The 113,114-nt window shown below is 40.5% G+C and overlaps 4 protein-coding genes and 1 long non-coding RNA gene across 11 annotated transcripts; 2 read left to right on the top strand and 3 right to left on the bottom strand.

Annotated features, from left to right (window-relative positions):
• Positions 1-11,041: 11,041 nt before the first annotated feature.
• On the top strand, positions 11,042-22,546 carry zbtb34 (zinc finger and BTB domain containing 34). 2 transcript variants are annotated; one of them, XM_068650180.1, is made up of 2 exons: positions 11,042-11,113; positions 16,201-22,546. In XM_068650180.1, exons 1-2 carry the CDS (start codon positions 11,057-11,059, stop codon positions 17,755-17,757), a joined length of 1,614 nt encoding a protein of 537 aa, XP_068506281.1. In that variant the 5' UTR covers positions 11,042-11,056; the 3' UTR covers positions 17,758-22,546. The 2 variants fall into 2 exon arrangements, with proteins under 2 accessions (XP_068506281.1, XP_049618774.1); XM_049762817.2 differs by lacking the exon at positions 11,042-11,113 and adding an exon at positions 11,153-11,365.
• Positions 22,547-29,500: 6,954 nt separating this feature from the next.
• On the bottom strand, positions 29,501-37,832 carry angptl2b (angiopoietin-like 2b). 2 transcript variants are annotated; one of them, XM_049762816.1, is made up of 6 exons: positions 37,577-37,832; positions 37,250-37,431; positions 34,121-34,979; positions 32,016-32,209; positions 30,979-31,249; positions 29,501-30,898 (listed from the first exon to the last, which is right to left on the bottom strand). In XM_049762816.1, exons 3-6 carry the CDS (start codon positions 34,953-34,955, stop codon positions 30,699-30,701), a joined length of 1,500 nt encoding a protein of 499 aa, XP_049618773.1. In that variant the 5' UTR covers positions 34,956-34,979; positions 37,250-37,431; positions 37,577-37,832; the 3' UTR covers positions 29,501-30,698. The 2 variants fall into 2 exon arrangements, with proteins under 2 accessions (XP_049618773.1, XP_049618772.1); XM_049762815.1 differs by having other exon boundaries at positions 37,250-37,832.
• Positions 37,833-59,629: 21,797 nt separating this feature from the next.
• Positions 59,630-98,777, bottom strand: hmcn2 (hemicentin 2). 2 transcript variants are annotated; one of them, XM_049763457.1, is made up of 81 exons: positions 98,272-98,777; positions 96,727-96,797; positions 96,196-96,354; positions 95,439-95,561; positions 92,191-92,362; positions 91,997-92,103; positions 91,797-91,917; positions 91,449-91,712; positions 91,195-91,339; positions 90,715-90,836; positions 89,468-89,740; positions 88,988-89,129; positions 88,584-88,711; positions 87,549-87,662; positions 87,311-87,469; positions 87,047-87,241; positions 86,497-86,592; positions 86,270-86,397; positions 86,046-86,190; positions 85,608-85,720; positions 84,201-84,360; positions 83,972-84,131; positions 81,702-81,829; positions 81,294-81,545; positions 80,760-80,843; positions 79,311-79,502; positions 79,105-79,235; positions 78,813-78,957; positions 78,290-78,416; positions 78,052-78,209; positions 77,574-77,852; positions 77,358-77,494; positions 77,094-77,244; positions 76,789-77,007; positions 76,602-76,715; positions 76,343-76,530; positions 76,164-76,260; positions 75,888-76,049; positions 75,169-75,282; positions 74,791-74,987; positions 74,214-74,295; positions 73,997-74,128; positions 73,788-73,931; positions 73,512-73,671; positions 72,963-73,087; positions 72,704-72,887; positions 72,523-72,620; positions 72,124-72,402; positions 71,842-72,032; positions 71,326-71,407; positions 71,057-71,193; positions 70,815-70,956; positions 70,598-70,742; positions 70,039-70,166; positions 69,808-69,964; positions 69,610-69,731; positions 69,361-69,525; positions 68,747-68,854; positions 67,977-68,111; positions 67,763-67,897; positions 67,396-67,665; positions 66,862-67,052; positions 66,572-66,785; positions 65,980-66,114; positions 65,711-65,901; positions 64,939-65,020; positions 64,516-64,686; positions 63,961-64,113; positions 63,705-63,842; positions 63,396-63,517; positions 63,076-63,316; positions 62,920-62,979; positions 62,699-62,818; positions 62,485-62,619; positions 62,261-62,380; positions 62,039-62,164; positions 61,234-61,362; positions 60,868-61,161; positions 60,522-60,641; positions 60,315-60,441; positions 59,630-60,226 (listed from the first exon to the last, which is right to left on the bottom strand). In XM_049763457.1, exons 1-81 carry the CDS (start codon positions 98,525-98,527, stop codon positions 59,848-59,850), a joined length of 12,597 nt encoding a protein of 4,198 aa, XP_049619414.1. In that variant the 5' UTR covers positions 98,528-98,777; the 3' UTR covers positions 59,630-59,847. The 2 variants fall into 2 exon arrangements, with proteins under 2 accessions (XP_049619414.1, XP_049619413.1); XM_049763456.1 differs by having other exon boundaries at positions 69,361-69,731.
• Positions 65,465-75,693, top strand: LOC125994248 (uncharacterized). The gene is made up of 7 exons (XR_007490554.2): positions 65,465-65,681; positions 67,564-67,908; positions 67,980-68,124; positions 69,423-71,209; positions 71,902-71,999; positions 72,163-72,329; positions 75,160-75,693. It is a non-coding gene; the product is annotated as an uncharacterized lncRNA (long non-coding RNA).
• A 572-nt stretch (positions 98,778-99,349) lies between the features above and the next one.
• LOC125994246 (neuronal calcium sensor 1) lies at positions 99,350-112,798 on the bottom strand. 4 transcript variants are annotated; one of them, XM_049763459.2, is made up of 10 exons: positions 112,595-112,796; positions 111,858-111,975; positions 110,913-111,023; positions 108,552-108,576; positions 103,470-103,608; positions 102,119-102,197; positions 101,776-101,864; positions 101,408-101,485; positions 100,840-100,947; positions 99,350-100,652 (listed from the first exon to the last, which is right to left on the bottom strand). In XM_049763459.2, the coding sequence occupies exons 3-9, from the start codon at positions 110,974-110,976 to the stop codon at positions 100,849-100,851; spliced, it is 573 nt and encodes a 190-aa protein (XP_049619416.1). In that variant the 5' UTR covers positions 110,977-111,023; positions 111,858-111,975; positions 112,595-112,796; the 3' UTR covers positions 99,350-100,652; positions 100,840-100,848. The 4 variants fall into 4 exon arrangements, with proteins under 4 accessions (XP_049619416.1, XP_049619417.1, XP_049619415.1 ...); XM_049763460.2 differs by adding an exon at positions 112,066-112,126 and having other exon boundaries at positions 99,350-100,947; positions 112,595-112,795; XM_049763458.2 differs by having other exon boundaries at positions 99,350-100,947; positions 112,595-112,795.
• Positions 112,799-113,114: the final 316 nt, after the last annotated feature.

The following is a 113,114-nucleotide window of genomic DNA, read 5'->3' as shown; positions in this document are numbered from 1 at the left end:
AGAATGTGAGCTGTGGAGGAGAACTGGTCCGAGACGAGCTCAAACTTCCACTCCATTCCACAAGACATGAAGCCCATCTGATAAAAGGAAACTTGTCATAGGATTTGATTTACTGTACATTAAATCTCTTGTCACTACTGCTGTGCCTTCTATTATGTTGTTTTGGAATACCACACTTCATTTGATATTGCTTTACCTTTACTTTTTTTTTTTCTCCGGCTGTCAGCTTGATAATATACACTTGCACTAGGGACCTAATGTAGTACATTGCACCGTAGAGCATGCAAAATATCAATTGACCACATCCTTCATTTCTGTATAATGTCATGTATTTTCTGATACCAGAAACTGCAAAATATATAAATGCATGCAGTATATGACAATATTTTACATGTATTGTGGCAAGCAGCGTACTTAAGATAGCATTGTGGGTAAGCTACACATGATTTTATTTCTTACACCCAAAATAATAATGACCATTTAATAATTAAGTATCATTTCCTTTGAAGATGAATGGAAATAGTGCTTTTTTTCCCGTCATTCTACATGATGATTTGTTTCAAACAACCTTTATTTTTAAATCTGAAGCCAGGATAACTGGATGCTATGCCACGAATACGTGGAATGGATCAACTAGTATATTTATTCATCCTAAAATAATATTACTACCATTTTCAGATTTTTACTGTTACTAGTGAGGGGAAATTTTGGTTAACAGCACATCTGCTTATTTGTTTTTATACTTTTTCAAGTTATTGTTAGAAATCATTTTTGAAATTCCATCATGCAAAATACTGAGTATGATTTATTTTTAGCCAAGAGATAGTTTGAGGAAGTTCTGATTTTGTTGATAAAATGCCTCAGGGGAACAAAAAAATGAGTGGAGAAATACAGCAGGACATTGCTGAGCCTGATGTCAGGTTAGGATGTTTGTTGTTTTAACATGGGCCTCTTCTCTCTTTTTCCTGTTGTTTCTTTTTCTCTTAGACAGGCAGACAGACAGACCCTCGGGTTGTAGCTCCCCAGCGAAATCATGAAATATTGGGTTAAGATCAGAAGAGGAAAAATAACTTGATTTTTTTTTACGACGAAATGTCACATTATCCATTTGATGACCATATGAGAGCATCCTTTTAAGAAAATTCCAGAGTTCATAAAAACAATGCCAGTTCTCATTACTGAACTTTGATGATGCACAGTTGTGATTTTGGCAAACCAGTCAAACAAAACCAAGCATTCATTTGCAGGATGACACCAAAGGTCAATCACAATACCCTAACCTACTTAAAAACACAATGCAGGAAAGGAGCGGATATTTGGTAGATTGACCATACGAATAAATATTCACAAACTAAGGTTCCGACTTATGACTTGCTGGCTTGATCCTATCTTTGATATTTTGCATATATGTGAGGCCTGATGCTCTGCCAAATTCTCTGAAACAGTGTTGAAGGCTTGTGATGGTGCACTGGTTACCGGGCCCAGGTGGGCATTCCAGTTGGACACTACAAAACCTTTGGCATGACTGAACTTCACATTGGAGAGAGGACTTTTGTTGTAACCAGTCCAAGGTGCACCTGTGTAACAAACAGGCTCTTTGGTGTTCATCTTCATTTGCCTCACTTTCAGGTGAATAGATCAAAGGAGAAGGATTTGGAAAGACAGGTGAACCTTGTGGAATGTCCCTGAAGACAGATGGACTGGAATTTTGCAAATTTACTGCATTTACTGAAGAAACACAAGTGTGTACTTCACAAAAATGATGACAAAGATGTAAATTGGGATGATGTTTGTATGACCCAAATAAATATTCTACAGCTATGCAATGGGTGACCCAGACTGGCCAATCTCATACATTATTAAAATTCATTCTTAAGGCAAGGATTTCAAGAAAACTTGAACATGAGGAGCAATGAAGTCAGATACAAATTTGAAGCCAAAATAGCCTACTATATATTAACCCATATGTTGTTCAATGAAATATACAGTATGTGTCAAATATGGTCATAATTAATGTATGCACTGGAGACGTGTCAGGTATCCCTGTGCTCAACAAAGAAACATTCAATCTTTTGTTTTTCTTGAATTGATTTTGTCACCAACCGTTCTCTTACAAAATATCTTGAAAAAGACGACTGGTACTAGGCATGAATATTTTTCTCTTCCATTTGTTGTTACCGCAGTGATTTAAAAAAAAAAAAGCCCAGGGCAACGAGACGGTAAAAAGGGTGGGGGCAAACTAACATTAAACTTGGAGGTCAAGAAGGGGGCCACAGAATATCATCCTGCACACTGCAAATGGCCTGGAATTTCAAATACTGTTCATGTTCATGTAAGTTTGCATTAATAAAATTTACTCACATTAGAGATCTCCCTTATGTTCACAAAAAAAACACTAAAGGAGAGCTCTGAGTAAGGTCTGAGGGATGTCAATTAAAGAGCTATTTAAATATCTAAGCAACAAACTTGTAAAGTCATCCCATGGGTGCAGTCATGTTAGGGTGTAATGCAGCTTCAGCTCTCCAAGGACCAACTCAGAGCCAGGCAGGCGGCGTGGATCATTGGGAGGCATCGTGGCTAGGGTTACAATGTGAATTAAAGCTGACACTAAGAGGCGCTCCTCACAATGACCTGCAGAAAACAGCAAACAAAAGGGGCTATTTTATAGCAGGACAAAGGGGAGGTTAGTAGAGATACCTGAGCCCGGCCGAGCCCAGTCAGCGTGTCTGTGGACACATGACTGGTGCCGCAGGACCACCGCAGCTCGAGGCGACGGGAGAAGAAATACATTGAATAGCACATTCCTCCACAGCCATAAGACGAGGAGACGCAGGCAAACGCACACACACGCACACACACACACACACGCACGCACGCATGCACACAGACACACAGACAAAAGAATAAATCGTGCATGGATGCAGTAATTCATAAGACATTATTTTTGTATATGTAAACTTTATGTCAGTGTTGGCAGCGGATTGGTTAGTTTTGCATTTTTTCTTATCACATTCAGACACATGCACACACAGTTTTTCCAGTTCATTACTGTTTAGATCAGAAAGACACTTTGAGCAATCAGTTCTTCACCCAAGATCTTTGTCACGTTATTTAACAGTTTCAATTGTTCCAGAAATATTGCTTTGTCAACTCGATCATTGCTGTAGACACTTATTATCACCCAAAGTACTTCTGAGAACAATTCAGAGCCCTCACGTCAACAGTCAAACCTGCTTGGAAATTCCACAGGAGTTTCTGTTATCCGCAGACATTTTTGTGGTCTTCATGTTCTTGCCTACATCCTAATTATCGACATCATTAGTGAGTCAGAATGACAATGATGCCATTGACAATTGCATGTTTTTTTGAGGAAGCGAGTTGGCTGGTACTGCATAACAGAAGCCGTGTCACAGTTGATGGCAAACTACAGTAGTGCAACTTTGAAGTAAGTGTCCAACATCAATAACTTGAATTGGACACAGGAGAAGCTGCAATGTGTGAACTGTTTACAATGCCAACTAAACAATATAAAGCTAACCACACAGGCATCTATCACAGTGTAGGAATATCACTGTGAAACAAAATGTATCGGTGAAAGTTGGATTAAATGAAACGTAAACAAATTTTAATCTGCGTAAAAGTCTTAAGGCACAATATTTGTTGTTTTACCAATGCCGTAATCATCATATACTATAGCATGCCACTAATTCATCTGAAGACTGTTTCAAAGGCTGCTGAGGTGACAAACTGAAGGATCAACCTCAAATCTAAAAATTATATATATTTTGTATTTCCACAGGCTGTAAATATAATCTTGTGCATCTCTAAATTTGGGCACATGCAACAAATGTACAATTTACAGTACTCTATACTGAATACAACCATTTCCATTGCACAAATGCTTATAGTTCATTCAGGCATGTTTTTATTCGACTAAATGTTAATTACATATATGTAATTGTAAATAAGTTAGACATGGAACGGTTTCACATAATCATTCCTTTATGTTGCAAATGCATTACAGTGAGTTTGTATTGACACAGCTTTTCATATTAAAAGCAAACCCTGGTAGCAGTGAACACAGACAGAAGAGGGCCAGCAGGAAACCAGAAGCTTATATGTCTCCGGTCTCTCCTGATTAACATGGATAACTTTGACCTAAAGAAAGAGCAAGGATTCCTGTCTAATTGAATTACTGTCTCCCAGCCTCCAAAATATTGTGTTGAACTCAAATCTCTCTCTCTCTCTCTCTCTCTCTCTCTCTCTCTCTCTCTCTCTCTCTCTCTCTCTCTCTCTCTCTCTCTCTCTCTCTCTCTTTTTCTCACTCTCTTTCTCTGCATTTAGTGTGTTTTCTTATTAATTTATCATATTGTTGTATCTATTTTTCCCACACACTGGTCAGTATATCTGGAACATATTAATTGCATTTCCGTTCATTTCAATGGGAAACATTACCTTTATTTAGAAACGTTTTAGGTCACTCCTAAGGTGTTTGTGCGTGTTTGTGTGTGTGTGTACGTGCGTGCGTGTGTGTGTATGCGTGTGTGTGCGTGTGTGTGTGCGTGTGTGTGTGTGTACAAATTCCATCTTCCTCTTTGCAAGAACCATTTTAGTTAGAAATCACTTTTACACCAGCATGAACACCTTATAAAATATGCATATCTCTGATGTCCATGTCAGAACACAGACAGTCTGAGAGTCACAGCACCACTGACCATCATTACCTCTCGGTTTCCTCAAGAGAACCTGCCACAGGCTGCTTGCCAAACGCTTTAAAATTTAAAGCGGTGGGAAAGGAACTTTATCCAGAGGAGACAAAGGCACATCAGTTCTGTCACACTGCTTCTGACATGTTAAGGAGTAAACAAATACTCCTTCTAAAGAAGTGGTAGGAACAAGTCATATGTTCTCTAAGCAGCTCTGTAATTTTCCCAAATATAAGGTAAACAGTTCAAATGTTGTGGCAATACCTTTGGAGTACTGCACAGAGGTTTTGTATTAAGCAGTTACTGATCACAATCTGCGATTATTTCTCTTGTGGGTGGATGAATCTTTCTTTCAGGCATAGAGGATTACCCAGTGGTTCTCAAGGTTGACCCTCCACAGCAGACCCTCCATCAAGTCAGTCCTTCAGCATGAAAATCTCTGCAGGATGGATTGGGTTCCAAGGCCTGCTCCTCTCCAGGGACTCACCCAATCTAGGGAACAGGGGGCTTTCATGGGAGATCACAGGTGTTTATAAACAAAATGGCAATTTTCTTCTTCCATAATTCCATGTTACTGCATTACCAGATCTTATCGGAAGGACAGCATCTCATTCTTGAGGTTTTAGACGTTAATGAAAGATGCTTTGCCTGCAGCCATTGGGGGCTAAATCAACAAGTCTTGGATTCCTGCTGGCCTTTGTTGGCTAAAGTCAAAGGCTGAGCTGATGCCAAAAACATTGCAATGAGGTTGGAGGGGCTTTGCGCAAAACAAGCTAGGATCAAATCTAGAAAAATATTATGAAGCAAAAATCAAATGTAACACAATATTTTCTAGGTCAAACATGACATGACAAACTGCATTCGTTTAAAATTGAACAGTACATGATTTAAATGACTATTTTGATTTATTTTTAGTTGAACGATGTAGTGTATAGAACACATACAATGTTTTTAAATGATCTGTTATAGTCTAATTTTTCATGAAAACCTACAATTGACGCCTACATTCTCTAAATATCTATCTGTCCTATCTATCTGTCTATCTACTAATGTTCATTTTGTTCATCACTGTCAATGTCCATATGTCTGCTGGGAAAAAAATACCATCAGCAATATGTGTTGATCATATGTACTGTAACTATATAGGATCACTTAAAGGAGATCATGTTGAATGACATGTCAACAGCAGGAAAGAGAAAGCGAGAAAAAAAATAAAGAGAAGATTTGTTTGCCAGTCAATTCTGCCACTCAATCTCTTTCGCCTTGTGAAAGAGTGGAAGAAAAAGGCCGAGGTTCAGCTTTCTGTAAATCTTCTGATGAAATGTTGACAAAACAGCCAATTTTCTGTAATTTTCCTGCAGCCCTCTTTCAGCAGTTTACTCACTCATAACCCCTTCATTTCAAACAGGCGTGCACTGCGATCCCTGACTCATCCCAGACCTCTTTGGCCGCGGCCGAAAGTCGTAACAGTTGTGCCTTTTAGATCAGGTGGATGTCGTTTAAGCAGGCAGCTTCATAATGGAGGCCTTTGTCTCTAAAGCGGCCCTCTTGGGCCCCAGTAAAAGGATAAGAAATGTAGTTAATAGCTCAGGAGTGGCCTAATCATCAGCTGCCATTACTGCTCCAATATCAGCAGAGATGACAGACTTATCAATAACAAAGGGCCAGCTGAAGCCTCTACCATTCTGTCATTTTGATCTTTGCTCCACTAATCAGAGCTTTCATTTGAGCTAAGCACCAGGCAGCACACCTCTCATTCTCTTCATGCTGTGCCAGATATCACTCATCTTTACAAGCCACTCTGTATTCTTGCAACCCCGGGCCACCATTTCCACAAATTGGCTTGATTTCTCGGGCAAATATATGACACATCAGAGAGCTCATTATACTTATAATGTGAGTGCTTCAAACTGTTAAAACTCTCTTTAGCTCCGGGGTTTTGTTCCGACTGCAACAGTTGGAGCCCAAATTGTAATAGTATTGCGCTGCGCTCGCTTTAATCGTTTTTAATTATTATTTGTCAAAACATGAACATAAAACTAACACTGTCATTTATGATCACCTTGTGTATGTGTGCAAACTCACGGGACACTTCATTTGATAAACATTCACTAATCCAAGAACCGACGTAGCGCATCTTAACTTCTATTATAATCTGACTGACAATGTTATAGAATAATTTAATGACCACTAAATAATGATGCAGTATATATATATATATATATATATATATATGTGAATAAATATATTTTAAGAGCATGTTATTGAATACAACGAATATATTATAAATATGCATCGAATGTGATACTATGTAGGGTTGTTTATTCTTACACGTTTTTCCAGCAAGGGGGAACCTGAGAGGGCTAAGGAGGTGCTGCTGCACCTGGAAGAGGCGACTCTTTCATTTACAGTCACGGTGAGGATCACTCACTGACGGACTTAGACACCTGCTACTGGGAAATATGTTCTCCATCAGTGAGCTTTGGACCATTTCTGGCCAGGAGCACTGGGAGATCATTGTTCTCACTCTGCAATGACAGCCAAGGTAGCCAAGGTACTACTGTGTAGTAGAAAATATTTTAGTCATTTGGTATTTATAACGTATATGTACTAGTAATTCAATCTGTAGTTCATTTTATATAGTATATATATATATATATATATATATATATATATATATATATATATATATACATATATATATATATATATATATATATATATATATATATATACATGTTGTACAAATGTGACTTTTGACATGATTCGTGCACAAGAAACAAAAATGTTTAAAACAATTTATTGATTCATTGACAATAAACAAAGAAGTTTCTCATTGAAGCGTCGGCATACAATGCATAAATTCATAAAATGTCGGTGCTATAGACTCAGGCTTATCATTAAACAGTGGAGCTCCTTATTCGTTGAGTTTGACACATGATATGTGCTCTTTCCATCTCTACTCTCCCATACACTCATATGTAGGGGCAGTGAGTTTCAGGATTTCGCAATGTCATCTGGGATTAAAAAGAAACAGAACATCAGAGCCCTAGTCCACACCACCTGGAGCCCCCTTATGATACCTGCAGTTGCACAACCCAAAAGGAACCCCATTAAATCCTGCTCAAGCAGACCACATAGGGCTACCAAGGCCCCGTTTGAGAAAAGATTACAAGTGCAACAGGAAAGCCTTTGATAAAGAATTTGTTTGAGATGTTATCAATGGCATCATCATTACTCCCAATCAGACAATCTCTAATGACAAAACTTTGACTGCAGCCTTCAACTATGCATCAAGAGAAGGGAAATTCAGAGAAGAGCATAGAAGAGGGACTTGTTTCGAGGAAGCACGTGCGGTGACAAAGCCATTCTTTCTTTGGGTTGATCATCCACCTGCACATGATTAGGTCAGAAATTCACTTGTGATGCCAACTTGTCATTCACATTCAAACACACACACAGAGCACATGTTCATTTTTTTTCCCAGGATTCACTTGTTTACTTTCTCAGAGTACATTTCAGAAAAACTCATAGAGTATTTCATATACAGATGCTGACTAGAATATGTATGTGCGTCAAAAGCTCAAGTGGTGAATTACATTTCCATTGCATAAGAGCATCCCAAGTAACACCTTGGGGCTTGTTTAATACCTGATTTGTTCATTATTGTGTTATCTTGCTTTTGACAATACTACGCAACCTCCTTGGCTACCTGTAATATGAGGTCATTGTTAGTTCTGAACATTAGCAAAAATAATCAAGAGTGGATAAGAGCTAATTTTCACTCATTGCTTTCGAATGGGATATTCTGATTCCAACTTTCACAGTGTAGTTAATTTAATTGCTTTACCTGTCTTTATGCTTCCTTTGAATTTGCATATAAAAGCTTGACCTTGTGCCAGAATTTGCACATTGTTTCCGCTTACAGTTCATATCAGTGTAACTCCTTGTGGTTTTGGAAACCAAATTAAGTTACTGATGAGTTTTCCAACATTTTTAGGTGATTTTTGGGGCGTGTTCCATCTTCATTCTCTTTTTACAGGGGGGCGTGGCACTCCAGGCAACATCCAGGCTATCTGCTTCTTACTGATCACAGTTGTATCAGCCTGGTCTGGACCGGTCTTGATCCAAAATCTTGAGTCTGCCCTGTCCGAGATTTGGGGAAAAATGCCACTGAATCTCTCATTTTAAATTGAATGCTTCTTACTTGATACAAAAAAACTGGGACAGTGGCAACAAACAACTATGAAGGATGAGGGGAAACCACCAGTTTTGAAGTGTCGACAAACAATTTAATTGGAAACAGATGAGTGTCATGATTATGTATAAAATGAGCATCCCCGAAAGGATCAGCTCTTCACATGCAAGGACAGGGTGAGGTTCTTCACTTTGTGAACAACTGTGTAAGCAAATAGTCCAATAGTTTCAAACTAAATTTCTCAAAATACAATTGCAAGTTATTTATGGCTCTTAATGAATGTCGAAAGGCAAAACTACAATGGCCATGACTTTTAATCCTTCAGGCAGCACTGCATTAAAAAACAGTGTGATTAATAAAGGATATTGACATTGGCTTGGAACTCTTCAGGAAACCACTATTAGTTAACACAGCCCGTTGCTACATCTGTAAATGCAAGTAAAAAGACTAGCATGCAAAAGTGATGACCGACACCCCAAAAAGCTGCCAGGTTCTTTGAGTATGCCCTAATCTGGGATCAACTGACGGAAAATGGAAAAGTGTTCTAAGGACTGATCAGTCCATATTTTAAATTGTTTTTGGAAATCATGAGATCGTGTCCTTCAGGCTAGATAGGAAAAGGACCATCTGGATTGTTGTCTATGCAAAGCTCAAAAGGCAGAATCTGTGATGGTATTGAGGTGTGTTAGTGCCAATGGCAACATTTTTTAGCCACATTTTTTTAGGGTGATCCTTGCTTATTTCTGCAAGACAATCCCAAGCAACATTTTGCACACGTTACAACAGCATGACTGAGTACTAGACTAGCCTATCTGAAGTCCAGACCTGTCTCCCATTGAAGGTGTGGAGCACAACACGACAACGGAGACCCGAGAGCGACTGAAGAGGTACATCAAGCACAAATGGGAAAGTATTCCACCGACAAAGCTTCAGTGAAGATATACAGAAAAAAAAAGTTTGAAGGTTACACTGGTTTTTGTAGTGCATTCATTTGGATATAAGTCAAAAAGGATTTGCAAATCATTGTATTCTGTTTTTATTCATGTTTTATAAAATGACCCATTTTCATTGGAATTAGGGTTGGCAGATAAGACAAGCAACTTGATTTCACGTTTCATAATGGCATGGTAAAATGTACTTATGCAATTTTTAAACTTTATTTAGAGCACAACTGTAAATATCCGTACATCCATCTATCTGTCCGTCCGTCCATCCATCCATCCATCCATCCATCCATCCATCCATCCATCCATCCATCCATCCATCCATCCATCCATCCATCCATCCATCCATCCATCCATCCATCCATCCAGTTGGGAAATTACACTTTCGCTAAATGTGATGAATTAAATCGACTTAACCCTAGCGGAATACATTTCCAATCAATTTACAATAGCCAAAAGCTAAAACAGAAAATTATTGTGTTTGTGACAGTTTGCCACAGCATTCCTCAACCTCAATAATTCAAACTGTTCAATTGGCGTACAATGGAATAGCCGAACTTCTCTTACAGCTAAAGATCACTTTATATTAGATCGGTTACATGAGCGACTGACCTGACAATAGATTCGGGAGTTTGTTACAATTTAGTCTCTGGCGCCCCTTTGTGGCATTTCTACGGAAGACTTTGTGGCATTTCTGCAGAAGACTAAAGTGTCATTTTTTTTCCATGCCGCCCACATTTATCTACCTATCTGCAGGTATATAACATACTTTAAGAGGGTTCAAAGATGACTTATCTTTAACACGCAGAGACGCTCCCATTTGAAATGATCTTGTATAATTTATTGCATTTTTTTTAACTTAGATGTTATTAAATGTACAAAATACAATTAATAAAGCTTTGAAGGCAAGAGATATTACAAATGAACACGGTCATTTGTAAATATAGCAATACCTGAAATGATACTTTGGCTGTCGCGGGTACATATGCATATCAACGTGAGCTTTGTTCATGTTTGATATGCATGCACAGATACCAATGTACTTTTCACTGTAGCTTTGTCACTAAATTAACACCAGAACTAGTGTGTACTAGTACACACCATGACACGATTTCACACAACGCTCCTTGAGATTGCACAATGAAAGATAGACTATACATTATGTATTGCACGCCACGGTTGCAGTGAATGAGATTAAGAACATTCGCATGGTTACTTTGTGTGTTGAGAACAAACTGGATCCCGACACGTCTTTATTTATTATGGTGCGTATGTATGACTTGAATAATGTATCGGGAATATGTCGCTATACATTGCACCGGCGTAAGCAAGGGAGGGGCTGCTGCAAAACTCGCCGATAGAATGAATGCAAAGAGCCAAAAGAACACTTCCTGTTGATGCAAAAATTGCAGCAGCAACTGTCTGACACATCTGGACTGGAGAGGGGGGGAGGCCTGGCTGTGGCTGTTAGCGAACTGAAGGGGAATGGACAACGTTTAATGGCAATCTGCAGCACGGTGAGTCTGAGTCTGCTTGTTTGAATTGAGGCTTAGACTGGTGGCGGCTTGCCGCGGTTTGACATGCCAACGTGTGTTCTGTCTTACTTTGCTAATGGTGGAATGTGGTGCCAGCGATCGCATGCTAGCGCATGCTAGCGCTAGCCACCGCCGTTGGCTACTATGGGTTTATCGCTAAGTTGCCTGGTGAGCTAGCTAGCCGTATAGCCACCTTAGATGACAGCCGACATGGTGCCTTTGCGCGATCACGTCTGTGAAAATGCATAAAAGATTGTCAATCTTGTGTGTAGTGTGTACAACGTGAACCGACTGTCAAACTATTTTGGGGTGCGTGGACTTAGTGAGGGGTGTATGAAGCGTCCCTGTTTTTGCCCTAAACGCTGGCTAAATGTTAAGCTAGCTAATGGAGTTAGCATATGTTCGAATGCCGCCTGGTCGCGTTATGGCACGGCCCTGTGAAGCGATGCACATACACTATGTTAAAACAATTTAATGTAGCAGTGATTGAGACGGCTGATATTACTCAGTCGGACTTTGAGTTGGCGTTTTCTCCACTAATGAACAGACTTCCCATTTATTTTTGCTACCCGCACATTAGGTTGTAATAAATGGTAATAAAAGTTTGACAGGGCTTAAAATTGTTCCATTTTGGTTCGACAGTCGACGTCCCACGATTTCAAATGTTTAAACGATGGACTTGTTATGACGATTTTTAAAAAAACCTTAGCATGAATTGTCAGTTTGTAATTCAAAACTGTCTGGGGCAGACCTATTGGGTAACCAGCCAGACATATTTTATATTGTAGTTATTACTTACTTTAAACGTCATGCTTTTACCAGAAAAACAAAAAAACACTAAGGTACCAGTAATTATGTCTGTTCATGTTCTTGTACTCCTTATTGCAATGTTACGGTCAAAGATCAAAGTCCAGCAAAGTCATTGGGTTATTCAGTACATCTGAGTTCATCCAGGCCACTAGACTAAGTCCGATTTTTGTGACGTTTTACCTGCTTTGTTTTTCCTTTGACTATTGCATGAGAAGACTGGCATATATCATTCTAATTAATAGTTACTACTCTATAAGTTTTGAGTGCAACACACTGAGAATTTTGAAAATCAGACAATGAGTTCTGCCAGCCAAATACAGTGTTTTGTTGTCAGAAAAAAAATAGCCATTATGGAGAATACTTTTGCAATATGGTCTGCAGAAAATCTCGTCAAATATTTTCTTCATGAGATAGTAAAACAAGATATAGCCTAATTATTTGTCATCATAACTCTGTAAAGCTTCAAGCAGTCATGCTGAATTTGGATTTGGCTGAAACTAGGGGTGCACTTAAGGATCGAGTGTGAGTGACTATTGTATGAAGTTTGGTGCTCCACTGTTCATTCTTCTTGATGCTATAGAGACTGAAAGTTCTGAGACGCCCTACCCAACACACGCACATTCACACACGCGCATGCACAAATATAATTCTATCGTAACTTTCTCACCATGCTTTTTTGCCGTTATAGTGTGAAATTATTTGCATTAAAGGTCCACTGTCCAACATTAGAGCATATTTTGAAATTCTGGATGTCTGCTGAAAAAAAAAATTGACCTTGGTTTTCAGCAAATTTTGGATCGCAAACTGAGATGTCAGGGACAGAACACGACGAGCCGTTTTCCTTGTAAATTTTCTTAATTGGTTCACAAGCAAGCCTGCAACATTATTGTTGGTCCCCAACTTGGTACCAAGCCGCACAGAGACAGACCCCTATTTTTTATTTTTTAGCAGAGGGCCAGTCCCCCACAACTCCCCAGCCGATCGATTACCTTCCGAAAGGCAAAATACCAAGTAGAGCTGGGTGACAAGTTTCTTCGCATCGTTTGTGTGGCAGACTGTTGGTATACAATACAACAAACTAGTTGAATCATAACAAATAGCACCTAAGGGATGAAACGGAAAGCATGACAATGCTATTAAGTGTTTGCACAGCCTGTCCACATTAACATCAGCAGTTTAGCCGCTAATAATAGCCGGCCGGCAGCCACCAAACAAAAGCAGCAATTAATTGCGTCATTGTTGGAACATGCACATTTAGCAATGAGTCGCAATAATGCGCCACATGTACGATCATTCCTTAAAAATGATCACATGTACATTTTAAGGTTTGTCCCTTTAGACTGAGGAGCCCATTTTTTGTAGTTCACTGTGTCAATTTATGATCTACATTTGTTGTACTGTTGGGGAAAAACAACTTTAAATAATTGAAAAACAACAGAACTTTAATAACATTTTAAATGACTCAACAATTGTCTGTTTTCAGTACCAATGCTTTAAAACTCATCCCTCCATTTTCCAAACCACTTATCCTAACAAGGGCGGCGGCGGGGGTGCCGGAGCCTATCCCAACAGTCTTTGGGCGGTAGGCAGGTTACACCCTGAACTGGTCGCTAGCCAATTGCAGGGCACATACAGACAGAATTTGCATTCGCACTCACACCTATGGGCTATCACCCTACCATGCATGTTCTTGGAATGTAGGAGGAAACCAGAGTATTTACTGTCTGTACTGTATTATTGTTGTTTGAACTGTTTTTGATGTGCATCATTTTGTATGTAGCCACAGTTGTTTTAAAGTACTCTATAAATTCAGAGATTTATTGCCTTTAATTATTTTAGATGACACAGAATAGTCTGGCTTTAAGCATATTCTTTAGTGGTGACCATTTTGTCTTTAAAATTCCAAAACACGCCCATTTGATTGCTTGGACTTAAATAATGCCAAGTTCCCGACAAAAACTTGTTTGTGCAGTCATGGCAGATTCACTTCACTGCATCACATTCAACTTTTATGACATTGCTGGAATTTCTAGCTTTGATGAAGCACCCTTAAAAGTCTCAATTTAAGAGTTCATTATTTTCCCATATTGTTTTGGGCGGTAGGCGGTGGGCTGAATTGGTCGCCAGCCAATCGTAGGGATAGGATTGCATATAGACAAACAGTCACAGTCACAGCTAAGGACAATTTGGAGTGGACAATTGGCCGACCATGCATTTTTTGGCATGTGGGAGGAAATTGTAGCCTCTGGAGGAAACCCACGCAGGCACGGGGAGAACATGCAAACTCCACACAGGAAGACCAGAGTGGAAATCAAACCCTGCAGCTCTGAACTGTGAGGCGGACGTGCTAACCAGTGCGACACTGTGCCGCCTAACCATAGCTATTTAAAGTTTAAATAGTAGGCTATAATGTTTCTTGTAACTGCCTGGGAATGGTGTTCTATTAGTCACCTGACAGCTCATGGCCAATCGTGTGGTTCTCAACATTCTTCATAATGTTCCCACCTTATTCCTTCACCCCATGATCCTTTGCGTGAAATGACTTCCTGCAAATCTAGAGGATGACATAAAAATGTTAGTCATGTCTAACTACATTCCGAACTCTGTTGCTTCAGTTGTAAGGAATTTGAAAAGCTTTGAGCCATAGCAGTACCTACATAGTACATACGCCGTGCATAGAAAGCCACATGATAGCGTTAACTTATCATCTCAATCTACGTGTCTGGGGTGTACTGTACGTTGTTCCTTTATCAACCCTAAACAATGTTACCGGACCCGTTCTGCATTAAGCCACCCGCACACCGAACAACCCGATCAAACGTTAGTTTGGCTACGATTGAAAATTCGAATTACAACTGAATAGCTTTATAACTATTACGGCCAATCAAAATGCCAGGAAATCTCACATGATCTGTCTGAAATAAAAAAAATATTATAAATTCTGAAAAGGGAGTTTGCAGTATTTAAGTCCATTTCTATAATGCTCATATGCACAGCTGCAATTCTACAGCTGTTCATAATGACAGGCAGTTATGAAACGGCATATGGAGAATGATATGAATGAATGATTATGATATGGAGGTATTGTCCAGCTTCAACAAAATAGCAGCGCTGTACTGTAATCAGCCATTTTAGTTTTTGCAAAGTACAATCAATTAATCAAAAAGCGGTAATAAACATGTACCGTATTTTCCGCACTATAAGGCGCACCGGATTATAAGGCGCACCTTCAATGAATGGCCCATTTTAAAACTTTGTCCATATAAGGCGCACCGGATTATAAGGCGCATAGAATAAATAACTCAACGTTGCTCAAATATTAATGCAATCACAATGTAGTAACACTCGAAATAGTGAAAACAATAACAATATATCAATAACTCAACGTTGCTCAAACGTTAATATCACACAACACACAAACACGTAAAGCTTACTTTAATAAATTGGTCTTCATCCATGAATCCATATTGGTCCATATATAAAGTGCACCGGATTATAAGGCGTGCTGTCGGCTTTTGAAAAAAATTGGAGGTTTTTAGGTGCGCCTTATAGTGCGGAAAATACGGTAGTGCCTATTAAACAGGAATCGCGCTAATTCCGTGTCACTTCCGACCGGGCATAATTTTATTTTCTGGATTTTATTTGAGCATTACATTTTTGCTCAATCTGTTTTGGGATCCCCAAAAAATACACAAAAGGCCAAACAAAATGCAAGCAATGTTGTATGCAATCCACACACATCGTTTAAAAATTTTTAAATTTTGTTTGGGTAGGACTGTGGACGTGAATTCTTGGTTAAACTTCAGTACCGCTTCACAGGAATTTAGAGTCTTCTTTTTTTCTGGTAAAAAAAAAAACTTTTTTAATCACTTTATAAAGTAAACCTTTCATTTCTAAATGTTTTTTAATCATATGAGTTAAACATGATTTGAATTAGACACAGTCAAATGAACAAACCCTTTTGTGTGTCTTCACAAACGTTTGTGTTTTGTTTGTTTCCCCCTCAGGTGGTTGACAAACTGGAGAAGCATATTCAAGAAATGGACGACGGCAGCTACATCGAGTTTGATGTGCCGGAGTTCAGCAACACTGTCCTGACCCAGCTCAATGAGTTGCGACTACAGGGCAAGTTATGTGACATCATTGTCCATATTCAGGGTCAGCCATTCCGTGCCCACAAGGCCGTTCTGGCAGCAAGCTCACCCTACTTTCGAGACCACTCAGCTCTCAGCACCATGAGTGGCCTTTCGATCTCGGTCATCAAAAGCCCTGAGGTGTTTGAGCAGCTTCTAGCATTCTGCTACACTGGCCATATGTCCCTGCAGCTCAAGGACATTATCAGTTTCCTCACTGCTGCCAGCTTTCTGCAGATGCAGGTCATCATTGACAAGTGTACGCAGATCCTCGAGAGCATCCACTCCAAAATAAGCCTCCCAGTTAGTAGCCCAGAGAAGGATGATTCGCAGACAAGTCGCAATGGAGTCAACGACAGCAACCTTTTTGTCAACCCCACGCAGATCTCCCCCCCTTACTACTCCCGTCAGAGTCATGCTGGAAACGAAGCACGCTTGGACCTTGGAGGAAAAGGCCTGGGTCGTGGGCGACTGCAGCAAGAGGAAGGCCAATCGGATCGCGGCAGCACCGACAGTGTGTCGGAGCATGATGCACCCATGGAAGGAGAAATGGAGCAAGTGGAACTTATTGGTAAAGACGGCCAAGTCACGGACGTGCATGTGAAAGTAGAGAAAACTGAGAGGCCTACCTACTCCGATAGTTCCTCAGCTGGCGATGATGGCTACCACACGGAGTTGGTGGATGGAGAGCAAGTTCTGGCTGTTAGCGTGGGTTCTTACGGTCCTGTTATCCAGTCGGCTGCCTATTCCTACTCAGGGCTCTCTTCGCCGTGCTTTGTTAACCTCAACAGCTCCAGCCCGTCCCGTTCCATCCTCAGCGGCTTCAGAGGTGGAAGAGCCAGAGCAAAGCGCCCCCTGGGCATCCCAGCAGCGGTGCTGAGTCACATCAAACAAGGTGCAGATGACAGCGAACCCGCTGTGGGACCCACAATGTTAGAGAACGACGTGCGAGAGCGCAGTCTGAGGAGTCAGTGGTACCCATACAACGAAAGACTCATTTGCGTCTACTGCGGTAAGACCTTCAATCAGAAAGGGAGCCTGGACCGTCACATGCGCCTGCATATGGGCATCACCCCGTTTGTTTGTAAGTTCTGTGGCAAGAAGTACACAAGGAAAGACCAACTGGAGTACCACATCCGCGGCCACACAGACAACAAGCCGTTCCACTGCCAGATCTGTGGAAAATGCTTCCCGTTTCAGGGCACCCTTAACCAGCACCTGAGGAAGAAGCACATGGGAGTGTCCGAGGGCAGCAATCATATAGACTCTCCAGAGAGGACGGAGGGAAGCTCGGGTCAGAAGGACCAGGATGACACCGCTGAGGGGATAGCCTATGAGGCGCAATATGCAGAAGAGGCACCAGCCAGTGAAATGGAGGAGAGTTCCAAATGCAGTCCAGAAGAGGCTCAGGCATCCAGATGCGATTATTAGGTTCTGCTTCAGGTTCAAGAAGCTTTAAGAAATGTTTATTTCAAATCATGTTACGGATTTTTCAGCTCCCTCTTCTATGGACGTGTCTTTCTTTAAGGGGTGCTACCAATTTTGTGAACGCTGGGTGTCAAATGCAGAGCAAAGCGAGTTACTTCGGGAGCTACATCTTACTATTTTTGCTGAGATCCCATTTATCTACCCCCCCAAACACCACCGCCCCCCTGCCCATCTCTATTCCCACCCAGATGATTTCTCTTTATATCTTTCCATGTTTTTAGAAACATATTTACAGAGTTATATAGGCATGTTGCAATAATTGAAAATGTGAAAGCTCTGGTAAGATGCTTGTCATATCACCTTTTTACCTGACCTGTTTTTGCACATACGGCCACAAGAGGTCACTCACTCACTCACTAAGAATGATCCTTTCTTTTCCTCTTTTTTTTTTTTTTTTTTTTAAATTGCAAAGCTTTTTCTGACATATCCGTTCAATACCTCATGATACAACCAACTACACACTCATCACAGTATTCTCACTTCAATGGAACTTACTTGGTTCTACCTCATAGCTAGTAACCTACCGGGCACAGACAAGTTCACTGTTCGAAATCCATTTTAGGGCATATGATGTACAGTATTTTGACAAACCATTGAAAGAATATTCTCTCATTGTAAAGCCTTCATAGACAGGGGAAGTATTCCTTGTTGATTGTATGGGTTAGATTAACAAGCAGGTGATCTTCTAAAGAGTACATTTAGTATCCTCGCGTTTGGTTTTTGAACCCTTTAGAGAGAGACAGAGAATAGATGGCCCACTATAATATCGGTTTGCTGTCTAACGTGTTTTTCCAACAAAACACATAATTTTTACCTCATCGCTAATACTGGTGGCATGCTGTTATATAATCACGGTTTTAGATATGTAAACTGTGAAAAGGGGGCTCACTTGAAGTCCCACCTATTCACCCACACTGGGATTTGATATTTACATTGTGTAACTTGTTTTGACCCGGAGTAGGTAAGGTAAGGTAAGCTACAACTCATTTTTCATTCACTACAGTTGCAACAACTCCAGATCAGTTCACGCACAGTACAGCAAAAGTACTAATATCAATAATATGCAAAAAGCCGCAAAGGAATCTCAGCCATTTTGACATGGTTTGTCTTCCGTTATTTACAAGTACTATTGTATTTTTTTATTTTTTTTTATTTTCTCCCCCCCCCATTCTATCCTACCTGCCGTCTTTCTCTGCATTGGTGTGGGTCAAATACTATTAATGTAAAGACTAAGGTTGTTTTCAGCAATCAGTACCACTTTTTGTTTGACATGTGGTGGCTAAAACAAGAGGAACGTAAATGTTAAAGGTGGCAAAAGTATGTGATACAAAGTATTGATGCACTTTGCATAGTTAGCGGAAGGGGTTGACGTCCCAGTGATAGTTTGCTGATCTCGTTTTAAATCCGATGCTGCAGTGTCAAGAGTTAGTTGGCAGCAGTTACTACAACATGATGAGACTCTGCAACCACAAGATTACTAATAGCTACGAATCATGCAAATGTCTTCTTGTGTTTTTACTGTTTTATTGAACCATGGGGACTGGGGCTTTGGGTAGAAATTAGTATATAAAGACTGTTTTATATCCATTGTGATTTTTCATTTTTGATTCTTAAAAGGCACTTGTAAGGCCTGCTTGATTATCCTTTCATAGCTATTTGGTCATTTCAAGCGCAGCAACTTGGTCTCTTTTTGAAACATCGCTGTCTTATCCATCCAAATGAGTTAATGCCTTTTTTGTGGTGCAATTTTGCTATATAGCAACATGACCTATTGTTTTGCCAAGTTGGATTAAGAGGGTGGTCATTATTATAAATTTCTTATTTGCAGTCATTATCTTTACGAGGCAGTTGAGAGGGTACATTTCATTATTGTGAATTTCAATAGAATTTGGTTGTCATTCTTGTTTTTTTTTTTTTTTTTATAGGTGTTTGTTTCTTAAAGTCTTGGTTAATAACCACTTTTTTCAATGTCAAATTGTCAACAGTACTCTTTACATGAATGTTTACTCCATTTATTTCCGTCATTTTTGTTTTTGTCCGCTACTGATTTTTAAATCTGATTCTGCCAATGATTGCCCAGAAATGATTTGCGAGTGAAAGGCACAAGCTGCTTCATGTTTGTGCCATGAGTTCACACCAAAGATTATCTCATTATTTTTAGGTGTCTATTTTTGAGTGTATTTCATAAGTGAATGCTTACCAAGAGCAATGGGTTATTCATTAAACGTTGCCACGTTAATTACTATTTGAAAAGAATGTAAGCTCCCCACTTAAAACAATCATTTGCAACAAATCTGAACAATTTGCGATTAACATCATAATTAGCAATGCTAATTTAAGCCATAAAATAAGTGATAGTAAATTGTGTGCAATAGGTAATGTAATTGTGTGAAGCCAATGTAAACAAAAAAAAAAAAAAGAGTCCTTCACAACCAGTGGCATTTAAACCTAGTGCCTTCCCACAAGCTTTACATTTTAGAGTTTGGCACTTAGAATAATGTGCCTCATTTCTTTGTAAATGGGTTGAATCAAGAGATTTTGATGAAACGTAGCTAGCGACATTGTAAAGTAGTTTCACAATGAAATGAATTCTCCAATGTGTCATCCATTTTGTACTTTTTCAGCTCATGTCTTACCCTCTTGTTCCCATTTTAGCAAATGAAAGCCTTTTTTTTTTTTTTTTTTTTTTTTGCTTCTGATTTTATTTGATTTTCATGGGACAAATGACTATCTGAGGTAGCAAGTGATAACAATCAAATGGGGCTATTGGGTTGTACTCAGAGAGAGATTTGTTTATCCCTCCACTCTAGCCAGTGAGGACAATCCCATCTATGTGCCGTACTTGTTCCGTCTTTCAATGAATGAATGAAGGAAGGAGATGCATGGAACACGCAAATCTACTTCCCTCTCCTGCTCCCATACAGGCAGGAGAGCAGCTGCTTAAAGAAAATTAGTAAAGTATGTGTGCATTTTAAATAAACTGAAGGAAAGAAAAAAACCGCGTACCCTATACTGTAGTTGAATTGCACGTTTAGCAACCACAAAATTATATCCAATTGCCAATGGATACTTTCGAAACTTGAGTTCTTTTTGAAATTTTGTCATTGATTGCGCACTTAACAGTTCTCATGACTAGTACATTACAGTCCATCTGGAAATTGTATCTATCCAGCTATAATGGCCTCATTTGCTTAGGCAGGGTCTTTTCCTCGATAAAATATGCTTTTTTAAAAAAAAAAAAAAACTAGTAAGGTTTTGTTTTCCTATCAAGTAAGTATATAAGTCCATGTATAGGTAAATGGCGGGGGTATTGTTTGAATGCTTTTCATGTAGCTATATTTACTTAAGTCATAGTATACACACAACCAACTGACCTAGACACACACTCTAGTTGACTTTTTGTAAGTTCTTAATTCCACACTCAATACAGGAGATACCATACGGGCCACACCTAATCAAAAGGAAGTGTTTACAGGGAAGGCTGTCCGACTACTTTTGAAATTGCAGCTCATCCTCTTAAACTCACTTCAGGTAGTTTACAAACACTGATACTGGCTTGGAAAAATAATCTTAGGTCTTCCGTAGCTTTTTTTTTTTTTTCTCAGTTTCTGTCCACTGTGTATTATTAAAAGAAAGCAATAAACTTTTATAAAAGTGGTGTATTTGGATCATCAAGCCTATTGAAATATTGGCCTGTTATATGAAATAAACTTAATGTCAGGGAGCTATTCAATTAAAATAAAACCAGGAAAATTTGATAATGATTCGTTGCTTTTTTTTATATATATATATATATATATTCACTGAACACTTTTGGACAGTTTGGCTTCCTCTTTAGAAAAAGAATTCTCATGATATATACACGCAGTGTATATAGTAAAGGAAAAATGATCAAATTCTAGTGAACTGCAACAGAAAAACTGAGCATGTGGCTCAGTCATCTACTCTGCACTGGGCAGAGTTGCAACTCCAGCTGTATCAAAATAACGAAAGGGATTTTTGGGCTGTTTAGCCATGTTTTGTGAGTGGGCTGTGTGTTGTCATGTTCTGATTTGGTGGACACTTCCGGCTCCTCAGTTGCAGAGACTTTGTTGCAATTGTTCACAATAAGAGGGACGTTAGTAAACTCAACATCAGTTCCCTCAACGCACTATAATGTCTCTTGCTCATGTATTTGGGAACAAGGCTTAAAAAAAAAAAAAAATTAGAACTTTCAACTCAGGGTGTATAGTGTTTTAAAAATGGTCTCATCGGGCAGCATCCTATGTCCGTAATTGTGCACTTCTCTTCAGGTGGGGGAACAAGTCCTCCAGTCAGTGGTTTCCATACATTCTGCCTCAAGGTCTCAATGAGTCCATTATGTTCCACAGAGCTGAAGCTTGAGGTCCGGTTAAGGGCCACAAAAACCGAGTCATGACAGCACATGTGCCCCAGCTCCTGTTTTGTCCACTCTCCACACAACCTCACAACCCAACTGTGAACCTCAGAACTCTACTGTTTTGTACAACTATGAAGTAAATGAAGCTAGCTCAAGCTGACGTATCTATTGCCATTTATTTGAGTTTTATTTTATAGCATGAAATAAAAGTATATTTATTCAAATTATATATTTTACTCATAATCATTCTGTGCAGCTTCATTTTCGTCCTTAAGCTTGTAAATTGCTTTTTTATTAAGGAAAAAAATGTCAAGACAAAAATGCGTTTGTAAAATAAAGACGCTGATTTGGCAATTTCTTGTCTTTTGTATTGTGTTACCATTATTAATTGCATCGTTGAGTACCAAAACTGATTTTCACTAGAAGTTAACACCATTCAGATGAGTAATTTCACAACATTTGCTGTAATTACTTTTTATTTATTTATTTTTTATTTTATTTTATTTATTTTTTTGCTTTGGATAGGAGTTGAAAATCATTTGTAGATGAATGACTTCATCCTGTAGAGGGAGCCATATATCACCAATTGTAGGCTCACTCTTTTTGGGGGTAATGGCCCTCAATGACGTGGCTGTAAAGGAGCCTACTGTTTTGCTATGGAACCACCATTGCGCTTTAAAAAGTGCTAGCAAACCAAAAGGCTGTTAAAACAAGAATTGCAATGTATTCTCTTCTAAAATGACAAATATTAGTAACCTTTGATGTGTTTCTAAAATAGTGATAATTGTAGTAAACTAATAGATCAAGCACTTCCATGTGTTTTGAATCAGCAAGCGATTCATTCAGTTTTTTAATTATCACTGTGCTCCTTTGAATAATTTGTAACCCAAACATGGACATATGATGTTAGGATTAACATAATTTAAGCACACTTGCAAATAATTACCAGATGAACTTTAAGCAGGGGCGTGCAAATGGGATTTTGAAATTTGGCACAAGGACCAAGTTTATACAAAATGAATGATAGTTTTAATGAAAATATTTTTAAAGGTGGGAATTAAAACGAAAACAGTTCTTGCTTTAAAATAATGAAAACCTCTTTAGTTTTGCTTATTTATCTTTGGGGGACCTCTAAAAATTTTGGTGGCCCTACAAAATTGCCTGTTTGCCTAGGGTTTGCCTCATGTCCTACCTTGCAAACCATCTAAACCTTTTTTAGTGTAGGATGGGAAAAGTATGAGAAGACCGAGGCTACGGGCCTGACAAGCCAGTTCAGCATTGGGTCTGGCTTGCCAGGCTGCAGGTGTGAAACTCAAGGCTTGAGAACCTTGACATATTTGCAGCCTCATTTTATGTGGCCCGCAAAAGCAAATTGTGTGCATCGACTGAAACAATGTAATATTTGAAGATTTTTTTTTTTTTTTTTACTGGCCTTTGATTTCAAAGCTAATTATTCATTAATATGTTGTGTATATGTAATGTGAAATGATTATACAGTCATCAGGCTCTCCGAGGGAACCCTAACTATGACTCTGAAAATGTTAGACACCCCTGCTAAACCTGATTAATTAATTGATCATCTGGAACCCTTTCCAGATTCGTACAAATTGACTAGTCTTAATTATACATCTTAGAGCTCTCATACGATAGGAGATGCAGCTTATGTTTGCATTATGCCTTTGTCATTAACATTAAGATTGAGTCATTTGTTGATTTCACCCAATAGCAACAATGGAAATAAATATTTTATTCCGTACTTGACTGTTAGGAATGTTATAACCACAAATATTTGTACTGTTTATAAAAGTTATATGATGTTACAAGAATGGTCCACTACTTCTAAATCAGACCACAATTTCAAAGTGCCACAGTGATGACAATATCATATTTTCTCTATGGGAGGAAAAAGTTGCATTTGACCTCAAATGTTCCACCGTATTTTCATGGTTCTAAATTGACATGTAAAATACAGAATGGTTGATGCCAAAATACTGTTTTTATTGACATGAATGATCTTTACTGGCTTGTTCTGAGCTTTCATTGCAACTGCAGTGCTTATGGAAAATAGGTCATTCACAACTGAAGCCAAGAGGTAGAAAATAAAATAAGCATTGGTCTCAGGTGACTGGTAATAAAATAATTAGGTAAATTTTCTTATTCAAATTTTCTGACAACGTATCCCTATGCCATGATTTTGATCTTATCCCCACCACACTGAAAAATAAAAAAAACACCTAAGAAAAATATATTTATTAAGTGTTGCAGCTGTGCTGCAGCCGCCTCACAAATTCCGACTGCATGTGCGTTTTACATAAATGCGTATGTCCATAAAGAGCCAAATGTCTATTAAAGTTCTGAGTTGGCCACTAGTGTGCTCTGCTGTTTTCTTAAATTAGTGAATAACTTCAGCCTGCAGCATAAAGTACTCCCAAGGTGCAATAAATTATTCCACCTCTGTGAAATACACGTCAACATGTGGCGTGAACTCACCATTACTTTGTAAATATTCAGATTAGTACTTACTGGAGATTGATTGTTTCCTAATGTTACAGAGACGTTGGATTCTGAAACAATATTCTTGCTCATTGTGTGCAGTAGAATTGAAGAAGAAAAACTGCACAGTAAGCCGAGGAAACTCTGGATGATCTTTTGTTTTAAATGGCTCTTTACAATACAAATTCCACACTACCCCTTCAACTTGCAACTGCAGTTTTAGTGATCATTTATTTAGCTTTGACAGCTTTGCTACTGCAGCAAGATGTTTCAAGGTAATTCATTTGCTTCTTCACACAGTACAAGTGAGCTTCTCATTTTGGGAAGCTCTGATTGCATCCTGCCATAAAATAGGCTGATAGAATGCCAGCACACATCACTTTTCTACTTCCTTCTTCACTATTGTTGGAATCGAAGGACTTCTGCTGCTGGAGGACAGACCGTTTTCCGTGCTTTTAGGACTGTCATTTTTTGAGACTGACACGCCAAGGCTCAGCTTATTTAGTTCTTCTTCTGGGAGCAGTTTTGCTCATCAATGACTTCATTTGAGGAGTAACATTTTGCTGGTTAATCGCAGAGACCTGAAGCAAGGGTCATCTGCATTATAGGTGCAGTAACAATAAGTAATAATAATGATAATAATAATAATTTTCTTTCGTTATAAATGTGGTCTGTCACACTTGTTGTATTATATATATTTAAGTAGATCTAAGGTTAGAGTTCTGGTTTTAATTAAAAACTGCTCCTGCAACTTTTAAATTTTATCATGGCAATTCCACCCACCTTATCTTTCGTCTGAAGTTCAAAATAAATAACATTGAATTTCTAGACAAGGATATAGTCTGCAATATTTTAACCATGTAGGTTATTAGTCAAATTATATTTTTATTAAAGCGAGAGTTTCAGACAAAAGAATTGTCAGTGAAATTCCAAGAAATGAATCATTTTGCTGATGTAAGAGATTTTCCTCCTTGTTCATATTTTCCTTTATTAAAACAGAGTCTATTTGTTCTGTACTGGAACTAATCCATGTTTCCTGTAATTTTGACTCATTGACTCAATGGTCTGTGGATTGAGAGCCGTTGGTGTTCTGCTGTAAAGTGTGCATTTAACAGCCAGTGGGAGGCACTCATTAGAAGCAGATTTTCTTAAATTAGTCTTTATTTATTTTCACTTACATTTATTTATTTACTTATTTTGAGAGCATCTGAAACATTTTTAAATACCAATACTGACTTTATTGTGTGGTGTGATTACATTAGCTTGACTGTTGCTATTTTTCTCAAGTTCTCATGTCCACTCCACATTTATTTTTCTCCAATTTCACGGGTCATTTTTTCCCCCCCATTTCTTTAAATCAGAGATGCAAATTTACAATTCTATTTTTTTGTGTGCATACATTTCAAATCTACAAACACTTTTTTCATAACGGCATAAATAATATAATAATGTAATATATTAATATATTTAGTAATATTTATGAATTAAGGGTTAAACTCAGTAACAGGTGGATTTTTTTTTCCTGAAATAGATATAAGTGAGAACATACAGGAAGATCCTTATTCCATAAGATGTCTATAGCACAACAAATTAAAAAAAAAAAAAAAGATGAAAATATCTAAAAAAACCTGATGTGCAGAAGGGGAAAAAAGTAAAGACATTTTAAAATCAGTGTCCAAAATACATTTAGGGACAAATTTGCAGCTGACCAGTGTTATCCATGAAGAAAGCTTTGGCATAGATACTGTATGCTAAAAAGCTGTCCAAGGTCACATTGGTGAAAATTTCAATAAAACATTGAAGTACATAGACTCCTATCCTCTAAAGAGTAAACGTCCTATGCTAAGAAAAATATAGCTTGACCATCTTGAGAAATTTCTTTCATGTTCCCTGCAGAGGATTGCGTGATGCTTTGGAACAACATCAAACAGAGCATGAAAAAGTGGCCAAAGGTTGTCAGGCATTGGACAATTCTGCACACATCCCTAGTCGGAAATCAGTTCAAATGCTGAGCCTTTGGAAAATGGGAAGAGTGCAATCCTGAAGTTCCACTAAACAATGAAGTGACTATTCTCCTAAAGAGACGCTTCACCGCATTATTATGTTTTTCCAATTGCAGGCATCCTTAATAACTCCCATATGTATCACAATAATTTTACAGCAGCAAATGGTTGCATTACGAATGAAAGTAAGCATACGATTTTTACTTTTTTCAGATGCAGTGTTTATTGGTTTTCTATTTAAGATGTTTAGATGACAAGGCATATGCCATCTTGCATTAAGAAATGCTCTGACAAAACAAATCACTGCTGTGTCAACTTAGTTGGGCTTTAGCCATTGAAGAATGCCATCAATAAAATACAGCCCAGTCATACAACGCTTACTTAGGGTTCATCTTAAACCTATCCCGTAGCCCATGAAAGGTAAGTGAATGGAAAATTACTATCATAGTTTAGCATTGTCATGGCTATATGACCTTGCCAGCAATTTTGAAATCTTGCATTCGCAAAAACTGATAAAACTTAAAACTTCCTGCACATAAAAGTGTCATGAAACCAAAAGTCAATGCAAATCATGAATCACATTGACGGTTTTTGTACTTCTCCCCACTCTCTTTGAACATGTAAACTGGTCTCACAAGCAACCTTTCACACTCACATTCACACCTACGGACAATTTAGCAGGCTCTGTTTTCAGGCCCAGCACAAGACAAACACGAGGCATGGTGTAATTCAAGATCAAATTTGGTCACGGTCAAATTCACCTAAATCATGTTACACCATCTGCGCCTATACTTAGACATGGCTCCTGCAGGCATGCACTTTAATCTCTTCCAGCCAGCAAATCATAGTAAATACCCTCGATACGCTACAATTCCCAGCACGGCACCAAACAGCATCCAAACCCCTTAACGGAAGCAATGAGGCTTGCATGACACAAAAACAAGATTTTTATGCTGCACCATCAATGAAAATGGAGCCTAAAGTCTTCAGTTAACCTGTTTGTGGAATGTGCGAGGAAGCAAGAATACCTAAAGCTTGGAACTACCGACCTCAGATCTGGGAGGCGATTCGGCAATGTGCTAAACACCTTAATTGTCAGCCATGACAATTTTTTGCCTCTAAGAGAATCCCAGTCCATCCTTCTGGTCAGCTACATAGCTGAACTGAAATGCTCTTTATTAGAAATAGATGAGTGCCTACAGTTGTAGCTTGATTTATGAGTGTTTAAAGGTCTCAATTAAACAATTTGCTCTGTGGTTCCTATGGGTAAGATAAAATTGACCACAACACAAGAATGTAAAGAGATGTGACATGGCATAGGAAAATGGTTCTGTAACGGTTCAAGGACATGGACTTTTGCAGATGTGAGGTTTGAATGTTCAGGTTTGACAACTCAGGAAATGTGGTTGCCTTTGTGCTGACTCAGCACTGTGTCAGCTCCTGGTTTTCCATGTCGGTTGAAGTATGGGGTCTACACCGGCCAATCTCGCTAAAGGTTTTCCATGGTGGTGAGTCGTCAGACACGCAACATGTTGTTTCTGTTTATGGAGAGGATGAAACATTCTCCTTGCGTAACCGCAAATCGGGTAAAGTAAACTGGTTTTAAGATGTAAGTGATGGTGACTAGGAAAATCTGGAGCCTTCCTGGATCCTGAACTAGTCGTGTTGCTGACCATGATTGTCTGTCTCTCGTTTGAAACCTCAAATACCATTTGGATGACATTTTTTTTTTTTGGTCACTTCCAGAATCCAGTGGTGCGCTTCTCAGTAAAATGTAAGATAAAATCTTTGTCAACCCTACAACATGGTATGTTGGGTTTTATATGAAGGAAAAATTCTAAATAGTGCATGTTATTTTGCTCTGTTGCTTATGTGCCTCTTAAGCAAAGTCCAATTGTCTATGAAGTTGTCAGTCACAGGAATTCATCCTCGATTGTTTTCTCTCGGAAACCCTCACGTCTGGCATCCAAGTATGACATGATGAGTTTTTTGTTCATCTCAGTGAAGTCATTACGGGTTCATTTTCCAGCTGTCTTTGGAAAACTCATTGACACTTTTAGTGAAGTGAAGGGAGGTTTTGCTGACAGCAAACACGTCTGCTAGATGCATTACTTGAACAGGCCAAGCCTGCCACGTTTCATTACTCATTTTTCTAGCCTGCTAAATCTATACTATGTAGCTAGATTTTATTTTACCAGCAATTCCTAAGTGTATCCTCATGATGTAATTATTTCTGTAATATAAAACGGTTGTGCTTTACTGTGGTAATTAGGTTTTAAAAGGAACCACTTTCCTTTATACCAACTAGCTTCATTAAACGGCACAAACTACTATAAATTGTGATAAGCAAAATAATCACTCGAGCTGGAGTGTTAACCATATGCTTTGTTTTCTTTGCATATTGACTCTGGCCATTGCAATTATATCAGATTTTATTGAAATCCTGTAAAGCAATGAGTTCGAGTCAGCTTCATCTCTCTTAAAAGGGTAATTACTGAACCAGTGATATGAGATAGTCATCAAGAGTACACAGAAAATGTTTTGTAGTCAAATAATAATCCTTGAGTGGGAGCACTTAGAGTCAGTGTACTCAAATTCATTCCGGGGAGAATGAGATATGGTGGTGAGTGTAAAACTCACAGTAGATTATCGACTTTTCCCCCGCTCATAATTTTTTCCTTCATCCCAGGCTAGATCCACAAAATCAAGATGTCTTGAAATGATTAGCATGGGGGGGATTTATGCTGCTTCCCTCAAATGATTCAATCACTTATCTTGGCTGTTTCTTTAGTTCATGAAATAAAGGAGGGGGAAATCTGTACAAATTTTATTGCGATTATTTTTGTACCATAAATGGATTTACTACATTATATTACAAATATCTTATGTACAAACGCATATTTGTTTCCATTAACATCATCAAACCTCTCAATTTGTACAGTAAATACAATGCTTGAGTTCATACAGACAAATTGACGGATAACATTTTAAGCAGTTGAAGAATTAAAATAACAAACAAGAAACAACATTCTGTATGTCAAAAAGTCAAATATCAGGGAATATGAAAACTGCAATAATTTTACACCATAATTTGACTTAAGTAGAAAACAATGTCACTGCACTGATCATACATTTAAAATGAAGTTAAAAATAGTCATGGGATACATTTCCTGTGTCTGATACTGCATGGATACATTGTATGTAGAAAATATATTCCTGCCGAAATTCTACCGAACTGACGTGATTCCCTTTTCAATGTTATTTGAAATCATGATTAAACTTGTGCTGGTGATCACGTCTGCCTCTTAGTCAAGAGGTCCTGGGTTTTCCAGTCAGGCCCACTTGGGGTGAATTTACATGTTCCCCTAATGCTTGTGTGGGGTTTCTCCAGGTACTTTTCTCCCGCTCACATCCACGACATGTAGTATATTGGATAAAGTGAAGCTAAAATCTGCCATATGATACATTGTTAATGATAGTTTATCTATTGTATATGCACCCTGACAACCAGTCTCGATTGTACCCAGCCTCGTGACCACAGTGAGCTGACTTGGGCTTCAGCTCAACCACAAAATTGATGAGAAGAAATTATATGGAAACTTGATCGATGAATGGGTAAACTTGTAGATTCTGTCACACAAAGGTCAACTGGAAGTGTCATAAATACATTTGTAAAGTAGATCACATCAGGGCTTTATGATGAACTCTAAATATGAACCTTGTTCCCTGGACAAACTGTTATGATACAAGTGAACCGGTGACTCTATACAGTACGTTGCTTTCATGACCTGCTTGCTAACACACTTTTATTTTCTGCTCTCAAATGTCTTCTTTAAAGTCTTTCTCGATTGGTGCAAATAAGCGGGGACGTAAGAGAAACAGTTCACGCTGCACTATACAATAATGTACCTGAGCAATGTACTAATGATTATGAGATGCTGTGATGGTAAAAAAGCCGCTGTGAATCTTTTGTGTTTTGTTCAGGGAAATGCAGCATGTTTTTTTAATAGCTAGTGGAAAGTGTTGGGATTTGGACGGATCATCATGATCACTCTCTTTAGTGAGTAAGCTCCTCCCCTGAACTCTGCCCAGTAGACTCCATCTTGGTAACGGCTCCGGTAGTGGCCTCCTCTGTACCAAACGCCATTCAAATTGGAATGGGCACAAGAGTTGTACCACCAGCCTCCCTTCTGGTAATGAGCACAATTACCTGAAGACATTGTGGGGAATTAACAGAGTTAATAGAAAATTGACCATTTTAAATGAACTCATTTATTGAATCATGTGTACCTGTATATGCATCATGGTCTCTATCCAGTGTTGTGAATTGTTTTCCATTGTGCCAGGTGAGGGAGTCGCCGGCATTGCCATGGTAACGACCCACCCGTAGCTTATAAAAATCAGCCTCGGCCTCGACTCTGAAGCTGGCATACTCGGCAAACACCTTCCTGCCAGACCAGTCCTCCAGAGTTACCAGCAGCTTGTAATTTGCCTGGTTAGTCAGCCAGTAGATATTTTCCAGACCAAGCCAGTACTCGCCATCGATGTTTCCAAACCCTTGCTGTGAAGTGTACAAGTAAGGAAACACTAGTGTGATTATGTAATCCTCTGTTAGGAAATTTCCAACATCTCATTTATCAATGGGAAATTTCAGAGAAGCCGGTTGCTTTTTGAAGCTGAATTTGAACCTTATGAATTGAACGCTTCTATTTTATCTTAAATAAGCATTGTTGTAAATGAAGCATGAATCACATTTGACTAGCGTTCAGGGTTCAGTAAGTGTCTGTGATGTTATTTCGTTATTGAAAACAAAGCAAGGCACATAATCCTTACTCTAAATGTTTTCTTCTAGCATCATTCATAATGCTCAAAAGTTCGTACTATCCCCTGCTCAACACATGCTTTGAATCACACAACACTCATTCTGATGAGCACACGAATGCAATTTCTGATCTCAGGAGGTTCAAATATTTGGTCTTGGAAAATTCTGTTCCTGCCGTGTGCACACAGTTTAATTAGAACCTTGTGATTTGCCGGTAAACAAATGTTTCCTGATCCTAAAAAAAACAGATTTCCTCTCACGGATTTCCAAAGTTTAAAAATCTTACACAACCACGAGTCAGACATTCTAACATTTTGATTTTTTTTTTTTGTGAGAGTAAATGCAGACTAGCAGATGTTGATGGGCTCAATGAGTCATGTGCGCTTTGCAATGGTTTGTGCAAGTGCTACATGAGAGTTCAATAATTGTCGATTCATTATTTCTTCCCATCTGGTTAATGTCACCTTAACTATAGCATGCTTAATTTGGTGTGAGGTGGTGGTACCTTATATGTCTCCCAGTTCCTGAAAAAATTGACAGAGCCGTCCACTCTCCTCTGGATTACGGTCCAGCCACCTGGGTCATGTCTCTGATCGCACCACACTTGCATTAGACGGTTGGCATTCTCTGGTTTTAACAAGTACATGCCACTGTTGGTGTGGCCTTCGTCCAGAGCCTGCAAGCAGTCTTTAAATGGACCTGGATAGAAACATGGCATTACGTCAAGCAGGTGATATTTTATCCAGAAAGCCCTGTCATCACATTTAACAGCATCTCCAAAAGAAACCACAAATAGATTTTGGATTCTGACAAAGGGAATCCCATCCCTCAAGAACGTGCTTCTCTTTTTAACAGTAAAATTGACTTTGGCTTCTCATCTCAAATGGGAAATGGCTGCTAGTTGTGGAGCCAAAGGAAACACTGGCATGAGGGTAAAAAGCAACCCTGACAGTGGAATGATGAAACAGTAGCATACTTTTCACTTCTATTGTTTCCTCCCAGTACAGCAACTTTGGATTACTTCCAATATGAAAATTAGCTGTGTTTCTATTGTTTCATCTATTTGAGTTTGAAGAAGAGACAAATGTAGAATTTTATTACTCATTGTATGTTCAAACTAACTGTGTTCGAAATACAATTTAAATTGCATTTTTAACTGACACATTTACAGTGTCAGGATTAATCCATCCATTTTCTAAACTGCTTCATCCTCACCAGCGTCGCAGAGTCAGAATTCATGTTATGAATAAGTTGCATATAATGTGGGATTTTTCTTTTGTTTTTTTATTGGAGACTTACAGCAAATCTTGCTTCTCAGTCCTTTTGTTACCATACACTTCATTTGTGAACTTGTTTGGCAACACACTATAATAGTGCAACAGCCACCCTCCCAAACGGTGTGTGAAAGTGTTTCAACACTTGTGCAGTGTGCCACCTGGTGCCATAAATAAAGTGCTCCAGCACAATATTGACAGCATTTATTACAGGCTGGAGTGCATTGACATTTTGGAAGACAAGTACACATCTCATGTAAGGGGCAATAAATCACAATATTCTATCTGCATTAATCTTGATAAGATGACATCACAAATGTACTGTATGTAGATTTCACATTGCGAACACGCGCTACATAATCGGTTGATACATTGTGTCTCATATGTCATTAATTGACTTTCAAGAATGTCTTTGTAGAGCTGTTATGAGGCAGAAAACTATCCCTTCATGCTCTTTAATACTTGAGAAGTCCAGTTCCTTGGGAGAACACATGACTTGATTCGTGCCTGGTGCAAGTGGAACAAATGACATCATTGCCTCTTGGTATCTCACGCCTTCCCCTTTTTTTCAATGCTCAGTTCAAGATTTCTCTTTTACTTGTTGCTGTGCCTCTTTGTGTCACTTTTCAATGCTTGATAAATACTTGACTCTTCAGATGCACTTTCAAAGGCTTGAACCCTTCTTTTCAATATTGACTGAATAGTTTGCTTGTTAAATTGAGTCATAGAACATGCACGAACATGTGCATGCGTAGAACTGGTTTCCTTATTTCTGCCTCCCTCTGCTATTATGAAACCTTAGATTTCTTTTAGGATTCTTTCCACCCCTTTTGATAGAATCTATATACAGTACTTAAATAAAAGTGTAGATCACCAGTCTAGTTGAAGCGTCAGTCTTTTTTTCCCCCCTAAAGTAATCTGAAAAGTGTTTGAATTTGACCTTGGTAGTAGTTGTAATCACCTCCTATAGATTTTACTTTATCGTGGCGGAGGAGTTTGCGTGTCCCAGTGAGTTATAGTTCTATGATACGGCAATTATTTACTCATGAAGGACAGAATGGATGGATGCAACTTAATTAGTCCCCCAAAACATCTGAATGAAAATGATGATACAACTTTTGGCAATTTAGGCTGCAACATCATGTATCAAACTGATTCTTGCAAGTTTTAGTACTGAGCCACTGTCCAAAAGCCACTGAAGAAAGTGAAACTTGGCCCACATTTAATTTTGAAAATTTAATGTAGACATTCGAACAAAACAACCATTGACAGTATTTAAGAATTTCAAAGCATTTTGTCTGCTCATAGAACCATAGACTTTATACGTCTGACTTACCTGAGGGTTTGTCAGTGGAGGATGGGTGATGTATGATGGTAGGCATAGTCGGCGGCGGGAGAGACTTCTGATCATTCTGTATCTCATTGCTGAGTGGCTTGGTAATACGAGGAAGAACTGGCGGCTGGTAAGGCCTGGTAAGAGGTGGTGACGGTCGAGGAGGCTGAGCCCGTGGCTGTGGCACAGGGACGTGTCGGGAAGGAGGTCTACCCTGGCACTGCTCCTCCAGCAGGGCGATAATAGTTGACTGGTTGTTGGCCAAAGAGGCCAAGTGCTGGTACTTGTGCTCCAAGTCTTTATAGCGACTGGTCAGTTGTTGCATCTCTGAAGTTTGGTTAAGTACTTTGTTCTCCACCTGAGCTAATTCAAGGGCATTGTCTCTCTTCCTGATGATCTCATGGAGGAGTTGCATGTACAATTGGGTGACTCTGGAATTCATGTTTCGGCTTTCTTTCCTCAGAAGCTTGACTTCGTTAACAATGCCTCCATCAACTTCTACCAATTGTTGAAGAGTCTCGATTTGCGTTTTCTGCTTTTGTAGCTCCACATTTAGTAGCTCTAACTCCTGCTTATTGACCCGATTGTCCAGCGTGGCCTCTGGCTCCTTGGAGTTGACACAAATAGCCCCTGTCACTTTTTGCTGTGGCACGATGAAAGTGTAAGAGCATTTGTCCTGCGGCTGGTCAACAGGAGCCCGTTTGCTTCTCCCTGCATATAGAAATTCTCTCTCCAGACCATCGTCACTACTTTCAAATTCTTGGGCTAACCCATCAATCTGACAGACGAGCCCATAAGAAAGAAGGATTCCCAGTAGGACCATTGACGGGGTATCCATGAGGTTGTGTGCAATTCAACAAGCCTGGAGGAATGAGGAAGAAAAGGAAGAGTGTGATTTCAATCTAGAGTATCACCAAAGATCTGTTTTGCAGTATGTAAAACCTGTGTGCCTCATTGGTTTCTTTATAAGCTTCCTCACTGTTTTTTTTGTTCTTTTTTTATTATTTAATTTTAGTATTTACAACATATATGCTAGCGCGATTAAAAATAATAATAATAATAAAGTGGGCCATTTATGAATGAGGAAGAGAAAGCAATGGTCCATAGGTGAAAACAATTCAAATGAGCTATAAAGTTGTTGTTTTTTTACTGATAATTCTTCTAGAAGATTTTTCATGGGCCTACCTAATAATTAGAAATTAGACTAAGAAGCACACATGATCATCTTATGAATGAAATTCTCCAGTCTAAATAAAATCTTCAAAGTAAGCCCACACCTGGCAAGATAGATTAGAAACCAGTAGAGCCTGTCCTCTGCAATGCACCCACGACTATATTTGACTGGTGGCTCCCCATGGAACATGAGCCATCTCAGTGAAATGCTCTGTGAGTTTCCCCTCATGCGTAGGCGTCCTATACCGGTCGTTCTTAGTCCGGATTCTCCTGCTCAAAGTCTCACTTCAAAGTGCAAGTGAAAAATATTTGCAGCTCATAAGGGAATGTGTTTTTGTGTGAGTTTACATGCTGTGTGCTTTTCTTTTTCCTTGAAAAGGCATTTTTAAAATAACAGCACTTGCAGGCTTCAGTCTCCTGGGGACCGTATAGAGTCATCTGATGTAGCCTGCTATTAACCCATCCACAGTCTGCCAGAGGGAACAGCAGAAAAAAAAGAATCTTTCCTATCTGTTGTCAACAAGCCCTGCAGCTCATTATTATCCTAAAATTAGGTCGGTTTAACAAGGTGTTGTTTAGTGGATAATAGTAGTAGTTAAAATTAGTAGATCTTGAGAAGTGCAACATATGTAGCTTATTGTACTTCTGCACAGCTAAAAACAAATGACAGATGCACAGTGAAAGTTTTCTCTATCCTTATTTGATTGGCAGCTCCTCTTGGGTAATTCCACTCAATGTTAAATGAAGCATAATAGAAGAGTGCAGCAGTTAGGTCAATGTACCTCTGAGCGGTGCCGCACTTCAGCCCATTTGGTACTGCTCATACTATATTAATTAGACGCTGGGCAACCTCTCCCTGACTGGCCAATGTCTCTCACCCTCGTCCTGCTCGCTTCAGCTTGAGCATGGCATTCCTCACATTCTTAGTCACCTCATTAGAGTGAGTCGCCATGCACACATGTAGCGAGACCAAGACCTTGTGGATGCAGGACCTCTATCATTTGTCCGTACCTATGCAACATAACTGCCGTTTGTCCTACTTTCTTTTGTGACCTCCACATAACCACACAGCAGCATTTATTTTTCAGTCGTTGGAATTAAGCGGTCACTTTACAGCATTCCTGTGCAGCATTTTCAAATTGGCATCAACTCTGCTGAGTAATGTCTGTCTGCTACAGGACATTTAATAATTGTTCTCCGTGATTATCACCATTTTATTACTTTAACAGGAACCTCACTTTTTCCTATTGCTAGTACATCTACTCCCAAACATATTTGTAGCATGATGAGCGTTATCACACTTGCACAGTTGAATTTTCTGTTGGATTCTGACTTCTCTTGCTGCTCATTCATACTGCGCCTGAGGTCATCTGAGTTAATTTGGGAGTTGGGGTCTCCTGAACTGTTTTGATAAGTTCTACTACAAAGCCACATTATCCAAACACTACCATGGCAAGAGAAACAAAGACAGGATTCAAGTTGCTGCCTCAATATCCTCCTGAGCTCCAGGGGGACATCCTGAGCGTGTACACTGCTAGATTCAGGGTTTTAAATGAATTGCAAAATACAATCTATGCAAAGAGTTGCAATTTTTATATATATCTCAATGTGTTTGATATAAAATCACTCTGACATTCTCAACATTTGCTTTGACTATGTGAGAAGATTTATAGTGAAGAAGCCTTGAGTGCCTGCTCTCCATCATCCCCCTGCACTGGATTAACCCCCTCAGCCAAAGCAATTAAAGCCACTCAAATGACAGTTTAGATATCATCAGTAACAACGTTTTGGTTCTAACATAGATTATTAGACTCAAGATATTGAGTTCACTTAATTTTCAAGTAACTTGTTCCTTTTGTTTCATACCTGGACACTGACGCAAGTGAGAAAAATGTAGATGACATTTAGCATTTTTGCAAACTTAATTTATGAGAACAAAGTAGAAGACTTCAAGCTTACAAGAAAACTGAAGAGTATTGATGAGGCTTCCTCACTTGTCTTGCAATGGTAGCTGAGCCAACTGTAGTTCCTCTTGATAGAAAGTCATTCCAAATGTGAGATGGATTTGTCCTCCTGTGTTTTCCTCGTTACTCACTTTCTTGTCATCTCAGTCCATTCCAGCAGTGGACAGATAAAAGTGCCTTAAAGGTTATAAAAAATAAATAAAAAAGATTATGTGCCCAGCACAAGGTTGAATCCCAGACTTCCCCGAGAAAAAAAATGTTGAATTAAGCAACAATACAATGTAAGGTAACTCTTCTGAGTCTAAGGCAGGTTGTGCGCTACCTTTGGCACTTTAGAAGACTGTCACTTTGTGGTGTGCTGAATCCATCACTTCTGCCTCAAAGCTCTAAGAGGCTGTCTCTCTCAGCTGCACCTCTCTTCCACTCCCTTTTTCTTTCTCTCTCCCTCTTCCTTCTTGGTGCTCTTAAATGATAAAAAGTTGAAGCAGAGTTTCAGTAAGCAGACAAATTGAGTTTAGATCCTCCCTTCTCTAATATCGAACGCATTCTTACTGCCTGTACTCCACGCCTCTTCGTCATGGCACAAAAGAGGTTGCTCATACACACACACATGCATGTGCACACGCATGCAGTCCACTCAAATTTCCAACCATCTGCCCTGCCCACTGATCAGTGGTTCATCACCACTATTTTGGTCTGGGACTGCATGGTTCCTCTGGTGCTAGACAACAGTTGTGTGCTTCACTGATCAGATGCAAATGAGGTGATAATGAGCACCTTCACCAAAAGAGCCGGAAAGCCGCAGTCAGGAGAGGAAGTAGATCCAGGTGTTCAACTTGAACTGGATGAAGGTCAACTCCCCCCTGGGTAATGGTCTGAAGGTGAAATAAAAGAAGGGTCTTGAATCTCAGTCGGGCAAAGAAAACTTGAATTACGTCACACCGCAAGATAGTGATGCCATTACATCAGAGGCAAAGCTGTACTAACTTGTGTCCATGTGCGAGTGGAGAAAGGATGACACATTGTGCTTAGTGAGGTCAATCAGTCATGCCAAAGCTTGATAAATTTTGCAAGCTGCGACTTGGCTTTCAATACCGTTTCCTTGGATGTTGTCTGTTGTGTTGTGTTTTTGTTCCATCCTCAATCAAAGTTATGGAGGTTTTAACCAGCTAGCCAATAATGTTATCATTGGTTTCTTTTTGTTCCACTGTGAGTTTTTGCATCAACCATCACAGAGTATTGTGTGTGTACGTGTTTGTTTGTGTGTGTGTGTGAGTAAGAACAGGTGCTAAGAAATACTTTGAAAAGTGTTTAAATAAGTCTAAACACACGTGGGAGTGGTAGAACTACATATAAAATAGGTTTTTAATACAGTCTCATTATTGCAGCTTTTTACTTTTCTCATGTAAGGCGAGAATGCAGTTTCCTGTGATGAACAGGGATTGACCTTACATGACTCTTCTTAATTTTCTCTTCCATGTGTCAAAACAGGCATGTGTTCCTTGACATCTTTGCCACGTGATTTCTTTCCATGAACTCATCTGTAATGTTCTTGTGAAAACGATCTGGACCGATATTGCTTGAGCAAAAATCAACCATTGCGTCTATTTCAAGCAAGTGGCACATTTTGCTAATTGAATACGGCTGTAGTGTGTGTAAGTAGCAGTGTAAAAATGTCAGCTCGGATATTAATGTGTTTATAATTACAAACACTTGAATAATCTAATTACGACTCCCCCCCCCCCCTTCCCTTTTCACTGTAATTATAGAGAATTCTCATTCACTTTATGCAATCACAACTTTCTATTTGTTTTGGTTTAAGATGTACAGATCGATTTAAGACTTGAGCTTTCAATATTGGCAACAGTTCTTCCAAAATTACAGTCATGTGGTAATGGAATCAAAGGGCTTGCCAATGATGAAGCAATATTATTGTTGTGAAATATGTTAGGAATGGAAAGGATACATGACTTTAACATTATAGTTGTTTAGTCTTCAGTGCTGTTAACTGTGATTACAACAGTACACTTGTTATTCTGACTGTGGAACTTCATCATAAACATTTAGTTTTTTATTCAAGCCACAGATTGTTATTCTATTTCCTTCCGAAATGAAGGAAACACATTATATTTCCCTGATGACACAATGAAAATGCATAACTGGCTCAATGTGACAAAATTCCTGGCACAAGATGCTCTTCCATAAAGACGGGGGCACATTTATTCCATAACCTCCTAAAAAATTAACTGTCAGGAAAAGTTTGATCAAAGCTCTGATCATCTCCCATGTGCTGCACCATGTCCTATACTAAACTTGGACTATTCCACTCATGCTGTTCTTTGGATCCCTCCATTCAGATGACAACTGCAGCTGAATATGAAATGTTCCTCTTACTCAGAGGCTGGAAAGTGTACGTTCGTTTTTCTCAATACTTGTGTGACTGACTTTTTGGGTCTCATCCAAAACCACGGTGTTGATGCTATGATTAATACTCTTTCCATCCGTGAATTTTAACAAGTGGAAGAATGTAAGCAATTGCACATGCATATGTCATGGGAAAATGTTATTGTTTAAACGTTGACCACACTTTAAAAGGGAAAGGATGACATGGCAACGGGCAACTGACAATGTAAATCTAAATGGTCAAAGTAAGCATACTTCCATGCTATTTTGGTATTGCTGTGATGTGCGGGGGCGTTTGAGCCATTATTTGACCTTCTCAGTTAATTTCTCTCGTTTACATTTCAGCTCACTGATTTGCATTACTCAGCATTCAAAAGCAAGTTCAGAGACTTCTGGTATCTTTACACTGTCTGCTTTTATCCAATTTTTATTTTATTTTTTACAAAAATCTGTGTTCTTCTTTTGGAAGCAAAGAACACTTGGATATTTCTATTTATCTAGCAAAGAATTGTGTTTGCTTGTTCCTTTTTAGTGACAATCTGAAGCATGGGTGTCTAACAAATTTTTGTCGTGGGCCACATTGTACTTACAGTTTCCCTTGGAGGACCGTTGTGAAATTTGAAAATATATAGATTTAGTCACCTCCTGATATTATTACACACAGTACACAACAAATTGATGGGATTGCTTGTTTTCAAATCTGAAGTCAAGATTTATCTTTCTTCTAGCTGCTGTAATTGCATAGCAAGAAAATGCGTGCAATATTTCGATGTCATTTCTTTGTATTGAATATAACAATTTGAAAGTTTCAAACAGATTTTAGAAAAAAAAAGTTGACATGCTTGATTTGCTTTCATGTGCCATATAAAATGAGGAGCCATGAGTTTAACACGTGTTCTGAAGCATATTGCTTACATCTACAATTTCATTTCGTGACAGTAAGATTGTCAATTATTGTCTAAATCTCACATGAGCACCTTCATGTGACCTTGATGCATACATTATGCACATATATACACCCACACACATACATACTAGGATATCCCTTAGTCCGCCAACAATGATGGAATATTCTCTGGTGACCCATAACAACCTTTGCCTAGTGTTGCGCTGACTGTTTGTTATGCTTAACTGATTGACAACCCTTTCCCAAATGAAAAATCACTTACTGTATGTCAGTTATGGCTGTAATGTGCCCTTTTTTCCCCTCCATGTGTCTTCTCAATATCTGTATCAGAAACCCGATAGTACTCAGGACAGAAATTGATATGTCCCCTGTGTTGTGGTATGGAAAAAAATTGACTTAATATTCCATGGCCTTGCTGTGTCAAGCTCATTGTCTGGTGACAGGACCTGCAGGACCATGGTATGGGTTTGGAAAAACTGAAGATTTATTATGTGAGTGGAATATAGGGACTGGACTGTCAGATCAAGACCAATGAATATGGAATGTGTCAAAAATCAAGATGAAAGCTTCATTAGTCTATTGTTGTATGTGTGGCCTCCTCTTGAACTGCAGAGGAATCTGCAAAATGCATAAAGAATATTTACCCACATTGCATGACCAAGCTTTATTTATTAAGATAACCCTTTCAGAGTTCACTGTTTTCCTGCTGTTTATCTTAAAGACCCCCAAAAATTCACATCATACTGGAAGGACCACTACTTGATGCTAGAAGGTCAAGACTACAATGCTTGTTTGTCATGAGTGCTCCAGAGTAGCATATGGTTTCTCATCAAATTTGACAACAGCCTCATTCTTACATCATTTGGAAAGAATCAACACACATAGTACTCAAATGATTGCTTTCAAACAGGTGTTGTTTGATAATCACGAGTGAAAGTCATGCAATTTGAAAATATAATTCCCCATTTCAGTATGGCTATTAAAAAAGCTTCCAGCACCGTAATAAAATATGGCTGAATCATTACGGGGAGTGCAAGTAGTAAAGTTCAGGTTGCAGAAAACTCTGTCCATGAAGTTTATGACTGTCTTTGTCGATTATGTCAGCTGCATATTTGACCTATTTTTCTGCCTGATGACCAGTGCTTGTCTAAAAACAAAGTCCACACAAACCAATGCAACTTTTAAAACTTTGCACTATACTGATAAATATAAGTGATAATGTACATTATAAAAAATTCTCACACTTATGTGCATATTTGACGTGTTCACTAAACACATTTGATTTTAAAGCAAAAAGCAGAAAGTAATAAATAAACTCATTCTTGTGCAGTTATCTGAGCATGTTTATTTCCCCGAACTGTCGGGAACAAGACGCATTATCTGCTTGTGTATTTAGGTTCAGGTCTGCTAGCTTTAATGACTGATGTCCTGCGGAGAGGACATCCTGGGAATGACTTGAGCGGCACCCCCCAGTAGCCGATTGCTCACTTCCCTCTTGTTTATGGAATAATGGACTGCAGCAGGGACGTGGAAAACCAGAGCTCAACCTAACCTTCAATACGGTTGTTTAAGAATAACCCCTGACAGCCGTCATATAGACTTCCAGCTTTCCATGATCAAAATTCCATCCATATCTAAATGCACGAATAAGAGATTTGACTGTTTGACTGACACCACAACCTAGTTAGCCGTAACGAGATTTTATTAATTTTGTTAATAAAAATATCAACAGACACATGATACATTTTCAGTTTTATCCATCTTGGCTTTAAAAAAGAAAAACAAAGAAGAATTTAATGAGCAGGTTTCCAACTGAAAGGCATTGACCCGAAACTCCCAGGGAGTACTCGCTCCAGTTTATGTGACCAAATTCAGTCAAGTGTGTCCACCAGTGTCTCACCAAACCACATGTAGTTGCTTGAGCCTGCAGCATAGGTTACAATTTGGCTGTTTTGCTACAAATTGAAACATATTACGTACTCCTCTCTGCTGTCTTTTCGGCTTATTCACTCCTTATGCATACAAGTACTGTATACTTTTGCAGGCTGCCCAAATATCATTGTTGACCCGACTTGACATGTCTTGAGTTTTGTATGACAGCCCACCCGTGACCTGCTCTTTGGAAAACCAAGGTCCACAGAACAACCTGTAAAAATATACTACCTAAACTGACCTCATTTTCGGTCAAATATGGATGCTTCGCACCCATTCATCTGATCTGCACTCAGAGATTTAAGGATGCTCAACTAGCTCCAGTGAGTTATTAAACTGTGAGCTCATTTTTTGCAAGGTTTTGTAACCCAAGTAAAAAATATTGAACTAAAAAAGTTATTCTTTGGAAATTTGTCTTGGCATATTCACGTTTCAGCATTCAAGCAATTACCGAGGGAACTACAATTTCTTGTGCCTGTTTTTTATTACTGACACTTTTGCTGTTGCTGTTTTATTGACCCATTTTATATGTGCTCATTATTGATGGCTGATGATGGTCTGAATGCAAACACGTGGCAAATAACAGAATCACACAATATTTGGAGACGTAACAGAGTAACGGAATTAAATAAAGGCACCAATACGGCTGAACTCGGGTTAGTTAAATTGGCTACACATAGTGAATTTTATTTGAATATTTTTTTCAGGAGTCCTTTTCTCTTTTTTGTCATGTTCCAAATTGTGAATTGTCACATATTTTCAAATGTGGCTTGACAGAAAGCTTCTGTTAAGCCTAGGAACAGATAAGATGAGTTACCATGTGGTTTTCAGCTTAATCGACAAACCTCTCACAGGGATTGCATACCTGAGATGTGCATATACACGCACACGCATGCACGGAAGCACACACACTGCGAGAGTAGCCATGATCAGCTAGCCTGATCACTAGTCCCGAAGGAGTCACTCCAAATAGAGCCTGCTGTATTTGATAAACTGCACCAAATGTCCTCATAGTCTGGCAGATGTTAGTTTATGTGCAAGACAAGGATAACTGACTAAATACCAATATAAGAGCTTTTAGATCATTTCAAATTTCAATTTCAAACTCTACACAGGTTTTTCTTTTCTAACTGAAGAACTGTGACTGGGTTAATGCAATGAAACTTAACTCAAGCCTTTTTGTGCTCTTGCTTGGGGTTTTAAATTGGCACCCACTGTGCATTTTTTGCCATAAAAAAGCACATCAATTATTTGATTAAAACATGAGCTATACCTAATCAAATAAATAGTTATGTTCCAGATTTGGTCTGATGCTACTATATGCAGGAGGGGAGTTACAGTATAAGCCTGTGATCCTTGCTAAGGCAGATTAATTTAACTGGAGTTTTGCAAATACAGTTTTCTCCATTAACAATGATGAATGTACCACAAATGGGCTAAACATCAAATGGAAATACTTGTTTTGTATCTGTTACATGAAACAGAACCACAAATTATTATTTCACTTAAATCCTTTTTGCCTCAGTAGTAAAAGTGGAGTTTAGATTTTCAGTTTATTGCCCCTTTGGTGATTTTTGTTGGACAACAACTTACAGATCATTAGGTATGATTTCCTCTGCGAAAACAGTAGTTAATCAGTGTCAGGAAACCTTTGACTCTCTCAATATCTTAAACAGAGGTGAAGATTTTACTTTGAAGGAGACCCTACATGCCCCATTTGTCTCCATGTCTTGATTACTTCTCCATGTGTGAAGAGGAAGTCCTTGACTGAACACAGAACGCTCTCCACATAGCAGGCAAGGTCTGTTAATACGCCAGTGTCATCTACCTGGATTACATCTGTGCTGGCAAAGAGAAGGGAGATCCCCCCCTGACAATGTCAATGAAGCGTTCATTTTGGAATCAACCGTGAGTGAAGCCAATCAACCAAAGAGTGGAATAACAGCGTAAAATATTTCACCTGAGGGATTTGTACTCTTGTGCAGATCCAAAGCAATTTTATCCATCTTCACTTTAGTAGGTAGGTAAAGACGAATAAAAGAAGTCAGTAATTGTGGCGCATTAATAGATGCGGGCTTGAGCAGATCACCAAAGCACTGTGAGCCCAGAAGATGGACAGGCCTCTTTCTTATATTATTGTTTCCCATGTTCTTCCACCCACAGTAATATTTTCCAGATCAAAGCTCTTACTCAAAAGACAGATCCCAATTTCACAGAAGAAAACCCAAGTCACCGCAAAGGCACCAAAGGGAATTGGATTTTCCACCATACATGAGGTTATATGTTTGGCACCATGTTTGGAACAGAAAACAGCTTTCCAAGACATTGAGTTGAGTTTTTTTCCAGTAAATATAACATTTTGAGAGACTAATTAATGAAATAATTTACAAACTGATTTTTTTTTTTTTTTAAATGATAGCAAATATAATGATTATTTCACTAACATATTTGATTTCACAAGTTCCTTACTATATCACAACACCCTTAGTCTGGAGAAATCTGGCTGCAGAGAATTTACTGGCATAACCTTAACGTGGCTTACATGAAGCTGTGAGGAATTTCCTGGACCACATCAGACAAGTACACAAGTTTAATAGGTCCACACTTTTGAACAAACACATGTGTACACTTGGTATCCCCTCAGCGCTGGCGGCCGTCAGAGCCTACGTTGATCTCATAATTTGGCTGAGTGTCTGCTGTCTTTTTGCACTATAAGGTCAGACTACAACAAAACACCAGACCTGCACTTTCAATGTGGACACCATTCGTCTCTGTTTAGTTTGGAAAGGTACCTTGGAAACATTTATGGACATGTAACTGAAGTCTTTGACTCTTTAACCTCTGCCTTGTAGACATGGTTTTGAAAGACATGAGTCTTGGATGCTGTTTTTCTGTTAAAATCATTGAATCCAACAGAAAAAGTGCAAATCGTGGTTTCCATCTATTCGTTTTCCACACCGCTTTTTCTTGTTCGTTGACAGCGGGAACCTGGGGATATTCTACCTTACTTGGGGTGAGGAGGGCAATCCCCCATACGGATCACCTGTCAATCAAACATCTGATGCATGACAACCTGCATTCCCTCTCACATTTACACCCAAAGGAAAATTATCATCAACTCTACATACATGATTTGCAGTGTGGGATGAAGTTGGAAAACCGACACAAGTATAGAGAGGACATGCAAATAGACAAACAAACGCACCAACCACTGGGCCCCGCAGATAAAGATTAATGAATCATAATCAAGCAGTGGCATTTAGCTTAGAGGCTTATTATCCCGAATGCATTCTATCCTTCCAGAATGGCTTACTTCCTCAGTAAAAAACTGCCAGTAAGAGGTTACAGGAAACCACATTCAAATCTGTGTTTTATTCCCTGCTAAAAAGCTTGTATTCCCTGCAGATGCACACAGTTAAGTGTCGTTTCATTTTATAGTATGTTTAGAATTGCTACCATTTGGCAGAACTTTGTTCATGTGACATTGACATTGGCGAGGACTTGAAATTGGTGCAAAAAATGATGGTTGAAAATACTCTTTTGTATTCATTCATCTGGCAGCAACATTCACTTTACAGGTTTCCTTCCATAAGCCTTTTATCTAGATTGATTTTGGAACAGTTTGGTTCCTGTTTTTTTAATTCAACCCGGATAAAACTTGTTTAAGGGTGTTTGTGTGTGTGTGTGCGTGTGCGTGTGCGTGTGCGTGTGCGTGCGTGTGTGTGTGTGTGTGTGTGTATACTCCCTGCGACAATGGATCCAGTTCTGTGTTCTATTGTGCAAGATTTTAAGGTAGCAGTTTGAATGGAATAATCTCAAAAGCTTTTTCACTGTTAGTAGATGCTTGATCATGCGTAAAGGCTCTCTTTCATTACTGTGAGCACGACCACACTTGATTACAGCACCTCATGTAGAAAGGAAGACAACAGTTTACTACATTTACACAACTATGGGAACAAAGTGACCTTTTACTCCAATGATGATTAAATCCCTCCCACCCCCCCATCTAATGATAGTAAATTGAAAGAGAAGAACTTTAATTAAGATCTATTATCCAAAGAATGAGCCACAGTTACCTAATATTTGAATGTCATAACTTCCATGTACTTGAGCCAATGTTTAGTCTTGACAATTTCACCGCTATTTTGCCAGCTATTTCCACTGGCTATGCGGAATATTTCCCTTTGAAAGACCAAGTACTCCAGACAGTATTACACTCTTCGGTCTGTCCACTATTTATGCTCAAATGATGTAAATCGTGGGTGGTAGTGGCGACTGTTATGTCACCACTTATTTTCAGTTATTTTTAAGTGTTATAATGTTCAAGGCTAAGTCTCAATTTCAACATTTCAATTATTCAGGCCTGGAGTGACAGGCTTAGTCACACACTTGTGACACAGCTTGCGAGTAAATTATAGTAGCTTGCTGGTTGGATTCTTTTCATTTAGTTTTCAAATTATGGACAAAGGCAAACTATACAGCTGCAGCTGCCAATAGTGCAAAATTGCCCCACAATTTATTTTGCACATGTTGCAATGTGTGTATCAAAATTGATCGATTTAAACCTAATGTGGTTTGTCACGACTGAGATGAATCTTGTCTTTAAATAACACATCCGAAAGTCAGCTGAAAATGGCACTGCTGTGCATAACCGTGATGTGAAGGTGCAGACAAAATAAGAGGTGATGGATTTTTTCAACATGTTTAAAATAAAATGCCAGAAACAAAAATGATCATGACATGTACTGAGCAGTGCCATTTTTTGGCGTCTGCATAATTTTAGGACTGACATTGAGCCAGATATCACATTCAAGAAGCTTACTTCACAATGAATATAGAATGTTTTTTGTTTTTTCTTACCAATTCGGTAAATATTTCTATTAAACATTATTACTGACCAACTCAACATGTTGGCTATGAACATTCATATCTAGCTTCTAAGTCATTCAAATTAACATGTATCAATGTATGGTTATAGGCACAGACTAAAAAGTTACAATAGGTGGGAGACATTGATGTTGACTTGAGATAACTCGTCTTTCTCAGTGGTTTACCGCGGAGTTATCATGGGTATGGTGAATTGTTCTTTCTCCCAAGTCACTATTTGTTAGCCTCTATGTTTTAAAGAGTAGAGGGCAAGCTAAATTTAAGTGTGGCTTGGATTGGATTTCAAGGAGGGCCGTATTGTGAGTACTGAGAGGAAAGCCAGAGCGTGTGTGCTGTGGCCAACTGGCCATGCTTCGCAGCATGTCCCGGGGCACTACTAACTGTGATGGATGATAGTCAAGCACTCAGTACCACCCGATTCCTCAGGCTTGAACCGCTGGAGGTGATATCTTCCTGGATGTCAGCCATGACCACTCACAGTTCCAGGACGGAAAAACTCATATTCAGAGCATCCTAGCTACCTTGACACTGTGAGGCAGACAAAGTGAATGCCTGACTAATGACAATGCAATGATAATGCTATCCAGAACAACATTGCTCATGGGCTTTTTTTGTCTGCACGAAACATGTCACTTGTGAGTATTTATTACCTCTGAGAAGTTGTAGAACGTGTTAGGGTCATTTTTTTGTTTTTTTTTCTCAAGATTTCATTCTTTTGTCTTGAGCTAATGATGTGAGGTTGCAATTACATCCAGTGTGTATCCGCTGATCTCAGCCTGCAATTACTTTTTTCCTGTCCCTGATAAAAAAAAAAAAAGACCCCACAGCAGAGGCTGTAAATGGTATTTATGTTAATTGTAGTATATTCAATTCCACCATGTGCTTCCACTTCAACCTTATAACAAAAGTATAGGGGAACCTTACTTGCAGAAACAAAACATGTATCCCAAAAGGTGTGATGTGTGAATATGTCTGAATATTTTGAGCAATTACTAAAAAAATAATTCTTGGATTGGTCACACAATAATCCCAAAACTGATGTCAAATCTCTAAATGGACCAGTAAAGATCTTTCACAGTCAACCATAGTTCTTGATAGAAACAAAGAAAAGGGATTTCCCCAAGATGTATTCACAAAGCCAGAATAATTGAATTGTCTCATGTCTTGGTAAAATAAGAAATTAAGATTCAGTCAGATTTTAGGGGTCTATATCAACTCATGAATGACTTGAATTGATTTAGGTTCATCACAGTATTTATATCCATATAGTGTGTTATATGCACATCTGTTTATCGTCTCACAAGTAGACAAGAAGCTTACATGCTAAAATTATATGACATCTGGAATGATAGTGAGGATGTGTGTTTCATCTGACTCGTATTACTCATCAGGTTGTTCAGAATATTTGGAATAAAGTTAATCCACCGTTGCTGTGTACAAAGATTAAAACGACATTGCTGTTCTTGGCTTTCCATTTGCCTTTGCAGTTAAGTTATTTATGACTGTGACATATCCATCGCTGCTCTGATGAAGTGTTCTTTTTGGAGCTAGCCCAAGATGTTTCTATCTCTGTTAGGCCCTCGAGCTTTGGTATAAGTCAGTAGTTTTTTTACTACCAATCTGACACATCTTTGTCTGTGCCGGAAGGTAATCATTACAGCAACATGGACAATTACATGTCTACTAGGCCAGTAAATCTCAGACCTGGGATTAGTTCAGGAACTGCAGGTCTGGCAATAGCGGGCTTTGGTCTCATGATACAGTGGACACAAAATATCCTGAGGGGGCAGTAAACTGGCTGCTCTGCCAACAAATGTTTTGCTTGCTGGTGGTGGGCCAAGTTTTAGAGCTGCTGATTTAGTAATTCTGTGATATCTTTATCCAACCTGTGTAACTACTTTCTTTATGGCCAATTTTGTTTTTGTTTTTGCATACCCAGGAAGCAGCTGTCTTAGTCCAGTTAATTTAAATAATGAAATAATATTAACTTCACAAATTGCAGCTGCCTTTACTGCAACCACATTTAGTTGTTGTCAGACTTCCTGCTCTCGGTATTCACTTCCATGTATTGGAGGACGACCACATCTGCCTCAGAAAAAAGTATCTTCCCAACTGTAGCAGGAGCAAAAAAGACACTACACACGCACACACATCTCAGTAATATTTCTTTGGTTTATTGTGAATTACGATTTGCTACAAAATGTTTATTCAAAATTTGGAAGCAGCTCCGTGTATTTTTTAAATTTAACACCTCAGCAGTCAGTCTCGCCCCAGAACAGAAGCTTTGAGTCAATTAAGGGAAAGCAACCAAGACTTGTGTGTGGTCTCCTTTTTCTTAATCACGTGTTGGTCTTTTACCACTTTCCATCCAAAAGTAAAAAATTAGTTGGGCTTAGATACTCATCTGATTTTCCCCAGTCGGCAGCCCTGGGGAGTAATGATAGGAAGCAGGACTTGGCTGGCAGATCGGGAAGCAGGATGGATGGAACTACTGTGGTCAGCATTGTGGCAATGAAGTCAGAGTCTGGCGCACATTAAAACGAAGCAGACGCAAGCTCTCAGACGGCAGCTCAACTCCAGCCAACATGTTTAGAACACATGAAAATATTTTCCCTGCAGACTGCATCCCTTGTGGACAAATGTTTAGCAAGTGTAGTTATGAGCTTTATTCAAGTGAGACCACAACAGTGAGAGGATATCTTGTTCGTTCTGCAGCTGGCCATATAAATATGTGTACGGGGCTGTAAAGCTCAACAGTGCACCTCAAGCCTCTCATGTATTTAGTGAGTTGCTCCCATATGTGTGAGAAATATGGTCGAGCAGGCTGAAATGAACAATGTCAAGGAATATACCGCACACTGTGCTACTTTGTATTTATTGCCCCACAGAGGAGGCTGATTGCTTTGAGAGGTGGGCTTCCTTTAATCACCTTCTTGTTCCCATCCTGTTTGTACTGCGTACTGCTATGAGCTCATGCTCATTGACACTTGTGTCTGAGATTTTGGCCTCTACCTAATGTTACCACATGAATGATGACTAAGATGCTTAATGAATACATGGACAGAAAGGTAACAAGTCAGGACATTAAAAGGCAATTTACCTTTCATTATATGTCGTGTGTATTTTGCCACTGACCTACTTCTAGGGGGTTTTATAGCTTACTGTTGCTATGGCAATGAGTAAATATTACCCAACCATTCTTTTCATCTGTGTGGTAATTTCCAACAGGTCATATGGTTGCTCTGGTTAAGAAAACGTGAGCAGTTATTAGCGTATTATTTATTGGCCGGACAACCGTTGACGAGAGAAAGGTAATATCTCATCTGTAATTGTGCTCCAGTTTCATTAATTTGTCTCCAAACTGCGTGCAGTGATGACAAAGTATGTTCTAGTTCCTATTTAACTTACTTAAGCATGTTGCTAACATCGCTGCATGTGGTCATTGCAAAGCACAGCCTGATTGAATTTAAATTCTTGGCGTGGCATGACCTAATCTTTCTGCGAATTCTGTTGGAGAAGTTGAGAACAAGCATAAGGAAGGACGGTTGTAATGTTGACAATGAATACCATGTACTTAAAGCTCACTCTGTGCCCAACTTGCCACTTATGCACGGCCAATTGGTCATGGAGACGCTATAGTTTCTATCATTATCACGACATCACCCTGTTACTCAATCCTCCCAAAATGAGTGAGACAGCCTTCTGCAACCGTGGCATTACTCATAGTTGAACTGTTATTTTCCAATGACACCCCTGACAAAGAAAAAATGTCTTGGACACATATTCCATCTTCTTGGAAACAAGTGACCTCATGTGCTGGTTCTCTGCCATTTTGTCATGTCAATAATGCACTCTGGCCCATCAAACTATGTTCCATGACAAAACTAACAAAGCTTGTCAGCGCTTAGACTGAGACCTGCCACCCACGTTCAGTGCACTCCACCCAAAGTCACACAATATCTAATCCCGCAACACAATGACCAAAACGAAATAGCATTACCAGCTCCTCTCGGTGGCAACACAAGTTAACGATGAACATCTGCATATTTAGTCATTCGACAAACATGTGACCGCATTAACATTCATGAGAACTCTTTCCAGCCATTTTTCTAGCCTCTTCATTTTTTCATTAACACTTGACGGACATCTCTGCTTCTGTGGCTTCCAACGCTACGCTCTGTCGCAAAATGTGTCGCTAACTTTGTCTCTTTGCTGTCTGGAACATGTCAACGGGTTTATAATCATTTTGTCAGAAAAAGTCTTACTGTAGGAAATGTCTGCTCAGTGGAGGTGTGGGACAGAAGTAAGGAATAAAGTTGCAGACTATGAAATCGATATGGGCACAAAAAGTGAAATTTAAGATCTACTGTCATGAATTTAATAACCATGAGTCACATGGTGACAGAACGTAAGCACTGACTTTTCCTCATGCTTTCTAATGTCACCCCTATGCTGCTCACAACCGCAGGGTGGCTTATTCGTATCAGATGTTTGTTGTGATATGTGCCGATGCTTGTACCAGCTGAATTTTTAATTCCGATTGGATTCATAAGATCTGGGCCTGGGGCCTTTGCATATTGTTCCTTTTCCTCAATCATGACTAGTATTCCTGTTCTGACTGCTGACAAAAATCTCTACTGCATTATGCTGCCACTGCCATGCTTGACTATAGGGCTGGTATTGGTCAGAGTTTAATCTTTGTCTCACCAGACCTGAATATTTTCGCTCTCATGCTTTGAGAGTCCTTCAGGAGCTTTTTAGCAAACTGCCATGTCCCTTTTACTAACGAGTGGCTTTTGTCTGGCCACTCTATCATGCAGGCCTGTTGATTGGTGGAGTGCTGCAGAGATGGTTGTCCTTCTGGAAAGCTCTCCTCTCTGCACTAACAGAGAAACCTTCGGGTTCTTGGTCACGTCACTGACTGAAGCCCTTTTCCCTAGATTGCTCAATTCAAACAGGCAGCCAGCTTTAGGAAGCGCCCTGCTGGTTCTGAACTTCTTCCATTTACGGGTGACGAAGGTCACAGTCCTCATCGGAATTTTCAAAGCAGTAGAATTTCTTCTGAACTCTTCCCCAGACAATCCTGTCTTGGAGGTGTGCAACTTCTGACACCCATGGAACCTTATATGGACAGGCGTGTGCCTTTCCAAATCATGTCAAATCGACTGAATTTACTGCAATTAGACTCCATTTACACTATTGGAACCTATCAGGGATGATCAGTAATGCAACTGAGATCAATTTTGAGCACCGCGGCAAAGACTGAATGTATATGTATTTTTAGTTTTTTAAAATTTTTAATACATTTGGAAAAATTTAAAAACACTTTTGTTTTATTTGCATTATAAAGTTTTGTGTGTAAAATTTTGAGGTTGAAAAATATATTCCATCTTGTAACCCAGTGTTTCCCAACCTTTTTTCATTCCCGGCACACCTTTTCATTAGAAAAAATCTCGAGGCACACCACCAACAAAACTCTGTTAAGTGTTACACCAGCTTCTATATTAAAATCAGTTATATTACAACAAAAGATGTACATTTATATTCCTATATATGTATGGAGAGTCGAATAATTGAATAAAAATAAATACTAAATATGCTTTAAATTGTATTTATTTTGTAAATGAAAGTGACAGTTTTTGAAAAAAGGTTTTAGACAGTGTAAGGAATAAACTATTGAAAGTGATTGTGATCAAAATCCAAAAGAATCAATATGGCTTTGTTTACTGTTTTTGACTAGCTCTATAAAATATTGCGACATTAAGAACTGAGTGGCGATCACAGTTGAGGTGTCTCAACTTGACTGTGTATTTTACGTCAGTGTCACTGTTAGTAAAAGCACACAGCAACTAGTGATGTGCATTCCAATTCTTTTAAGTGAACTGAATCTTTAGAATCACTGATTCTAAAGATTCAGTTCAGTCAAAAGATTCGTTCAAAGGAATCTGCCCCATATAACCATTTTAACTATTTGCTTGTGAGCTGCTCCATAAAACCATATGTATTCCACGCAGTGTGAGAGAGTGTTCTATAGTGTAGTAGTTAGTCCGCTGGACTCTCACCTCAGTGACCTGGGTTCAAATCCCAGGGAGAACTAAAACATTTTATCAAAGAAATATTTGCAACACAGTTGCTCGTGTGCTGCCCCATATAACCATTGTAACTATTTGCTTGTTAGCTGATCCATAAAACCATACATATTCCAGATCGCTTAAGCGAGGCTTCCATAGTGTAGTGGGCAGTGCTCTGGACTCTCAACCCCTCGACCCGGGTTCAAATCCCAATGAGACCTGAAGTACTTTATCAAAGAAATACTTGCAACACAGTTCCTCGTGTGCTACCCCATTTAACCATTGCAACTATTTGCTTGTGAGCTGATCCATAAAATCATATTTATTCCATGCAATGTAAGCAAGTGTTCCATAGTGTAGTGGTTAGTGCTCTAGACTCTCACCCCAGCGACCTGGGATCAAATCCCATTGGGACATCAATTGTTTTATCATAGAAAATTTGCAACACAGTTGCTCGTGTGCTGCCCCATATAACCATTGTAACTATTTGCTTGTGAGCTGATCCATAAAACCATATATATTCCAGGTAACTTAAGTGAGGCTTCCATAGTGTAGCGGTAAGTGCTCTGGACTCTCACCCCAGTGACCTGGGTTCAAATCCCATTGGGCCATCAATTGTTTTATCATAGAAAATTTGCAACACAGTTGCTCGTCTGCTGCCCCATATAACCGTAATAACCATTTGCTTGTGAGCTGATCCATAAAACCATATATCTTCCAGGCAACTTAAGCGAGGCTTCCATAGTGTAGTGGGCAGTGCTCTGGACTCTCAACCCCGTGACCTGGGTTCCAATCCCATTGGGACCTAAAGCATTTTATCATAGGGAAAAAGCTAAGTGAAAGTGAAAAGTGCCACACCCGCCCTCACCCCCACCTCCTAATTCACTGTTTGGTCTGTGACGTCACTTGGACACTCCATTAGGTACACCGCCATTTTCAAGTGTACCAATAACAGGCCACTTTATTAGGGAAATATCATGGTCAAAGGTCACAGGTGTCAAGCTCTAGTCCTCGGGGCCGCATTAACGAAGGAATCTTGGAAAACATGTTGGAATGCGGCCTTGAGGACTAGCGCTTGACACCTGTGACATTTGACCATGATATTTCCCTAATAAAGTGTGTACCTAATGGAGAGTCCATGTGATTCCCTCGTTAAGTGCACCTGCGTGAAAAGTTTTAGCTCCTGCAGAACGTGAAAATGACCAAAAACTTTTCACGCAGGTGCACTTAACGAGGGACTCTTGGAAAACATGTTGGAACGTGGCCCTGATGACTAAAGCTTGACACCTGTGACCTTTGACCATGATATTTCCCTAATAAAGTGGCCTGTTATTAGGTACACTTGAAAATGGCGGTGTACCTAATGGAGTGTCCGTGTGATTCCCTCGTTAAGTGCACCTGCGTGAAAAGTTTTAGCTCGTGCAGAACGTGAAAGGAGCTAAAACTTTTCACGCAGGTGCACTTAACGAGGGAATCTTGGAAAACATGTTGGAATGCGGCCCTGAGGACTAGAGCTTGACGCCTGTGACCTTGGACCATGGTATTTCCCAAATAAAGTGGCCTTTTGTTAGGTACACTTGAAAATGGCAGTGTACCTAATGGAGTGTCTGTGTGATTCCCTCGTTAAGTGCAGGTGCGGGAAAACTTTTAGCTCCTTTTGACCGTGAAAGAAGCTAAAAGTTTTCACGCACCTGCGCTTAACGAGGGTCACTTGGAAAACAAGTTGGAACGCGGCCCCGAGGACTAGAGCTTGACACCCGTGACCTTTGACCATGATATTTCCCCAATAAAGTGGCCTGTTATTAGGTACACTTGAAAATGGCGGTGTACCTAACAGAGTGTCCAAGTGACGTCACAGATCAAACTGTGAATTAGGAGGTGGGGGTGAGGGCGGGTGTGGCACTTTTCACTTAGCTTTTTCCCAATGATAAAATATTTGAGGTCTCAATGGGATTTGAACCCCAGTCACTGGGGTGAGAGTCTGGAATACTAACCACTTCGCTATGGAACCCTCGCTAAAATTACATGGAATATATATGCTTTTATGGAGCAGCTCACCAGCAAGTAGTTATAATGATTACATGGGGCAGCACACAAGCAACTGTTTTGGAAATTTTTCTATGATAAAATAACTTATATAATCTCACTGGGATTTGAACACAGGTCGCTGGGGTGAGAGTACAGAGGACTAACCACTACACTATGGAAACCTCGCTTACATTGTAAGCTTACATATGGTTATATGGGGCAGCACACGAGCAACTGTGATGCATTTTTTTCTATGATAAAATAATTATGGTCTCACTGGGATTTGAACCCAGGTCACTGGGGTGAGAATCCAGAGCTCAAACCATTACACTATGGAAGCCTCGCTTACACAGCACGGAATATATATGGTTTTATAGAGCAGCTCACAAGCAAATAGTTATAATGGTTATATGGGGTAGCACACAAGCAACTGTGTTGCAAATGTTTCAATTATAAAAAATTTAAGTCTCACTGGGATTTGAACCCAGGTCGCTGTGGTAAGACAATGAAAAGGTGTGCCGTGAATGAAAATAGGCTGGGAAACACTGCCTTAGTGTAATGGTTAATGCTCTGGATTTTCACCCTAGTGACCTAGTGAGTTCAAATCCCAGTGGGACACAATAATGTAAAAACCATGCACCTCTCTAAAGCTTAGGGTTAGAGCTAGGGTTATGATTTTTTATATATATATATATAATATTACTCACTAGTGACATCCCGACTGTGTAAAGCAGTCGTAGAGATAGTACCGGTCGCCATTGCACAACTCCAAATATTAATTTACCTCAAGGATATTGTTGTTATGGTAACGGCCTCCAGTTGCATTTAAATCAGTACACAAGCTCTCACTGTGTATTCATAGAGATTTATTAAAATGGAATCACTTACTGGCCTTCAACTCAATTTAATGACTTGTTTTTCATGGAAAATAAAGGTGATTTTTGGTGTGTTTTTTCTATTCTAGTGTTTTGATGGTGTATTTTCTTTCAATGTGTTGTATTTACGAGCAAATGTGGTCTTGACTCTCTTGGGAGTCTATCTGATGAAGTGTTATTTGAATTACTGATTACTGGTGGATTAAATTAATGGTTCAGGCAGGCATTAAAGATCCAGCACACATTGTTTTAATTAGCTTCATGCATAAAATTGTGCTAGATTTGTTTAGGAACTTGTTTTTTGGGAAGGTGTCTCGCTATTAATGTTTTACATGGAAAACACAATGATGGTGCATTTACTGTTTGCAGTTCTATTAAACATGTATTTAAATATATATTAAATCTGTTTAATTGTTGCTAATACTCGTGGTAATGTAGTGTAATGGTGATCTTTAATAGTAAGAAAAAAAGGTTGCATAACCTTCCAATCTAGTAAAGCTGTTTTCAGGCACCAAGGCGTCCAGGCAAATGACCACATCAGAAAAGCAGCAAAAAGACAAACTCCAGGCAACGCACAACATTAAATCAACAATACTCAGCTCAACTTGCCTTGATGTTAGTGATGTGCATTCCAGTTCTTTTAAGTGAACTGAATCTTTAGAATCAGTTCACTCAAAAGATTCGTTCAAACGAGTTGGTCAACCAATCAATCGCGCCCCCCCCCCCCCCATACACACATACACACACACACGCACACACACACACTCACACACACACGCAAATAATTTATTTCTGTGAATTGACTAATTACATCACCATTCATGCACGTAACCACATTGCAAAAACCCAATAATGCCATAAATAGGTGTCAATTTATTTTAATTAATTCCCCTGAATGCTGAACACGCTTCCTGCTGAGAGCAATCTTAGTTGCACTATTTTGTTTTGTTATAATCTTCAACACACACGGTTATTACTATCAGCAGCTCACGTCTGGCAGTGATGACAGCAAAGAGACCCAACAGCACTCAGCACAGTGATGCAGATGATCCGTTAAAATCATTTATAGAGCAATCTGACATCAGCTCTATCTGCTGAGGAGCTGAGGTATTACCCGAGCCAACTTCCTTCTGTTTTTTAAGAAAAGAGTCAAATCAAAGAAATCTCAAGAGAAGAGACAAAATCAGTACTTGAAAATATTTATGAGGCATATTATGTATTACTCAACATCTTAATGATGGTATGTGAAACATATGAAAAGAGTGAAATAAAACATACAGTAAGCTGGCTACCTTAACGGATGTCTTCATGGTGCTTATACAGCCTTTTGAAAAGAAGTGAACGCAGACATCTGCTGGATTGTAGCCACACATCGATTTCCACAAGATTAATTTAATGGTTTAGTGCTGTCTTCTTTCCACTTGCAGTATAGTGTATACAGTTTGATAAGGCATTTTGCCTTTTCACAGTAGATATAAAAGTCTACACACCCCTGTTGAAATGCAAAGTTTTTGCGATGTTAAAAAAAAATGTGACCAAGATCAAACATTTAGAAACATACCCATTTTTGCTATTAATGTGACCTACAACTTGAACAACTCAAAATGATTGGGGAGGTTAAAATAAATGGCTGAATTATATGGTTGCACACCTTTTTCAGAATTAAACAATTGCATTCAAACTCGTGTTGAATGAGAGTCAGTTTAAAATGCCTCTGGTTTACCCCCAAATAAAGTTTTGATGGATTTTCCTGCCATTTTTGTATTTACATCTTAATCAAAAAGCCATGGTGTACAGAAAGATTTCACACCCTATAATTATTATCTGAAGTAATCAATTCGTCATCAATTGGAGAAAATATGGCACAGCAGTGACACGTCTTTCCACACTGCACTTAGCAACACGCAGCACACTGTAAACAAATTGTACATTTGGAGCCAGGATTCAAAGACAGAACAACACTCCTCACATTCAGTCAAATGCTACAAAACTGATGATGAATAAGGAAATTAAATTAATTCAAATTCATTGTGTTGGTGTATAATGGTAAATTCATAAAGTTGCATTCATTGTTGAAATAGTTTAAGATGTAGATGGTTTAATAGTCTATAATAAACACAAGCATTCCACCATATGTTTTACCTTATTAAGCTCCTGTGCGTACAAAAGTCTCTTGGAGACCAGGTTTTCATGGAAATAGTTGTTTCCTTATTGCTTTTCCAGATATTAGTCGTTGACCTGGATATGAGTGCTGTCTGAGGTTGACGTCATTCGTATCTCCACTCTGCTTTCATTAGTAGCCAGCACAAGCAGGAGCACCTTGGTGCCGGGGCTCTGTTCTCCATTCCTTAATACAAACCTAATTCTTGTCTGGATGCCTCAGCACTTCATCTGTAACAAACACATTATTTACTGATGATGAAAGGCATTTTTCCACATTGACTTTTTGTCTTAGAAACAGATGTCAGTGGTATTGTTTAAAGTTATAGTGGATTGTTCAAAGTGTTAATGGATCACGTCTTATTTCAAATGTCTATGTTAAAACAGGTATTTGCTGTCATCACCCCCCCAACATCCGTATAGTGCTGATGATACGTTTTTTTACTCATAAAAATGGTGGCACAGGAACAACAGAAAGTTTTTTTTAAAAAAAAAGCATTTTTTATTTCTGCAAATACTGTACTCAACACACATACAATTTACAGTGAAAGTGGGTTAACACGGTTTGAGTAGGGTCAACAGTATAAGTAACAGTATAATCTCTTTTTTCTCTGGCTAACATGGGTTGCAAATGACCCTTTTCCTCTTCTTTTACACCAACAAATCCCATATCAGCATTGTGTATAATGGTCATGTAAGCATGGAAGACATTTGGAGCTGCACCAATCAACAGAATGAATGTAGTCAATACCTGTAAAAAAATGTATTAATTTTAGCACCATTTGAGTAACAGCCTGAAGAAAGTCTACTCAGATACATTCAAAAAGGCACTTTTAAACATATTTACATTCAAATGCAGAGTACAAAAAAGCTGCCTAGATGCAACACGATCACACTGGTTTGTGACTTTAAACAAGTGGCTCAAGCAGTCAGAATTTTTTTTAATTGTAGAATGAGCAATCACTAATATCAATATTATTTATTGTCATTAATGATGAAAATTTTAAACGGATCAAGCTACTTTCCTCTTGCATTTTCATTTATTTGCCCTAATTAGGCATAATCAGAAGCACTACCACCAGACATTGAATCATCTACCAGAAGACCCAAGCTTGGAAGTTTTGGATCATGTTTTTACTGAAGCAATTAATGCATTTCTTTCCATTTTTGGGGCGACAGATTCAGCCAGTCGTATCGGCCATGACAATGCAATGTTAAGTTCTTTCACCATGTTTCAGTCCTAAGTATCCACAGGATGTATCAGTCACATGATGCATCCGAGGCTCAGGTTTCTGGAGATTTGCCTTAAAAGTATCTAGAGTGAAGCAGCTCAGTAGGGAAATGCCGAGATAGAAATGTAAATGATGAAGATACTCTGGTAGGTCACACGGCCTTGCTGTGAAATGGTGGTGGCCTGCACTTTGAGGCGTACAAGTTCTGGGCTGTCAAGAAGCCGCCGTGTGTAGATGATCCCCCGGCCTGTGTCGTCCCTGATGCCAAATGCTTGTCCCAATAGACCCGTCTCAGATTCTTGCTCTAGTATGATAAAAGATGTGCGTTCTTGCAGGATGCCTGACTCAGAGAACGCGGACAGCCGCACAACGTTGTGATTGGCTGGTATGCCAGAGGGAAGCGTGAGGAGCTTGTACTGCAGGAGCAGAGGAGAGCCTCCGGTGGCGCAGTCCAGAGAGCACGGCTTGTAGCATGTCCTTTTAAAGAGTCAAGAAAGGGAGGCACATGTTGAGACATTTGAATGCTTTTGAAATGCAATCTCTATTATATACACTCATGTATTACCCTGGGCTTCTTCCCCGCTGGTAGGATGCAGGACAGGGAGTGTCCAGGCACTGGTATCCTCCTCTGGTGTTAAAACACATCTGATTGTAGCCACATTGAATGCCTTGCTCTAAACATTCGTCAGTGTCTAGAGTGGGGAAGAAAGTCCACTTGTTGCAATTGTAGAAGAGATGAAGGTGATATCATCACAAGCGGATTTTCTGGTACCTTTACAATTCCTGCCATTGGATAGCAGCTGGTAGCCTGGAGGACACAGACACTGGAAACTGCCAATGGTGTTTCGACATTCATGTTGGCAGGGCTTCCTGAGCAGACATTCATCCACATCTACACAAATGGCAATGCAGGATAGTGAGTAGTGTGTGAAGTTGTAAACTTTATCCAAGGGTAATTGTGAAAATGCCTAGATAGTATAGTTCTGTAAGAAATGGCCAGATCGAGACCTGCTTTGGACCACAATATGATGTGACTGGTTCTGGGTCCCTGGCTGAACACTGCACAAAACTGCCATCAAACTAGCCAAGGTTAAAGGCAACCTTCGATGCAAGCTTACCAACACATTTGCCATCTCTGCTGGTATATCCTAGAGGACAGCTCTGCCTGGTAATACGAGACACCCCGTGAGAACGGGACAAAATTGGCCTGCCAAGGGATGACACCAGCTGCGGCCGAAGTCTCGCTCTGACTCTGGTCCCATTAGTAAAGAACTGTCCTCTCTCTAGCCCTGCACATGAGCGTCCATCCCCAAGCAGCACAGTTCCAGGTGGACACAAGCATCTGAAGCTGCCCGGCACATTGCGGCACTGAAAGACGCACGGGCTTGGCGTCTGCAGGCATTCATCGACGTCTGAATGTATACAGGAGAGTCATTATTACAAAGGCAAATTGGTGTCTAATCTGAAAGAAATAAACTACCTACCCAGACATGGCAGACCAATTCCTTGAGACCGGTACCCTCTGGGACATATACATCCGTAACCTCCGACTGTGTTCTGACAGATCTGAGAGTAGCGACACATGTGACTTCCATCTTGACACTCGTCAATATCTGGAAGAGAAAAGGTCCATCAACTTTTTAAAAACACAAGTGTTAAAACACAGGGTGCCGTTGGGAGTTTTTGGAGCTTATCCCAAAATTCAACCAAAAACGGCCACCACCAAGATTTAACAGTACCTCAATTATTTTACTGTTAAAAAAAACTGTGCGAATCATGACAATGTGCTGCATTAATTCTTAGTTACGTTGCGTTGCACACATCGAAAATACTGCCTATGACTACACCCTGCTGAAGTGTAAACACAAGCCAAATCAAGGTTTACGATTCCAAATCTAACATAGCGAGGTGAACTAAACTGTACCAGCTTGTTTGAATTGTGGTTTTGTATTTAGTCTGTTGGTACTCCTTTTGAGTATCTTTCTGTGGAATCTGTGCAAGAAATTATAGCATTCAAGAAAGCTCTTGCTGACTTTATAGAGGCAAACCAATGGCTGTGTGCTGCCGCTAAGCAATGCAGCAGATTTCTTGTGAAACTCTGTTACACAATATAAAATGCAGTGCCAATGGGATCGTCCCCATCTTCACCCACTCAAGAAAAAAGCGTTTCAATTTTTTTTTGGAGCTTTCAATGATTATCTTACATAATGTAACTCCTGTGGAGTAGGAAACTGGAATGGCTGTGGAAATTCTCATAAACAAATGAAGTGAGAAAGAACAGACACTAACCCATGCACACTCCATTTTCTGCTTTGGTCATGCCAGCTGGGCAGCTGTCGAAACACTGGTACCCTCCGTCAGTGTTCTGACACTGCTGGTGAGCTGGGCACACATTCCTCATGCACTCATTGATGTCTGGAAAAAGGGGTTCGTCACTTCAACATTCAAATCAAACACTAGTCTGCAGTAGACGTGGTATAAAAGGACCAATTTCGTGTTTAAATGGCTGACCAATGCATTGGTGTCCTGACTGCTGATACCCAGGGTGGCAGATGCAGCGGTAGGACCCCAAAGTGTTGAGACACTGATGCTGACACGGCGATATGGTAGACTCTCGACACTCGTCCACATCTAAAACACAGAATTACGTGGCTATCTATTAGCTGGTGACCACTTTGGGGTTCACCCACTGACTGGATGGCTGAAATAGTGCACGTGGTAAAATGGTGACTTGCCTTCGCAGCTGTTTCCTTTAATGCTGGGCTTAAATCCTGCTCCACACTTGGCTTGGCAGCGATAAGTGCCCATTGTGTTGATACATTGCTGGTTGTAGTGGCACATATGTGAGCCTTGGGCACACTCGTCAATATCTGTCAGGTTCAGGTGAAGAATAAGAGATTTCACATGGATTATACAAATTACAACCCTTCGATGCAGTTGGTATTTCACCTTGGCATGTGTTGGTTTCCGTAGAGATGGTAAAGCCAGAAGGGCAGACGCAAGAAAACCCTCCCATGATGTTGTTACACGAGTGAGAGCAGGGAGACTGAAGCGCACATTCGTCTTCATCTAATCGTAACCACACATTGAATTACAATAATAAAATGGCACAATGACATATATTTAAAGTTAAACACTGCCAAACCATGAATGAGACAGAGGCCACCTACCAGCACAGTATGAGGTTGTGTCGAGGACAAAGCCTTTCGGGCAACTGTCTTCATGACCATCTGCAAACAGAACCATTGACTGTGACGTCTTTGTTTTTAAATATTTTCAAATATTTTTTTTAGTTGTATAATTTTCTCCAAATAATTTCCTCTGACCTGGTATGAGAAGGCGTGAAGTAAAGTGGAAGTCCAGTGTAAGAGTAAGCATATTGTAGACACTATTCATTCCGGAAACCTTCAACAACTGGAGCAGAGGGCCCTGGCGGGTCTCCTCGCCCTCGTAGATAATGGTGTGGTTGCAGCGCAGCACCATGGGGGTACCTCCCCTCTGGTGGGTCTGTGATGACCATGAGTACATCTGCCCTTGGCCCGTCTGCACATAGGACTCATCAAACTCCTAGAGTACATAAAATCGATCATAAAAATCAAAAAAACTGCTGAAACTCCTCAGACAACAAGGACTTTTGTGAACACACCTGGAGGCTGACATGTGAGGTTGTTAATGATGGCGGTACAAATCCATTGATTACAATGTCAATCAGTAAAACTCCCTCAGAATCCAGTCCTCTAGCCACATGGAGGACACGAAGGACTTCGCCTGGTTGAAAGATTTTGAAACAATAATATCATAAAAGGATATTTTGCACATTCATTGAGAAACTTTAGCCTTCAAAGACATTAGTCAGTCACGCCATCTTGTGGTTGTTTTGTGAACATCATGACGTAGAACTCATTTTCCTGTTTGTATCATGGTTGATGATGAATATGTAAAATCAAGAACAAACCTGTTTCAAATTCCAGTTGAGACTCCTGCTTGAATTGGCCATGTGTGAAGGAGAAGCCATTCTTCGTGGTCTCTCGCTGAAGCACAGTGGTCCAGTAGATGGGTGCAAAAACAGATACCAGCACCCGCAGCAAGGGACCTACCACATCATCATCATCAATAAACAGACAGAGTACAATGTACGCTATATGATACTAGGATAAACGTGGTACACAAAATGAAGAAAGACAAAAGTAAAATTTGTTGTGACCACTAACCAACGCTTGGAGGAATGTTGTCAAGACGGGCCTGGAGAGTGCTGCTGCCTTCTTCTTCATTATCTGTGATGTTGGCCTCTAGAAAGGACACTCCAAACTCCCTCTCGTTGACCATGCCTATTAGACTTCCTCTGGTCCTGCGAGGGGCTTCACCTTTCATTAGAAAAAAAAAAAAAAAAAACATTACCAAAGCATAATATATGTGTGGATAATGCTTGGGTGAGAAAAAAATGGGGCTTGAAATAACTCTACAAATGAATGTTATGGTCATTGTCACATTTGCATGATAAAGGTAAGATGTAACGTGACTTCTCTTATGCCTTCCTCATGCATCATTACAGAGCGTTTGAAGTGTGTAGAAGTATTCACTAATAAGATTTTTTTTAAATATGAACAAATTAAAAGTTGACGGCCTTTCCGAATCAATGTCTTTGATAGCTCCGCAGCAGAAAAATATTTGTTCATTTATGGATTTTTTTTTTTTTTTTTTTACATAATATTTCATTGCGTACTTACTTTAAAAATAAAAGATACATATAGAATTTTATGTTAAACCTGGACAAAGGCCGGCTTGACATTTCCTGGAGTCAATACTTGGCCCGCTGCATGTTCGTCCACCATTAGCTGGTTCTGGGTTGTTGCAAAGTCGACTGCGCTCTTGGGAGCCTTGACCGCAGACGCTACTACAAGGACCCCAGTCTTGCCAATTGGAGTAGCCTCCATTAACTAAGACATAGAGACAAATTTATTGTGTCCATGAGCAGATATTTGTCACAACCAAAATAATTTGTGATGTGGTCACAAACATAAATTATATAAATGATCAAGAAAGAGAAAAAGACAGTTTCAGTAACAAAGTATGTGAAGGTTGGCGGAAAGGAGTTATGTACTTTGTTAGGGAAGCAAAGCACGGTATTACGTCCAAGTAATGTCCATTCATTAAACAAAGTTAAATTATAAACAAAACTGAAGACTCACTCTGAACCTTGAGAGTAATGGTCCGTTCAGCTGACCCTGCTTCACTCTCAGCCACACATTCATAATCCCCTTCATCTGCAGCCTGTAGATTAAAATGACAAACATCTATTGTTTGATATGATTGGCACTATATTTACAAAAAAAGTTTGCTCCCATAAAAACAAAGCATGAGGACATTACATCTATGACACTTCTTCTGATCAGGGCCATGGGTGCTCTTCTTGAGCCTACGCCATTTGACAGAATGAGAGACTATGCAAACTCTGGACAGATTACAAGTTAAAGATGACATAAGGGGGGCAAATAAATTTAATATATGGATAAGACAAAACATGAGAACACAGTTGAGAGTTAGCCAGTTGAGAGTGTATGTAACTAGCAAAATATTGTTGGGGCCAGGTAGAAGAATATCAGATTGCACCGTGGGAAGAACAGTCATCTGTCTGTGAGAATCTCAGCTTCACGCGATGCAATTACAGCAGCAGTTAGGCACATAACAAGGTTAGAGGCTAAGCAAAGCAGGCCAGAGTATGGGAACATCCAGTTCCCTGTCGACCTCCTCCCTCTGTTAATAATGCAGTTAGTTTCTAACTAAAGTGCCTCCAATCTGATTGTGGTGGAAGCAGGACACTCAGACAGCCACAGGATGAAGCCCTGATTGGATGAATGTGCCTCCTTTGAGAAAAACTTTTTCTCAAGTTTGCTTATGGAAACTTTAAGATTCAAATTTGACTAACGTGCAGGTAATACATTGTGTGAACTTTGTACTTACAGTGATGCTGTAAATGATCAATGATCCATTGTGAAGTGCCTGCATGCGCACAGAGCGGTGCAGGGGTTTTCCGTTCCGGAGCCAGCGGAGAACTGGGTTGGGGTCTCCTTGGACTGGACAGTCGAGCATAGCAGACCCACCTTGAGTGACTGTTTGAAACGTGTGGGCTTCACCCTTTAGAACAGGAGGCTCTAAGAAAAGCATACAGGAGTATGTTGAGGTGGTAACTGTTGCCTGGGCATAGCATTCACTTATCAGTCAAAGTTTACCTCTGATGCGGACAAAGGAGAGCGCTCGGATGGAGCCCACGCTGTTTTCCGCGATACACACATAAGTTCCAGCATCACTCATGGTAACGTTATCGATTATGATGGTGTTCCTGCCAGCTTCATCTACAGTAGCCCCTACAAAACGCGATTCATAAAAACTCATTTAGAAACAAGGTCAGTGGTAAAGATCTTGGCTGGAAGAATAAACATTGTTTCATTGCCCAAATCTTCTCATTGCAGCCTCTCAAAAGTAAAGATTCTTAGATTTCTTTAGTTCTCCACAAAAGCAGACAGATTTATCTTTTCTGATGTATTTGTGATGACCATCAATCTTTCTTGTATTAAATTGCTGAAATGTCATTTTATTCACTAAATAATACCAAACAAAAATGATTGGTTAATAAACAGTAATCGGGGAAAATATTTTTAATACACTTTAATGCAAATCAAATCGTATCCGTTTATTCGACTAATCGGTCGAATAATCGAGACTAATAGATACTGAAACTAAACGAGAGTGACACGATAGAGACTATTAATGTACATTTGAAAATATGTGCTCTACAACGATGCCATTTTAGGTAAATGATACCTGGGTAAGGTTTATTGTTGACAGTCCAGGAGATGACAGGAGAAGGTGTTCCTTGTGCATGACAAGATAAGGCCAGATCCTGCCCTTTATTTAAGGTAACATCACCAGGTAGCTCTTTAAAGGCAGGTCGCATATTGACGGACAAGTGAATATCCTGTTTTGTGGATCCTGCCTCATTGGTGGCTACACATGTGAAAAGTCCAGCATCTCCTGGCTATGTAAGAAAAAGCAAACTTATTAATAGATCCAGACTAGGCGGACACCTAAGCTGCTAATGTTCTCACGCTCACCTCAGCCCTCTCGATAATCAGCTCTCCAGATCGCAGGATGGTGAATTTGCCCGGACGTTTGAGCAAAACTTCACCATCCTTTTCCCATGATACTTTGGGATCTGGTGAACCTTGAGCAGCACAAGGTAGCAAGGCCTGAAATCCTTGAATGACTGACATCTCGGTTTGACCAGGAAGAATCATCGGGGGAACTGAAACACAACGACAGGATGACTACGATATACTGTAAAGCCTGCTTTCCAATACTTTGGTATACGCTGTCATTCCCAACACTATCCAATCTTTCATCTGATCACGTCAGACTTTTAGTGTTAGAACAAAAAAAAACATAAATTTACCTCTTATATCTCATTAACCCACAAATGTGTTCGAATTGCTCTCTTACCATATCTTTGACACCCAACTATTTCTTCAGGGTCCATGCAAAAATCTCAGTATACATTTCCAAACTTAAATCACTTCATCTATTCTTGGAGCTTTGATGCCTTTTTAATCAACATACACAAAGCAGTGTAATTTCCCAAGTTGACTCACTTTGAATCACCAGTCTGATGTCTTGACTGATTCTGCCAGCAAGATTTTTGGCAGTACATGTGTACGTCCCAGCATCACTGCGCTGGGTAGATGTGATCACCAGTGTACCGTTTGCATATATATGAATATGAGCACTGTCAACTAAAGGTCTCCTGTCTTTGTGCCAAGTAACGTCCGGTTGGGGTTGGCCATCAGCCACACACTCCAAACTGACAGGTTGGCCTAGCACAGCAATGTATTCCACATGGGGCACACTCAGCACCGGTGGAACTGAGGACACACAGACCATATGCTATTATTATCATGTCATACAATTTGAATGCAAGTGGCAGGCATGTCTTGCTTATTTTTTGCAAGCAAAGTATACCTTGAAGCACAAGTTTAGTTCTTCCCACAGCAACACCAGCTTCATTTTTTGCTAGGCATTGGTACATTCCTGCATCACCAAGAGTAACACGAGCAAACTTGAGGGCGCCATTTGAGAGCACAGCTAGCCTGTGACCTGTAAAACAAGTAAAAGTTATGTTTAGAACCAACATGTCCTTTGCCCTTTCGTAGCATTCATGATGTGCTTTTGTTACCAGCTGCTATAGGAACACCCTCTCTTTGCCAGGTAATGGACGGCCTAGGAAATCCTTGAACCTCACAGGGTAAGATGGTCCCGTGATGTAACACCACTTGGACTTCCTCTGGCATGGGTCTGATTTCTGGGGACTCTGTCGGATCAAGGTAAAGTGAAATTATTTAACTAGGGCTAGGCAACGATTGTCACGATTAATCGCATGGGGTCTTTGTGATTAAACACAATTAATCGCAATATACGCATATTCCCCCAAAATTGAAATGTAGTGTAGAGCACACTTTTTATTTTAATGTATTGTCATATAAATAAAAATGCCATAATATTTGCAGGGCTAACGCTTGTGACATTTTCATACACTAGCTGTTTAATATAATATTCACTATGAATCTCAATTTAAAGCATGTAATCAAAGCAAACCAAAGCTTTATGTTTTAGGAACATTTTCTATTGAAAAATATATAATAGTAATAATAATAATAATAATGTCAACACAATTATGACATTATTGTATTATATCTGATCGCCAGACTGCCACTATATTTAGTTTTCTGGTTCCAGTGAGTGCTGGAGCTGGAAGCAACAGATTTTCATAATAAATAATATGAACAGTGTTAATGCGTGATAAAATAATTGTTGCCATTAATAAATTAGTAAATTACTGTGAAAATAATTTATTAACTTGCCCAGCCCTAGTTTCAACTTGTGATATGCTTTTTAAATAAAATATAGTCATGTCGTATACCTTGATGCTAGCAAATGGAAACAAACCTTGCACCGTAAGTGAAATGTGTTTGTGAGCCACTCCAGCTGCATTGCGAGCTGAGCATGTGTACCTGCCGGCGTGGCTTGGTAACACAGAAGTTATCTCCAACACCCCTGCAGAAAATATACATAGCATATGCAGTTGTCACATATAAACATATAATTTTGATACAACAGACTTTTATAATCAGTTTCACCAGTGCAGTGGTTACTGGCAACACGCACAAAGTTTCCACAGGTCCACACAGAAGCAAAGTTTTAGAATTACTAATTTATGTCAACCATGGGTGAAACAGTGGAGGAAACAATGGCATGAGACCTCCAATTAGAAGAAGCACTTTGCTTACCTTGCAGACTACAAAAATGAACTTCTGCATCAGGGTCTGCCTAAATATGTCCACTTTTTATACTTGAGAAACCACCCTAACCCTACCATCCAACTCTTCCAAAGATTTATTTATATGTCTTTTCAGAAACCCGCCTAACTTACTTATTAATATTTTTTCTTTTTTTTTTTTAACTCAGGTTAAAAATTGATCTAAAAATGAACAATAAAATAGATGTGTTTTCTACTCTGTGTTTTGCGATAATCCCTAAAAGACAAGTATTTGGTATTTTACCAGTAGGAAGGGCGCGGTAACTTCCTCCTCTAGATCCCAGCTTGGCTCCACCTTTTGTCCAGGAGACGATTGGCTGAGGTTGGCCTTTAACTTGACAAGGCAACTCCACAGGAGACATTTTCACGGCTGTGACTGTTGTGACATCGTCTTCAATAGATGGTGGGACTACAAGATCAAACACCAAAAACACATTTCTTGAATTTAGACATTTAAAGTCGCTGTGTACCTGGACCACCTTAAAATTCATACCTTGGAGGATGACCTCAATAACCCTGCGCTCCTCTCCAACATCATTCACAGCTGTGCACTCAAAGTACCCTTCATCCTCATTGGACGGCGATAAAAGTACCAGTGACCCAGAAGATAATAACCTTTAAAAATAATGCAATTAAATATTTTCTTATGATTTCAATATCACTGGTGTGATACACAAAACGGTGTATTTACCTGTATGCATTAGACTGATGGCTACTATCAAGAGGGGAGCCATTCCTTTTCCAGGACACTTTAGGAGGAGGTATGCCTGTTGTCTCACAGCTCAGGACAGCTCTGATGCCTGTGGTTACTGTTGTGTTGAACGGGCCAGGACTGATTGAAGGACCCACTAATGGAACACAGAGCAGATCCAACATGACCACAATCACATTGATTTATAATTTACAGTTTTGCTCTGTTTACCAAACACTCTGAGATCGATTCCCCGGTGGTCCGAGCCTGCCTGGTTTGATACCGTGCAGTGGTAGCGGCCAGCATCACTTAGCTGAACTCCGTGCACACGTAAAGAGCCTTCTGGTAGCATGGTGTACCTGAAATGTTTTACATGCTGATTCATCTTCATAAAACACATCCGATGGGATTCTGATCCGTTGGTTGATTTAATACACGCTGTGATTGCAACTCAATTTTAGTATGAATATAAATTCTTGAAAACCTGTGAATTGTATTGTTGTTTGAAAAGGCTTTTAAAAATGCTTTTCATTTGTGCTGCAAATTGAAATTCATGAATATGCTTCAAATTAAATTAATCCATCAAAATTGGCAGTCTGACTGACTTTGCTTTTTAGGTACTGAACATTAAATGGCATCTCCTAAAGAATCACTTGGAGGAAGTACATTTCATGGTTTATTAGAAGAATGAATTTCACTTGAACTGATGTGGAACAAGCTTAAAAAATGATGTTCTGTGAAATTAGAAAAGGTGTCCTTTTAACCACGTTAAAAGAAAATAAAGACCTACTTGTTGTTATCGTGGGTTATGGGGAAGCCATCTTTTCTCCACATAATTGTCGGAGACGTGCCATCTTCAACTTCACAAGGCAAAATTGCATCCTGGCCTATATGAGCTGTCACCACTGCGGTGCTCTCCTTAATCACTGGTGGCACTGAGAGGCAGACGTATGATTAGAGTCAACATGTCAAAGCAGTTTTAACCATGTCTGTTAAAAGCAAATTACAGAGAATCTCCACAATGAAGAAGAGACTGGTGCTTCCTGCCATGTTGGTAACCACACAACTGTACTGGCCACTGTCCTCTGGTCTGACGTCCTGTATTTCAAGGTACTGGCCTCCTGCAAGCCGCTGAATGCGGCCACCCAGCTAATTGGACAGAAGGTTGGCAGCAAAATAGACAATTTATGCGAGTTACAGATGTTCTTTGACTTCATTAGCTGTTTGTGAAAGTTTTCACATCCTGTACCTGCATCTGGACCTCATCCTTGTACCAGTCAATATCAGGAGGAGGGTCACTGTCAGCCAGGCACTCCAGGGTCAAATGTCCATTAACTGGCACTGACAATGTTCTAACATCTTCAGAGCCAAGAAGGGTCGGTGGGACTGAAGTATGACCAAGGTTTGTATAATCACATACTAATTCTGACGGCATCGGTTTGTGTAGTTGAAAGAATGTTCGACTGACTACACACAATTTACACTGTGCTCCTTAGAAATAGATTTTTTTTCTCTTACCTTGTACTCGAACCCAATAGTTTCTTCCATCCTCTCCAGCTGGGCTGCTGGCCAAGCAGGTGTACAGACCTGCATCCTCAACCTTGAAGAAGACACATGTGGCGTGTCATGTTGACATTTTGACAGTCTCAGATTTATATTCAATGCTTTTTTGTTTGTTTATAGTGTATTGTACTGGAAAGAAAATCAGATGCATCATACTACATTGTCTACAATGAGTGATGAGAATGATGACTGACATTTTTATATCTTCCAATGTGTGACCAATTCCAGCAAACAATTGAATTCAGCTCTCAACTCTTTTTAATTGCAAATACCTGCTGAGCTTAGATATTTTTTAATCCTCTTTTTAAAACATTTAATTCTCAGAGCCATTCTCTAGCTTTAAGCTTAGTAGGTGCAATTATGATACATTTTACATAAATCTCATAGCTGCAGTACATACGTATTTTGACAACAAAGCATTACACGGCACATACACTGTAGCTTTAGTTGCTATTAGATGCTGTTATCTACCTGAATTTTGCTGATACTAAGAATGTGTCCATCCTCCTGAATGATGTTGTTTCCTTCCAGCGGACGACCGTCCTTGAGCCAGCTAAGGGTGGGGGGCGGTACTCCCTCTGCAGAGCACTCCAACTCCAGAGGGCTGTTTACTGCAATCGTCAGCTCGTGTGGGTCATCAGATTCGTATATCTTTGGAGGCTCTGGATCAGAATAAAAGTTGTTTTGTCATAAAGTGTTCATACCGGGATAAAAACAAAGTTTCAGTTTTACAATACAGTTGAAGTTTTTTACCAAGAATGGTAAGATTAAAACTCTTTGTGCTGCTTCCAGCTTGGTTGCTAGCAACACAGCTGTAGAGGCCTGCCTCCGAAGGTGCCACATCAGGCAGCTGCAGCCGCGTCTCCTGTCCATCCAACAGCAGGTTCCGATGAAGTGATAGCGGCTGGCCGTCTTTCATCCAAGTCAACGTTGGAGGAGGAACACCACGGGCCTCACAGGTAAGAGTTACTAATGATCCTTGCACAACCGTCACCGGTTCTACAGGTTCCACATGATCCACACCAGGCGGCACTGTAGAACATGTGTGACACACCTGAATCCAAAATGCTACAAATAATACTTTTTCAAAATTGATGGAAAATAATGCGTTAGTGCGAGTTGCATCATTTTTATGCATTAAACATCAACTACCTTGGACCTGAACGTCATAGCTAAGTTCAGCAAGACCAGCTCGGCTGCGAGCTATGCATGTGTAAACGCCAGCATCTGACAACTGCACAGGAGAAATCCTAAATGAGACAAAGGGACAGTCAGTATTTCTTTTACCCATAATTTTACAATGTATACACAGAAATCAACAATGAAGACGGACCTAAGTACAGAGTCACCAGAAACTAAGCGTGTATGGGGTGATAAAAGTAAAGGTTGTCCATTTTTGAGCCAGCTGATCTGAGGTGGAGGGTCTCCATCAGCACGACACTCAAGAGTCACAGCACTGTCCTGTAAGGCCTGCAACACTTTGGGTTCGGTGGTCTCGCCCAATATGGATGGTCGTACTGTGACCAAAAAAACAGTCAAACAATAACATGTAATTTGATCAAAAAGCACAACAGTTGAATGTTAAAACTGACCAAGGACAAAGAGAGTGTAGATCTTGCTCTCCTGACCAGCAGGGCTGACAGCCAAACAGGTATATGTTCCAGAGTCCTCAGGACTAAGGCCTAGTAATGTCAATGTGCTGCCATCGGGCGTCACACTGGTAAATAACAAGAACAAAATAGTGGACATGCTATGAACACCAGAACAACAATTTCATCATTATGATCACCTCCCCAAGTCTTTCTCACGGTCAAACATATGGCTGTCTGTTGCACTAACTTCCATTTAGCATACAAGCTACTGAACATCTGTATGCCAGCTGCTATTAATGTTCCCCATGAATGCACCATAAAAAAATCCATTTGTCTCCCTACACATTCATCTTTTATGTTTATAAACATCAGAGCTAATGATTTTTAGTATAATCCCCAAACCTTTGGAGAATGTCAAAGTTGAATACGTAGTTGTGACTATTGTCAAACAAATCGAGCTACTTTGCAAATACAAATAATCTAGTATGACAATGACCTCATACAATGCATTATTGTTCTGTCAGCAAATATGGACTGGAAACAGCTTACGCAATGTGACGAGTATCGGAACCTTCCAAAGTCAAGCCGTCTTTTAGCCAGCTAAGGTTAGGTGTGGGGTTTCCAGTTGCTTTGCACTCGAGTGTTATCTCTTCACCCGTGGGTGCACTAACTTCAGATGGATGATCAGAGTCCAGAATAGTAGGTGACACTACAGAGGAAAAAGACAACTGGTCAACTCAAACAATCGTTTCTTCTTTCTTGGATAACACATTTTAAATGACAATCAATAGTCATTTATTTCAGGTAATAGACGTCATTCTTTACCCTGCACTGTGAGAATATAGTCCTTTTGTTCCTGTCCTTCACTGTTCTTGGCAACGCAGGTGTAAGTTCCGGCATGAGACAGAGTAAGAGGCCCCAACTCAAGGCGGTTCCCTCGGATAGACCACTGCCAGTGCAGGCTACTCTCTGGAAACAAATACAATATCATGTTACACTCCTATAGTATTTATATTTCTTTATCACGGTCTTACCGATAGGTGTTCCATCTTTGAGCCATGTAATGCTTGGAACAGGGACTCCCGAGGCCTCACAGCGAAGTGATACAAGAGAGCCCAGGGTGTAGTTTAGGGCCTCCGAGAGAGGCTCATCGAGGACAGGTGGAACTGTTAATTTATATTTGCACTGTAGTTTAAACACTGTCACCACTCTGGGTTCACTACTGTTGTGCATGACACGCGATATTCTCACCGTAAACTGCGAGTCTGAAGGTTCTGTCTACCTGGCCAGCTATATTGGATACTTTGCAAGTATAGGTGCCACCGTCTGCCATCTGGGAGTAAAGAAATTTCCAAATTATGGATTTCGTGTGCGGGCGGCTCGGTGGCGCACTGGGTAGCACGTCCGCCTCACAGTTAGGAGGGTGCGGGTTCGATTCCACCTCCGGCCCTCCCTGTGTGGAGTTTGCATGTTCTCCCCGGGCCCGCGTGGGTTTTCTCCGGGCACTCCGGTTTCCTCCCACATTCCAAAAACATGCTTGGTAGGCCGATTGAAGACTCCAAATTGTCCCTAGGTGTGAGTGTGAGTGCGATTGGTTGTCTGTCTCTGTGTGCCCTGCGATTGGCTGGCAACCAGTTCAGGGTGTCCCCCGCCTACTGCCCGATGACGGCTGGGATAGGCTCCAGCACGCCCGCGACCCCCGTGGGGACTAAGCGGTTCAGAAAATGGATGGATGGATGGATGGATTTCGTGTGCGAGCGTAGCGTAGAATGATGGAATGGCTTTGGAGTTTGCAAAGTTGTGTTTGAAAGCATAAAGTTTTCCTGACCTGAACTCCTGTGATCTCCAGTTGGTGGTGATCTGTCTTCAGTCCATTCCCTGGAACTAGTTGGAGTCCATTTTTATACCATGTGACCTCAGGCTCAGGGACACCATGGGCTTCGCATTGCAGGGTTACAGAAGAGCCGAGCTGCGGGGTCACCACATCTGACTCGGCATCAAGACGAGACTTCAGGGTGGGCAGGACTGTTGGTTTGCATTTAGAATGAGAACATGATCTCATTGTGTGATTCATTTCAACTTGTCATGAGTCACTTTTAAGCTACGCATTCTCTGTTACGGCTGTGATAAACAGTTTTTTTTTGCTGAGACAATGCTTTGTAATGTAATCATCTGTGTATGACGCTGACGTGTGCAGATGGCTCACCATAAACACTGAGGAGTAGACTCTTCTGGTCCTGGCCAGCTGAATTAGAGGCCGTGCACACGTATTGTCCTGCATCCTCCAGTCTTGCCCTGGGCAGCTGTAACATCTGGCCTCCTATGAAGTAGGAATGGCAACATATCAAATTTACTTTTAAAATACTTGCATTGTCTGGACTGACCGACCACCCATCAATATGGAAATGAAACTACAAAATAATTCAACTGTCGTTTAAGTCACTTTCACATCATTGTCAAATTTCCCTGAATTACATTGGATAATTGTATCCTTCATTATAAGCTGCACATTCCACTCATATAGTGCTGATATGGTCCAGGTGGGGGGCAAAGTGGGATGTCCGCTGCATTCACCACCTTTACGGACAAGTGTAATTCAGCGGCTCTGTGAAAACGCTGACTCTGCGAGGGAAGCTCTCATGCTGTCAATAATCAAAGCTGTCTTTGTGGGCGCTTGTGAATGCTTTGCAGCTCAGCCACCCAGAGCTCCACCTCACACTGCCATAGTAACAAAATCTATAACAATCTAATGTTCTGTCACAGATATCATACAAAGACACCAGAGAACTGTTTAAAGTTCCATACATAATAATATCCTTTAAAGAAAAAAAAGCAAAGGAATAACAAAGACCATAACAGCATACTGTATTAAAAACATGCAGCTGGGTCATTGTTATTGAAAGTTTGTTGTGTCCTAGATCTAACCTGGCAATAGGTGGATACCGCTACTAAAGCGGAGGATCTGCCCATCTTTGGTCCAAGTGATTTCTGGTGGAGGGTATGCTTGTACATCACACAGCAATGACACCATATGACCCTCAGTCACACTCAGCTCCTCCTCTTTAGGGCCTAATATTCTCGGTGGTACTATGACAAAAAAATACATACTGTAGATATGAGTCAAGTCAAAAATCCTCAGCAATGATAGACACTCAATGAAAGTATATCCAAGAGAACAAGAACAACATATATTTTCTTTACCTTGAACAGTTAGACTGAAGAGCTTCTCAACTGACCCGACCTTGTTTTCTGCTGTACACAAGTATCCAGCCATGTCTGAAACCTGCACACTGAGGAGCTGTATAAAATGATGAAAGTTATTGCAAAACACATCAGGTCATATTTCAATTTATTGGCTCAGTGGGACAACACTGCTTTACCTGCAGTTGTGTCCTGTCCTCACTGATGAGATGCTGTGAGTCCGTGTCAACTGGCTGTCCATCTCTAGACCACGAGATAGCTGGAGCTGGATGTCCAGTTACATCACAATGAAGGGCCACAGTGCTGTTGACCACTGCTCCTATTTCCTCCATAAACTCCTCAGATGCCCCCATGATCACAGGTGATACTGCCAATTTCAAATAATGCAATGGATTGTTTTTTATCATGCAACAAAATTAGACAAGCCTTCATGCTTACCCAAGACCTCCAATTCAAAATGCAAATGATCCTCTCCAGCTTCATTGACAGCCTCGCATGTGTACCTTCCTGCATCCTCTTTCTGAACCCGAGCAATTTGTAACACCTGTCCACCTGAGAAAACCAAGATGAGCAATTTGCTCTTTAGTCATCAAATATGAGCTCACACAATGACCTCTAATCTGACCTGGCAGTAATATTGCTCCGTCAGCGCTGGTGAGCTTCTGTCCATCTTTGTACCAATTGAGCTTAGGGGGTGGTATGGCGTTACTTTCGCAGGAGAGGCTGATGGGATGGCCAAGGATTACTTCCCGCTTGGCTACTATGTCCTCATTCTCCTCATCCTCTCTGTCCTCCACACCCCAGGCTGCTTCTCTGTTAGTCACGCGATGGAAGACCGGAGGAACTAAAAGGTGATGCCAAGTTTCTACTAGTTTAGAGCCTTGTTCAACTGCCGTGTGATATACGTAACTTTGATACGGCTTAACGCACCTTGTACGGCAACATGGAAGTATCTCTTGTCTTCTCCTGCCGAGTTGGTGACCACGCATGTGTACTGACCTTCATGGGACAGCATTGCATTCTCTAGCTGCAGGAAGGCCCCACTCACCAAAATGCCAACATGGTTGTTTCCTGTCAACGACTAAAGGATAAAAATAACTGACTTAGATCCCAGGATAAGCGATGAACATTGTGAGTTTGTGCTGTAAAACATCTGAGCTAATTGTAATCTTGGAAACGCTGTGTCTCACTAACCTGCCCATCTTTGAACCAGGCAACCTTGGGCTCAGGGAAACCTTTAGCAAGGCAGGAGAGAGTTAAACTGTCATTGATTCGTACTTTCTTTTCCCGAGTGCCGATAGATGCTGGGTCCCCGTCGATTTGTGGGGGTACTTGAGAGGAAAGAAAAGCAGAATGAGATGCATCGTTGGACAACAAATTTGGCCTCAAACACATGAAAATGCGCCTTACCTAGAACACTAAGAGAATAGTGCTTGACAGCAGTGCCAGCTGGATTGGAAGCCCGGCACGTATAAAGGCCTGTGCTGTCCCCTTGTGCTGAGCCGACCCTTAAAGCCTGACCACCTTGGGTGTATGTCAACTGGGCGCTCGACACAATGGGCTGGTTGTCTTTCAACCAGGTGATGCTCGGCATGGGTGAACCTTCTACATCACAGAGAAGGACTATCGGGAAGCCCAGCACCACTGTCACATTTGAGGTCTCACCAGGACCCTTAATTGTTGGAGGAGCTGCACAGAAAGCAGACCGTTCATGCACCAAAACATTTGAAGTATTTAGTGTACCTATAACAGCACTGTTACCAAAACACTTTTGTGACTATAATCTCATCCCCAGTGGCCATCTCATCCCCAATAGTAATTGTTTAATAACTTTCTTTTTTTTTTTCTCTCTCTCTCATAATTATGAGCAAGGAAAGAAAATGAAAACCTTGCACTGTTAGTCTGAACTGCCGTATCTGTGTCCCCGCATTGTTGCTGGCCAAACACTGGTAAAGTCCTTGATCTCTCAACCGGGCTGATTTCACTTTCAGCACCTGGCCATCCTCCAGGAACTCCACATGTGGATCTCCATCACGGGATAGCACCCTGAGAACAGGAAGGACCGATACAGTATATCATATCCTTGGAGTCGATGCTGAAATAAACGTCTGAAAAACGATGCATACTCTCCGTCGCGACTCCATTCCACTCTTGGTGCTGGGCGCCCACTAACTCTGCACTGAAACTCCACCTCCTGGCCAAGGACGGCTGTTATATCTTGGAGTTTGGATGTTCCTGAGATCACTGGTGGAGCTGCAACGGTATGTTAACACACAATATGGTACTTACTCAACACTGAACGCATGTCTTTAGTAAATTCAGGTAATTGTAAAATAAAACATGCAATATTTATGTAATAATGTATAAATGTAATCCCATTATGGATGGATAGTGCAGTTCTACTGCGACTACTGCCACAATAATATATTGGTAGGCGTACATGAGTAAAGCTCTAAAAATGTAAATAAAATTGGAATATTTATCTTTTTACAAACATAATTTATAATGCAACTCTTGTATGTGAAATTGATATGATTAGATTGTGAAGCTGTGCTTATGGCAGGAATGATCTAAGCGATATTTTTCCACTGACAAATGTCAGTGACGCCACTTAACAAATAGGCGGGGATTGTTGCATTGTGAGCTCACCTTGCACCACAATATGATATTCCCTTCGTGCTTCTCCAGCTGAGTTTTGAGCGGTGCAAGCAAACATTCCTGCGTGTTCTGGCTGGACTCTGTAGATTTTAAGCAGTCGGTTCCCATTTTGCAGATACAGCCCAGGACTGTCAACCTGGATAGAAAGAAAGTCACCCGACTGTCCCTAGCGTCATCTTGTAGTTGCAACAAAGACCACATGATGGCATTGAAAAATCACTTATAACTTGGGTATGTTAACACGCAGGTCCAGTTCATTGGGACACTCGCGTCACAAACTCACATGATGACCATCTTTAGTCCAGGTAATTGTCGGGGAAGGAATACCAAAGGCATCACAGCCAAGAGTGAGAGGCTGCTTTAAGGTCACAGTAAGGTTATGTGCTTGGCCATCATCTTGGATCTCAGGAGGAACTGAAATAACACAGGACAACAGAAGATTTGTGTTGAACTTTGTACTTCCCAATAGAAATGGGGACGAGGTCTTACCATTCACTTTCAATCTGGTCTTCCTATCCACAGAGCCTGCCTCATTGGTTGCCACACATTTGAAGTCGCCACTGTGACTGGCAGAGGCTCTGCTAATTATGAGAGCTCCATCCCTCGTCACAGAAAACTCTGATTGTCCAGGATGTATCTCCAGGCCATTCTTGAACCAGCGCACCTTTGGTGGTGGAGAACCTGCAAGGCAGAAATACATGAGATTTAATATAAGTCTCTCTTCAAGTGCGAGCTAAAAAAACAAACAAAACACGCATCTCCATGTTAGAGAGCACGGCAGGCGTGTTAAAAATGGGTTCAGTTTACTTTCACTGTCAGATTGAAATTTCAAGGGCACCGTGAGAGAAAAAAAAGCCAACCAATATGTAGAATCAAGGTTTGTTGAAAGATTTGGCTTCATGTTATCGAGATTTATTACCTACGACAACTGTTAAGTAGTAAGAGTAGTTCAAAGTTATGACGCTCAAGCTTCGGAAACTCAAACAGATGTTTTCCACAGAGAAGTGGGCACAAAAGAAGAAGCTAGAAGTGGTAAAAGAAGACTACAATATGTGGAATGAGGAAAAGGTGAAAGGAGGGGGGTCTCGCGGCAAACACAAATTCACAACTATTGAGAGCAGAGCGCAGTATAGAACGGTTGAGTCTGTCTATTTACAGAGGTGTTGTGTAGAGAAATCACACCTTTGCTCAAATCCCCAAAATTATTCCCACGAGTCATTCAGGAAAAAAAAACTGTGATTTTATCATCTGGTGTCTTTCTAGACACATGTTTACAATTAAGGAGCTCTGAAGCAAATGTATCTCATTGTTGGAAGGAAATGCAAACAGATGTTTCGTTTTACATGTTAGACCTCATTTAATTGACTCTTGAATTTATTTGCAGTGGTGGACTTCGACTGATTGATATCCACCATGTGTTTCTGAAATGATTACCTCTTTTAAAAGTAATGCTATTGTTGGTGAATTTATAACACCCCTGGGTGTTTATAACAAACTGGGTTGCATCTTCCTCATGAAGGAAGTTATATGGAGAACAACTCGGAGTGGGGATTCTTATTTCCTGCAGCCAATTGTCTCGCTTTCACAAGCTCGGGGAATAACGGCATACGCGGTGGTGTTTTGTAATCAGAATACCCAAAACATGTAACGCTATGGAGCGGGAGATTGATAATTGGATCAGTGCGGTGTCTGCAGTCATTATCGGTCAGTGCTGGTGAAGGAGCTGAGCTGAGGCGAAGCTCTCGGTTTACCGATTGATCTACTTTATACTCTCATCTACGGTCACGAGCTGTGGTTGGTGTGGATGGATGAGAGTGATCAAGTTACTGTCTTATGTTATGGCATTTGGATTACATTTCCAAGTACATTTTAACAGTCCATTTTTAAAATGACCCTGTGAGTTTGTGAGAGGAGAATTTTCATTCATTTTATTGTTACCTTCAGCGGGGCAAGGGATGACTACCTTGCTGTTACTTATTTTCTCCATGATGGAATCTCCTGGCTCGGCAAAAGATGGGGCCTCTGTGGGGATAAAAAATTGGTTACATACAGAATCAAAAGACTGAAAAAGGGTTGCAAAACCAAAATGGTATCACGGTATACTAAGGTTTCAAATCACACATTTGGTTTCTCTCCAGAACCCAAACATCTAATGAATCATCAATTACAGAACATAGTATATTCATCCGAACTAACCGCATATTCATTGGAACAAACATGAATCAAAAACGGTTTTCAAATATGTTAGGTTTCAGCTTCATGGGCAAAAAAAAAAAATGACTTGCAACATTCGACTCTCTTGGTGGCCCAATAAAATGTGATCTGGGACATATTTTGAGGTTGGAAAATGTGGCACTAGACACTTTTAACTTCGTTACACTTTTTAAATATATACTATGAGTTAATGGAGGCGAAAATGATTTTTTTTTAACTCAAGCCATAAAAGGGTAGTATTAAGTTTCAGGAATTCACCAAGAATTTCCAGCATGATCTCCAAAGTCTCCTGTCCAGCACTGTTACGAGCCACGCACTGGTAAGTTCCTTTGTCAGCTTGGCTGACCTGCTGGATCCTAAGAGGTGATGTCTCCTTGATCCCAACAGGAAGTCCATTGTGAAACCAATTGACCTCTGGGCTTGGCTCCCCCTGGACCACACATGGGAGCGTGACTGTTTGTCCCACCAGAGCTTTCAGTAGAGGGGGTGCAGGCTGAATCCTGGGCTTGGCTGAGGACAGAAGAGCAACCTTAACATACATCTTAACATATCTAATGATAATTTTATCAGTTTAGAGAGAAGTGATGTTTAATTATGAATTCTATCAGCATGAAAGTGTTCTCAACAAAATATTTCTGACTTTATAATAATGCCCAACAAAGTTACCTTGGATGCGTAAATTGTAACTTAAGGACACATTGCCGGCTGGATTCTCAGCAGTACAAGTGTACAGTTTGCTATCAATGAGGCGTACATCAGTTATCTTCAGCGAGCCAGAGGGCAAAACGGTGAACCTGGGGAATATTGGGGTGGCCAGAGAAATGACACAAAAAACAAGTAATGACTCAATGAAGATCTGCATTTATAAAAAGGACATTTTTCTAATTGAAAGAAATAAAATCCTCATATTCTCCTATTTTTGCAAGACATGTGTAAGACTAATAAGACATTTTCCTGTTTAAAACAAATATTTTTCCTTGAATTACTTTTTTGCAAGTACATTTGTTACCCTAAAATATATCAAGTGATTTTTTTCACGGACTGCATTGTAGTCATAGCTTCTTTCGGAGGGCCAGTATGACTGTCAACCCAAATAAATGTATGAGCACCTCTTATTATATACAGTAAAAGCTACAAAACAAACTGACAAATAACTCGTTTTCAAATCAGACAAGTAAAAACTGGTCAAATATCTAAAAAATATATATATATTATTAAAAGTGAAGACAATTTGCAATTCTAGTAATGACACACGAATTTGATGCACAATTTGTCTTCGTGGGCCACATAAAATGATGTGGCCGTATCTGGCTCCCGGGCCTTGAGTTTGACATCTGTGTCCTAAGGCGACTCAAAATTAGTAGAAAATGGATTAGAAAGATTTTGTGAACTGATGAAAGGATTTTTTTTCATTGTTTGTAGCCCTGAGAAAACCAGTGAGAGTCTGAATGGTGACTGTGTGCCGCCCTGAATGATAAATGTAAGATCTAAAAAAAGAAAGCACTCAGTGGAATGCAGACTTCCTCCAGGGCCGAGTGATCTCCCCTGAGTTGTTACCATTGTGCAAGGTAATTACGGCGTAAAAGGGTAGCCAGAGTTTAAGTTGATGAAGTCACCCTGGGAAAGGTCACAGACATGCCAACGTCAATAGAATATTACTGTGTGTTAAGTATATCACTCTTCACGATGGCCTCACGGGTGATTTGAGTTAAAGAAAGGCCTGACCATGGTGCTAGACGTACATCACTGGGACATCTGCTCAAGAAAAACTGGTGCCAATGTAGCCATTAGTTCGCCTGTCAAGAGACGAACATAAAGTATGCTTCGTGGTTAAAACATGCCCAGCTGTTTAATGTTTCAAGGGAGTGAAATGCTGCTTAGTAACTTGAAAAGCGTTTGTCTTCATCTGAACAGCATCAAAGTAGAGTTGTATAAATGCAAAATACACACAAATGTAAACAGACCTCTCCCAGTCATGGTAGATAAGTGTTTTTGCTAGGCAACTGAATTACAACAATAAAGTGTTTATTTCAGTGGAAAGCAAAAATGGCTTGTGACTCCATGCTGTGGCTTATCACAGTTAACCCGAGTCCTCCAAGCGCATGATGAAAAGCAGTGACATTTGAGGCGCCAAGTGACGGTGCTTTGTGCAAAATGTTGCTTTTCGGGGTTACGCAAGCTTAAGCACACAGGATAAGACTGCCTATTCGCTCTCGCCCATCCATCAGTGCCCACATTAGTGTACATTGTCTGATACAAAGATAAACTTGTGAAGCGTCAGGTCTTGAAACACCAGACCGCAAGAGTTGTGTCTTCACCATTCACATTGGATGGGTGGAAATCTACCCAACCCACTAATTGACATGACGCAACAATCAGCACCCTGCTCGTTTCTTCTGTACTGTACAGCCTGCACATGTCTGAAGTGGCTCTGTTTGCAGAGCATGGGCCCGTGTGGGGGTTGTTCACACAGACATGTTATACTCATCAGACAGAACTAGTAAAGAGTCAGCATGTTTTATTGCTAACGCACCCCAGGGATTCCCATCTTCAGGCAGACAGGGCTTGTATCTCCTTTTTGTCAGTTAGTTTTCTTCCCCTCTTCCCGGCATCCCCCGCACTACCACCCACATTTCCTTTCTTCAGAGAAGCCACTCTGCATTTGTCACCACTGCAGCTTTCGGCTCCTTCGTCATCTTCCTCTTGGCTCATTTAGTTTCTGTCCTATATCTGTGAATTGAGTTGGCCCGCTGGTCTGGCCACACATGACTGTGAGCCACGCAGGACCAGATGTTCCACCTCAATTTAGCTAGCAAGTCAAGACGACACACAGACAGGCCCCCAGGCGTAGATCAGACGTAAGGCACGGTGAGCACCTTTATCTTTCACCACGCATGACATTGTTGCCACAGTGATGTAAAAAGCCTTCCACTTACCCTGCTGTGACAGGGGGGATGGGTTGGCCATTTCTGTTCCACGTGACCAGTGGTGTCGGACTCCCTTGGGCCTCACAAGGTAGAATTACCTCCGTTCCCACCTCTGCAGCCACTTTTACTATGTAGTCATGGTCACTCACACCCATTATCTTGGGTATTGCTAGAGAAAGGGAAACAACTGTGAGTGATATTTCAGGGAAACTGCTGTGTCTGGGTTTATTTGCCTTACTGTTGACACTGAGCTGGATTTCTCGACTAGCGTAACCCACAGAACTAGTGGCGGTACAGATGTAGATTCCTGCATCATCAGTGGTGGGGTGAGGAATGTGGAGGTATCCATTGGGGTCAGCTTGAAGCGAGGAGCTGTCACGAGGCAGAGGTTGCCTTCCCTGAAGCAACAAACAGCAAGTGTTAAAACCACTATGGCTCTCCTCCACACATGACAAACTGAGATACTGTCATATATTTTACTGAGTAGCGCCCTGAAAAAATTGTTTGGGAAAGAACAAGAAGAAATCTGGCTCAAATCCCTGATGTGACGTTTATAGTTTAACATAGCCTTCAAGTTGAACACACTTGAAAGCTGTGATAAAATAATAACAGTTGTAACCAAAAAGCATTGAGCTGAACGCATTGCAGACATGGGTGCAAAGAGAACCATAAGAGTCATTTCCAAGAGCAGCATAAACAAATGTTTTTTCGATTAGGATTTCACACGAGAATTGTGAGAGTCGATATTGTGGGAATACTTGACTGTGCATTGTAACAAACAATTATATTGTACCAACACGTGTGCGCAGATGTTAAATTATATTGTACCAACATGTGTGTGCAGCATGGTCGAACAAGTGGTAGTATGTCTGCCTCGCGGTCAAAGCGTTGGATCTCATTCTGGGTTGAATCTCAACTCAGGGAAAACGTGTATACTTCATTCAAAAGGGTCCAAGATGAGTTTCAGACTCAGAAACTTTGACTGTGAGGCAAATGTGATAGCCACACACGCCACGGTGATCAAAACACTTAAATAATAAAATACAATTGATAAGATTTAGTCGAACGTAGTTAAAGAATGTCATACGAACTAGAACTTGGCAATGAAAGAAGGAAACCTACAGCAATAAATTGCTATTTGATATGTTGGGAATATGTCATCCATTTGTTCCATCCTTTTCTATATGACTTATCCTGTTCAAGGCCAGTGGCTGGATAAACTCGAGCAGACTTAAGGCAAAAGGCAGAAGCCCTGGACAAATCCCCAGTCAACTGTAGGGAGTTTGTGAATAATTCATTGAATGGCAAAGAGCAGCTTACTTCAAAGTTCATGCAGTGCAACATGGTCAAGCAATTAACAAAATACCGTCAATGTTCTCACAGAACAAGATTGAATAACGCTCTGCAAAATGCTGCAAAAATACATTACTAACAAATACTATGGGTGACTCCTTGAGCTCACGTTACCAATTACGTTTAATTGAGCACTTTGGTTAAATATATTGTAAGTAGAAAGTCAGCAGCCCGGTGCTGAATTCCTATCTTGAGGCACTATGATGTTTTATTATTATCAGAAAGGCTAGCAAGGGACGTGTGAAGTCAGGAATACATGCCACCAGAATAACAGAAAACATCAAACTCCCACCTTGGACCAGACCACAACCGGCTTAGGAACCCCAGTGGTCTCACATGATAATGTGATGGCTCGACCCTCGTTGGCTATGTAGCGGTAGGGCCCACCGTTGATCTCCGGGGGCACTGTGAAGAAGAAAAAGAAAGTAGGTCACAAAGCACAGCTGACTATTTGCTTGGGCCTCACAAATATCGCCGGCCTTAGAAGGCGAACTCTATCGGCACTCCAGGCATTTATTCATTACAAACTGATGAACCATAATCTGTCTTGTCTGTCATTATCCTCTTATGAGCAAAATGACCCCACTGCTCAAAGCATGTAACAAATTGAAGCCTCTCACAATGATGGCAGCAGGTGGTCAGTCCCCTGAATTACAGTTGTTTCTGTAATGACTTGCCTTCAAATCTTCTCAAGTGCAAGAAGAGGGTGTGAAAGCGGAAGACGACTTACCATGGACCTCCAAGCTCACTGTGATGTTCATTGAGCCTGCTACGTTCACTGCTGTGCAAACATATGTGCCAGAATCCTCCGGGACAGCTCTTTCAATGTACAAACTACCATCACTCCTCACAAACATTCTCCCGTTCAATTGAACCTTGGTGGAGTAACAAAAACAGATGTCACACAATAAAGAAAATGTACACAGTAATCATTTTTTCACAATTAGATCTTACATGTTTCCCATTTCGTGACCACTGTCTCTCTGGGAGTGGGATTCCATCTAGCAGCATACATGGGATACTCAGGGACTGCCCGATGCCAGTGGTAATGACGGGGGCACCTTGAGCTAAGAGTGGGGGCTCTGCAATTGTATGAATCAAGTACTAGCCAGTTCAAGCGTTTGCACTTTGTATGTATGCAGTCAGAAACAATTGCTCAGTCACAAACAAAAGAAGCCTACCCAGTCCAGTGACACTAACTCTGGCCTCAGCTTTAATGGTTCCAAACTGGTTTTTGGCTTCACAGGTGTAGAGCCCTTCATCATCCAGCCAGATACCTGTCGTGAATTTGAACATGAAAGATGCTTCAAACCTAGCAACGGAGCATCCTCAGCATCACAAGTAGAAACAATATAAATTATGTCAGCACGTCAATAACAAGTGATCTTATCTTATCTTACTGGGCTGTAATTAGGAGTTAAAAATAGGAACGAACAGGATTGATGGTTTGGCTTTGCTGTCAGCCTGGTGACAAACACGTCCCACTCAGTCTTGCTGGGAGATGAACATGTTATTCAGCTCAACTTTAACACATTAAATAAATGCAGGTTAATAAAAAATAGTCACGACATGCCATTGACAAGGATTATTGTAGTGCCAATGATATTTTGTTTTGTTTGCTGACGAATAGCTTGTACAATATTTGACAGGCCAGTTCAAGGGAATCGTCAAGTTCTTTTAATGATGCAGACCAAAGCTCAGGATCGGGTCAATGCATCATGGGTAACTCACTGTCAATCAGAAGGAATCCATTCGCTAGTTGGCTTTTTCTGCTGTGATTGTCTGTCCTTGGGAGAATGTGTCTGCCATCTTGAGTGTACCAAGACACAGTTGGTTGCGGGAAACCTCGAGCCACACAGGGAAGGGTGATGTTTTCCCCTACATTAGCGGCCATGTCAACCGGTGCCTCAGAGAACAAAGGTCCCACTGTGGTGCGATAAGTGGTAAGAGATCCATTTCCTTGTAATTGACTTGACTTAGGCAATCTGGTCTTACCTCCAACCTGCAGAGTGACTGTGCCAGATGAGGTCCCAGCAGGACTGCTGGCCACACAGCTGTATTGACCAGCATCTACCTCCTGTACTCCTCCAATGTGCAGGGTCCCACGGTGGACATCTTGCTGAACAAAGGGGGCGGAGCCCACCTCAAGTTTCCCTGGAAATACACAATGAAAATGAGCTCCAATTTGTCTTTGGCATTTCGATGTATTAAAGCGGGTTATACTGTGTGTTACCTTTAAACCAATGGACAAGAGGAGGTGGCGTTCCACTGGCCTGACACTCCAGAGTAACATCATCCCCAACAGCTACAAGTAGGACCTGCTGCACCACTGTTATAATAGGCACCTCTGAAGGAAAAGAGCAAGATTCAGACTTGCTGTTTTGTTTCTTGTTTTTTAGCGGAGCAGCACTTGGTCACAAACCACACACCGTGCGGATGGAGATTTCCCCCCGCCCGCTTTATCAGCCCACATGTGTCCAAAGTACTTCTCTCTACCTCTGGCTCTGCTTTGGTTCTCCCAATCCCTTGACTCTGTCGACCAATCTCAAATCACACCGGTAACCTCCATAAACTTGCAGACAACTGAACATTATAGAAATGAACTGTTCAACGCTCCTGTAAGCTTGCTTCATTATTCAATTATTGTGCGTGCCTTAAGAGAGCCCTGTTCACCAACAGTGGTTGAAGTATCTGTTTTAAATTAAGGAAATTTATTTATCTAAAATAAAAATAAATGTTATTCTGTTGTAAATGTTAAACTTTCATTCATCCTTTTTTTATGTTGAAACAAAAACAAAAAGTACAGGGCGTTCCCAAGGTCAGCTACATCACTGATAAAGTGATAAACTGATCATTTAAATAAATATCTCCCTGAAGTCAACACAATTTGAAATAGATTCCTTATTGAGCAACACATAAAAAACAAAAAAGCAGATAAACAGCCGGCCAATAATCAAAAGTCCCAAAGTTCTGCAATCTACACTGTTGTAAAACGATGAATACCAAGTCCAAGCTCAATGCAATGAATATCGATGTCAACACAGCCACATGAGTTGAGAGGACCAAAATATCTATGCAATCTAACTGATAGCCATGAGTGAAATTCAAAATTTAACACAATAAATGCAGGCAAAACAAGGAAAGTATCATTTTAATTGAAACAATGCCAAAATAATCTGCTTGAGAAGCATTATTAAAAGAATTCTTAGAATCTAAAACACAGTGAGGGAATTATTCTTAGTAACAGACGGAAGATATAATTAGATACCTGCATAAGTAAGAAAGACAGACTGTGAGGCAGTCCCAGCCACGTTGCTTGCCAGACATGTGTAATTCCCAGCATCCTCTGGGACAGCCCCTGTTATGGTCACAACTCCTCGCTCATGTAGACTCAACCTGCATCAGGTAATTGGAAGAATTCACAAAGCAGTCTCGCACTGATTACATGTGCAGATGTACTGAAAAACGAACATTAGTGCAAAGAATTTTTGTTTCTCTTGTGTATCAAGTAATTTATTTTTGCCTCAATAAGCACATAAACAGCATTTGGCAAAACAATCTTTATACCAGAACAATGATTCAAACAGGATGTGGCAATTTCTGTTGTAGCTCGAGTGGAATGTAATGAGTCCTTTGTGCCGGAGGTGTTGAGTGGGTTGAGAGTCCTCTTACCTCGGCCGATTAGCAAGGAACGTGTTTCCATGACTCCAAAAGAGCAGAGGAGGGGGAGAGCCGGATGCTGAGCAGACGAGGCGGATTTCATCCCCTCGGGAAAAGACCTGGCTCTGGGGGTGAAGTACCACAGAAGGTGCCTCTGCAGTCCAATGATCCAAAGAAAGCTGACAGTTACTTGGGACCTTGTTGACATTATGTCATTTATTATTCAAACTAAACATTAGTAAAGATTTCAACCCAGCAATGAAACTGCTGTTTGTGAAATTCATCAGGAGAGTCAGAGGTCATGCTACAATAGAAAACACAAATTTTAACATGCATCATGAGAAACATTTTCTGACAAGGTTGAGGCTCAACCCAACTGTAGGATGGCTCACGCTGTAATGGAAACCAGATGACAGTGTCCCGACAGGAACCAGGAGGCCCAGTGTGTTAAGTAGTTAAACAGATGCCTACTGGAGTGTGTTCGTGCCGTACCTGGGACGAAGAGCCATACAGTGATTCTGTTGTCTCCGTGGGCATTTGAGGCCACACAGTGGTAATCCCCAGCATCCTGAATCTTCACACTGCTAATCTGAAGGGACGAGTTGGACAGCAGCCTCACCCTCCCCGAACGAGCTCGGATGGCGCGACCTGCTCGGATCCAGGTCAGGTTGTAGCGCATGGAGCCCTCTACCTTACAGGTCAACACAGCCACACTTCCCACTAAGGAAGTCACGTTGACTGCTGGCTTGAGTACAGGAGCAGGTTCTGTTTTGTAAGAGACAAGACCAAAATTTAAAAGCTTCACCATAAGTGCACAATAACAGAGGAATTGTAGATAGATTCTTAAATTGCACTCTCATTTTGCAAAGTCTCAGAAACCGCTTCAGCATTACTGACTGACATCTCACTACCAATCCACTTGAATTGAAGGCAAGGCATAGGTCAATCATTACACTGGTCATTTTGTATTTATAACATTTGTAGGGGTTTTTCGCACAAATTTTGAATCTACCTTTTTTTCTCTATTACATCAGGTTTTAATAGGAATAATAATAATAGTAATACAAACAATAATATTAATAATAATAATATGGAATAAAGTGATATATTTAGTCATATTGGAATTTCTTTAGCAAAATGTATATACAATTTAGCAGAGGCGGTGACAAGCTTCATGATACACTCAGCAACGGGTGGATTTTTTTCTAAACCATTATATCTTATAAGACATGGTAAGAGCCTTATTGTGCAGGATTTTTTTATACTGTTGGCAAAACTTAGAAACAAAAAATGAAATGAAAATATCTTAGCTGACAGGCTGTAGAAAAAAGTAAAGACGATTATTTTTTTATAGACAACTCAAATTTTTGTCTTGTTCCGCCAGTCTTCATCAGTTTGTTGTTAACTTACAGTAAGTTCATCATGACAGACAGTCACAAGGTTTAACCACAGCATGAGTTTAAAGCCAAATAAAGTCAGTCACCACATTGAACTGTAACTAAAAAGTTGTGTTTGAAATACTACTCCCCGCCAAATGTCAACTTCCAAGCATCACCGTTCAACAGTGCATCATATCACATAACTCTTCTTTAATTAAATGATCAAACTATGTTACACTATGTGGGTCAGTGATTTGCCTGTAAATCGTAGGAATGTTAGCCAAACCACAGTTTAAAGTTACAAACCACGGTTGGCCCAACTGTAGAAAGATCTTTTGTGTACTTAGCGTCGTGCAGTACCTCTAACAGTCAGCTGGGTTAAGGCATGTCCTTGACCTGCACCACTCTGTGCTATGCACTCATAGAAGCCCTCATCCTCGGCTGAAGCATGGTCAATCTCCCATGATGCAGTGGCAGATTTCCTGGTACAAAGACAAGCTTCAGTGACTGAACATGACAGGAGCAACCAGATCTAATTTCACGTCACATTCAGTTCGAATCTCAAGAACACACTGGAATTTTCACCACAAGTAAATCTCGGGTAACTCAAACCAGAGCATTGAGCTTGATGTGCATGGACATATCATTAATTGATCAAGACAAGTGAGTATACACTCTATGATCTCGATCTTTGTGGCATATGAGCCAATAACACTAAGCAATTCCGAGCATGCTCACTGCCAAGAATATGTGTGATTGAGAAAATTATATTATTAGAAGTGCAGAAAGTTTGGAATTGAAAATTTAACAAATTCTCAGAAGTTATAAAAGAAATGTTACTGGAAGAACTTCTCCGCCCCAAGTGCCCTTCCACTTCTGGTAAATCTTAGCCTGTAAGGTATGTCGCTCTCCACAGAACAGCGAATCGTAGCAGGGTGCATGTAGATACCGTTCACCACATCAGGCATGTTCACAGCTGGGGGAGCTACACAAAGGAGGAAATAAAGGTTAAAGGCCACAAAAGATATTGATGAGGTGTGAGAACTTTAACAGCATAACTAAGAAGACACGTCTGAACGGAGCTCGAGTCTCACCTGGAACTATGTTGGTGTACGAGACACTGGACAGTCGCTGGAAGCGATAGCCCTCCTCGTCTCTGCCCGTTGCCTTGATGAAGAAACTCTGGGAAGGAGTGCGTATGTCTGGGACACTCCACAGCCCTTGCTGGCCAAGGTCAGAGGGCAGAGGCACCTGAATGGTGCGCAGGGAACGTCCCGAGCCAGACATTAGTTCTACGTGACTCAGATGACCTGGAGGCTTCAGGCCTGTGCATTTCAGCAAAACATATGCTGGCAGTCCTGAAAAGTACACAAATCCATCAAAGAGTCATTTCCCTGAGTGCTTTTAGGCAGAAGAATAGCTAACAGAAACATCAGCAGCACCTTTGATTGGCCTCTCCCTAGTGTGGTTAAACTCTTTAACAGGTAAACTTGAAAAGCCAGCCCGGAAGTCCAGATTGCTGACTCCTGTGACCCTCAGGGTATGACGGCCACTGCAGCTAACCTTTAGGATAAAAGCAAAAGTATGAGCCTGTTATCATAAGACAAAACACAACAATAATAAAAGATTCCAAGAGTGGTACCTTCAAGTTCCATGCTCCGGGCCTGGGAAACTTCAGGTTGACAACACGTGCAGAGTTAGGAATGTTCAGAAGCTCTTTCAGACCCTGCTCAGGACCTACTACGTGGCCTGGATGGAATAGAAACTTAAATGTTAGCTCTTCAATGCTTGCCCACACACTCCGCACTGTTTAGGTAGAACTGTTATGTTATATACCAAGGGGATCTTTGAGCTCAATTTGTGGAGCAGGCCCACTGAGTGACACAGTGACCTCGCGGAGGCTGGGGTCAAAGGGCACTTCCCAAAGGTTCTCCTGGGCACTGTCATGGTTTGAGGACAGTAGATGGACCTTCATGGCCTGAATAGTCTCCTCGACCCACATCAATACCTAGCAAGCATAGAAAAACTCAGTAAAAAGACGACATTTTAACCTGGCGCATTTGATGAAACTGGGGTCTGTCAAACTTTATCTGGAAAGATTCCCCTCTCTAGAGGATAAAAGCAGGAAGGACGTGACCATGACCTTTCCCAGAGAGTCTGTTCCCTGCCCAAGCAGCGGTCTGCTTTCTGTCTTTGGACTTTTCTTCTTCATCATCACAATTGTATTCCTCAGATGTTTTCTTTAAAGAACTCAACTGTCAAAGTGATAATCTAAACATTTTCAAGTTTGTATTCCCGGCAGAATGTCTCCATCACAACTCTTATGAATCATGACGTTCGTACTTCAGCATAGAAAGCAGTCGTTTAAGTGTTTCACAAAACCAACCGTTTGTACTCAATCACTACTAGACAGGCATTTCCCATTTGTCTGCCGAACATGTTATTTTTAATTTGTTCCAAATTGGCTCAAAGAGGTCTAAAACGGTGTGCGATGGCTCGATTACATTTAATTGCAAAACCAGCCGTTTGCTGTCCCCCAGAAAAACATCTTAGACTATAGAATTACAATGTAACTACAGTTTCCTTTTGTTTTATGACACATAAAAACAGGAGCAGCAATAAAATGATATTAATAATGATGACATTTCACAGTCTCATTGCCACAATGGACCCACTGTCCTTCACCTTCCAAAAGCTTAACCAGCAACTGCTGTGCAGTATTTGTTTTGACCATGCATAGTGAGGCATTGTGGTTATTCTGCATCTGTAAGGAAAGAAATGCAGTCAGCCCTTTGACAAGGAGCCAACCACAACACTAAAAAGAAATTGGAAAAAAAGGAAATCTTTGATACCATAATCATCAGGCCTGCACGATTATGTCTATGAGGTCTATCTATTGCTGACAGCAGCTGGTTCCTCTCGATATTTTACAACAGCTGTAATGTCTGCCATATGTGCAGTCATCACCTGCAGAGCAGGAAACTGCTAAGAGATGACCTACATCTGGCCCTGAATGGTGTCTATTGCCTCCACAATAGAGCACAAGTGTACATTAACCTGCCCTCACATCACGGATAAAAACAAGTGGAGGGAGTGTGACCGTCCATGCAACAGTGCTCAACTAAGGCATGCTGAGCTGTGCACTTACGCCCTGTTGCAGCTTGTGGGGATGCAAAGGATCAAAAGTGCTTTGAAACATCATACAAGGTGTCTCAGTTGAACAAGTTTGCAGGGGTCTTGCAAAGACTCCATATGCTATTCATAGAAGCATGACAGATGGGCTAAACTAACTGCCGGGACTCCATTGCACAGGTATATTACCCGACCTTGAAAAATGTCAAGAGTACAAGTGGCGCCGCAGGTGTTCGACCACAACAGCTTGACTGCAGACCTCTTGTTGGGCAAGGGTCAATTTTGTATTTGTAACGGCCTACAAACCACACTCGGGAGAATTTGCAAGAAGCTGCCCCACTTCAAATCAAGATTATTAGAGCGAATCAGTCCCAGATGGACCACTCCAGACTACTAATTGAGCTGCAAAATACCTGCCAAGACCATTTATGTGAGTCCACCTGCTTTTCCAGTGAGGCAGTCTTTGTTTTAAACATTCAAAAAGATGACCTGAGGATAAATATTATCTTGGTTTCATTTTATGGCAAACAAGCAATAGAGATGATTGAATTCCTCTGCATCAACCTAATGAGAAAAGCATGAGGGTGACTGTATTCGCCTTTTAAACACGCAAAGTGTATCCGTAGAACAGAGTAAAAAATAAAACATACAACTAGCTCGATCATGCAGAAAAAAAAATCTTTGTCACGTTGTGATTTACGGCCACTGTCTTTATTTCACATCAATAATGCTCAAGGCTACCACTGATAATTTTATCACTTTGAAGTGTTCCACACTGTGTTTCGAGCTGTACTGCACTTTAATGGGTTATGTTATGCAAGTTATTATTGATGACCAGTCAAATTACGGTACCGTAAAGAATGTGAAAGGCTGCGCTGACAATGAGCTGTTGTAAGAAGAGCCAACACAAACCCCATCGGGCAGCTGTTGGATAAACCGTGACAGATCATATCCTGGGATTAGGGAGTAATATAAGATTGTTTGCTCTACACTCTCCTTCCATGGAGACCATAGACTGAGACTCCATACAGAATATTTTATTTGGCCACACTTTATTAAAAGGCTGTTCAGGGTATTGAGATTAGTGCTACCATAACTCGGGTGAGAGGCTTAAACAATTTGTACTAATTGGCTAAATGCATGTGACCCAAGACCGGTTAACAAGGGGGCTTGAAATCTCAAGTGTTTACATGGAATTAAAGCATGTCAAGATGTTAATTCTAGCAACAGCTACGTGGGGTTGAGGTGTGTAGTGAATTTAGTCTCCTATACCTTAAAATACACAGAAAACAGAACAGAACAAATCAATCTGACATACAGGAACTTCTCTTTTGGCAGGGTTATTGAGTGAGAATGAAGTTGTCCCACACAGGCCTGCATGTTTGCATACAAGCATGCATAACTTGACAGAAAGCAGACCTACGTCCCAACACCACCAACATCCACCCTACCCAACACAGATGTGTTTGAGTTCACGGGTTCAGTAGGCCAGCAGAACATAGAGCTGTTGGCTCCGGTTCAGCAGTGCCCAGCCGTGCGCTGTGTTAACAGGCAGGATGTGTGTCGAGTTGAGGAAAGACGATCTTCTTTTACATCTGCCTAGGAGGTGTCTTGTGTGTCTTGTTAATTATTTAATGACAATTGTAAATTATGAGTCCTAATTGTACGTGTGTTTAGAGGTACAATGTACAGGGTGAAAAAAGTGAAAGTGTTTTTTGCAAGTAGCATTTAAAATGTGTTGTGGGTCTTCAAGCTCATTTTACCAATTATTATTAAGGAGTGCTGTTTTGTTAAATTACTAATTGCAATGTTCTGTATGCTTGACTGATTAGGGGAAAAGCGCCCCTAAATTCTGCTCCTGTCTCTAGTAAGGCGCATTAAGGTTGACTCTCCGATTAGACATTCATTCTGGAAATGGACTGACATTGAAGCCTACTTTGTCATGTTCTCACCTCATTGACCTGCTGCTTGTCCAGGTGAAAGATCTGGCCTGAGGACATGGCTGCAATCTCCTCATAGGCCTTGTAGCCAGGCTGAGAGCGATCACCACAGTCCCCAGTCAGCACAAAAACCACCTGGCAACAAGACAAAAGAGATGAGTTACTTTTGTCCCGCGATGACTTTTTGACACCTTTCTTCATTTGCCTCCATAGTGATGCTGACACCTTTTTGTCATGCAGACTTTAAAACAGTTTTCTTCATTGGAATTCAAGTCTTTCTCATGCCATTGTATTACAAGTTGTTCTTTTCAGGACATACACGCAGTGGTACTTCAGTTGATGTGGACTTTTTTATTTGATTTGGGTTTAAACATTGATTCAGTGACTGTATACCCCCGTACCTGTACAGTACAAAATTACTTTTGCTGCTGGTCTTGCAAGTGTCACCAGCAAGAAAAGGCAACAATATAATTTTAATTTAAGTTGCTTTTTAGCAGGGTAGAAAACTGGTTGGTACTAGGAACAGTGGTTTTAACTTTTGGCAATGCAAGGGCGCAACAGTAGCAGGTACAGCCTTGTCATTGTGCTGTGGAAAAAGAGCAGTTTGGAAGTCATCCAGTTTCTGTTGGTTAAAACATTCACTGAACTTGTTTCCTATGCCCAGAAGCTCGCACACTAATTATTTATTTTTTTGTCTTGTTGATAAAACGATGACATGAACGATACAGAATTGGTCATTCCCGAATCATGTAAGGTTGTTCATGTTTACCTGAGACTGACGGAGTTGCACCAGCTGGAGAACATCTCTTTTCAGGCGGTAGTCTTTTGCTCGAGCGTCGGTGAAGACATAAATGAAGGATCCAGGAAGAGAAACCTCCAAGGCTTTCTTAATGGCTCCAACACTCATCTCAGGGCAGTCACCACCACCCTGTGTAGGTTGGAGTCACAATCATGAGTTTCCTCATATACCACTGGACCTGATTACTTATTCAGATTTGTTCTACACAATTTCAAGTCAGGGCATAATTAATACAAATTTCAATTGATGAATCTGTGTAGAAATTATACTTCTACAGCCATCGGATTTTGGTTTCTATCTAAATTACAAATTACAGAGGATTCTCCCTTGAAATTGACATTCCTGAGTTACCCAGCTTCTAATCTTCAGGGATCAAACTACTGTTTGCACTGCCTTATATTGACCCGATTCCAACAAAGTCCACATACACTCACATAAAGCTTGAGATAATATTGCGGTATATTAATGGTGCAATAATCGCTCCATGTGTTCTGTTCCCACCTGAACAAACAGCTCTTGAAGATCCTTCTGGAACTTTGTAGGGTCAGTGGTGATGGACACTGGACCAATGTCTGTATGGATGAAAAGGTAGACCATCAAGTTTCTGTATACCCAACAGAAATACACTTTGGAGTAAAGTTTTTTGGGGGAAAGTAGAGCTGTTTTCTCATTTGCAGCTACGACGTATTGACTCTTTAGGAATTGCTGTTGTTATTGATCCTAAAGGTGCTTGACATGGTTCCTTGAAAACTCAGCCAAGTATAGACCTTGCTCCTCAAAAGAGATTTGATTTGATACAGTTTTCAATACATGAAGTGCAAAGCAATTCGAGGATGGTTTGATTTGAAAGTAGAACGAATCAATTCAGTTGGAGTCAGTGATGTGTCTGGAGAACCCCCCATCATCATGCTCAATGTGATCACGTCATTCAGCGCTGTGAAGTGGATGAGCCGACGCAGGATCCATGTGGAGAAAAAAATCTGTTCCCCATGTCACCTTTCACTTTACATATGCCGCCTCCTCGCCTCAGTAACCAAAGTCACTGTTACGCACAGTGGTGCTTCTTTGCACCTGCCTTAGAGACGCTACTTCACCAATTTCATTGATATTTTTTCTCAACAATAATTGTGTGTTCCTCATGATCACCCATAAAGGCCGAACAGCACAATCGCACCTCTTTGTCAGCTACCACAGCTTCTTAACAATCCTGAATCTTTAGAAAGGTCACATTCACCAATACAAAATGTGTGAGGAGGTATACCACCCGAACTTTCCCCTCTCCCCCCACCAATACCAACTCATGCTGGGTGCACTGAGGGGCTGAGAGTTTTCTCTGGAGGATGGTGGAGAGGGGGCAGGCTGAGGAGGGTGATTGGGGTAATTACACACAGGCAGACAGCATATGCTTCTCATCAGGGCTGTACACCCTCCCCCATTAGAGGACTAGTTATTTTCAAGCCCCAGCATTTCCACAGGGAAGGAGCAATCACAGCCTTACCTGCCCCAGCTCTCGGTTCAGTTTGAGTTCTTAACTGGTCTGTTGTCAAGCGTTACCCACAGAAAGTAACATTTGATCGCTTACATATGCAACAGCTATTTTTACCATTTACATCAGTGTGAGTGGCAGTTTTGAGTAAATTCACATTATTCAAATTTCATTATTCATTATTATTAATATTATAACAATTTGAACGATTGAAATAAAATGATAATAGCATATTGTTATGATGGAGATGTTTTTACTGACACTGTCTGAGGTGTTTCAAATATGTGGTTATTATATTAAAAGGTAAAATACCACATATAACCACAATATTGCACTTTTCCGTCCATGTGATCCAAATTTATGGCGTCTATCAGTTTGACTTGCTGTTGTTTCGTGTATGTAACCCCAAAACATATAAGTTAGATAAAAAGAAGTAGGCTATATTTTACATATTTATTTATGCAAAAAAGAAGTAGGCTATATTTTACATATTTATTTATGCAAACAGATACTAACAAATAATTTACTAAAACGTGCATTTAATCCAAATGACAGTATACCTGGATCGTGGAACGGAACCAGAACAAAGTTTTTGATGGGTCTGGTCCTTCGGTTGAGGGTCTTTTCCAGGATCCGCGAGGCGCCATCGATCACCTGCTTAAGATCGTCGTACATGGATCCGGTCACATCGAACACAAAGGCCAGGGTCGAGGCGCTGTCATCCGACCCGCCGCCCTCCTCCAAAGCCGGGGATGCCCGGAGCCTGTGCACGCTGCATAGCACCAGGACCAGGCAAGTTATCAAGACACACTTCATCTTTTTGTATTCTACCGCATCCGTCTGCAGGAATGAGACGAGTCACCAGGTAAACGTTGTTTAAAAGTTTAAAAAATAAAAAAATAATAAAAATAAGAGCAGGCGTATAAAGGAGCAAGTGTGACTATTTTAAATCGGCAATACACTTCAGTAGAAAATGCCTCCAAATGCGGTGTGAAATAGGTCCAGAGGAGCACATCCGTGCGTAAAGTTTGGAGCAAAAATGTGGAGAGGCTCACTTGTGCGGCACCCCTGGAGAGCGTGTGCTCTACGCTCCAAACGGGGGCGGGGATAGGTATTAAAAAGTTCCTGCAGAGACCCAACCTGAATTGGATGCAGGAGTGCGTGTAACTTGACCCCGCCGTTGCAGCCTTTAACCCGATTCAACATGCCCCTTCGATCCATTTTGCGTTTAGAAAGGGTAGATTATATGCGTACATAAGCACCACAAGGACGATGTTTAAACATTGTCACAGTCTAGTTTTTATTGACTTTTTTTAATTTATTATTATTCAGTTGTTTGAATGTCCAAAGGATGGCAAACTAACCTGATAATAAGAAATGTGGGCAAAGGTTTCAGTTTTCATTAACGCTGACAGTTGCAGCAATGTTTCTGACACCAAAAGAATACACCTATTTATTTAGTTAGAAGTTCATTAGTATTTAAAAGTCAGAAAAAGCAATGGGAGAAAATAACGCAACCACACCAAACATTGACGGTGTCTCAAACATTTAATCTGTTTCTATAACAACTGCATCTGAAACAAAATGTGCTAATGTAGTGAAATTTAAAAGACTTAAGAAATAATACTAGAACACACAGCCATTTAAATGCATTTTATTATGTGCTCTCTTACTGATCAATGACAGGTAAATGGCATTTGTCATTCAGTAAATTATTATTTGCATAAGGCATAACATCAGTGACAGTGCTTAAATGTGACCGCTTCAACAAAAAAATTGGTAGAAGGCATGATTGCATGCTCTGGTTTCACACATCAGGACAACTATTAAGTGGACAATAGTAGCCGCAGAGCTCGCAAAAGCTTTACAATCAGAACTGGTGTTTGTGTCTGTCGCTGTCTGCTGAATGTGAATGAAGGTAATACGCTCAATTTAAATTTAAGCCATGAGCTTAGGCGTTGATGCTCGGCCATTGCACTGCGGACACTAGACACTCAAGCTCAGTGGGAAGTGAAAACACAAAAGGATTCACAGGCTGCAAATATAGTAAAACAATCCTTAGAAACTTGCCTCTCCTTCAACACTGTTCCACAAATAAAAATTCCGTTCTCTCGGGAGAGAAAACTCAGCGTGAGAACAAAAAAATCCCACAATTGTAGTGAAAAACGCAGTGCAAAACATTTCAACATATATGATAAAAATAAAACTTCATTCCAGTTTTAAAAGGTGAAAACTCCTGAATACAGCAAAGCAGGAACAAAATTGCCATAATACTATATTTACATATTACAATACACTGCTTTGTAACTTACCAAGTAAATTAGTGCTCACTCTATCACCATGCAAGACACTTTTCCATGTTAAACTCTAGAGTCCATGATGACAGCACAGCGTCCACTTGTGAAAAGTCTGGCAAAAACCTCTAAAGGAATTCAGCTCCTGGGACTTTGGCAGGGAAAGAAGACGGCTGCGACGTTTGCACAGATGCACACAGTAGCAGCAGAACAAATGTTGAAATGACGGTGGGTTTTGCTGCCAGGTTTGAATGGCATCGCAAAATGTGCCCACAATCCCTGATGGGAACCTATACAATTGTCTCAGATTGTCGAATCCTCATCCTGGATGGATCGCTAGGAGGCTGCGATGCACTCGTTTGATGGTGCTGGATGCGTGTGATTCCAATGTTAAATTGAATCCGTCGCGCGAGGTCAGGCGAGAGATGGCCATTTGAAATAAACATGTCTTTGCTCAGACCATGCAGGATAATCACATCAATGGTGCGTTCAAAATATGCATTCACAAGATCACTTCACAGCTGACAAAACGCTGAGCACGATGTCAGCAACAATTGGCAGAGGCTGGTGGATTACATGAGGCGGCGAAAGAGGCTCTTCGCTCGGCACTGAAAGACCATTTGATTGCCAGCAAACAAGTGGGTCGCCTGAATAATTCATAAGAACAAACTGAGAACAAAAAGCAGCTGCTTTGCTTTGGATTCAGGCCAGTCGCTGATTTTTGTTTCTTTTCTTTTATTGGCTCAGATGACATAAGGATGGCATAATATTGGATGGTCCGAACTTCCCCTTGGCTAAGTGTGCATGTGGCTTGCACATGAATACTTCACTCACCTTACATTCTTAGACAAGACCATCATAGAGAGAGAGTGCTTGCACAATAGAGGGGTCGGCCTTGGAGCCCTCCTGAAACTCCTGCAGAGTGAGTTTCCCGTCTGCATTCTGGAAAAGGAACATGAGACACAGACGCCATCACCACAATACTGCCAGCAGGGGGCTAACAAGGCCCCAGAGTGCAGAGCACTTTGGCGCTTTTCGATGCTATTGGAATTATGCTGGCTCAGTAGGCTTGGACTTTAGCCAGTTTGTGACACAAATCGCCAAGTGCTGCTCGGACACACCCATGCAGAGCTCATCTCATCATTCACAGAAGACAAATAGATTTCCTGAGCTTAGAGAGTGGCCACTGGCACGGAAGGCCAGTGTGGAAGGAGACTACACCTAAATGTTGACAGTATGAATGACACAGTGATAGATACAGCTTGTACTTGTAAATTGAATAGTGCCAATCTGAATTCCGTGGAGGTAGCCGCTACGCTCTTTTTAATGGTAAACAATACACGCAATCTGCTCTGGTACTCAATGCACATCAAGTCTGTAGAAGCAGTATAGAAACACTAACCTTGTCCATCATCGCAAAAATACGGTCAACTCGTTTTTCTGGTGTGTTTTCTTCTTCTGGCAGCTCTACGGTGTTTCCCTGAAATACCAACTCATTAGCATTTTAAAAACAAGTAGTTGAATCTTTCAAACAGCCCGAAGAGATTGTATTTAAGAAAAACACAAAAACTAATAGAAAAGCCATTACCGTGTGTATTTATTGCTTTTGCTTTTTGCCCTTCTTTTCCAGCACTTAACCACTGAAGCACTTCCTGTAAGGAGTTTGTATGCGCTCCGCCCCTTTTTTCCAGGTGCTTCAGTTTCCTCCCCCATTTAAAAAGCACCACGTTTGGCTAATTGAATATTAAACTATTACCAATATTAACTTACCACCATCTGATAAATGGCATCGACTATGTTCAGCATCTCATCACGAGTGATGTAGCCATCATTGTCCAAGTCATATAGCTTGAAAGCCCCTGAAAAGAGAAATCAAGTATTAAAGTGAGCAAAGGCATTTAGTGAGCAAATGCCATCATTCAAAAGTGACCTAAATAAATTAAACTAACAAAAAAACACATTAGCCATAATTCAAAGGATTTTTGAAAAATTGCTTCAATAGTTAAAAAAAAACTCAAAACAGAAGCAACTTAAAATGCAAATCAACCAGTGACACCCAATTTTGAATCCTCTAATATAAATGTCAACAATAGTTAGAGAGGGTACATCTTACATCTAAGTTTCTCATCCAGAGTCCCACGAGAAGTGACAGACAACGCCTGGATGAACTCTGAGAACTCAATGCGTCCATCCTAGAAAATGGCACAAGTGAGAAATAAAGATGGAAGACTTTTAGTTGACATTTACACTTCTTCAGAGATGTCCTTGCAGCATGCTGCACAAAACAGGGCCAGACATTTATTCCAAGTTTGTTGCTATTTTTGCCCAGTATCTAGCTCTCTCTAGAGGCAGAAATATGACACTTCTGGTCATTAGTTAGATGGATGCCAATGGCTTCCAAGTCTAAAAAGTTACACTCCACAGACACATGACTGAGTAGAAAGTAATCCTTTCAGGCTTTTCAATATGATGGCTTTATCATACCTGACATAGTAGAAATGTTTTTCCCTGAGCTATGACAGCTCATAATCTATGCAGATAGTATGTATGCTTTGTATTGTGCATCATTACACTCTGGGTTGGACAGGACGGTCATGTTCTGTGGATTCAGGCTGAGTCATCACTCAGTAGCACTGTGTGATGAATGCAACAGCGACCATCTCATATAAAGTGGCTTCCTGTTAGTGCTGCATTCAGCCTCACTTCCTGACTAGATTCTTTTTAGCATTTAGCTGTGTGCTCGAGATCACACTATTCCTATTGTTGCAAAGTCATGACCCACTTTTATAAATGAATGATAAAGAACACAAGCCTCTGAAAACACAGGTATATTTTCAAACACTGATGAGTATGATGCTTTACTAGCTGTCCGCACCCCACCCAAAATTAGTCCGTGACCTACTTTGGGGTTACCACTTGTGACAATCAATGCTCGACATGGCCAGTGAAGCCCTCTCTACGACTGTAGACTCAGAAAACTATCACAAGCAGACATTTTCATTGCATAAGTCATGAAAACTGTTGAGATCTTCAACTACAGTGTGCATGATGCGTGTGAAGGTCATAGATAAACATCAGCCAAGGGGGACTGCCTCATCTTAAAGACACACAGCATCTTAAAGAAAATCTTCTTTGGCATAAACGGGTTACAAACATGTGTCCCTGTAACCTGTGACTCAAATAAGCTGCTAATGAGTAGTTAATTTTCCCCTAATTGAGTCTTCAGGATGATTTCCAACAGGATATGGAGTGTAAATGCATTCAAAATTCTCCCATTCAAATTATTTTGAACAATGACGGGAAAAGGTGACGTCTACACTACAGAGGCCTGTAGCGACTAGATATCTGTTGCTAGCTACTGTCTTCCAATAAAAATGTGTTCTATATATTTCTGAATAAATCGACAACAGACTGGACAACCCAACCCATATTTTGTGCTATGATTGAAAATATAGATGACGAACCTTATTTTCATCAAACACGTTGAAAACAAACGAGGCAAACTTTGTGGGATCTCCAAAAGGAAAGAACTGCTTATATATCTTCTGAAAGCCCACAGAATCAAGTTGTCCACTGGGGCAGTCTTTAATGAAGCCTTTGTACCTGTCAGGAAAACACACAGATGTAGGGAAAAAACTGAAGCAATTGACATAAAGGTAAAAAGCGCAAGAGTAGTTATCAAGCTAAAGAGCTTACGTCTGCAATGGACATATAGTCAGGATACATCTGATAAAACAGGTGAAATGCAAAGCTCTCATCTCTCAATCGCCCCAATCCAATAGCAAGACCAGAGTGGTTTGAATCTAGAGAGTGACTTTATGTATAAAAAGATAGAAGCAATTCATAAGCAATTTCAAAGCCGCCACTCAAAGGTGGGAGGCTTTTTTGTACAGCTCAATCAAGTACCGAGGCAGCCAGACTGAACACTAATAATTTCATTACGGCAAGCAAAAGAGTGTTTATGCCAGCAGAGACCAACTTTTTTTTATTTCAAACCATAGGAGACATCAAAAGGTGAGGCCATTCAAAGGCTCTGCAAAGTGCATGACATCAACTATCTTTCTGACTTACTTATTTGTGAGCTTTTGTAAATGTCCATTACTTTTCAATTGGATTCTGTATGGCTCTGTTTTTAGAGACTTCCATCCATTTTGTATCCTATTCTTGGTTGCGTGGAGTTTGGAGCCTATCGGCTGGTCAATCACAAGGCACATGCACATATAGACAGACGGCCTTTCACAGCGTCATTGAACTGAACGTGCACTGCCAGTAAAGAAGTAAGGCGAGTGAAGTACAACACCATCAGTGACTTTTTCACAACATGAAAAAAATCTTGTCTTGTCTTGAATTTTCTGTGAAAATACACTAAGTGTTCAAAATTGCAGCAGCCTCTTATAACACTGAATCAAACCAATCGGTTTGGGGAGCCCTGTACGGATCTGACAAATGAGCCATTGCTATCCTCACCCGCACTTGTGACTTTGTGTTTTCAAGCAACCCTGAGTTGTACAGAGAAACACAACGGCCTTAGAGATGAAAAAAAGTGTGTTTTTTCCATTCATGGCGGCAGGACCACAATCACCATGCCACTATTATTAGTCAAATGGGTGGATCAGTGCATGTGGAGCATGCAGCAGACAATCTAACCTTATACTAAAAAAAAAAAAAAAAAAAAATCTTAATTACATTAAAATCACTTTCCCACAGAATAACAAAAAGAAATGTCAGGATAATAACACCACTCACGCAAGTTAGAAAATGTTTTTCAATAAGCCAGCATGGGTGGGGTGCTTTGATGAAGAGAACAACTGCTGGCTCCAAACTTCTATTAAACTACTCTGGAGCTGATGAAAGAAGCTCTTTCTAGTCAAGATGGTAGTGCTTTGATGCACTGCTGATACAGGTACAGAAAAAAAGAGGTAGAAAACATCACATTCAAATTATTGGGAGAAAAATGGAGGGATGAAAGCATGGCTCACTATTATACAGCATACAACCAAACTGGGATTCACAGTGCACTATGAATAATCTGTATCATATTTCAGGGCCAAAGCAATTTATGGGAATTCCCCAGAAAGCTTTACCTGAAGGTTATTATATCTAGCAGGCAGGATAATGCATTCATTGACATAAACTCATGCTCACAGGCTGTTCTCCGGTTAGACATAACAATATAAAAAGAAGCATTTTATAGTCATGGAAGAGAGTTTCTGGTGAATGAAATATGATACAGATACATATTGCACGGTGAATCCCAAATTGGTTGTATTATGTTGCATAATAGTGATCCATGTTTTGTAAATAAATGAATAAAGTGACATACATACATAAAAGAGAAAACACACACAAAGTATGTAGACATCTTATCAATTGACAAATTGTTTAGGGCACAAATGTCAAAAGGGCTCAACTCGCTTGACATAATAAACCACATCAAACATTTAAATGTTGAAAAACAAATGTTCTATTTTTTTAATTTATCGGGTATGATTTCTATACGGTGTCGTAATATTTCCACATACTACTCAAACTAGTAATCATAATATGAGATTAGTTTTTAAGTTACTATGAACAAGTATTTGCATACATCACAATTTAAATGTATCAAGTAGCATTGTACGTTTTTTTACGCACCTTTCTTAATGCACAAAATATTGCAATATTCTAGTTTCGTTACACTTCAATAAAAGCCTTTAAAATTGCCTGTCGTGGTCATGGGTTATGCAGATGTATATGCTGGATAGATTTTAATCTTCATTTTATTTTCTTTCAGACTAATTTTAGGAACATGTCTGCCCTCTGTTGGCAATAATAAATAACAGCACCAGCAATCAATCAGGCTATCAGATATTGAAGTGATCGTATCTCACTGAAAAAGTGCAGTGTTTGCTAGAGGAGCTATGGCTTCGTCTTTAAAGTCATTAATTTGGATGACTTTTCTACCTTGAAGCACCAGCCCCTAGCTATAAAATATAACTATTCGAAAAATACACGTTAAAAATATTTTTGTTATAATTGGCTATTTTTCCTCCTGCATAATAACACTCGGGACCTCATGTTACTTTGTGGGTGTTGTCAGTGTTGCGAGCTTCAGTTGGCTCGTTAGAGAGTCACTGTGTATGTGAAAAGAATACTTGGCGTTTAAAAGTACGCAGTTTTTTTTTGTGTGTGACCAATAAATCATAATGTTTGCTTGTTGTCAACATGCATGTGTGCCCAGTTTTTGATAGAACATTGATTTTCCATCCACTGAGTCCTGCGTGCGATCCTCACAATAACTTTTGGCACTTTTAAACTCAGATTTATTGATACTCATAAACATTGTACTTACAGTGTTAGATTTCTTACTTCTGTCATATTTGCACGACACATCTACTGCTAAAACTATGTATATTCTACTGCTTGATCTTTTATTATCATTGATGGCTGGAAAGCTTTATTGCTTTATGAAGCTCGATTTCTTCATTAGAATAAATGGAAATGGGATGGTCGCCTTCAAATCTTTCTACGGGAAATACGTCATGAGATGTTGTGCATTTAGTCCATCAAATACACTGTATGTCAGACGTATCCAAGCAATGTGTTCTTTCCACACAAATTAAATACGTTTAGGTAATTGTAAGTCAATGGTATGGTAACCAAGGGGGTTTAAATTTGGATGCTCCCAAGTTTGAAAAACTAGGACATATATTTGATTTGCAAAATGTATGTTTGAAAATTTCTCTAGGTAAGGTAATTTAAAGTCTGTCACTTTTGTGAACTATGCATCATTGAGATAAGTTTTGAATCATCCATTACCGGCGTGATGCTCAGCCCTAAAATTTAGTCAAATGCTGATCCTTTGAAAAGCTGGAATGTGGCTCAAAGGCAGAGGGAATCAATGGCATGCTGTAGATTTTTCTGAAATCATCTTAAAATCCAGTCGATAAAATACTTCACTTATTGGTAACTGACTACCGTTTGTTTCACAACCAATCACACCATCACTGAGGGGAGAACTGAAACCACGCTGGTTAGTCGAATGTACCAGTCCACCATCACTGACTTTCACCAAGTATGTAATGAGGAATCTGATGAAAGATGGTGTCAGCACAGTGTCAGCACAGTGTCAGCCAGTCCTCACAGCCTTAACCACAATCACCTTCACTTGTCAAGAACATGAGCACATATTAGACATTTGAGTTGGTGACAGATATAGAGCCTATGCTTGGGGTCGTGATGCACTTGCAGGGCCATAGCAGAAGTAAAACTGGGCACAAGACCATGACTAAGAACTGGAAGGGAAAGTATTCCTTGCACTGGTCCTTAGGTCACAGTGACATGTTGGTACTGATTTCAGGTAGGAATTCTAATTATTTTGTGGGTATTACAAAGGGGAACTGATTTTCTGCAAACACGAGCATTTTTCTAACCCTGCTAATTCTTGTGTCTGTGAATGTGCTCTAATTACAAGCCATCTGGCATTTCCCCTGGTGGAATTCCTTCTCATCCTTCACCCTCGGCAGTGTTGATTGCTGCTAATCTCCGAGTGACAATTCATGCAAACTTTGCCATGAAAAAATAGTGCGTAATGGTGGCCTAGCTTGCATCATAGGGAATTGGGGTTGCTTTTCTGCTGCAATGCACTAAAGAATAAGGCCATTTCTAGAAGAAGCAGAAACCTCCAATGCTCTATCCCTTACTAGCCTTATGAAAAGTGAGTAGCTCTCAAAGGCTGGCCTCTTTTCACACATGGTGAATTAGATTGTAAAATGAAGAAAAAAAAAAACAAAGCAGGAGAATTGAAGTGGGAACATTGGAGAATGATTGCTTTATTACAGTGCTCCTTTTTATCAGATGTGCTATTCTTTGTTTTTACATCCTCCTCAACAATAACCAGGACCGCAGTATCCTTCATCAAACAAATGAGAGGACTGCGCTCATGCTTGAATCATCTTTGTAATGAAGGTGAATTGCTTGCTACCCGAGCGCCCCGGGTGTCAGATAGTGCCTTCACAATTACATTTGGAAATTCACACCCTCACAGTAATAATCACTCTCACCACTGTTGTGTGACTTCTTCTGGTCTGGGGTGCCTCTTCCGCATAAATATGTGTCATTTTGATCTATGCAAGTACTGTCAATGTTACATCACCGTGTGGGCTCTGATCTGAAAAAGGATGGGGGTACAGATGGAAGGAATACTTCCCAGAAGCCTTGTGAAGTATCAGGTTTTGTCATGTTCAAATTCTTAAAAGTCAAATTTCTTTTTGCCATGAGCATTTTTCTCTTTTCAGACAGTCTTGGTCCAAATGGAGCAAAAAAGTAGTTGACACATTAGCGTTACCGGCAAGGCTTCAAAGTCATTCCTTTTTCAGAACAGAACAGGGAGGAACAGTACCTCAAATAATAAAAACTATTTTGGCTCAGCCAAAGTATCAACCTGCAGTTTGATTGTATGGCATCATATATACAAGTCACGCCTCAGAATGAATTGCAGACAAACTATGACAAAATGTGTGACTTGTATCCTGAAAAATAATTGAAAAATGAAATCCCACACTTACCATTGTTGCACCTCTTTCTCTGTAACTGCAAGAGAAACAGAGTAGTGGCATTAGCTTATGGACAAAACTCATAGCACCATTAAAGATCACCATTTTGGACATTAAAACTGTGGCAACAATCACTCAAGTGAAAATAGCAAGAGTCTAGGTTAATTTGAGTAGATAGTTACTCCAATATTTCATGGTATCAGAAGGTTTCATGAAAGGATAATTTATCCAGGCTACGTAGGAGGAAACTAGTGCAAGTGAACCCTCAGGACCTGTCAAGAGGAGACATAAAGGCTGAGCAAAGAAGGGTCACTCAGCAACAGCGTTGACAAAGACTTAAAAGAGGACAGTTTAAATGGCTTGATATGTTATCATTGCTGCACGGGCACTATCTTGCAGCTTTACATTGTCTTAAAATCTGTCCAGTTTAACTGGTCATTATTAAGCAACACATAAAGCAACTCTGGTTGTAGTGCGTGCAAAGGAAAGGGCAACCAGAGCAGAAGAACGAAAGGTCCCAGAAAAATGTCAGTACAATTTCAGCATGTCTTTTTAACACCCTACGTTGCAGGGCGTGTAATCGGAGCCATATTCAAGCTTAAAATTGTGTGATCTATGATAGTTGCTCATATAAGGGCTATTACGCAGGAGGCCGGGTCGAGTAGCTTTCATCCGTACAACTCACCTAGAAAGGCTTCGTGTGCCCTTGGCATTGAATGTCACAGTCAATCTAACGCCCGTCAGCCAAGATAAACTTCCATTAAATTGCCAATGTAGTCATGAAATGGAAGTAGTTCAACATGGCTAAGCTTGACTTTAGAAATGTTATATAACTCAGTCAGAGCCAATGCGCAATAATGCAATGCGTCCATGCAAGAAAACGCAGCGCCTACTCGGCCGGTTGGCCCTGGAGGGTCTGCTAAAACCCGTCCCGCTTGCACTATGTCACTGTGAGCTTCTTCATAGCTCTGACAACACAGAAGAATCATCACGCTATTAGATAGGCCAAGCCTTCACCCAAGAGACATTTTAATAGAACCGCTGGTGTTTCCATGCGATGTGAGACTGAACACTAATTCTGACCGAATCTGGGATCTCTTGAAGCATTCTTCTACTCTTGTAAGCTTTTCAATGACTGTACAATGTCTTCATGTTCAGTTTAGAAAAATGTCTCTGCTTCTAAATCACACTCTTGACAGCGCTCACTGCCGGCCATGCCTTAGTTGGTTTTCTGTCAACACAAGCTATTATTTTGCAGAAAAAAACACCCTCTTTTTTCACTATGGAAACAAAGAGACACGTAGAAAGAGACAATTCCTCAGTCCCAAAACTGTCAAGAATGAAAGGAAAATGGTGATGAAAATAGAGGCAAAGCTTGTCATGGGAGACCAAGAATAAGGTAGCAGGATGTATCAAAATAAGATTGATGGGAGGCTCAAGTCAAGGAGAGATGGGAGAAGGATCTGGAGGAGAACAGCTTGGTAGGATCACCAGAGATGAGAGGATCCTCAGCGATGGTAACCAGATAAGATCCTAATTACTATTCCCCTCCCTGCACAAAGCGGGCAATTAGTGGATGGAGCCAAAGAGAATGGATGAGCGAGAGGACGGCAATGAACAGGCCAGCCCAGCATGAAGCCACATCTTCCTCCACAGCAATTTCCTGCCGCAGCGGCCCTCCTTCCCTCTGCTGCAAAGAGTGCCACCATGCAAATAACATTGTGATTAAGCAGCCAATGGATGTCAGCCCCCACTCACACCTGCACACTTGACAACAACGACAATTATAATAATGATGATGATGTTGTGCTCCAACAATAATACACGCAGAAAGGATGTCTTTCAGGAAAGACATCATTTTGGTCATTATCAAACTGTGTTCAAAGCTGATTGAAAACCAAGGGGGAGAACGTAAATGTTTAGTTTATGTTCTGCAAGCGGAATGAAAAAAAATTATCAGGAGGAAATACAAGAGTGCATCTACGTTCAGTGTGGAAGACTGCTCCTGTCCCAAATGAATAATTTGCCTTTGTAGTGTCAGTGTATTTATTTCTGTGCAAATTAATGACATGGCATGCAGCATGTAAACATTTTTTAAAACCTAATGTATGCCTATAATGTAGAGCCTGAATTATCGATATTAAAATTTGTCAGAAATCAGATTGCTTTTTCCCTGCAACCTGAATCTAATTGGCGCCATTCTAATCTATTCACTTACAATAGAAATAAAAAAGTGAAAAGTGCGCCATAAGAAGAAGCTGTAATAATGCACATTTTGCTCTTTAACTTTTGTGCAAGCTGTCATTGCAATTTAAAAGCGCCCGTAGGATTTGCTCGTTAAAGACTTGCAAAAAGAGACCAGAAGATACTCACAGTACGTTTTCCTCGTCAACTCCTCCACCACCTCTGGCTTAAGTTTGCTGTTGGATTTACCCATGATTTTCAGCCCTCCACAGCTTCAAATCCACCTGGTATTACCTCGGTCTGCCAGAAACATAAACAAAGAAAGACCAGTTCAGGCCAATGCAATGACACCAGTGAAACCAAGGAAACACACATTAGTGAGGTTTGGTGCGGAAGAATGAATCCACCTCCCGCCAAACCGAGAGACTATAGCGCGACTCTGAATACACTCTCCATTGAGCCAAAGGTCCCCGTAATGAAGGGCCATCAGGCTGTTGCGATATCTCCAAGCATGCAGCAGCTCCATTTTTCACAGCAATCCGTGGGAGAAGAACGGCGCTTGGATGTCTTTCTACCTTCATCCTTGGAAGCAAGTCACCACTCGGCGGGTGAGTGAAGCGCACTCCCACGTGCCACATTCACATTGCTGATCTTCTCCCATCCCTTCTTCCGCAATATTCCCCACACACATATATATAAACACACAATCTTGACAGATGAGATGAGGAGTTGTCTAAGAAAAAAGTCATTCAATAAATATTGTCTCAGGCACTTTGCACTAGGAAAACTATAAACAAAAACAACATAGAGAACATTTCCAGAAAACAAGAAAAAGCCTGTTTGGTGCGTCATTGTACAATTTTAGGAGCACCCCCTGCTCTCAAAATAAGTTGTCTGTCAAGCTTATAGGCAGATTTGAAGAGTAAAGGTTCTCTCCTCCTCCATTCTGACTCATAATTCCCCCTCGTTGCTGGCTTCAAGACAACATGGTATGGTGATTTCCTCCTCTCCTACGAGCGCGGCAGACAGGAGATGAGTGATAATAGAATTTCTCTGAACCAGAGGCCCGCTGTTGGGATACATTGATGCCTGACTGAAGCCATATATGAGTGAAGTATTGTCGTGTGCAAGCACCTTCACTGCACACATCTGCATGTGTCAATGGCCAGTGATGTCCTGCTGAGGGAAGTCATGCTGGTAAAGATCATCTTGTGTCCTTACAAGTCCTGGGCTGCAAGGTATTCCTATGGACCTGAACACACAAGAGAACAGTAATAGATGGCTGATGAGCGAGCAGGAATAGATGATGATGATGTAGTGGAAATGAGTCGTATGTGGTCACCTCAAACCACAGACTGCTGGAAAGAAGCTTAGAAATTCTCAAAAGTATTCACCAGTCAGAGCTGAAGGAAAAAGGAAAGTGTTGGCATTCACATTTAAACTAACGGAGCCGATGTCAATTAAATTAGTATCCTAAGAGAAACAGGTGGGAAAAAAACGATCAACTCATATGAGCGCGACCATATAAAACGAATGTCAACGATGGGCAAAGAGAGTATCGGCTTATTTAAGATTTTTCTTCCACGTATGACGTGGCATTTTTTTTTTTTTAAATAAAAAAAAGCACCAGAAATCGTGAGCGGCTGAGGCGGCAGCAGCGGCGGCGGCAGCGGCGGCTGCCGGAAGGATGTTGCCTGGCAATACCATAGCAACACACAGTTTATGGCTACGGTACAACAGCCACTGCATGTCCTGCTAGTCATTCAGCTCGCTACGTTTTGCACTAAAATGCATGCTCGCGAAGCTACAAACCTATGAAAACAAGTGAGAAAATACAAAGGATAAGATTTGATGACCAGTCAATATTTTACCTGAAGTACAGAAAAGGAAAGGCGCCGTTCCGTCAATATAGGAGAGAGCAGAGATGAAGTGCTGGCCCTGCTGCCTCGCGCATGGCCGCTTGTTGTGCTACTCCAGCCAGTCACCGACAGGGAGTGACGTTCAATCGAGCTGCTGGACTCAGTGCGCACACATTCGTGACTCAACGCGGTGCGTGCTTGCGCGCATACAAGCGCGCGCGCGAGCGTGCGCTCATCATTTACGGTCTAAAACAAGGGAGACCAAACTTTTTCCTTCAATGGCCACACAATTTAAAAAAAAAATCGAACATGTTCATAATTTCAGGGTGGTCAGCAGCAGGGACGTATACCCATAAATGTTTCAGGGGGTGGCCGAGGTGACACAACACCTCCACAAGGGGTGGACGAGGGGTGGTCGCGTGTGCGTCAGTCATTCTTTATCATGCCATCCACAGGCAAGATGTCAGAGTTTGGTTCATGGTTCCGGCAGAAAGCCGAATTAATTTCCAGTGGCGGTTGGACTCCATCAAGG

Source organism: Syngnathus scovelli, chromosome 3, assembly GCF_024217435.2.
Source record: "Syngnathus scovelli strain Florida chromosome 3, RoL_Ssco_1.2, whole genome shotgun sequence".
NCBI classification, from domain to species: domain Eukaryota; kingdom Metazoa; phylum Chordata; class Actinopteri; order Syngnathiformes; family Syngnathidae; genus Syngnathus; species Syngnathus scovelli.
The sequence above is the reverse complement of the archived record's forward strand: the minus strand, read 5'-3'. Positions and strand labels throughout refer to the sequence as shown.

What these genes read in the sequence shown, in the direction of transcription:
- hmcn2 (XM_049763456.1), bottom strand. Translation starts at nt 98,527, where the DNA reads ATGAAGTGTGTCTTGATAACTTGCCTGGTCCTGGTGCTATGCAGCGTG. An exon ending in GAATGGAGTCGCGACGGAGA is followed by an intron (nt 78,210 to 78,289) that starts GTATGCATCGTT and finishes TCCTGTTCTCAG; the next exon opens with GGTGCTATCCCGTGATGGAG. An exon ending in TGATCATTTACAGCATCACT is followed by an intron (nt 65,021 to 65,710) that starts GTAAGTACAAAG and finishes TTTAATCTACAG; the next exon opens with GCTGCAGATGAAGGGGATTA.
- LOC125994246 (XM_049763461.2), bottom strand. Translation starts at nt 110,976, where the DNA reads ATGGGTAAATCCAACAGCAAACTTAAGCCAGAGGTGGTGGAGGAGTTG. An exon ending in GTTGACGAGGAAAACGTACT is followed by an intron (nt 108,577 to 110,912) that starts GTGAGTATCTTC and finishes TTTCTCTTGCAG; the next exon opens with TTACAGAGAAAGAGGTGCAA. An exon ending in ACGTGTTTGATGAAAATAAG is followed by an intron (nt 102,198 to 103,469) that starts GTTCGTCATCTA and finishes GCCATTTTCTAG; the next exon opens with GATGGACGCATTGAGTTCTC.
- zbtb34 (XM_049762817.2), top strand. Translation starts at nt 11,246, where the DNA reads ATGCAAAAATTGCAGCAGCAACTGTCTGACACATCTGGACTGGAGAGG. An exon ending in TAATGGCAATCTGCAGCACG is followed by an intron (nt 11,366 to 16,200) that starts GTGAGTCTGAGT and finishes TTTCCCCCTCAG; the next exon opens with GTGGTTGACAAACTGGAGAA.
- angptl2b (XM_049762815.1), bottom strand. Translation starts at nt 34,955, where the DNA reads ATGGATACCCCGTCAATGGTCCTACTGGGAATCCTTCTTTCTTATGGG. An exon ending in CTCCACTGACAAACCCTCAG is followed by an intron (nt 32,210 to 34,120) that starts GTAAGTCAGACG and finishes GTTTCTATCCAG; the next exon opens with GTCCATTTAAAGACTGCTTG. An exon ending in GGAACTGGGAGACATATAAG is followed by an intron (nt 31,250 to 32,015) that starts GTACCACCACCT and finishes TACACTTCACAG; the next exon opens with CAAGGGTTTGGAAACATCGA.